Source organism: Strix uralensis, chromosome 3, assembly GCF_047716275.1.
Source record: "Strix uralensis isolate ZFMK-TIS-50842 chromosome 3, bStrUra1, whole genome shotgun sequence".
In the NCBI taxonomy this organism is placed as follows: domain Eukaryota; kingdom Metazoa; phylum Chordata; class Aves; order Strigiformes; family Strigidae; genus Strix; species Strix uralensis.
This window is the reverse complement of record NC_133974.1, coordinates 124,466,495-124,586,916: the sequence shown is the minus strand read 5'-3', so window position 1 is coordinate 124,586,916 and position 120,422 is coordinate 124,466,495. Positions and strand designations below refer to the sequence as shown.

General features: G+C 42.9%; 3 protein-coding genes across 18 annotated transcripts; 1 reads left to right on the top strand and 2 right to left on the bottom strand.

Moving 5' to 3' along the window:
* Positions 1-1,505: 1,505 nt before the first annotated feature.
* MCM8 (minichromosome maintenance 8 homologous recombination repair factor) lies at positions 1,506-19,183 on the bottom strand. Of its 3 annotated transcripts, none has more exons than XM_074864269.1 (19): positions 18,915-19,183; positions 18,644-18,828; positions 18,395-18,469; positions 17,820-17,902; positions 17,498-17,647; positions 16,636-16,739; positions 14,389-14,587; positions 13,470-13,555; positions 11,818-11,969; positions 10,563-10,761; positions 9,732-9,762; positions 9,312-9,452; positions 7,483-7,624; positions 6,675-6,870; positions 6,210-6,423; positions 5,061-5,270; positions 4,390-4,466; positions 3,719-3,908; positions 1,506-2,438 (listed from the first exon to the last, which is right to left on the bottom strand). In XM_074864269.1, the coding sequence occupies exons 2-19, from the start codon at positions 18,768-18,770 to the stop codon at positions 2,346-2,348; spliced, it is 2,469 nt and encodes an 822-aa protein (XP_074720370.1). In that variant the 5' UTR covers positions 18,771-18,828; positions 18,915-19,183; the 3' UTR covers positions 1,506-2,345. The 3 variants fall into 3 exon arrangements, with proteins under 3 accessions (XP_074720370.1, XP_074720373.1, XP_074720372.1); XM_074864272.1 differs by having other exon boundaries at positions 3,719-3,751; XM_074864271.1 differs by having other exon boundaries at positions 18,644-18,814.
* Positions 19,138-34,232, top strand: TRMT6 (tRNA methyltransferase 6 non-catalytic subunit). 2 transcript variants are annotated; one of them, XM_074864286.1, is made up of 11 exons: positions 19,138-19,267; positions 21,417-21,544; positions 21,958-22,067; positions 24,475-24,566; positions 24,655-24,738; positions 26,320-26,444; positions 27,671-28,035; positions 28,274-28,359; positions 31,621-31,723; positions 31,808-31,894; positions 33,254-34,232. In XM_074864286.1, the coding sequence occupies exons 1-11, from the start codon at positions 19,167-19,169 to the stop codon at positions 33,425-33,427; spliced, it is 1,455 nt and encodes a 484-aa protein (XP_074720387.1). In that variant the 5' UTR covers positions 19,138-19,166; the 3' UTR covers positions 33,428-34,232. The 2 variants fall into 2 exon arrangements, with proteins under 2 accessions (XP_074720387.1, XP_074720388.1); XM_074864287.1 differs by lacking the exon at positions 21,958-22,067 and adding an exon at positions 19,803-19,970 and having other exon boundaries at positions 19,172-19,267.
* Positions 34,233-38,340: 4,108 nt separating this feature from the next.
* Positions 38,341-115,099, bottom strand: CHGB (chromogranin B). 13 transcript variants are annotated; one of them, XM_074864275.1, is made up of 10 exons: positions 114,405-115,099; positions 113,730-113,844; positions 113,126-113,185; positions 111,048-111,223; positions 97,918-97,960; positions 78,556-78,623; positions 44,768-44,811; positions 43,362-43,455; positions 39,904-41,654; positions 38,341-38,754 (listed from the first exon to the last, which is right to left on the bottom strand). In XM_074864275.1, the coding sequence occupies exons 4-10, from the start codon at positions 111,214-111,216 to the stop codon at positions 38,671-38,673; spliced, it is 2,253 nt and encodes a 750-aa protein (XP_074720376.1). In that variant the 5' UTR covers positions 111,217-111,223; positions 113,126-113,185; positions 113,730-113,844; positions 114,405-115,099; the 3' UTR covers positions 38,341-38,670. The 13 variants fall into 13 exon arrangements, with proteins under 13 accessions (XP_074720376.1, XP_074720375.1, XP_074720378.1 ...); XM_074864274.1 differs by having other exon boundaries at positions 114,575-115,099; XM_074864277.1 differs by lacking the exon at positions 113,126-113,185.
* Between the last annotated feature and the right edge of the window lie 5,323 nt (positions 115,100-120,422).

Here is a 120,422-nt window from a genome sequence, read left to right as displayed (position 1 = left end):
TCTCTTAGAAGCCCTTTACGGAGGAAGGGGAAGGTTTGCTTTACCGTAAGAGGCTTCTCAGAGGACCTAAGTAGCCTCTTGTTCCCAGTACTTGCTCTTCACCCTCCCTTGCTCACGTTTACTTTAGCTCAAGGAGAAAGGAGAGTTTACTTTTCCAGATGCAATCATTTATTTGCTTGTGAGGCTTGCTCCTGCTCACCTTCCCTAACAGTGACACTTATTTTTCATACTTCTGGCATCAGTTTATCACCTAACTAACCCCAGGTGTTCAATCAGCTTTACACACAGGAGTCAATAACAGACAAAACAAGGGGAGACTCTTAAAAAAACCACCTAAAACCAAACACAAGAACCTAAACAATTGGATGTAGGATATTTAACTCAGCCTCTTCCAGAGATGTTTGGAAGAATTGTGAAAGAGGGCCTTGTTAATTCATTAATTCCTCTACCACATCAATTACAGTTGCCTTTTTTTTAAAAAAAAAAAACCATGGGGAGGGTGCAGCATCAGCAAGTTCAGAGGCGATACAAAAGCAGGATGAGTGGCTGATACACCACCAGGTTGTGCTGCCACCCCGAGGGACCCTGACAGGAACCTCATGGTGCTGGGCCCCCGGCTAGAGGCAGCCCTGCTAGAGCAGGGGCCAGATCCCTTCACCCCCTGGCCAGGCTGTGGTTCTGAGCACAGACCTCACAGGCCCAGGGCAGGGGAGGGGAGTGGAGTGGGACCCCCACTTCTGAAATTCCAGTTCTGTCCTCTCCCTTAAGCCCTGGCTCTATGGTGCAAATCAGATTTCTTCTACTTAGAAAAAAACTTCACCCCAAACTCTGCATTAATCCATTGGCAAAGGTTAAAATCAATGTCTAACACCTACTTCCCGTTACCTGATAGAGTAGGTAGCCACCTCATGTAGGATTAACTCCCACTTTGCGAGGTGGCATGGTTCCTCTGCTGCCCAAATGTTAACACTTGGGGACAGATGGCAACTACTGTATGCCCACACATCAAAAAAAGCCCTTAACCACAGTTACCGCAACAAGCAGACAAAACCAGGAAAGAGCAGGCTGCTTGCTACTGGATCCTATGTAGAGAGTTATAACTTCTTAGTTTTCTCTTAAGCAGTGCATCTGTCAAACTAGTTTTCAACTTCAAGTATATTAAACTAGATTCACACTGAGGCAGCACAGAGCAGTTTAACACATTCTTTCAAAGCTGTAAAGCTTGTGATTTCATACAAAACTGCTGTGGAAGGATGCTGTAGATCAGTTCCTTAAGTCAGGAAAAAAGCAGAAATAATGAAGCTTATTTTCTTGTCTTACAATTATGGAGAAATAAAAGAGGGAAAACAGAAGTATCAGCAATGCATTCTTGAATTTTTAAAATATTTTTTGGGCGGTTCTGTTTGTTTTTTAATACTTAACACTGAAAGCTTCTCCTCTGCCATTTTACTGCACTAGACCATGATTCTGATCTCCCAAAAGTCAGGAAACATTCAACACTGCTCTTGCAGAATGCACATTCTTGTGTTGGGAACAGTTACACCAAATCATACATGTTACACTGAAACATACATTATGTATCTTGTAATGGCCATTAACACCCACATTCACTGGTACTGCATAATGTTCTTGAACAAATCACAGATTTCTCATATATAAAGTTTAATGAAAGACAAATAAAATCCAATTCCTGTTTTACAAATTAAGTATTGTAATAAGGATATTTTCTTAAATCAGACCTGCATTTCAGATAGAAATGCTCAGCTACAAAAACCAATAAATACAGAGCTACAAAGCAGAAAACCACATCGGTTTCAATAATGTAGCACTTCTTAACAGCTATAAAACTGTGGTGTCTCAACCTGGAGGTTCCTAACCTTTTGGAAACATATCTATACTTTATGTTCCTTTAATGAACTACAGTGGTAAAAATACAACTCGCACCTTCTCATGAAAGATTTCTGGTTTTAAATTTGTGGGTCCAACGTCTCTTTTAGAAGTAAAACCTGTTACGGCACTGCAATAATGCCAATATAAAATATACTTTCCTCTCCTCAAGGATGATGAAGTACATGCTGGTCTTACGGAGCCTCATGGGGGCTAGCAGACCTATAGGATGAATGGAGCAGTAATACCAGGTGTCAGTTTGTTCTACAGCAGCTTAAAGCCAGCCTGTGGGCACTGCTGGTTTCTGAACAGGAATCTCGCACCAGTAAGCAACAGTGCCAGCAGTGCCCCGACTACCGTGCCAGGGTGCAGCTCCATGTGCTTCATTGCTGCAGGTCCATCAGTCCAGCCCAGATGTAATGATTATGCCTCAAGAAAGTTTATCACAGTGGCTCTTTTCACATAGTCTGAAGCTGATAAACTCTTGAACCTTTTTTCAAAAGGTAACCCTGATCATTTAGGGATCCAATAAAGCTTTCAAAATCTGATACCTGTGAAAAGAAGAAAAAAAAAATTAGAACAACATTTTATCTGATGTAAAGCAACATAAACACTTTAAAAGAACTTAGTGAAATAGAGTGAGCTAAGAATAGGCTAGCTCCCTTAGCAAACTGCTGACCTACTAGGAGGTGGCATACAGTCAGTTGCATCCTTTTGTGCTTTACTTACACACTGTTTTTACTGTGGTGTTACATAGAACAAGTGTTCTCCACTTTATGACATACAGAAAGTATGCAGTTACATATGTATAAATGTAAGGTCTGAAACACAAGTATCTACCAAAGTCAAGCCTGATTTCTACAACTCTCACTGATTTCCAAGTATTTGTCACAGGTATGGGCAAAAAATATTTAATATAAAGGGAAAATTGGAATTAATAGAATTGGCTATAGGTTGTTGAATGAGTGATTGTGAGAAGAGAGCTGGCAGTAATGTGTTCGGTCAGACAGGATTCACATCAAATCCAGTCTTATATACAGTCAATGTTTGAACAAGTTTGGAAGCTGAAGCCATCTTGCCTCAGCAGGCCAAAGCAGGCTAACCAGGTAACAGAAAGCACAGCATTATTGCCCATAATAAGGTCCACAAAGAGAAATTCATTATCACTGCTTTTCACTCATTACACCTGAAATCCAGTTTTAAGTTTTAAATTGGCATTTAAAGCTTTTTATCATGAAGCAAAAAGTAGAATTAGCTATTGATATTTTTATTTGACTCAAGTTCACTACAAATACAGAATGCAAATCAATTCTAGGATAAAACACGTTTGTGGCCATCTGTCCTACACGATGTTCCTATCGAGTTACAACATTGGGACGCTTGAAGCGGGAACGAAAACCCAAAAGGCATATTTGGGCCAGAGAAGGCCAAGCAGAAATGTGACTGTACTGCTGAAATAGAACATGACACCTCAACAGTCTAAATTTGGAAATTAAAATAGGTGTGTCCCCTGGGGAGCCAGAGGAAGTAAAATATACTGAAACCAAAACTGCCTTTCACAAAACAAAGCAGAATCTTGTTAAGGACCAACCTCAGAAGTAGAGCCAACCCTTACCAGTGCCAGCAGTTGTTACAGTCAAACAGCTAGTAACATTAGTAAAGCTTACAATTCAGGAAGAGCGTCCAGCCTAAAAGCAGCAAGTGCTGCTTATTTCTGTTCATTGCAGAGAGGCACAACAGATGTGCCTTTTCCACTTTCCATTTTGCAACAAATAGTTTTGACTGGTCTTGCAGTCTGTTGTTGAAGAAACACTTGATTTCCAAAACTTACTCGTATTTGTAGCTCCTTTGCAATCTGTCGAAGCTGTTGCAAGTCAAAGAGATTGTTGTAAGTTCTCTCTGCAATACTGTTAAGGGCAGAAACAAATCTTTTTGCTTGTGACCGATTGCTCATCCCAGACCCATGCTGTGAACGTTCAAAGTCCAGCTTTCCAAACTCATCAGAGTAGGTTCCCAGCATGCTAAAAATATATTAAAAAAAGACCAACAGGAGGTAAAAGCAAGAGTACATAAATTTGCTTCCCAAAATATAACTGCTTAAGATAGCTTTCAGAAGCCACATAGTGACTTTCTTCCTAGGGGATGGTTTCTTATCTAGGGAACTTAGACTAAGCATCTGTCCAAATCACTTTTAAACTTAAATTGTTCAACTGCAACAACAGAGAGTAATTACACAAGAGGAAAAAAACCTTTGGCAGCACGTCATGCCTAAGTTACTGCACACATAACCGCTACCATGATACAACTCAAAGGCCTAAGCATTCAACTCAGGGCTGCTGTCAGTTTTTAAAGAAGAACTAACAAATCTGAATATTGGCATCATGGGCCTAAACTTGATAAAGTAATTTCTTCACTGCGTTTGCACATCTGTATTTAAAAAACAAAAGTTTTGAATGAATAGCACTGTGATGCTTTATTTATTTTTAAAGTGGTGTGCATTACCTGTATTTCATTATTTCTATTACATCCTCAGCATCTTCCTTGGTAGATTTCTCCCTTAATTCCAGCCTTGATCGTGCCTTAAAACAAAGTAAACACCCCACAAAGGTATGTGAAAAAAGGCTACAATCGCTCTACAACAAGCACAAATTTTAGGAGCAGAGGTGGAACCTGAGCCTACAGGATTTACAGGAAGATTACTCTATTTTTTCAATAGTGTTTCAATGTCATCTCCTGCATACCTGCATTATTAGGATGTAGCTTGAAGTTTATTTGCTTTTTAACAGTGTATTCTTGGGAAGCAGCAGATCACAAATAGTGTTATTAAGTCATAGCGTTAGGGAAAACAGCAGCAGTTTAAGTTCAAGATGAGCAGCATCTTGTTCCTACCTGCACCTACTTTTTCTCCTTTCAGGAGAATGTGATAGATTCTCTTTCCGTCCCCTTAAGGGTGTTTTACTTTATAACACACTTTAAGGAACAGTAGCTCTTAAGCATTTGTAAGTCTCTTGCATGCTCGCCTTTTTTTTTTTTTTTTTTTTTTTTTAAAAGCACAACGAAAAAGCATAACAGTGAATAGAGAACAGTAAATGTCAAAAATAATAGGATATCTGTAGTAGCTTAGGAATAATCTTTTTGCTTTTGATCCCTTAAGTATTACAGCTTGCATTTACCTCTGTAAGTCGAATCAATGACTCTAGCTGCCTCGTGGTGATCGGTGTGCTGTCTACTCCTTGGTTCTGTTTCCGGAGCTCAAGGTAGAATTCCTGGAGGACCTGAGCAGCTTCTGGAGATAAACTTGGGTGAACGTACTGCCGAGCATATCCAACATACTTCCTCAGCAGCTGATGTGGAATGGCATCGAAGTTTTCTCCTGGTGAGATCTAACCCAATTACAAAGATCTTAGATTTCTGTCTGTCAGAACCCTATACAATACAAATCTTAACATAAAATCTTCATCTTCTATGCTTTATCTGGTGAAATCTTCACTGTGTAAAGGCTTTAATGCTTCATATATGAAGCATATAGTTAAGAAGTCTTAATTAAAGTCTTAAACACACCTGGACATTTCAGAAAAAAGCAGCTGAAGCTTCTCATTTGCAATTATAATTGCCAAATATGATTTAACTATATCAATAATTTTCTCTCAAAAAGAGAAAATCCAATTTTTCAGTTGTTATAATCTCCACAGAAGATTAAACCATCACTGCTGATATCCCATTTCCACAAGTGCACACATTCAGCTCCAGTAGGGGATATTTCTCCCAAGACCTGGCATTTGACAATATCGGCCTCAAACTGATCACTTAAGTTTAATAAGAAATATGCTTCCTCTCCTATAATCCCCAAATCTATCATGCGTTGCAGATGCCCAAGCATTTGTTTACACACTGCTTTATTTGGATTCAATACTTCACAGCACATTGTGTTATATCAAATTATTATATCCAGTCTACTTCTGTAGCTCTTCATTGAAATCTAACACAGCAGATTTGCTTTAGAGAGTCTCATGCAAAGTGCCCTCACTACCACAACCGAAAAAAACCCAGCTCAGCTAATAAATTCTCTTCTGTGTGGAGATGAAGATGGCGCGAGACACATCTTTAGCAGCTCTAGTGGGGCGGGTAACATTAGCTGCAACAGACAATTGGTAGAAACTGGTGGCTGGACCCTTAAATGTTTCCACTTTAATTCAGAGCCAATTATCATGAGAAGAATGAGAGTTAGAGACCAAGGACATTCAGAAGGTCAGGGTTGCCAGGTTCCAGTGCAAGGAACACCACAGGAGGGGACACACCAACAGTCACGGGAAAAGTCCTACCTTCAGCCTTTCAAGCAGCGGTCGATCTGAAACAACTTCAAGAACAGAGCGATCCTGAGTGTTGCTACGAGTCACAACAGTGCTGCTGCAGGCTGCCTGCTTTCCAGCTCGGATTGCCATCACGTGCTCAGACAGCAAGTGGTCATGATCTTCATTTGGGGTGTCCAGCAAAATGAAAACTAGATCAAATCTCGACAGTAAAGCACTTCCCATTCTAGAGTAAAGACAAGAAGACCACACAGTGCTCAAAGAAAATTACAGCACTCTGCTCCACTTCAAAGACACTTAAAAAATCCTGTCCCATTCATTCAGAATAAATTAGAACAGCAATTTCTCTCAAAAGCCATGAAAAATTATTACAGTAGGCTTGCATTCAAGCTCCAGGAAACTAGAAAGCTACAAGGCTGCCAGAAGCATCTACTCCTGAATATGAACTACAGAAGCAGCATTTCAGAAAGTGCTCACTTTAAGTTCTCAGACACTGTTTTGGCTTTGTTATAATGTCCTCCAACTGGGTTTGCTGCAGCAATGATAGATGTCCGAGCTGGCAAACTGCAAACAATGCCAGCCTTGGCAAGGCTTATGCTCTGCTGTTCCATAGCTTCCAACAAAGCCTGATGCTGGTTTCCCATCTTATCAAATTCATCTATTCCACAAATTCCTGGAAGCAATTAATACAAGACAAAGACTTATTAGAAAACACATTAACTGATGGACAAGTGTATGCTACGATCCAGTGCTGCATCAAAAGTCCAATCTAAAGTCCTGGAGACTGCAGGAGACAGAGCAAGTCTCCATTTCAGCAAGGTTTGTTTTCATTTCATGGTGCAGCAGCTGAATCATTACAAGGTTGGTATGGCTTGCAGAAGCAGTGTCTTGATTACACACTAAGATAGCAAAACAAGCTTTTTAAAAATAGAGATGACAAATCTCATAAGCCAGCTATTTTTCAAAACCAGTAAGAATCCAGCAACTGCAATTAAGTCAGAGACTCCTCAACAAGGAAATCCTAGTTCTCTGAGACATTAAGTAAGGCTGGTATGTGAATTCCAGAACTCCAGTTTCATATACATCCTAAGCCATAGGAAAGTAGGAATCACCTCCAGAGAAATCACTGGAGACGCTCAGAACCTCCCAAGGTGTGAAAAGCTAGTATCATACTTTAAATTTACATTCTTAGTCCACAGTTATGCAAGCACTGTAGTTAATCTTAGACTCAGCAGCACAGACGCCCCCACATACAGTAATACAAAACCTGTAGCATTACATGTACCTTGATCTCCAAGCACTAAAGCACCAGCTTCCAAGGCAAAATCTCCAGAAGCACCATCTCTAGACAGTGTAACAGTCAGGCCAGAGCTGGTGGAAGTGTTACCACAAACATACACACCTCGAGGAGCAACATTACACACTGCCTAGAAGAGAAATAAATACTTTTTCCTTCCCCAAGGTAAAGAATTTCATAAGCCTTATTCTAGAGAAACAATTCCAAGTAAACCCAAATTTGTTTCTTTCTGCTTAATGTGGCCCAACAGTAAAGTTCAACTCCCTACAACCCCAAGAGACATACTTCTGCAAAACACAGGAATAATTTTGGTCACAATACTTGCAGTACAGCCCTGTCTACTATGTTATCAAAACTACTAGGACCTTGGGCACAGCACTTACTTTTCAAATTATGTTGAAATGCTTGGGGACATGTTATCTGTCATGGAACTGCAGATAAATAGTTTCCGTATCTTCAGACCCCAAGGTTTATTTAGACTAAAAATCTTGTCCTAGTGCCCCACACATGCTGCTTCAGAGGAAGCATGCAGAGTTCTCCCCACAACTAGGGGACAAAGGACAATCCTATTCTTCTCCATGCCTCTAGTATCCAGAAAGCAGCCTACAATTTGAAATATGAACTCAAAAAGCAAAGCATGGTGAGCTTGAACACAGACATGTTGCAATTAAATTTGGCTAGAATACAGTTATAACTGGATTTTCCCTGCAACTCTCTATAGTTACTGGTGCCTCTGGTTTATTTACAGATAACACCCAAAGCACATTTGTGCAGTACCAGACAGGCACTGACTACTGAATAAAAAACCCAAAGAAACAAAAAAACCTGGCTCCTGCACAACTTTGGTTTTCTCCTTGGGATTTTTTTTTTCTATGATAGTGATGACTGAGAGGAGCCTTCTCTCAGGGTCTTATCTGAGGAACAGTTTACTATATTTTTTTGACTGGCATTCTGTTTAGTAACAATGTGAAAAAAAAAACCCAAACATCTACTGTATGCTAGAGAGTTCCCATTCAATTAAAAAGTAATTTAAACATTTGTTTGTCAAGATGCCTGCATACAAATCTATCACTTCAAGTTATTGCAAGTCACAGCCTAACATAACATGTCGACATTAGGAAGACTCAGACTTTTTAAATGAGGTATTCAACGCTGCAGGTCTAAGTGAAGTCTGTCCCTCTTTCACTTCACAGTAACCATGGGAAGACATGGAACTTTAAAACCACTTAGTTTAATATGAAAACATTCTATTACTAACTCATTTTGTCACAGTCATGCAGAAAACCCCACCAAGATTAAAACCCACATGCAGAAGCAGGTCCCCTTCCCAAAAAGCCGAGATCTGTGCTAGCAATATAAGAACAGGGTAAGAGAACAGAAGTAAGTCTCACAGAAGTTGAGTGACATGGTATTTAAAGTTGCATTAGTTCCAAGAGCATATTTATTTTATTTGACAATGGATCAGCTAAATGAAGATGGAAAGGAGTGAAGCTCCTCATTGGGAAAAAGGGTTGGTGAAAAAAAACTACAGAAGGGCAGGACAGCAAGCTTACACTTGAAAGCCCACTGACTGGACCAAGTATACCTGCTTGGTAAGTGTTTTAACAGGCCTCACCCATTCTGCAAGGCTCCCTGGAAGCACAGGACAGCAGAGGACCCCTTTGGGCACTATCATATTTTTGAGGCATCCTAGATGAAAAGATAGTTCCAGCCAGGCTTTGGTCTTAGCACAGCTATCCTACCATGCTCTCAAGAAGTCAAGGTAACAAGGAATTCAAGGAAAACACAGTCAGACAATAGAAATAATCAAACCATACTTGCAACATTTGACTTTTTCCTAATCCTGGATCTCCAACAACCAGAACATGTGGATCTCCTCGCACCGGGATTCTGTTCTTGTCATCTACAAACTTCTGACATCCTCCAAATAACGCCAGGGCCAAACCTGCCTTTACAATCTGCAGTGGTACATAACAACACTAAGTATTTGATCATGGTGACCCATACTGACAGCTCCCTAGAACTGGCTGTAATAACCCCTTCCTTCTGGATGGCTGAACTTCAGGGTATAAGGATGCCACCTCCTTGTCACTGAATGTGACTATGAGTCAGTCACCTGTAAACACAGTCCCTGCCCCTTCCTCCCACTCCAGATAAGCTTTATAAATCCTTTAGGAGTTTACTGTGGCATAAACATTTCAAACTGAAGTTGCAAGCAGAGCTGTTAAATTACTTACCTCATGGCCATAGATTGCAGGACAAAGAGAGCTGAAAAACAAAGAACATGGTAACATAAGGGGAATATAAATCTTGTATTACTATTACATAATCACTTGTTCTGTCTCTCTTCTCACAGAATACCTCTACAAACATATAAAACTTTTGGTTAGATGTTGCTGAATTTCTAGCAGTATCACTTTAATTCAGCAGCAGCAAATTTCTTAAAGTTTTCAGATAACCAGATATGGTTGAAATAAGAAAAGCCTTTCATCTGAGTTCACAAAAAACCAGAGGAGAACCAGTTTCCCAGTGGTTTCTGCACCCATTCTTATCTTAATCAGGTAACTACCTGTAACACTCTTTTTAAAGGTGCTAGTTTCATATTCTTTGACTCCACTTGGGGGGCCTGAGGGACCCTCCAGCTAGGAGAGTACTTCTGGGTCTGAACTGAGGGTCTTTCACACCCTCTGCTCAGTTCTTGCACCTCTTTCCTCTGCTGTAGAGAAGCAGAGCAGAGAACAAAATAGTACTGATGAGTTGAATTTACTCAGTGAGGAGCAAAATTAATGAATTGCTCTTTTTACCCAGAGCTTTCTGTCTCAGGGGTGAACTACACCATTAACTTCCCTGTATCCTTAAATCCCTCCCAAAATCCTAACATCCCCACAGCAATACTTAATTTCCTCCCGAGCCCCTTTCCCACTAAAGTTTGTTAAATCTGTGTGGTAGCTATCGCACAAGCCTCAAACATTTCATAGCTTTCAGATTAGCTGTCACATTTGTCTGAAGGTGGTCATGCTGATTCAAAAGTCTAATCCTAGACCTAGTCAAGGTCTGACACAACTTACTTCACAATGAGCCTGAACAGCTTTTCCTCAGCTTGAATTTCTTGAACAGCATAGAGGTCTTTAAGTGAAAACTCCATGAATGATCTTTGAAAAGTTTCATCATCAAAATTCTTTGGTTTTTGTCCTTTACTGTTGCTGACAGAATTTGCCTCAATGTACAACAAGAACATACACTTGTCATTCTTATTTTTAGAAGCTCCTGTTAGAAAAATTGAGAAAGGATGAAAGAGTATTTTTTCTATTGTTAAGTACTGATGTTATTTATAAATGGCATAGGATAATTCAGAAACATCAAGTACAGCCATGTGTAAAATGTTCATATTTAAGTAACTGAACATCTGCATTTTCAAAAATTGATGGAAAGTAAGTTTCCAGTTACATTTGTTCTTTAAGTTCCCTCCATTTAAATACACAATAACACTTTCCTGGATTAGAAGGGTATATGTATATAGGGAGAATTTTCTCCCAGAATAACAGAGTTTTCCAGGAATTTCAAATTATTACACTATTCTAATCACATAAAAGTTGAATATAAAATGTTTCCACTCAATATTTAGAGGAAAAACAACCCATAGTGCAGAAGAATGAAACATGTAGCTTAATAATTAATCATTTTCTATATTCCCCAGTGATTACTGAGCAGAGAACGCAGTCTCACCGTAAATCAGTACTACAGTTCTCTGCAATACATTCTATTACAGCTGTGCGCAACGTATTTCACTTTGGGGGAAAAAAGAAAAAAAAAAAGTTGTAAAATTTCTCCAGGGAAGACTAAACTAAGAAAGATAATACTCTTTCACTACAGCATCACAGTTTTCCTATCAGTTGAAGGAGACATTAAAGGGAGAATGTTAAAAAACTAACAAGTCTCAGCAAGACTTCAGGAAATAAGGATGTCCCCCCTACCTGAGCTGTTCAGCAAAGGTTTTCCTATCAGCTGACATCCTAAAACATCAGATGTCAGACTGGCACTGCATATTCAGGACCACAGTTGCGTATAGACCAGTGGTTTGTGAAATGCCCTCTCTAACAGTGGAGATTAGAGACAGCGCTCCTCTTGGATGGCACCGCTTCTGGCTTTTCCAAAATAACTCCTCATTATAAAACTTGGGGAACTTCTGAAGAAATATACACTGAATGTGTTTACAACTTTGCGACCTCAAATTAAGGGGTGCGGCTGTTGTTGTTCTTGTGTAATCACTAGATGAATCCCCACCCTAGGAAAAAAGATGGTGTTCTCAGATTTGTATTTTACCTTCCTCAGTGCTCGACACCTTTACTATCCCTGTAATTGTGACCATATCTCCTGGGACACAGCTGTCCACAAGATCCTGAACCAGTTCACATTCAATTGTACGAGGGATTCGGCCTGTTTCACGCTGATCATCTGACATCAGCTCCTGCACCCTGCAAAACACAAGGTGAGCATATACTCCATGCACAACATGTCCAATTCAGTTATGGCATACAAGATCTGCAGCTGTGTGCTTCCAACCAATCCTTTCCAAACTGAAAAGGGAAACAGCAGAAATGCCCTGATGAACTCTAGAAACAGCAGTGCTGGATTTGGAGAAACAGACTTTTTTAGTTCCAACTTTAATAAATGGGTATACATTATGCATAAAAGCCAGAAAGACAGTAACTATGACCTCCAGAAATAAAAGTTGAAATTCAGATTTTCTAGCACTGATGAGCATGCTCATGTAGAAATAAGTACAGTACATGAAATAAGATGGACCTCATATACAAAAAGAGGTTGGATATTATAGCTCTGATGAATGCTTAATTGGCATTTTAACCCTGCCAAAGCCCAAGAAGTTCTTCAGACTGTAACAAGAACAGTAGCTCACTCTTTGTTAGTTGCTAGCCTCTTACAACCATACAAGTTCTTTAAAAGGTTCCAGTTTTGGCTCTGCACTTAAAGCTCTGATAGTTTTCTTGGAAGCTGAGTCAAGCTTTTCTTAAGAAGCTGTGATAAACAGCACCCTCCAGAGCTGCTGACAAGAATGTCAGCATGATTTTTTAAATGAGTTTTTCAATGACTTATTACAGAACATTAATAAAAAAACATATTTAGATGTTATTTGGCACAATAAGTCTTTTGATACAGAGCCCAGAACTTACAGAATCTGAATATAAGAAGCAGGACAAAGTCAGCAGAGTCCTGTTTTTTCCAAGCTGACACCCTGACTGCAGTAAGCTCACAGGATGGACAAGAAACAACACATCAAACTCTTCTGAATATATATTATGGGGCAATAATAGGATGGGCATAGCACTAATAGCGCATAGTAAGATGGAAGCAACGAAAACAAGATCCACCATTCACCTTCCTACACTTTAGCATTGTTAATTTCTGTAGAAGCAGTCACTTGTTCCCCCACAGCAAAGATTTCAGGCAACCTATTTACTGATTAGACATAGAAAGTAGATGAATGGGCAGGGGCAGCACTATTTCCAGAAGGACTGGGGGATACAGTATCACTTCAAACTAAGATTTTTAACCCTCAAATTTACTTTCAGTTCATTCAAGTCAACTGTCACAGCTAACCAGTGTAATTTAATAGGGCTTTTCCAGTTGATTTACAGCTCATTAAAGGGAATCATTAAAAAGCAGAGGCAATTATAAATGATCAAGAAAACCTGCAGAGCACAAACTGAACATTTCTCAAAGAACTCTGTCATGGTAAGAATTTCCAAGAAGCTATTATATTGGGTAGGTTTAATATACAAAGTGTACTGATGCTCAAATAGAACGACTGCTTCGCAATACAAATTTTGAGGAGTGCTTGACACAGAAGAGTAAGATTATTAAAATTACAGAACGTAACATGGAATGAACCGTCCCGTCACTTTTTGACTTCCCTGCTGCGTTACATTTCCGTGCGGAAGGGAAGATGTGCTTACTTGACAGACTGCCAGTCCACTGTAGTGGTTAAAGGAGAGCTTCTGTCAGCTGTGAAGGATCGGCCACGGCACTCGGGAATAAGGCACTGTAACAACAGTAATTCTAACTCATTCTCCAACTCTTAAATTCATAATTTGAAATTACCTTATTTGATTAAAAAAAAAAAAAAGCAAGCAAAACAATGCAATTCATTAACACCATTTCAGGAAAAAAGCTAGTTAAATTAGAGCTGCAAATTAGGGCATACATAATGAAGAGCTATCAAACACAGACACCAAACCCCAACTCACAGTTGTTAGAGCAAATACAGCTGAATTGTATAATCCCCTCGGTGAACTGGTTTGAGTTTCTGGGTGTTGGGGAGGTGGAGGGTGTGTGGTGTGTTTGTTTGGTGTTTTGCTTGGTTTTTTTCTTTGGGTTGGTTGTTTTGGGGTTTTTTTAAAAATACTTGCAGATGTTCCAGAGGACATACTTTTCACTTGAGCACATCAGGTAACATAAAAATAACTGGGCATTGGCCTATGTCTAATGACTTTTTAAATCCAGATAAAAACCAGTGAAATTAAAACAGAACATTCTAAACAAAACGAAGCATAGAAAACCACTGCAATGAGGTGGAAGAGGCTTTTTAAACATAACTGGTGAAATGGAAATGAAATGAGTTTGGGGTTTTTTTCTAGATTTGAGGGAGTTTCTACATATTGCTTTTGTTTCAGCAGGATACATTTTTTTCAAGTAACAAAGGTATGTGCTAATACAGTTACATGGTAACTTTAATTGTTTCCCATGTGTCACTTGTTTAACCTACCTTTAAAGATTAGATTTTTATTATTTTTTTTTTTAATACCAGTAGTGCTGCTTTTTGATAAAATCACTACAGAGAAGGGAAAAGTACGAAGTTAAATGATTTTAACTTGCCTTAGTTGGAAGAGTATACTTTCCATCAGGTAGAGGAACACTCTGAACATCTCCACATGTGCCACATACAAAAGCTAGCTTAGTGCACAGAGGCTTAATGTTACTGACACGCACAACAGTACCACGCAAGGCAATATATTTTCCATAGCAGTTTGCCCGCACGTTTTTCAGCTGAGTTAGCGGATCATAGTTGTACACCCTACACAAAAGTTAAGCATTAACATTTTGAAATCTTACCATACTTAAATGCTGTACAAACAAAAAACCCACCAAAAAAATAAAACCCACGCTCAACAACAACAAAAAGGTTTATACACTAATTATTAACAGTAATCCAGAACAATGGTTAGAAATATATGTCTGTGGATCCATGGCATATTCTTTGATTCCTGTTCTAGAAAGCAGTATAACGCTTAATATTCCTCAAGTGTGTATACATCAACAGCTGTACAGTTTGTTTATATAGTGACACCTCCCTCCTGTAAACAACTGCAACTAGCAATACAACAGAAATTACTTTATAGTCATTAACTGTCTCTTTGAATTATTTCAGATTAAGACCAGAGTTTAGACTTGCAACACAAAAGGATCAAAGATTTGGACATTAGGAAAAAATGTTTCAGAGAAAGAGTGGTCAGACAGTGGAATAGGCTGCCCAGGGAGGGGGTGGAGTCACCATCCCTGGATGTGTTTAAGGGTCATTTAGATGAGATGTTGGGGGATATGGTGTAGGGGAGAACTTTGAAGAGTAGGGCTGATGGTTGGACTCGATGATCCAAAGGGTCTTTTCCAACCTGAATGATTCTATGATTCTTCTATGATTCTATGATTTATTATACCTATGCTCCAGAAGGAAGGGTAAGTTTTTGTGTTTCAAGGACAAAAACCTGTCATCAGGTGCAACACACTGCACCTTGTTAAGAACAACAAACAATACCTAGCCAAATAATTCAAAATAACAAACTTTAAACAGAATTGTTTCTCACCTCATTGCACTGTCTAGTCCAACCCCCTGCCCCTGCTCAAGCAGGGTCAGCTAGAGCATGTACACGTGCCCAGGTACACGTCTAGCTGAGTTTTGAGTATGTTCAGGGACAGAGAGTACACAACCTCTCTCACAGTAAAACAGCGTTTTATTGTGTTCACATGGAATTTTAAGTTTTTAAATTTGTACCCACTCTCCCTTGTCCTGTAACTGGGCACCAACAAGAAGTGTCTGGATCCTGAAATCCAGGGTTTTCCCTGCTCCTTCTGCCTAGGACGCTGAACACCACCACCTCACAGTTCAACCCTGCCTACGCAGCAGAACAATGTTAGGGGCATGATATTTTACTGACCTACTGAATACCTTCCTCTACAGGATAATGCTCTGTAACTTAGAATTTGAGAGCTTGTAAATAACATTTTTGGCCACAGGTTTTTTCTAAACACGTTCTACTGTGTAATTAAAAGGGTGCAGTTTTATAACAATGCAAAACTTAAAAATACATTATAGTGCTACAACCCCCAAACTAAATTCACCTGCTGTGCCAAAACATGCTGCTTTCCCATACCAAGCTATCACCAGCAGAGAATTAAAAGGAAGTAACTTAAACAGGGCTTATATTCCCAGACCCTCTCAGAATTCTGAAGTCTGAGATACCCTTACTTCTGATAAAGAAAAAAAAAAAAATTGTGCTAAGGGCTTGTTTCATTAAAACTCAAAGGAAATCACATTTTGAAAATTATAAGCCATTATGATTCTTGTAAGTACATGCTTATTCAGAATTAGTGTAACCTCATCTTCAATTTCAAATTAAATATTCTTGAGACTAACAGTAATAATTCAATAGATTTAAGCTAATACAAAATAACACATTCTCATACACCACTGTCAAAACATCCATACAAGGAATAATTAATATTACCAGCTGTAGTTTATGCCTACACCCTCCAAATCAGCCTCCTTGCAAAGACAAGCCTTTTGCTAACAAAAAGCTAGATGATAATAATCGCTTACTAACTTCTCCAGTAAACACCAGAAATGTAAATAGTTCTGGTTTTAATACATGTTTTGTAGAATAGCTGTTCTACTTACAAGTTACTTCTCTACTTAGACACTTGTCTAGGTACAAGCTGGCTGCTCAGCTTACAAGTAGGTTTCATTTCACTTCTTTCTTCACAAGAACAATTTAGCCTTTGTCGTGGTGAAGAAAAAAACAGACAGATCTTCCTGGAAAAAAACCCCAAATACTCAACACCCATTACCTAGCATGAATGAGAGGCACATTTATTATAGGTTCTCCATCAAGCGGTAATCCCTCCTGCACCTGCAGCTCTGCAGCATGCCTTTCCAGGTCCTTTGTTAGCACCTAGACAGAACAGAAAGGCAGACACAAATGCAGCGTGCCACACAACATGGATCCATTTGGAAGTCTGATGACCATCCCTTACAATCAGATCCCCCTACCGAAGTCTAAAGAGCTCTCTGCTGTCCAGTGACCCTCCACTTAACAGTGTTCTTCTGCCCTTGAGCAGTTTTAGGCTTCATTTAAAATGGAATTTAAAATCAACATATTTGCTATGTTTGGTTTTTTAAATTTAAAAAACAAAGCATACAATAATCTTTAATGCTGTGGTCAACATGCATTTTGTTTGACTAAAGTCCAAACATCTGAGAACTTCTCTGCCAGCAAGCAGTGAAATGCTACTTCAAGAGACATTGTACAGAGCCAGGAATTCTTGAATCTGCTCACCATTCACCCACCAGCTGTGGTTCTGCTGCATGAGGTGGGACACACAGCACAGGTAACTCACAGTATATTACAAAACCCCCAGGAACTAGAACTCCCAATAGGGAGTAACATACATGTTAGAATTACACTTAGTTTTAGTCAACTGCTTTCACAATGAAGAGGCAAAATGCACCAAGACCAAAGCGTTTTCAAAATGCGATTTTGTGGGCCATACGGAAATGGTGAAGATAGGAGTTTGAATTTTAAATAAACAGTAATTTCCTGTCAAACAGAAAAACATAGATTTGGGTTTTATAGCATATTTGCCTTTAAGTCCCACTGATTGTTTTTCGCTGTAAGGGTTACACTTCTACGTATTAGAACGTCATATTTACCTGATGAATCGCTAGACCCATACAGTGCAGTATTTTCTGAGGCATATCCCTTAATTCAGTAGATATATTTGGTATGGATTTAGTCAATTCTCTGTCTTGTATTAGTTCCTTATAATCCACAAGAATACTTCCTTTTCTTTCAATTTCATCCTGTGAAACATTTTGTTATAAAATACACTTCATATTATAAACACAAGACATCCAAATCATGTCAAACATTTCATATCTATGATGGAGATTATTTTTGATGGAAAAAATACACAAAATTTGTAATGTTATTGTACCAACAGTAAGTTGTTGGGGTGGGATATGTGTTGTTTACCTTATCATAAAACTCAATGCGCTGCATGAAAAACTTCTCAAAGGCTTGAGTCTTCTGGACAAAAGGAGACTTGTCAGCATAAGCTAATTAGAAACATACCACGTTAGAAATTGACAAATAATTATTTCCATTTCACAAATAAGCAACTTCTCTTCCATTATTTTTATGCATTCCAAAACTGAGGAAGATTATAGATCGCTACAGTATCACAGTAATGTTCTAAGACATATTATAAAACAGAACTTTGTCCATGATGACACAGGGCGAGCACATAGGATCAAGAAGAGTACAGCAGAGGCATGTATATTCCAGTCTTTATGATAGACTGCAGGTTTTATGTAACTAATAAAACAGGTTTAAGTAAGATGATGTTTTACACTATTCAAGATTCCTTCCCAAGGTTTGGAGCCCACAGAAATTACAGTATGCCAGAAGACCGAAATCTCTATTGTATTCATGTTTTTATATAACAAATATGAATTTCAGTTGCTTTCTGTTGAACTTATCCCCTCTACTTATAACCAATTCCAGAAAAAATGAAATACTTGCTACATATAATTTTAGTCAGGAAATACCTTCAGAGAAATAAAGTTTCCAACCCTTATAGGGAATAAACTGGTCCAACGTTGACTGAACTAGTCGAGATCTTACTGAATATAAAAAATAAAATAGAGATTAGAATAACGTGGATACTAAAACTTAACAAGTTTTATTCTCAGTGACTTTTTGACCACCTGTGGGCTGTAATTGCTTAGTGCAAAAGGAGCTCAAAATAAAAGCATCACGGCTTCAGAAAACAGGTAAAAACACAGGAGTTGGCTCACCAGGTTCGGGCATTCTTTTCCATTGTCCCTTCTGTCCTCTGCCTTGCCATCCACCTCGCCATCCTCCTCGCCAACCCCGAAAGCCTCTTCCCTGGGCGCATCCCCTGCCTCTGAAGTCCTTACTCATCCCACTCCGCAGGCGTCAGTCTGGGGACTCAGCGGCAAACCGAGCTAAAGAAACAGAACTTATACCAAAAATTACTTAATTTAAATCAGGGTTATTTGCCAGAGGGACTTCTGCAAGGGGCTAGGAGTGAAGACTCTGAGGTACCTCGAAGGGCTTGTAGAAGACCTGGCCTCCCTCTCCCTAACATAGGCCCCGGGGAGGCAAAGAGGAGCTCCGTGAAGCAGCGATGAGGGGACAAAACAAACGGCGCCAAACCTCCCACAGCAACGCCCGCCGCTCGCGAGGCCTTTTGTCCCGCCAGGGGCACCGTACCGCGCCGCCGCTCCATTGGCGGGCCGGCGGCGCCTGCGCACTGGCCGCCCCCTGACGGAAGGCGCACGAGAGGCGGCGGCGGGGATGGGGGACGGCCTGCGCCCGGGCCCGCGCATTTGTGAGGGGGATTGCGCCGTTCTGAAGCGGGATGATGTCTTCAAAGCGGTACCCGTGCTACGGCGGAGGTGAGGGGCGGCCCGGGCTTTTTCGATTTCGCTTGTCAGCTCTCCCTCGGTCGAGGTTGGCGCTTTCCCCTCCCCCCCACCAGTGAGGAGGCTCCCACGGTCGTCGCGCGGCCCCTCCTGAGGGAAAGGGGGGTCTTTCCCGCTGTGCCAGTCAGAAACAACGGCCTCGTTAGGCCGATGAGGGACAGGCAGCGTGAAAGATTTTAATGCTATGTTCCTATGACCAAAAAAAAAAAAAACCCGGAAAATTTCCTGTCTGCTTTTTTTGTAAGAAGTTGGAAGATCTTTAAGATGGTTTTGTGTTGTCATTGTCAAACCGGTGCCGACTGAAGAGGTGCAGCAGCCTGAAAAGTGTATCTTCATCATACTTATCTCGCTGTGGCACGTAATTTCTGCGAGATGCAGCATTGCCTTGTTTATAGGGATTGGCCTCAGTATTCTCATCGGTGTTAGACTGTAGGAAGATGCTGTCGGTGCTGGATAGTTTCTAGTTTGGAGAAGATGCTATGAAAGGTCTCCTATTTCTTTTTCCTAGGCTAACTGGCATAGCAAGAAGCGCCTGCACCCCAGCAGGAATTACTATAATCAGTGGACACAGCCTGGGCTCTTCCTATTGCAGCAGAGAATTTTATAGACCAATGTGTAGAAGTCAGTCTTGGGTAATGTGGCCAGACACCTGATTCAGTAGCATGGAGACTTAAAGGTACTATGCTTGAATGAGACTGGTTTAAAAATGGCATAGCTCAGACCTAGGATTGTGGGAGTACTGGTTATTGACAGGCTTAATGTTCAGCAGTAGAATCTGGCACCAAAATCAGGTCGTTACTTTGTTAGCCTGCAGAGCACCGCCAAGACCTGTTCATTAGATCCATCTTCAGTTTTTGTTTAAAACTCTTACTATAGAAGAAAGAATAAAAACGTCACAGAGCAAATATTCTCACAGGAAGTTAAATAACTTTCACCTTAATTTTTACTTTGCTATAATCTGGTGAGGGTAAGAGCACTCCAAGAACGTGTGACAACATGTGGTTGGGTATTCTGTTTAAGAATGGTCATTAAAATGAAATTTCAGCACATACACACATTTTCCTATCTATTCAAAATTCTTTTCAGTCATTTCAAGTCTTTTATAATCATTTATTAGTTTTTTAAAATCTGGGTTGGCAGGGATTAATAGACTTTATGTGAGCAAGTATAATGTTAATTTTTTATTAAGAGGATTAAATGGTAATGTCTCTGACAACTTTATTCTTATGCTTTATTTAAATTCTGGATTGTATTTGGGGGTACAAATAATACCATATGTAAAATATATGCATGAATTGCATACTTCAGTCAGTAGAAAACGAAATAAAAACTCAACCTTTTTGCTTAGCTTCAGAATTAGTGATGAGTATAATAAGCACAGTAAGAGCTCATATTGGTAAGTTTTGATTCAGATGTGATGTGGCATATACACTGGTACTTGTTTCATTTGACAAGATCAGTATTTCTTTGGTTGGCAAGGAAACCTTTTAGGTCATCCTGAAAGTTAAAGGCTTTGTGGATCTTGTTTTGTGTGAAGAAAGAAAAATGCAAATCTCCCTTAGTGCAATCAAACTGAAAGGGATAATAAAATCCTTTGTTGTTTTTTTTTTCTTGTATTAAACATTTCTAGGATTCCAAGACACTCTACTGTCTGTTTACTTCATAGTTTTTTGGCAAATGTTATTTCAAAGGAGCTCTGCAAAATTACAGGTTCATGCTCATCTTTTTGCGCTGATCTGCGTGACCCAGCCTAGATTTAATATACTTTAATTTATTTCCTTGCCTTGTTCTGACTTTACCTGTCAAAAATTACACTATATAATTCAAGTGCTATAGCCTTTTTTATCTGCCAATTTAGAATTCTTTTGAACTGAAAAAAAATATTTTTCTTACTGTATGCTCAATTTAAGTTCTTTGTTCTTTTCCTAACCAGTTTCAGTTTAATGTGGTTTTGTGGTTAATGTCACTTTTTATACTTGTCCTGGTTTTCTTCAAGGATGCAGATAAAAATGGCATATATGAAGCTATAGTTTGGTTTCAACTATTGCGGGTTTCAGACATAGTAGGTACAATGATTTTAATATAATATTATTAATAATAATTAACTTTTTTATTATTTCAGAAAAATTATTTTTGAGAAGCAGTGGTTCTATTTGGATAATGCCATCGGACATATTTATGGAACTACATTTGAAGTAACCAGTGGTGGAAACCTCCAGCCAAAGCAAGAGGTAGAAGAGACTACCACAGGTATTGCAGAGGATTGACTGGTGTTTGGAAAAATGAGTTCCAATTAATTTGTTTCTTTGATAATAGCAAAGATGATGGAAGAGCTTTCTATTAATCATTTGTTAACTTAACATTACTTCTTTCTGTGCTAAGAGTGCATGGTTTTGTCTTGATCTGCTGTTTCACTAGTCCTGTAACAAGTGAGCTTTTTAATATGGGGGAAAATGTGAACTTCAGTTTGGGTGAATCTATATATACTAAGGTGTATTTTACATATTACATTTCACTGATTGCTTAGGCAATACTTTGCAAGGCCATGAAGCATGTGGGTTTAATCCTGAGAAGTCTGCTTTCTGTGAAACTAAAATCATATCTTTCTTCAACTTAAAGATATTTAGAGCTAGATTTTACAAATCTATGTCCTTTTCCTTTAGAAACAAAAGAAGCAGGTACAGACAATCGTAACATAGTTGACGATGGAAAGTCTCAAAAACTGACTCATGATGACATAAAGGCTTTGAAGGACAAGGGTATTAAAGGACAGGTAAAAATAAGGTTTTGGTGTCATTTCTGTGCTACCTTGATGGTTATATTTGAGTTTATGAAATAGGCTATTCTTTTTATCAGTGCGTAGACTTCAGTGCTTTTTCTTTGTTCTTCTGCTCGTCATGTTTTTCCTAAAGATCTGTTTTTACAAAAATGCAAAGGCTATTTTCAGAGAAACTTCATGTAAGGTTGGCAACTTTGTCAACAGAGAGTAAAGTATGAATTTTTATGGCATCAGAAGTCATAGCAGACAAAAAGAAAAACTAAAACCATAAGGAAATACAGCTCACATAATCACCTTTTAGTTTTGTTTGTTTATAAGATTCAAAATGCTGTTTCTATATACAGACATATTAAAACTGAGCAATAATTAAACTATTAAAGGTTTAGGAAAGGATTAAGCAGCAAAGTATTAATAAATAACACTGTGTAACAGACGTACTATCACTGTGCCTCTAGGCAGTACTCACCAAATGCATATGCTGCACCTCAAAAGCTAAGAACATTCTCAAGAGATCAGTTCTGTTCTGTTAGAAAAGGGATTGGTTTTCACCCTGCACTTTGTCAAAAAGAAGTGAGGCCATCTTAAATGTTAAACCACTGCAGCCAGTTCTGTTCTGCACATGTTTTCAGGCAAAACTCTCTCATCTTTGATTTATCCTTTCTAATAATAAGAAGAATTGCTCACGCTTACATCAAGTTCATCTCCTCTTTGCATCTCACTGTTTGCTGCTGCTCTTCAGAGCAGCTATTCGGCTTTTGCCTGCTGAATAAGGGACGGGTCCAAGGGGGTCAGAACGGTATTTCTTCTGTTTCCATGCCTGTGCTGCTCGTTGTGTTATCTCTTTGAGAAGAATGTACTAATCCGTCTGATAGCTTCAATGTTTTCTGTTTGTTCTCATTATCCATGGCAGAAGATCACTCTGGCTTTTCTGTGTGTCCTCAGCATGTCTACATCTACCATACTTTTATTTTAGATTATTAAAATATCCTACTTTGTTAACTCTGGTTTCTGAACTGTAGCTGAATATTCATTTTAAACTGTGTTATATTAGCAGCAGTAGATACTATTCTTCCATAGATGTCTGGTAAAATCTGAACTCATGTTTGTGAATGGCATGCCTTCGTGATGCAGGCTCAGTTTAAAGATGATGTTTATTTGAAATAAAACCACCTGACTGTTAATGAGGTTTGATGTCCCATCACTTCCCAAATCCTTCCCAAGTCCTGAGGGATAGGCGTTGGGATGAAGACCTGAAGTGGCATGTACTCCCATAGTGCTGCAGCTTCCTTTTGGCTTTTGCTTACCCTAGAGAAATATTACCCAGTTTCCTCACTGTAAATTTTACTGAAAAACAACCAAACAACCCAGAGGAAGAGTTGGATTGGCAAATGGAGGAGATTAGAACAAGGAGACCAGGAAACAAAACCTGGAATTCTGGGAAAACCTGGGAGCTAGAGAAGGAAGAAGTCGGGGGAGTATTGTAGGAAATAGTAAATGCTAAGGAGTTTGACACGGTGCAAGGAGCTGGTACAGGAGTCTAGCACAGTTTGGGAGACAGGTGAAATTAAGTGGGGTAAGGGTGATGTCTGATAAGTAGCTAGAGTACAGGGGAGGAACTAGCACAAGATGAAAAAAAAGACAACCTCAGAGATAGCAATGCTGAAGTCAGTCAGTAGACCCAAAGAGGGAAGAGGGAGTTGGATTAAAGTCAATATTACAAATTACATCAGGTTCCTTGGGGTTTTTTTGGGAAATATTTTTGCCTGTATAGCATCACAGAGGACTTACTGTACTGTCATGCCATCCAGTTACTATGGGGAATGTTAGACTGACAGTTGTTCCATAATAACTGACAATAAACATACCCTGTATTTAGAATGAGGCAGAGTTAATTAAAAGTAGCTAATCACTTAGAAAGCAGGGTAGTCTCATTCACATTCAGCATGAGAGAAGAATATTTAGGCACTGAGGCTTCACAGTAAGGGCTGAAGTAATGACTTGCTGATGCTGAAAGGAACAACCCTGCTTTTTCTTTATTTCTGGCCATATGGGTCTGCCCTCTCTTACGAGTTAGTTCTCTCACCTACCTGACTCTTTCCCAACAAAATACCCTGTTTCCAGGATAAGCATTTTCAGTTTTGTCATTTTTCACTGGCATTACATAGCTAAAGAACACTTAGAGACAGAAGTACGTGATTAAATTCCTGCACATAGTCAGGGCAGTGCCTTGTTTTTCATGTTGATTAGTAAAATTTACTTTGCCATTAGTGTCAGTAGAAGTTAATGGTATACATACTCTACTGGAAGAAAGTGTTTTCAGTGTTGGTTTAAAAAAATACTGTATATGAAATGAATGAGAAATAAATACCAGCTATAATAAAAATAAATTTTCTTTTCCAAGGAAATAGTTCAACAGTTAATAGAGAACAGTACGACATTCAGAGACAAAACAGAATTTGCTCAAGATAAATACATAAAGAAGAAGAAAAAAAAGTAAGTGAATTTTAAAATGTGGAAAATACTTAGTAGTTCTCTAATTTGTTGAGCTTGAATTAAGACTATTACTGTGTGTTCCTTACAGATACGAGGCAGTTATTACAATTGTGAAACCATCCACTCGCATTCTTTCAACAATGTATTATGCAAGGGAGCCTGGAAAAATTAAGTAAGTTTTCATTTTGATTCTTTTTTCAAATTATAACAGAAAGATATTTTAATATTTTTCAAAATACCTGTATTATACCAGAGGATATAGTACTCACAGTTCTTTTTTTTCTGGTAATGGAAAGATTGCAAATTAATGAAAAATAATGTGATACAGAAAATTAATCAGTATGCTATTGCAGCAAAGAGGAAAACTCTTTTACATGCAGCATCAGCTTTTACCATTTCCCTACCACCACCGTCTTGCTAATTACCTATGTAGACAGAGGCTCTTTGCATTTTTCGAGGTATCTCTTACCTGATTTTGGTCAGTGGCATGTCATCCCTGTGTTCTGGCTCAGTAATCAAAATAACAAGTCACCTACCAGGAGCAGGAATTTCTCTCTTTAATGTGTTAGGGATTCACAATCATCTTCAATCAGAAGTCTCCAGAACTTAAAAACATGTGGTTAACATTGAGGGGCAGGAGTGGAGGGGCAACGAGAACAGAGATTTAGCCGCGTTTGATTTTCACTTACCTGAATTAAATGATACATTGTTACAAGCATTGTTTAAGATGGACTGATTTATTGTTTTTCAAGTAGTAATAATAGATCTAAGATGCTGAGACTTAAAAACCTCAAATTTATGTTATTTAAGGCTTCTCAAAGCTTTTTGCTTCTCCTTCCCCCATCTCGTTCGCTTGGCTTTATTTATCTCTTCAGATTTCTTTGCCCATCACTGAGTCTCTTCAGTGGAGGCACTGCAGTCAGAGTTAGGTTTTGATCTTGGGTTACAGGTGGCATGTGCTGCTGTGAAACAGATGAAGGTCACTAAGGATACGTTACTGGATTAGGAATGCATTCAAATCCCATTTATTCTTTACAAAACTGACATAGAATCACAGAATCATCTAGGTTGGAAAGGACCTTGAAGATCATCTAGTCCAACCGTTAACCTAACACTGACAGATCCCAACTACACCAGATCCCTCAGCGCTATGTCGACCCGACTCTTAAATACCCCCAGGGATGGGGACTCCACCACCTCCCTGGGCAGCCCATTCCAATGCCTAACAACCCATTCTATAAAGAAATACTTCCTAATATCCAGTCTAAACCTTCCCTGGTGCAACTTGAGGCCATTACCTCTTGTCTTATCACTCATTACTTGGTTAAAGAGACTCATCCCCAGCTCTCTGCAACCTCCTTTCAGGTAGTTGTAGAGGGCGATGAGTTCTCGGAGAAACAAAAAAAAAAAAAAAAAAAAAAAGAGAAGTTCAAGGCAATACTTTGTCTGACTGGCACAGCATGAGATGTGTGCTTTATTATGTGCACCTTACTTCATACCCTACTTTTGCTATTTTCTTTCTAAAACTAAATACCCATTCCCTGCTAATTTCTTCTTGGCTCTGGTTCTAGTTCTTTTTTATTACCAGATGGCTAATTATAAGTTTCCACATGGTGACTCTGAAGACCACTGATGCTGTTCCTGAATATTTACCTGTAATCCAACTTTTTTTGACAGGCTTCTGAGCTGATACACATCATGTCTAACTTCAAGAAAACTAATTTGATATTTCTTAAAACCCTCTGTCTTCTAGCCACTTGCGATATGACACCCTAGCTCAGATGTTGACTTTAGGAAACATCCGTGCTGGCAGCAAGATGATTGTCATGGAAACATGTTCAGGCCTTGTGTTGGGCGCAGTGATGGAGCGAATGGGAGGTAAGTAACTTGATAGATTTGGTTATGTACAGACTGAAGGCTTACTTGAAACTTAAGAAATACACATGTCTGATATTTTTTTAAAAGGCAGTACTTCAAAATACTTTCTCAGTTTTTAAAATCTACTTTTAACATCTGCAGTATTCAAAGAGGTACTTGTTTTTCCATTGGAGAAAGTTGTATTTTGCATATTTCAGTTGGATTTGTTTTTCACTATTTAAAAAAACTATGAAATTTAAAGTTGATATCACTGTATGTAGATCTGTGATAGTTTCTGTCTTGGCATAATGGCATTGTGTTTAGAAAAGGCTGTAAGGAGCTTGCACGCAGATTCTTCGCAGGCACCTGGGAAGTCCAGGAAAATGAACAGCAGAAAACAGGAATGGTAATACCGGAATTCAGACAGCCCGCAGCACTGAAAATGTTGTCATTCTTCTCATTCACTGCGCCAGAGATTTAACATCTGCAAAATGTGTGTTTTAAAAGTAGTATATGACATTTTCTTCAGCAGGTTCTAGGAGAAGTTTGACTTGTTCTTTATTTCTCAAACCCAGTTAATTAGTTTCATTTTAAGTCATTCAGAGTCACAGGACAGAGGTGAAAATTATATTCCAGAAGCCTGGAAAGGTAGGAAATGTGACGTAATGTTGTGCACCCAGATGTGCTGTCTGTTGGCCAAGAAGCACACAGGCAGTTACACTACAAATAGGTTTTGTTTCAGCAACTTTTGGCCATAGGGATACTTTCTGAAGTAAGTTAAATAGGATGCAATTCCAATATAATTACTGAAAAGTTCTTTTTAGTACGTTTAAACATCTGACATCTCTTCCTTTAGAGGGGCAGTCTGGATATTGAGGGAATTTTCGGCCTATTAATGCTGTTTAAATTATCTTTTATTTTTTATCAAAACCACTCCATAGTGAGAAGTAACAAATACTTTAGAAAATCTTTCTTTTACATTCTTAATTAAATTAGCTTTTCTAACAGTTTGTCACTACTTATATGTTTTGTGCTGATCCTAAATACATGTTTAATACATGCATAATCTTTGAGTTACCTTGTCCTGAGTTGCAGTAACTTTTGTCCTTCCAATAAAGATTTTCCACCTTGAGGCATACCTCAGCAGCCTGTTAAATTTGATTAAAAGCAGGCAATTTAATTACCTATTCATAAATGTATGCAGAAATCCTGGCTTTCCAGTGTTTTTGATTCTTTTGCTCTCATAGGCTATGGATCCATTATTCAGATGTATCCAGGAGGGGGACCTGTTAGAGCTGCTACCAGTTGTTTTGGATTTCCGAAACCTTTTTTCGATAATCTTCATGAATTTCCTCTCAGCGAAGTGGATAGTCTCCTCTCTGGGACATTTTCTACAGAGACTCTGCCTTCAGAACCTGAAGATAACGTGCTGGTGGAAGAAGAAATCAATGGGTTGACTGAGGAGAAGCAGACTTCCCTACATGAAACAGAAGAGGAATCGACTACTGAAGCAGCTATGGAGATCAACCAAACAGAAGAGCAAGAAACAATGGACATTAATGCTGATGATGCAGAATTTAAAGAGAACAAAGAAAAGGAAAATAAAGAAAATGTAAGAATATGTATTATGGCTACTCAAGTTTTACAACATCTATATACTTAAAATTCTGCTGTCAGATCAGATATGCTGAAATACAACTTATTCAGGTGTTAAAATGGAACTCTGGAAGTTGTCTTTTGTCTTATGTTAATCCAGCTAAGATTCAAAAAATGAAAATTCAGTCATGCAATAATGATCCAATACATAATTACCAGTTAAAAGTGCAAACTATTTGTTTTGTTGTTCAAAGGTTCGGGAAAAGCAAAGAAAACAATGGGAGAGAAGGAAAAAGCTAATAGAAACTGCTGCTTTGTTGAGAGAGAAGAATGCTGATGGGTGAGTTTGTAGTCAAAAAGGTCTTCTGTTTGAAAACACATCTACAGAAAATAATTTCCTTTGAAACAAATAAAAGCTTTGTTTTTAAAATGCCCTATTTTTTTTTAATATTTATAAGGAAGCAGTCAACCCAGGTATGTCTTGGGTCTTGTTTGGTTCTTACCTGGTTGAGATTTTTTCTGTTATTTAAATGGTTTGAAATTTCATGATCTAAAAGTCATAGTTTTCTGACTAGCTGTGAGTAAACATTAAAAAAAAAACCCTATCAGAGAAACACAATCCAGGTAGAATTTAATGCAAAATGACTGCTGCTAAAAATCGCGCTATTCTAATTGGCAAAGTAGAACATGAAGTTTTAAGTTTATTAAATTGGAACTAAGCTTGTTGGTCTGGGGTTTGGTTGGTTGGTTTGTTTTTAGAAACTCATTTATTTTTTACACAGGAAAAAACACGTAACTTCATTTTACCTGCTCTAGCAAGGATCAGTTGTTCCCAAGGAACAATTTAACGTGAAGATCTAATATCAGAAGTTTAAAACAAATACGATAAATATATTCCTAGAAATTCAGCCCCACAATAGTGTAAGAGCATTTGGTGATTGTCACTTTTTCATGACGTTCTTCGCAAATGCTGAAGTGATTTGAGTTAATCAAGTAACATTGATTTAGTTAATTTATTAACATTAATATTAATTTCTTCCTTATAAGAGTATGGGAATATTTTCACTCGGAATAAATTCTCATTGGGAATAAAGCCGTTCTGCTTGGATAAATTTTAATACACATTTATTGTTTATGTTTATATGCTTGTGTATAATTCCTGTTTTTATTTTTATGAAATGTTTTAACTTGTTTAGCATATTTAAGTGGTAGAATTAGACTTTTCTATATATGTGCAGAGACAGGTCACTCCGTGGTCTCTGAAGCAATCAGATGTTAAAGGAGGCTTGTGAAAGTACCGCACATCTGTTGGGCAGCAGCAGCACCACTGGCGATGCCTGTGGAGGACCAGTAAGCTGCCTAAACAGTGGTAGTGTTTTGTGGCAGCTTTACTGCTGTCCTCTGCACCCATTGCTATAATTAATGTCTGCGCATGGTCTGGCAAAGCAAAAATTAATATTCAACTTGACTTGATTTTTTCTGTAGCGTAAAATAGTATCTTCGGTTGTTGAATAAGTTTGAGTTGAAGGAAGCCTGTTTAGTCTTTGTCTCTTGTTCATTTGTTTTCAATCACTTGTATACTTCTTTTGTCTTTTGTAATGCATGAAAGCTGTAACAAATTATGTACTTGAAGGGATGAGTGATTCCTTGCTTTAGGAGGTCTTTGGCGGGGGGGGGTGGGGGGGTGGGGGGGGAAGAGAAGTTTATGGTTGCCCGAGAGCACTGTCCCAGGTGGCTCAGTCAGGATCGCCTTTCTGTAGGTGTCTGCCTTTTATAGCCCACTCTTTGTTTAGGTCAAGAACCACAGGGTCCATGTACCGCTAAGCCAGGAAGAATTGGCACGGAATAAAGAAATTCTTCAAACTAATGACTTGGCACGTGAGGAGAAGCAGGCAGGGAAGTTAGGATTTTGTTTTGTTTTGCAAGAGAGAAGCGGGGAAAGGATAGGGGAAAGCTGGTTCACACTGGAGGTGGGGGCAAAGGTTAGGGCTTACCGTCAGTGTAAAGAAACACTGGTTGTTAGGTAAAGGTGGGCACCAACTTTAGGACAATTCTTGAAGTCCTGAATTTTATAATATTTACTACTTAAGGTAGAAGATACAATTTTAATAAAATTTATGTCTTCTGTGCTGTTATGTGGTAAAACAATCCTTCTACTAGACCTATTTGTTCAGCTCCATTTCTGAGAGTTGAATTCTGTCATAGGTCTTTGAGGGGGAAAAAGGAAGACAGTCCTTAGAGATTTAGTATTCGTCTTTAGAAGACTTTCTAAAGATAGACTGTTACATTTTTCTGATACGATGAAAGCACAAATGGGTTTATAGACACTCTGTGTGTTCAGAATTAGATCACATCCCCTCTCTCTACCCTTCTCTGCCCTTCTTCTACCCCCTCCTTCTCCCCTCTCAGCCATTACAGTATCTTTGCTGCTGACCAGACGACCTGCTGACAGCAATCCATGCTGCCATATGAGAGAACAGAATTTGATTTTTCAGAGTCTCTCTCATCTCTCACTCACCTTCCTGTTGTCTAGCAGAGCTCCTGGCAGCATCAGAGCTCCCGGCAGTTCCAGGCCTTCTGAGGCACAGTCTGGAGTCTTTTTTCTTTATGGTCCACTTGGTTAATTAGTGAGCACAGATTTTTTTGAAGTTTAGAATTAGGGTTAAATCTGTAGCCTGCAAGGCCATGGCCAGCAGAAGAGTGAAGTAGAAACACTGTCTCACCTCTTTATCTCTGTTGCATTTAGAAAATTGAACATGAATTTTTATCTCCCTTCTGTTAGGTAAATTGAATGGTATCTCCGGTGCTGTACATTTCCCCTGGAGAACAAATGTTAATTAACTGATGGGTCTTTTCATATAGTAACTGTATACTAGAAAAGTAGTTTAACTATAATTAATAATTAGCCCAGTCTTTCTGCACAAGTACAACTTACTAAGCCATTGAATCTTAACCATGTCTTGCAGTGTAGTTTAGCAGTGATTTTTTTGAAAAAACTCTAAGGTACCTGTAGAGAATCTTAAGCATCTGTAAGTATGAGTTATAATGTACTAAAATGAGGATGAAGAATAAAATGTGAAGCCTTTAAGTTGGGCCTTTAAGTTGGCAAGGACATAATTTCTTCTTAAAAGATTTTTAGTCATGCTCATTAAATTGTTTTCTCATTAAATAATAACTTTTTAATATAAAACTATCTAATGAAGATTACCCAGTCTAAAGAATCATGAGTGAGATTACATTCTAAGCAACAATTAGCAGTCACAAAATTTAAATTACATTTGGGCAATGGTCTTAGGGTAGAGAAAGCAGCATGCAAATTCTTGGGTCATAAGAAATATTGTGGAGCTCAACAGCTTAAATGAGCACTTCTGCAACATGTTTAATATACTGCACTTTAGGGAGCAAGTGTTTTATCCTCTTAATTATGCAAGTAGGAGATCGTGATTTGATTTTTTTATTTGGGGAGTTATTAGAGCCATGAAAACATGGTGATTAGCAACATTTAAGCTATAATTGATCGCTGTGCTAAGTAGGAGAAAAATTCACTTGATGAATAGGTTTTGGAAGCAGAAGAGTAACGCGCATGAAATTTATTTTGCAGCTTAATTGTAGCCAGCAAGTTTCATCCCACTCCTTTATTACTTTCTTTATTGGAATTTGTTGCTCCTTCAAGGCCTTTTGTTGTCTACTGCCAGTATAAAGAGGTAAATCAAGTATGCTACGTTAGCTGTTATAGTTCAAATTTGAGACTATTCTGCTGTATAACCTACTCTTTGGGTTTTTTTAAGCCATTATTAGAATGTTACACAAAGCTGAGAGAAAGAGGCGGTGTTATTAACCTAAAGCTGTCTGAAACCTGGCTACGAAACTATCAGGTAAGGATTCCGGTAAATGACTGTCAAACTGCATGAATACTGGGGAGCGAAACACTCTCTGAAAATTGTTTTTTGGACTGACTGAAACTGTAAGCTCATGCATTTGTTTTACCTGAGAGCAGTGAGAAAATATTCTGAAGAGTTTTAATGCTTCGTTGCAACAACTTCAAATGGAAATACTTTATTTTCTTCTTACTAAGCACTTCATTTAAACATTTGCTGAAATATTTGTAGCACAGATTTAATAGTTGTGCTGCTTTAGTGGCTAGCTAGCCTAAAGTGAGGGACAATCTAATGTTGTGTAAGAGAGACATAGCAAAATATTACAAGTGTTTATTCATTTGCAGTTGGTTGACAGCTGAAAAAAAAATTCGTGATGTTAAGAATGGTGGTGCCTTACAAAGTCAGTGTCTTCAAATAACAGTTTAGTTCCTGGAACTAAAGTAACAGGAAGTTTCCAGTCTGGGAACTGAACAGTAAAAACAAGATGAGAGAGGAAAACATCTCCACAGTGAAAAATGTCCATTCGGCTGGCTTTGAACAAGATGTTTGCAAATGTGCCGTACCCTCTCAACTATGGAGAAGAGAACCTCTGAAGAGATTCTTGCATTTTACTGACTTTCTCCTTGCCTTTAGGCTTCTTGAGTCCATAAGGAATTATTGTTTAGGGGATGAGTTAATTCAGGGGTGGACTAGTGATCAGGAAACCAAATTGGGAACGATTAGGAGATTCATAGATGAAGGCGTTCACACGAGTTAGGCTTGGCAAGGGTTACTGTGTCCAGGTGGAGTTGGAACAATACTGCACTGTCTCCTGGACACACATAAATCAGCTCAGAGCTGTGGTGGCAGTCAGAGCAAGGAGCAGCACAGCTGAGGAGAAAACATTTACGGAAAAGTATAGTGTAGCTGAAAGTGGTGACTCATCGCTGTGCCTTACTTTAAGAGTAGTTACGTAAAGTTTATGGTAGCAGAAGTGGAAATTACTGTATTAATACTGTTTTGTTAGACCAACTGTGGTTTCGTGCAAAGTACACCAGTTCTGAACACATTAATGAGACTTTCATGTATCCCAAACCTTGACTTTATAATTTTGCTAGAAATGCCATGAAGAAGTAATCAGTAGTAAGAAGTAGTAATCAGAAAATAAGGCAGTAGCCTGTATTCTAGAATAGGTTTCTGGTACACAGATAGTTAAAAGATAAATACACTTTCCAAATGGCTGTTTTGTAGTGGCTGGAAAAAACAATGACATCTTATACAGTAACCTTAAATTACACAATTTGATGTGAACGTATCAAGTGAGTTTTTACAGATGCTTAGTTTTTTGTTTGGTTTGTATTTTGGGTTTTTTTAAAGGTCTTGCCAGATCGAAGCCATCCAAAACTGACAATGAGCGGAGGAGGAGGGTACCTTCTGTCTGGTATAACTGTTGTCCTGGATAAGGGCAAAGCTGATCCCAGTAATTTAGAAGCACTGAAGATGGAAGAGCCATCGTCTAAAAGATGCAAAGTTCAAGACCTTCATTGTTAACATTTGAAGAATTGATTTGGTTTTTAGATCTCAGGAGTCTTACTGTTAGTAAAATAACAAGTATATCTTCCACGCTCTTGACAGCACAGAAATTGTACCTGTCATACACCTGTCAGCAAAAAGCAGCAACCACGCGGTAGGGAGGACTGTCTCACTCTTTACCAGTTTCCATGATCAGAATGGGAAGAAAAATCCTTGGAAGCAAACATCCCACTGAAAACACACTAACTCCAAAAAGAAGAGAAGATAAAGCATCAGTGAAGGTATTCTGTTTGTTTGTTGCCAAAATTGGATATGATGAAGTCGTCTTTTAAAAGGTTGAGTCCAAATCAGCACATCTAAGTTAACTTCCCATTTTCCCAGAACAGCATCAGGGTAAAACATTCTACGTAGTGATCTGCTCCCTCTTTGGACACAGAACCCGGCTGTGTTCGGTAACTGAAGGAAGTGGAATGAACAGCAAAAATAATACACCTTTCTTTCCAAAGGAACAATAAAGAGAGAATACTAATACCGGAACTTTACAGCATGACCCCATGTTTTCCTGAAATACATACAGAAGAGAAAGTGCATGTTCCTAAATTAAAATACCAAATATTTAAACAGAATGTCTCTGTTAGTATTGCCCGTCATCTTCCCGAGAGTTGGTATATGTTTTTATTTTAAGATACGACTATTTTGAAAACCACTCTATGTATATATATTTATTCTACTGTTTATCTTTCATGACATCTAGCTTTTTTATTAATTTTTTTTTTAACTTTGCATTTGCCATTTCGATTAAACTGCAGGATGTTTTTCCTAATGAGATTTATTTTCTTTTTCTTACTTTTCCCTCCTTTTGGAACTCAGAAAGTCTAGCAGAGGCTTTGAGAGTACCCTTACTGGCCGCACCCCACTGAACCCACAGTGGGGAGCTTTAGGCCCACAGGGCAGCTCGTAGAGGCACCAGAACTTGGCTTCCATTCCTGAACTTACTTGTCAGGGGGAATCTGGAGCTTTGGGATCAGGTAGTCAGACTCATAAAGCTGTAACTTTCTGTACATCGACAAGAGTAATGCTCTTTAGGAAAGCATTAGCTCAGAACAGAAGGGGCTATATTTTGTGTAAAGAAGCAGTTGAAGATTTCTCTTAGTGAACAGGTACAGGATATCTTCAGGATTTTGTCTACCTCTTCTGTTTTTTGTAAACTTACATCTTTTTTTTTTTTTTTCCTATTTTTATGGAAAGCTTTTCCTTTCTTCTCTTATATGAAAAACCCACCAGTGCAGAGATGGTAGGTTTCACCATCTCCTCTCTATTCCACCAGCCATGTGGATCTGAAAAACTTGCTTTGCCCCTCTGGCCTTTCTGTACAGTGTAAGTGTTGCAAAGCACTTGTAAGGAATAGAAATGTGATCTGTGGTTTTTACGAAGTTTTTTTTTAGATTCTGGATTTCTCAACTTCTTTCAAGAACTAGTGGGAAAAAGGTGGGGAGGGAAGATCAGTTTTCCTTTACTATATGCACCTGCATGGTGAAGGTAAACTGGGACTTGTATGTGATGAAATGCTGAGACGACCTAGCTTAGAGCAATGGATAGGAGCCTGGAAGGTAGGGAAAGGCAAGAAAATTATGAAATCGTGTAAGCCAGGAGATTAATTCCAAAAAATGACCTTTTGCTTCAGTTTTCTTACCTGTAAAGCAGGCATAGGTACTTCTCTGCCACTTCCACTGAGCTGGCAGGTACACGGCTTTCATATTTCTAGTGCTACAGAGGTGTAAAAACAGTAAAGTTTAGGTTAAGCAACCAACATACTATTAAATCCTACTTTTTATCATATATAATGTGCTAAAAATAATAATCTGAGGAAAAAGATCTGTTTTATTTGTATAATAAAAAGATCAGTTTTGAGAAATAAACAGTAGTGGAACACCTAAAAAATTACTTCAGATCAAAGCCAAACTGGCTTCATTTCACCAGCATTAACACTGACACTCAGTATTGAATCCTGTTCCCCAGTTTTTCTATACGCCATAATGCTTGCACCAATGAAAGATAGTAAAAAAACCAAGAAATAATTCTAAAAATCCTTAAATTCTAAAAATATTTAGAATTATTGATGTTTCAAATTGATGGAACATTATGTAACAGTAGAAGAGTACATCTCAATGTAATGTTCCTATTTAAATTGAAACACGTGAATAAATGAAACTCGACAGACTAGTGAGAGCAGCTTTGTTGGAATGCAAGTTGTGATTGCCTGAAACTCTAGGAAGCCTTTATCTTTTTACAAGTAACAACTTAGGGAAAACAGAACAAACAAGAACGGGAGTGCACCCTGTGAGACCTTAATTTGAAAATAACAGACGTAATGAAAAGCAGCTCTAAGACAAGAGAGAGGGGGGTGGGGAAGAGGAAGGTGATACTTGCATACCTGGATTTACTCTGCCTAAAGCAAAGCTTGGGAACCTGGTAATCACTGGAGCCTCAAGGCAGAATGTCCAAGGACTTTTTATCTCCAGAAGTATAAACATAACAATGGGCATAACTTAATTTTGGTCAGTGATGTGTAGATAAGGAATGGGGAAAGGTAGTGGCTGTTAAACCAGAGGTGAGTTCCTTAAGGCAGGATTAACATTCAGACCCTGGAGCTGTGCAGAAGCCACCCGTGGGAAGCGGCAGACAGCCTGGTTCTGATGGACAGTTCCAGCACGCAGGCAGATTTGCTGCACCAAGGAAATTTTGTAGGCGCTTCTTAAAAAACTTTGCCTACAGCTTGAAACGGGCCACTTCCACCAGAAAAGAGCAGTTGTTCTGTGCTCCGGCAATGAGGCGCCCGCAGTTGTGCCTCCTGAAGTGCACATCCAAGCTTGAAACCTGCCCGGTGAGGGGGACAGAGGAGATGCGGGTGCTGTTTGCAGCCTGGAGGAGCTTCAGCCTTCCCCGGCAGTTGGCAAAGTCCAACCTCAGCCTGTGCAGCTCTGACAGACCCCCTGCGCCTGGCTGGCGGAGGCAGCGCTGCACCTGAACTGGCAGGGGCACCTGGTTGTATTCCTACCTTTGGTCACAGAGCAGAACATACCACTGCCTTCGCTATGCAAGTATGCTGAAAATAACAGAAGAAATAAGTAGTTACCAAGTTTTCCATTCCTGTGTTTTACTAAAACTACACATCAAATTTACCATTTACCATCTGCACGAGCCAGAAGTGAGACAACACTTTTTCAGAAGCCAAACCCACCATTTCTGCTTCATTTGATGTCTTGGCACAAGGTTACGCATCTTAACACACCAATACTTGTTTTAAATCGTACCACCTAGCTTCAATGCCAAAACCATGCAATTTGCCTTTAACTAATGCAAACTAATGTAAATTGTATTGCAGGGCTGTTAAAAAACATCTTGGAACAAGCAATGCAAATGTGTAGATAAAAACGGAACAGGCAGGAGCCATCAGAACAGCTGCTTGGCCCTCGGTGCTCGCAGCGTCGGCCCCGCAGAGCGGCGCAAGCGGAACAGAAAGGTGGCAGGTAAAAGAGCTGTCACAAAGCTCGTGAAGCTAGTGAATGATACTTGCTTTTAAAGTCTTTCAAGAGGCATGTTTTTAAGCAAAACATTGCTGATTCATAAATGCATCTTTGCATAAGCATTGCCTTTTTTAAAAAAATCATTACTTAATTTGCATACTTGAGCAATTTAGAAAGTTTTCTTGTGCTAGAACTAAAACTATTTGCTTCTAGGTATTTACAGACTCACAGACATGCTTTCTCTCGTACCAGCTGGAGGAGAAATACTGTGCTGCAATACTTACTGTATGGTATTGTAAATTTTAAAAGGGAGAGTCTCAGAATTTGAAGACAGCAAAGTATTTCTGCAGCTGGGATACTTTCTAACTTTCGTTACTGTTGCTGGAAAAGTCTGGTGAAACCACAGTCCTACTGAAGTCAAAATTCTGTTGACTTCTTTGAGCCAGGATTCAACCTTCATGTACCTTAACCGAACAAGATGAAACATCACAGTGGTCTTTACCAAAATCCCTCACCACAGACGTGCTTGCACACTTCAAGGATCAGCAGTGCACTGAGTATTTTCAGTTCTGTTGCCTTGCAGTTAATTGGAGAATATGTTTGTGTTTTAGTGAGGCGGATTAAATGGGTTAAGTGGAGATGATAGATACTGCGCATTTACTGATAACGTGACTCAGCTGAATTCTTTGCATAGCACCTCTCTCCTCTGTGTGGTGTTACACAAGTGTCCGAAGACACTGTCACAGCAGAAAGTCTGTAAAAAACACAGTTGGGTAAGTTAAATTGAACCCCAGATATTTGGAGTAATTGAAACTAATTACAGGATCGTTTCTTTTACTGCTTCGTAGTGTTGTAAAAAATGGCTCCGTTACACAGAGCCCATCCTGCCCCCAGCTCGCTGGGTGCCACCAAACTCACCCTGTGCCTGACCAGCCCCGCTCCAACACAGCGCACAGGCGCCGGGACGCTTCTCACCAGGTCCTGCTCACCTGCAGCAGCAGGAAGGACACGTTAGCAAAGCACGTTCTGGAGGCGATTAAATTAATGGGACTGCTTAGTCCGAGGAAGTGGCAAAACCAATGCACTGCATAATGCATCGATTCTGAACACCACGTGCTTTCCAAATTAACAACCATCCATTTGGTGTTGCAACTTCTTTGCTTCTTTAATAACTAATTTCCAGAACTAAATCATTCACAGGACATTTCTGAGTTACTGGAGCAAATTAGTTGGCATTCCTTCTTACCTCCTGTGCTCTTGCTAACTGGCAAATAAAAGGCACAGATAGGCTCCTTCTAACTTTTAAAAAATACTGGTGAACCACAAGTCAACATTTTGTACACTATCTACCCATCTGATACAGTTTACTTTGAAACCCAGTCAGTCAAATAAGCAAGGAGGAAGTTTGGTCCAAGATCAATGGTTTTTATTATTTCAAACTCAGACAAATATATTTTTTAAAGAACACTAACACAATTATTTTCACAAGCATATTAAAAATATCTGCCTGCCATGAAAGGTTATAATACTAAAATTCATGCTATTCGGATCTCAATAGCATAATAGCAAATTAAAGACATTTTCAGCTGTATAAATCACTACACTAGAGTGGACAGTAAATAGTATTTCCTGGTTTTAGGGCAAACAACAATCCAGTGGCAGTGAATTTACCACAAAATACAGGTATTGTGAGGACAGCTACACCTAGCTTCGAAACACCAAAGCAGATTGTCTTCAGCCTCTCCTGTTGTCATTAAACTTCTCAGCTATTTTCTGCAGCTCCAAATCCATAGCAGCCAGGTTTTCCAGTTCTTTTTCCTGTGAAAACATAAGAGCGTTTTACACACCAAATAACGTTGGCAAATGTTTTGGTCCATGAAAATGAGAGACTGTTTCTGAGGCAGACGTCTCCTGCTACTTACTGGTCCCTGGGCTGGGGTGAGGGGTGTTGACAGCAGCACAGCAGAGATTTGTGCCATTTCCTGCTTTTAACTGAATTAGGGCTGGAGAAAGTATATTCTGAGAGCTGGCCCTAATTACAGTTCAATCTTTTTTTGCTTCCAAGCACCATTACCTAGTAGCGACCTCCTGGTATCTCACAGCTGCTGTGCCGTGCAGTTGCTTCTGCCCAGGGGAAGGTCCCTTAGGAGGCTACAACCTCACGGTCACAGTGGTTCAGGCTGACAACACGCAGCCAGCACAGTACGAAAGAGGAACACCTCCACATCACCAGATGCTAGGGGGAAAAAAATCCTTACGCAGCCAATTCTTGTTTATTATGATGACTTGCTAACACCGTTTAACCTCTATATAAATTAGTATTAAAGCTCCACTGCTCCCAGTCTGGCTTTGTGCAACAGATACAGCGACGTACACGAGCAGCACTGAGCTGCTGGGTGTAGACTTGGTTTTCCGGGACACCAAAGCAGAACGGGAAATCCAAACAAGAAAAGGATTCACATACATGGAAACTACATGCACACATCACACTTGCAAGTGCAAGCCAGCTTCTACTCTACAATTACAGCTGGGACAGCTGAATTTCACTCTGAATGTCCAACTTACTTTTCAACTGCGCATTTTAAACCACCTGACAGACCACGTGCTGCTTGCTAATTACCCCTCTGCTCCTGCTGCAGCAGGCAGCTTTGGTTTATTAGTCTGTAAGACCCTAGAGAGAGACCCCAAAGAGGAAGAAAATCTCCTTTCTCTTCCCATCCTGTAGCAGACAGAAGCTAACGAGGATGCACATTGTCTTTATTTTGCAAACTGTGCCCTGGGCTAGTTCCACTGAATTCATTCAAAGAAAGCAGATTTTTAAATCACTGAAGATCTGGCTCTCAACGTGACTTAATCTTGTTTGTGTTTTTCCATGCGTAGTTTACCAGCTGCCTTGGGAATGGATTTAGAAATGTGCCTGTGAAGTCACCTTCCCCGAGCTTTTCAGAGAAGCACCTGCACACATACCTCCTCTCCTGTCAGCGGCCTCTGGTTCAGACTCCTTCTGTTGTTCCTGATTATGTGATGGTTTTTTAAGTCTTCTCCCGAATTGTACAACTCTGGGAATTCAGACGATTTCTTCCTGTAATTCAGAAGTTCTGCAAGTTGATCCATCTTGTTGTATTGCCTTTTCATATCGTATCTGCTCATTTTGCCAAGATTCCTCTTCTCGGCGCGTCCGTGGTTCAGAGCACTTAGGATTTGCTTTTTCTCCCACAAGTCGTAGTCATTATACTCAGGGAAAAGACTCTTCTCATTCAGGGTGGGCCTGCCTTCCCCTTTGCCCTCCAGACGCTGCTGTCCCGTGCTTTCCCTTTTCTCAAAGTGACGGCTTTTCCACCACAGCAGTGGGTAGAAAGAGCTGTAGGGTGCCGTGGTTCTCTTCTCATTCTCTGCAGGGAGACGGCTTCTGTACTCTTCCCTCTCTGCATATCTTCCCTCCTCCATATTCTCCTCTTCATTTTCCATCTGATCACTGCTCTGATGCTTCTGTTCTACTTCCTCCTTCTCCTCCTCCTCGCTGCTGCCAGGGTAGCGCTGCTGCTCTACACTGTCCTCAGTGCTGTAGTGCCTTCTGGCCTGCCCTTTGCGCTCTCGAGCGTACGCCTTCTGCGACCCTTCACCTTCACTGTCCCACAAGTGGTATCTCCCTCCAGCACGATGCTGCTTCTCCTTGCTGCCACCACCGAGATACCTGACCAGCTCTTCCTCACTTTCATCTCCAAGATACATCCTTCCCTCAGAACGGTGTCTCCTCTCGTCGTGCCATTTCTCACTACTTTCCTCGCTGTGGTGATGCCTCTTGTTTTCTTCTTCACTGCTCTCTTCACTCTGCTGCCACCTTTCTCTGTACTCCTCCCTTCCCTGGTCTGTATGCCTCTTCTCCTCCACCTCTTCAGCCCTGTGCCTCCCATGAGAACCACTCTTCTCCTCACGCTGCTGCTCAGACTCTTCACGATGTTTCTGATGGTGGTTCCCTTTGTCCCAGAGATGGGCCTCCTCTGTGTTTGACTCCTCAGCCAGTCCCTCTTCCTCGCCACCACGGCCCCTCTTCTCTTCAGAGGAGTCACCCATTCTGTGCTCCCCATGATAACGTTTGGGTTTGTAGGGTTGCTTCTTCTCCTCCGTTTCTTCACTCTCATCATATTCTTCATGCTCTTGCTGATGGGAGAAATCACGTTCCTTAGACTCATGGTGGTATTTTTCACTTCTCTCTTCCTCTGCCTCTCCCTCTTCACCTTCATGAATTCTTTTGTAAGGGCTCTGCATTCCCCCCTCTGAATGCCAGTGGCCCATGGGGTGCTGATCATCCCCATCAGGGAACTCCTCTGTGCTCGTGCCTCCAGACGGGGACTTCTTGTTGGGAACAGCACGCTCTACCTCTTCGTCATGACGCTTGCTCTCTTTGCTTTCTTCTTCACTGTGGTAGCTCTTCTCCTCCTCTCTTCTGATTTCCTGATCGTGTTTCTTTTCTTCTGTATGAAGTCTCTCTTCTTGAATAGGTGTTTGGTGTCCATCCTCCTCTTCCCTGCTCTTATCTTCCTCGTGAGCAAGTTTCTCCTCATCGCTTCCTTTCATGTACTTTTTAGATTCCTCTTCTGCCTGACTCTGTTCTTTCTCCACGCTACCAGTATGATATTTTTCAATCTCTTCTGACTCTTTCAAATGCCTCACTTCAAGTTGTTTGTTTTCGTTTCTCTCTCTGTCATTTCTACCACCTACAACAACAAAAGCAGCATAATGAAGTAATCCAACTCTCCACTGAAGCGTTATTTCAGTTTAAATAGATAACTGGCTTCCCAACATAGCAAGAAGATTTGGACAGGATTAATTTTTTAATTCTGCTCTTAATCATTTTCTGATATTTTGTAAGTTTGCCTGGAAAAGCATTAACTAATTTTCATTTAATTAGGTGTTTTAAAAGTTACACTGGAATTTTCAGAATAATTTTTCCTCTTTGGTTTTCTTCTTTGTTTGTGATCACATTTTTAGTGTTCAATTAAATTAACTCTCATTCCCATTAAAAATCAGTGGGATCTGGAGTTGTGTTCAGTTCTTTGAATGTCAGGCCTTATCCATCACATATTCATAAAAAATGACAACCATCTATTTCAAGGTATTTGAAAATATCTGGGGTTTTTAGCAAATTTTAAAAGTTCTAAATTGACTGGGAAAAAAAAAAGAAATCTGTTACTTTGCAATAGTTATGTTTAATCAAATCATGCTCCTCTGCTATTTCCAAAATGCTAAATACAAGTCTGACCACAATGGTAACTATATTTTTATGAAGGTATTTCTGGTTCACTTGTGTCTGAGTAATATCAGAAATAGATCACAAGTCCTACGAGTTTTCAGACAATAGCTGCACAGATTTTTAAATAGCTCATTATCTCTGAAAAGCTTCTCATTATCTGATATTCTTGGAGATCTGTCTAATGGCAAAAATATGGTCCTAAACCAAACCTCTCTTTCCAGTAAGCGTTTTTTTGTTTTCCAAAACATGGCAAATACACAGTTTTTTTCTGAAACTAACAATGTCATAAACAAAATTTGATGCGTGATGGCATTCAGCATCTCCTAGAAATTTGGGGCTGAGTTAGATACAAATACATGTATTCCAAAGCCCAAAACCACTCTCTTCTGATGACTGTATTAGGGCCATGCATTATTCCCTCTATAAACAAGCAGGAGACAGATGGGCTTCATTATTGCTTCTTGCTGCCAGGTAAGTTCAAGAGCCTTTTTATTGTTCCGTGATCAAACAAATATAACTGGGCAGAAAAGAAAGATGTGTGTTCTGCAGCTTGGCACAGTGTCAGACTTAACCACACTTCGCTACAGGCAGTACTCAAGCGTGCACCAGGCACGCACCTTGACATCGAGGCAGCCAAGCACCGAGCTGTAGGGATGAGCTCATCTGAAATGAGCACTCCCACGGGGAGCTTTCAAGCACGTGTCGCCAGACCTCTGGAAAGAGTACCACAAACTTAATCATTTCTGGGCTAAGTGTCAGACTCCGCTCTCCTGAGCTGGGCGTGGATTCAGTTGCCACCAGGCGCAGGAGCCTTGTTGATTTAAGTGGCAGTTATTTGAAGCCAGTTCCTGCCCTCCAGGATGCGTTTGGCATGTGCCCCAAACCTTGTCACCTTTATTGACCTCTCAGGCTACCTAAAGAGCTTGTCTAGTTCTCTCAGACTCTCCAGGTGGCTTAAGTGACACGTGTTAGCCAAGAATCCCTGACAGTTACCAGGTCAGGCTGTTTGCTCTTTGAGCAAGACACATGAAACAGAAAGAAATCAGAATTTTGACACTGAAATGTGGAGGCACCAGTTTCACACAGGCTGAAATAACAGTCCACCAGCTCCAACACAAAAGAAAATCCATCTACCAGTACCTTTCACAAGTTCAGATAATGTTGTACTTACTCTTCTTCAGGATTTCTTTGCATTCAGGATTAATTGGTGGTGCATTTGGCTTAGATAGTGCATTGGACAGAACTTCCACTATGCACCGTGTTATCTAGAAGAAACAAACAAAAAAAAAATTCTCATGGCAAAAATGGAAATCCTACTTGTGACCCAGTTAGTGAGGAAAGCTAAGTTTAAGATTAGAGTTCAGGCTAATATTTATGAGTTTTGAGTAATCCCCAGCTCTACCCCAACTTTCTGTGCATTTGGGCAACAAGTGCTTTGGTCCTCACTCCCATAGCAGTAAGAAGAGAATAGTCATTAGCTATTTTTATCTCCTCTTTTGTTTGCACAGGTAACAGTCTCCTTTTGTACATTTTAAAATATTAAATACCCTATTCAGTACAAAGGAGAGTCAAACAACATGTGGTAACAATGCCCTACAAGAAAAATAACCAACACAACACGCGTTCAAAAGATGAGGATCATCCTGTAGGATCTGTCCAAATGAGGCTGCTGCAAAGGTGTTCCCAGCAGCATTGCTTCGATTGCTGACAAACCAAAACTGCCTTTTACCCTCTGAGTGACACGGTCCATGTCTTGTCATGGGTGTGTGCTGTAAGCCCTGCCTCTTTTAGCACTTAACATTCAACTGGATAGTCTTCTGGAAGCAGAGCAAATTGATTTAGGAAAGTCACACAACCTCCTCTAACCCTAAGTGCTGCCAAAGTAGCTCTTCTGTCCAAATTCATGCAAAATGATCAAGTGTTGAAGCTGTTGGTTGTGAGCGAGCACTCAGACCATCGGGGGTATGAGAGTTTCAGCCCGACAACCTGGGTGGCTGGATGGGAGGAGACAATAAAACATTTATATAGCCGTTTGTCTTTTAACTGTTTTTAGGTATTACCAGGTATCTCCTAATCTAAATGATCACACTATCAACCAGTGGAAAGGGTCTGAAGTCAGGTTACAGGTGCTGAGAGCAGCTAATGGCATTTACTTAATCAAACAGGTTAAGAATCTCTTTCCAAAGCAGGAGATGGGAGGACTGCATTAGAAAGTCCATTCCATAGTTGGTAACTGTAGGTATTTCACCTTTCTTCAAAGTTGCCATCTCACTTTTTACAGTCCAGTAACGTGTACTATCAAATAATATTTCAGATCATTTTCCAGGCAGCTGTACAACATACAATTCCAAAAATACCACACTAACAGAAGAAGCCAGCTTCCATTTTCATCAAATGCACCGAAGTGCATGCAGGTATCTTCTGACAGCTAAAGGGACTTTGAGTTCCACATCACCGATGATGTCTTAAGAGTTTACCCTTAGGAAAAAAAAGCATTACCCTGAGAGTTTAAAGACAAAATATGGAGAGCATGTGACTGATATTTTCTGAAATCTGCTTTGACATACAGCTACTCACCATTTCTTCAATATGGTCTTTTTCCACTGGAAGTGTGCTGACACCTAGAAGAAAAAGAAATGATTACAAATTCATTAATCCTAGCAACAAGCATCACTGACAAGAGTCCTCAGTCAAATTGGTCTAATGAGATTACTCAAGTTTTGGGTTGGCAGGTCAGTAAACCAGACACATTTTGCAGTACATCTTTTCTTATTCAGGATGGAAAAGAAATGTAAAGTTGTAGCCTAGCAGGAGAGAACAGGCATGTTAACATGTCTCACACAAGAGGACGATACACCAAAAAATAGAAAGTAATGTTTAAATTCCAAGATCAGAGCTTTACTGCAAGTCAGGTCTTCATATAGTTGTACCTGTTTGGTGGTAAAAAAACAGGAAACAAGCAAGGCCTGTTTGCACCCCAAGAACCTTTTGGCTTCTGCAAGGGGCTCTGGGTGCCCCACCAGCACCTCCCCAATAGGAGACCATTCTTCAAGGCTTTAAAGCTTGTCTCAATCCTACTGGAGAAATCCTGTCTCACTTGGATAGGAGGCAGCTCCTGGAAGGAAGGACAGAGACAAAAGGGACAGGAAAACTTCCGTTCACCGGGTGGTCCATTATCACCCCAAGAAATAAGTAAAAAATCAAATCCTACTCCAGAAGGAAGCAGCACAACCTGTCTCTCTTTCTGTGTCCTGAGGACATGTGAGGTAATTAACACCTCGTTGCAGCCGTTCTCCTGTACATGGTCCAAGGTATACAAGTACTGCATCCTGCTCTGGGGGCTCCAATATAAAGACATGGACCTGCTCGAGTGGGTCCAGAGGAGGCCACAAAGATGATCGGGAGGCTGGAGCACCTCCCCTGTGAGGACAGGCTGAGAGAGTTGGGGGTGTTCAGCCTGGAGAAGAGAAGGCTCCAGGGAGACCTTATAGTGGCCTTCCAGTACTTAAAGGGGCTACAGGAAAGATAGGGAGGGACTCTTTATCAGGGAGGGTAGGGATAGGATGAGGGGTAACAGTTTTAAACTGAAAGTGGGTAGATTTAGATTAGAGATAAGAAAGAAATTCTTCCCTGTGAGGGTGGTGAGGCACTGGCACAGGTTGCCCAGAGAAGCTGTGGCTGCCCCCTCCCTGAAGTGTTCAAGGTTGGATGGGGCTTGGAGCCTAATACAAGGTGTCCCTGCCCATGGCAGGGGGGTTGGAACTAGATGATCTTTAAGGTCCCTTCCAACTCAACCATTCTGTGATTCTACGGTTTGCTTTTGGAAAGCATTTGCTGTTGCAAAGGAAACCTCCACACTGCTTTATTTTGCCATCACTGCTGCAATATGTCTCCAGCTGGTTAATGAGCCTGGCTGTTGTGCATTATTAATAAATCCTGTCAATCTCATCCACCTTGAGATTTGTAGAAGTGAAGTTAAGCAAGTCTGCCAGCCACACACGAGTACGTAGAAGCAAGGCTTACTGTATGATGGCTTCACAGACTTACCGCCCGGTATATAATCACAGTACACAAGCGTACAGCTTGGGGTGCAGTTCTGAAGTTCTTACACAAGTCAGGATAGTCTTAAATACACCTATCACACTCTCTGCAATACTGCTTGGCTGGGACAGCGAGAGCTCTTCTGTAACAGATAAACACCAAGCAGATTATGGAGGCGAAGGGAGTCAGTTTACCTTACAGTGTCGGGAAAACCGACACTGCCCCAAGGAAGTTTCCTGCAAAGCACACAGGAGCACTGCTTGCGCTACTGAAAGCAGCAAAACCTTTCTTCTTTTCTGTGACTGCAGAGGAAGCAGACATCCCTCTCAGCACTGACTCTGCGTGTAATAACTGAACACAATACAGTAATAACTCTCTTGGTATTTCTACTGTCCTCTATTTTTGCTCCCACAAATGCACATGTAAGAATGTGCTTCTCCAGCCCCCGTCTCTTCTCTGCGTATACAACTGCGATCAGAGAAGGGAACCCACACGAGGATAGCACAGAAGGGATTCCCCAAAAATAGCACCGCATCCCCACCCCATCACTTCCCCAGAACGCCAGGTGGTGTGTGGAGGAGATGGTGCTATACGGAGCTAACCCTCTCCCCCATCTTTTGCGTTCAATGCTGACTGAGCCAGGCTTTAGGTTACTTTATTTACTAACCTAGTATGCAAATAACCACCACACTGCACAGTGCTGATGCCGCTGCAGTCTAACCTGCCTGCATCATCCATCTGACCACAGAGGATAAGGATGTACTTACACGCGGGGGCAGAGACTGGCAGCAGAGACCCTTCTACTAAAAAAAGCATTATCCACTAAAAGGACACTTTCCCAATCCTGCAGGGGTTGGAGATGCTGCTCTTACGGCACGAGCTGCTCACAGGCACCACTTACATGTAAGCAGGGGGGACGACCCGCTTCATTGCCTCTTCTTGACAAGGCTCCTCTAGTCCTCCAGCCCATCAGGAATCACGACATGCACAAGGGCCAACATCTCATTTTATTCTTTTAGCGATGCTGCCACAGCACATCTCCTGTGGGCTACACCCAGCTGATGTGATAAAGCACAGAACAGACAAGCTTCTGAATGTCTTTTGCTATTAGAAGTGCCAACTTTGGGCTGCCTCTCGAGCGGTGTGTGAGTGATGCGGGAATATAAAGTCAGGTTGTACTCACTGCCTTGGCCCTGTCATTCCAAAGCTCCCGTCTCTTCGAGGAGATATACAGATGCATTAATGACCATTAAGCAAGTGCTTGGTTAATGGTGAAAGCTGACATGCACAGATGAAGAGGAAGCATTAAGCAATCATAACAATGTCAGAAGAAGCAAATGGTATCAGACATATGTCATATTAACCTGCTCGGAGGAACGAGTATCCAATCCATCTCAGAGCCTGAAATAATATATTGAGGCAGCTGCTCTGCCAGCAACGATAGCCCATGGGGAGCCAGCATGCCCTGCTTTACACTGGTGCTGGCAGCACTAGCCCCTGCCAGCTGGCAAGAGCTCCCTTGGGGCCACCTGCCAGCTGGAAATGGCTGGCCAACACCTCTGCCTTCCTCTCCACATGTGCTCAGGAGGGGTGAAGCCATCGCCCCAGCATTGCTGACACAGTCGGGTTGCAGGGCAACCGCCTGCCAGGTTTACGGGGACACAGCAGACGGTACGACTGCAGGGTTTCACAGCAGAAACAAGGTCAGAGCGCGCACCGAGATGAAAACCTTTCCCCTGCCCGCGCAGAAAAACCAGACCACAGACCCACAAAGTGAAGCAGAGGTCTGGGTCTGCTTTCCCCCCCTGAACCAAATCTGCCTAGGCAGTTCCAATCAGATTATTTCATTTTGCTGAAGTGCTGAGAGCTGATGAAGATCACAAAAAAGCATGAGAAATGCAGGACAAATTCATGTGGCTTTTGCTTGCATCTCCAAGACTGGGACAGATCTTTTGGTGGGTCCCTGATGAAATTCCCACATGCCTTTGTTTCATCAATGCCGATGACTCAGTGCAGTGCCATTGCTCATCAAAACGTCAGCAAAAACCCTTCCTAGGAAAGATCACAGAAACTCTGGCATATTGATTTGCAGAAGGAGCACTAGAAAGTTCTTGAAGTTAATGTTTCACTGACTCCCAGCCCCAAACAAACTCCTTAGTTCATTGATTCTGGCTGACATTTGAAAGCAAGATAGCCAAAAAGGATGTAAAGAGGTACCTGACCTGTTTGATGGCATTAACAGGAAAAAATATTTGGTAAGAAATCCCCCTGGTGTCTGTGGAATAAGTCTGGTGAGCTTCTCTGGGTTGAGGTCTCTCCCCCCATCTTCCACCCTCCCCTTTGATTACAATAAAGGCACTTGAAGGTAGTCAACCTCATTGTAAGAGTTTCTGTACAAGTCCCTGAAGCATTTCCAATGTGGACACCTCTAATGTACCTAAAGCAGAATTACTCAAGCCAGAACGACACCGATTCTTTCAAGAAATGATGCACAAAAAGCTATAAAGCCAAGTGATCCCCTCATCCTATTGTGTTTAATCTTCATTTCACAGATTAGTTTTAATATTTAATGTCGCATGCCAAAAAAATTTTGTTATGTTAAAGCTGCAGACCTGCTACTTTACAACCACCTCCCAGTTATCAAGAACTAGCTGGCAAAAATCTAGCAGCAACTGCTCAAATAAAATTATACCGAGGAGTCTTTGTGGAAGGAAACTATACCGGGGGAGAAAGATGAATTAAAAGTAGCCGACCGGCGCTCGTGCAGCATGAGGGGACAGGGCAGGTCCCTCGGCCCCCCTCAGCGCTCCGCTGCCCCCCGCCTTGCTCAAGCCCCGGCCCTACCTCACCCTCCCTCCACAGGGCCGGCCGGAGGGGCGACCCCGGGGTGACGCGGGGCGGGCGGGGCATGACGTCATACACCCACCGATGGCGTCACCCCTCCGACAGCGGCGGGGAGGGCGGGGGGCTCCACCGCTCTTCAGAGGCAAACACCTCCACACCCACACCCCCCCACACACACCTCCCTCCGCAAACCATCCCGCGCCCGATGGGGCTTCCCCTCGCCTCACCCCCACGGCGAGGGCGGGCTTCGCCGGACCCGCCGCTGAGGGAGCTCCACGGCCGCCCTCACCTCAGGGTCGGGGGGAGGCGCGCCCTCGCTCCCGCTCACCTGCCAGGGCGGCGGCCCCCAGGAGGCCGAGCAGCGCCAGCGGCCCCATGCTCGGCTCGGCTCGGCTCGGCGCGGCGGTTCGCCGCTATTTAAAGGGGGGAGCGGGGGCGGAGGAGACGGGCGGGGGGCCCCGCCGGGAGCCTGCGTCACTCCGAGCCGCCGCCCCCTCCCCCTTTGCCCTCTCTCCCCCCGCCGCGGCGCCGCCCGCAGCCGCGGGACCCCCTCGGCCCGCCGCCCCCCCTTCCCTTCCCTCCCCATCCCGCCTCCCTCCCCTCCCCTCCGGCCCGGCCCCCGCGGCTCGCCAGCATGGGTGAAGTTTTTTCCCAGGCTGGGAAAGCCGAGCTCGTTTTCCCTTCCTTTGCAACCACCACCATCTCTTCCTCCTGCCCTCCGCCTAATATTCCCAACACCCCTTCGCAACACGCCCCCCGCCATCCCCGCAGAAAGGGGGAGAAGCGGGGTTTCCCTGCCCCTTTCTCCAGCTCGGAGGATGAGGTACCATCCTCAGGTCTTTCCCACCGCCAAAGGATGCAGAGCCCCTACCTACGGGAGGAGGTGCGGTAATCCATCCCTCTGGAACAGCTTTCATGGGAAATCACCGCTGCCTTCCCACAGCCCTTTCCGATCGAAGTCTCTCCAGGTGCTACGGCAGCAATCTTTTTCCCGCAAGGTTTCTGCCCCTTCCACTCAAATCGTTGCCCCCCACACAGCAAACCCAGAACCAGAGAACGGCTGGGAAGTGATCCCTGTACTTATGTCATCGGGTGAGTGAATGACACGCAGTGTTCCTCAGGAGTTTTACCGGGGAAATCACTGCTCTCTGCATCCATCTCCACAGGCAAACCTCTTATTTACTGTGATGATGCTCTAGAGAGCCAGAGTAAACCTACAGAGACCAAGTTTTACATAATTTTCTTAAACAGCCCCCACTGTCCCAACTGGTCCTTGATAGACTGGAAAGCCCAAATGACAAGCTGTGATGAGCTCTCCACAGAGCAAGTCTGAACGCTCCCCTCAGTTCCCTTCAGAGCCAGGCAAAGACATCGGAAGACTAGGACTTGTTTTGTTTTTCCTTTCATTAACTCTTAGAGGGCCATCTCCAAGTTACGTGTATTTTTCAGTTGTTCTTTTCTTTTGTTCTCAGTGCTAAGCAAGTGGGCCTCTAATTGCCAGTGTTCATGGAAGACAAAGGATCTACACATCAAAACGGCAGTTATCTATTACCGTTCTGTGTGCTATTATATTGTGTATTAACAATGCCAGGCTGCTATAAACATATAGCCTTTAAATATATAAAACACAACACAAGGACACAACAGTCCAGTAAAAGTCACATGCCGTTCCATCTGTGCATAAAGGAAGCCAGAACTTCAGCTCCATTTGAAGCTTGTTTCAGAAGACAGCCTTTAAGTCCAGGAGACAAAGCCAGACACCTTGCTCACCTTGCATTCAGATAACGGATTCTGCAACATAACAGAACCCAGTTACCTGGCCACCATGAAAAGCAAATCAACACCGCAACATCTTCTCTGCTTCCCTGACCTCCCCCTCCTGCATGCCTATACAAGCCCCATCTCCACAGGCAGATGCTTCTTTGGAAATCACCAGCCTCAACTGCGGGAAGTTGAGAGCCCAGTTCAAAAGACTGTGAAGAATTTCAGTGGCTCCAAGTGCCCCATGTCCTCCTCTGTCTGTGTGAGGATGCAGCCTGGCCTCAACCTCCTCAGCTGCTTATGAGAAAGAATTTTAGGTGAAGCATTTGCCTTTTAAGCGTTCTCTGCTTCCCCAGGTGTATGAATAGCACTCTCTGGTTATCCTTGTGTAACTGCTCTACTCTAACATTTGCTTGGCTATACTTACCTTGGACGTGACAAAAGGGGCAAGTGATACAAAGATGCTGAATAAAAACAGCCAGCTATTTTAGTATCTATGAGGTATTCGTACTAAGTACCTGTATCGCACAAGTCCTCTTGATAGTCAGTACAACCACCACTACAGAAGCCTTCTTGCTGCAGAACAGGCAGCTGAGATTAAGCAGTCCCACACCCCTGCCTCATGTGGCTTCTAATCCATCCCTTGTACCGCAGCGGCAATCACTGGGGCTTCATGGCTGTTTTCTCTGTGCTGGTTTATTTATATTTGACTCATAGGATTTCTCTGAAACTCACCCTCACCTCAGCATTGTGTGGGCTGATCCCAAAGAATCAAGGAGTCCTGCTAAAGCACTGCTGGGGCATGTTTTGCCACCAGTTATATCAGGGTCTACATGGGAGCACATGTCAATGTCTTTGGGTTTGATCAGAATTGAGGTTACAAAGATTTGCAAGTTTTACAGGACGTCACCCAAGAGGTCTGTGACAGGAGCAAGGACAAAACTGGATGGAGTAGGTATCTAATTCCATCTTCAGTACCCAAGCACAGGATTTCAAAACATGATCCCACAGACTTTTTTGCCAGCACTGGAAAACCAAACAGAGAGAATCCAAGCACCTTGCCTGCATTTAATTAAATCAGCCCGTATTTTGAAAGCAGTGTTGCTTCATGTGGACTTTTACAGCTAGGTATCAGCTGGCACGAGCTTTCCCTCAGATTAGGAAAGAGATGTGACTGCATTAAATCAGGACTACAGCAGGCGGTGGCATATTTCACTCCATCGGTTGTGAGTGGCACACCCCAACCTCCCTTCTCAGATGTGTCAGAACTTCAATTGCAGTGATATACACACCTCATAATGTTGTGACAATCTATTGCTCTATGAATAAACAGCATTTATCCTGCTGGATTCTCTCAAATACAAATGCTTTAAAAAAAAATACGTTTGGCTCATCCTAGAAGCTAGACCTTCAAAGGATGACAAGCAAGTTTCTGTGTCTGAGCTCCTTCTAAATTGAGGGGAGACTGGTTGGGGAATATGAGGATTGCTCTCCTCTAATTAGGTGTGCTAGTGGGATTATCTTTGTTCTTAGATGCCAATTAGTTTTCATGGAATGAAAATCCTGCAGCCCGTTTCATGAACAAACTCATCTCTTTCATTCAGAAGGTGCTAAGGGGATGGATCTGGAGGAAAACACCAATCAACTCTGAAAAGCCAGCACCTCAAGGGACACCATCTATCCAGCTTCACTAATGGCAGCAAAAATCCGTTCAGAGGTTTTTGTATATGAACGCTGGTTGCAACATAACGGATAATGGAAGTGCACAGATGCTCAGGCTTTGCTGCTGTTACACACTATATTTACCCATAACTCACTAATGCCAACTGTTACAGTGGCTTAGAGCTGGTGCAACACGTAGCTGAACCATGCTGCAGGAATTCAATTATCATCTTAGTAGCTTTACAGCGAGGTATGATCAGGTGCCTGGCTCATCTCTTTGTTTGTATGGTGACGGACTTCAGAGGAGTTAAAATCCATCAGACACATCCACATAGGCCAGCGTTCAGCCGCATCTTGTCTGCACTGCTGGAAAAACAGAAGGGACGCTCCTTCAGGGGTACATATGCCCATATACACCCCAAAATCTTTGCAAGCCTCCAGTCAAAGCCTCTGTGAGAGGCAGCAGCCAGGACCACACTCAGACCTCCTTCCTCTTATTGAGCAAAGACTGTTTATCCTGTACCAGGAACCTGCAGTGATGCCGACGAATGGAGTTTGCTTGTCGAGCTATGGGAGGACCTGACAAATGACAGAGGTATCAGAAACAGTGTCTGCTTGAGCTGAATCCATGGGAGATGAAATGATACTGCTATTAGCTAAGCCAAAATGCTTCTAAGCACACCTTGTGCTTGGGCGGATTGGCCTGGTACAGTTGTGACTTGTAATGGGTGGTCACTCTGTGTATTTTGGTTTAGACTCTCTTGCCATCTGAAACCCAATAGCAATAAAGAATGCAGCCTCATAGCAGAACTGAGCCCACAGGATGCAAATCACCTGAACACACCGAGATATAAAACCACCCAATTCTGTATTTAAACAATAGCTAGCTTCCAATTTAAATCTAAAATGCACATCTTTTGCCTCCACTGAAATATTTTTGGGTCATTTTTCCCCTGAAAGTTAAACCCGCCTGTCACTGCCTGTGGCCTTAGTGCATGGTATCAATGAACTGCCTAGCAAACTGAGCTCCAGTTGAGAGACAGAGGAGCTGTGAAGAGACCCTTGTGTGGTACACATGTGTCATTTCTGCAGTGTGGGCAACTATCTTTTTTTCCTCTCTATAGTTATATAGTACTTCACACAGTGGGGTTTTGTTCATGCCATATGCTCCTAGGCAGTACAGAAACAACTGCTAGAAACGAACTGCTACTCTCTAGTCTCAAAGACTTTCTTCAAAGAAAATCTAAAGAATCTACAGGATATTTCTGCTTCAGAACCAAGAAAACCCTAAAAGTTCAGGTCAACTCTTCTTGAATTGTCTTTCTCGGTCTTCTTTAATAAAAGAAGATTTTGCTCACTTGTAACCCTCTTCTGTGTAGGATCCTTCTAACTCCAGCTCTTCAGCAATGTACCTACCACAGAAGCAAGGTCAAATGTTACATGGCCAAACTGAAGAGAGTTTTTAAAATACGCCTATAAGACATGTCATCATTGTTAAGGGATATTAAAAATATATGTGACGGACTCTGCTATGGTGTTCTGGAAAAACCCCTATTCCTCCTGATACAAATCTTCAGGGCCTCTGGATACACTCAAAGGCTACAGAAGCTGTAAAGATATCACCAGAATGAAAAAAAAAGCAAAACCAAGCCAAACCCAAAACACAGGTAAGTGAGAGAGGGAAGACCAAGTCTAAACACAACCATTTCACAGAATCACAGAATCATCTAGGTTGGAAAGGACCTTGAAGATCATCTAGTCCAACCATTAACCTAGCACTGACAGTTCCCAACTACACCATATCCTTAAGCGCCATGTCAACCCTACACTTAAACACCTCCAGGGATGGGGACTCCACCACCTCCCTGGGCAGCCCATTCCAACGCCTAACAACCCATTCTGTAAAGAAATGCTTCCTAATATCCAGTCTAAACCTTCCCTGGTGCAATTTGAGGCCATTACCTCTTGTCCTATCACTTGTTACTTGGGTCAAGAGACTCATCCTCAGCTCTCTGCAACCTCCTTTCAGGCAGTTGTAGAGGGTGATGAGGTCTCCCCTCAGTCTCCTCTTCTCCAGACAAACACCCCCAGTTCCCTCAGCCGCTCCTCGTACGACATGTGCTCCAGAGCCTTCACCAGCTTCGTTGACCTTCTCTGGACACGCTCGAGTCATTCAATGTCCTTTTTGTAGTGAGGGGCCCAAAACTGAACCCAGTCATCGAGGTGCGGCCTCACCAGTGCTGAGTACAGGGGTAAGATCCCTTCCCTGTCCCTGCTGGCCACGCTATTTCTGATTCAAGCCAGGATACCATTGGCCTTCTTGGCCACCTGGGCACACTGCTGGCTCATGTTCAGCCGGCTGTCAATCAACCCCCCCAGGTCCCTCTCTGACTGGCAGCTCTCCAGCCACTCCTCCCCAAGCCTGTAGCGCTGCTGGGGGTTGTTGTGGCTGAAGTGCAGCACCCGGCATTTGGCCTTATTGAAACTCATCCAGTTGGCCTTAGCCCATTTCCCTGACATCCCAGGTTTTCCACATGAACATCTTCACGTATGCCGCTCACACAGACTTATCTCTCCCCATCATTCCTCTCTCAGTGTTTGTCAGCTCAGATGGGAGAAGACTAGATTATGCTGCAACACAAAAATAAATACATAAATAAAAAGCAGACTTTGGGGCCTATGGAACAAAGGACAATTTTTCCATACTGCACTGTCAGCATGATTACCGCTATAAAGCAGTGCCACTTCCTACATCCTTCCCTGACAGCAACTCGCCAACCTTGCTTGCTCCAGGCAGAAAATGCAACTTGGCTCTTACAGTTACACTGGTATGGCATCCATGGGAAAGACAACATTGATGTGAAACAACATGCACATTTCTTGCCCTCCTACAAGAGAAAGTCAGAATTTGCCTAATGCTGTTGCAGTGTTGGGATTTTTAGTCACAAGTCTCTTCAATTTATCTGTGCTGCCACTTCTCACCTTGATATAAATTCCTGATTTGCTGTCAGAAAATGATGTGTTGGAGTCCCAGTCAAAACCCGCCATTCCAGATGAACCAATCATCAAGTTAAAACACAGCTTTGGATCCACGGGAGCTCAAAAAGCCCTTGTACGATTACTCATGGCTTTATGAATTTGGCTATGACTAAATCCTCTCCTAGCCTCAGCTGTAATGAAATTACCTTGCTGACAACAGGAACAACCTCCGCAGCTCCAGACGCCTCCTCCTCTGCAAGGAGGGAAGTAACAGCACCCCAACACCCTCCTCACCAGAGACAAGTCCTGGACAATAAGCAGCCCCCAAAAGCTGCCAGTATGTCTCTCTGGCCTGGCTTTTAGACACTCAGCATCACTGCAGAACCAGAGCTCCCAGGCAGCTGATGCCCAGAAAGCAACCTGAGAGCTCTGGGGCATCTCCCCCTCCAGCCAGGGCACAGGGGAGCTGTACACCTAGGCCACCCCACCTCAAACTCCACAAAACAACCCCTGCACAACCCCCCCAGCATTTTTTTTAAAGTATGCAATTAACCCCACTGGTAAGCTCACTGGTGAAGAAGTTTGGGGCTTGTACAGAGGACTGTAAAACAGTATGGAAATTTCTTTCAGCAAGCAAAATGCTGACTTAAGACCTCATATTTTGAGTGCTGCTTGTCATTAAGCAAAAATTACTTTTACAGTTGCCTTTGCACTGCAAGTAATTTCATTTAGGGAATGAAACGGCCCCATTCAGTGTTTCTGCCTGCATTTTGTCAACCGTGTATGTTCCATTTAATATTTACAGACTGGGGCACTAGTCTGGCTTACTTAGTAATTAATTTCTTTAAATATTTATAGCACTTTGACTCTCAGCAAGGGTTCCATTTGGTAAGAACAATATTGTTCTGTAGTTGATAGTGTTATGGAAATTTCAGAGGCAAATTTCAATTTTGTAAGATAAAAATATATGCATTTCTGCAACAGACTGTAACGATTCCAAAGGAAACTTTTTATTGCTGAACCACGCATGTACTGAAAAAAAAATTCCATTATGCCCTTGCACATAATTCCAGACTGAAAACACAGTGCTGAGAGATCTATTTCATGAAACCGGTACCCACACAGCAAAAGGAATCACCAAAGAAATTTTCAATTAATCACCTCTTTTCAGTCACCACTAAACGTTTCTAGCACTAAAACCAGAAACCCAACTGCAAAAGGACACTATGAAAGAGAGAGCAAAACCTGCAAAATGCAAGAAGAGTTTTTGCTAAGATCTCTTCCCACTAGAAAATCCTTTTTTCTCTTTTGCATACCCTGATTTTAAGACCTTTAGGCTCTCTGTGTGAAATGCTGTGTGCTTATAAAAAAGGCTTAAGAGGCTTAAGTTTAAAGGCAGCCTTGGGAACTGAAAATACCTGGCAGATACTCTGTCAGCGTAAATTTGTCTAGTTCCATCAACTTCAGAGACTACATGCAAATGATACCTGCTGAGAGCCAGGAACAGAGAGCACATCCCTGGCCTCTCATTTTACGCTCTTCTGTAGATGCACGAGTTTTCAGGCATTCCCTCCTGGGTAAGATAATAACTACCTATATTTGTGATGTAAGGACAATTTTCCAGAGGCAAATCATAGTTATAATTCCTCTGCAAAATGCCATACAGACACGTAGGGCCTGTCAGGGATGTTGTCTTCCTCACCCCCTCCCCCCCCCGCCCCCTTCACTGGACACCATGATCCTTCTGCTCCTGAGTTTTTTCCAGTCTCATCTCCCCCATTACGACTTCAAGGACCTCAGATAACTCACCCCGACAGCGAGGCAGAGGAAGCAGAGGAACCGCATTTCAGCACTGACTTGATGTCCTGCAAAACACCCTCCCTGCCACTGCAGCACGCCAGCCAGGAGAGCAATCTGCCCTGGCTCTAGAAATGCAGCCACCATAATATGTGAAGTTAGTAGGAACGAGCAGCTGAGAGTGAGAACCACCAGTGGGAAAAAGCCCAACAGAGAGTAGCTGTGCAAGCCACAAGGCAATAACTGCTTCTCCTTGCAGGAGGAGTGCCTGGAGTTTAGCTCCCCAAAAGCAAAGGCTTTCAAAGGCAGTCTAAACCTTCCCTCCAACTCTGCAATAACCAAGGAAGCATCCTCTCAAAGATAATCAGAATCTTTTCCGAGTAGAAGAGCTATTCTGCAAGAGGCAGAATTAATGACACATGAATTCAATGATTTTGAATGCATCCCCTTTCTCCCCAGGGATCTCAGGTTGCTCCCACATCCCAGCATGGCCATGCCCCTGCTTGAGTGCCCCATCCCCACCTCCCCCCTCTTGTCCCAACCATTTTGGTTGGGCATGGTGCAGTCTGGAGCTGTGCAAGTGCTGACCACCTGACTGGACAAATGCTGAGTGACCAGCTGGCAGGATGGACGTGAGCTGACTTAATTGTCTTTCCTTCAGGGAGGCATTAATTTGGGTATCTCTTCTCTATCCATCTGCTAGTAACATTAATTTAGGTCCTTCTCTTCAAACACAGATGGTCACAAACCTTCTGGCTTTGCCACCTCTGTACAAACAAGCCAGGCAGCACTGGCATACCAAAGTTCCAAGCACAGGTGCTACACATCCTATGGCCCCACACCAGGGCCACCACTCTGTCCCTTCTCCAGAGATCTCTCCCTGGTCAGAGACAGCAGCACAGTCTGGCAGAAACTCACCTCCAGACTGCCTGGAACTCATTCCCCATCACACCCATCTAGCTGGTCTCAATGAGAAGTTTATGACTTTGCGGCTGCCAGAGAGCAGATATTGGGTTCCTGTTGCGCTCCCTGGAAAAGCACCAGTTTTCAAGAAGCAGCACCTACTGCAAGCAGCGGAGTATCAGTGCAGCTGGCACTTGGCAGCCTATGGGCAGGACCAGGCAGAGAGCAACAGACATCTTTGCTAACGTTCAAAATCCCATCACATACATCTGCCTCTGCAGCTTTTCCAGCCAAAAACCCTTGCAATGTGCTGCAGGTCCCCCGCCAGGGACGTAAAGTCAGCACATAGCCTGCCAGGGAACATAGAAAAAAGCTTTTTCAAGATTAAATGTCCTCACAAGGTGGAAACAAGCAGATGTCAAGTGCTATGATCTGTTATCCAGGGGTACTCATGTGGGAACCTGCCACTGCTTCCCTCTCCAAGACCTCACAAAGGTGGCCTTGACCAGCTGGGAGCCAGCTCCTATGGGAAGGGGGTGGTGCCAGCTCTCCCTGGGGTCCTTAGCCACTTTGAGGACTACCTTGTCCTCAGGCATGTCTCTTGAAAAAGCACGTGTGGGACATTCAAGCAGCCATGCCAGCTCTCTTGGGCTTGGTCCCATATCTCAGTCTTAGGTGATGCCCTATGGTTTCCTCAGCCTTTCTGCTGGCAGCTGGTGTTGGCCACACTCAGTCAGGAAGCCCTTGGGGGTGACTCTATCCATGTGATGTTTGAAAGGCTGAGCAGAAAGCATTTTAAATGCTCTGGGAGGAAAAAAAGGTATGTGCTGGTGCAAGTCCTGATGAAAGGCCCAGCATCCAGTTGTGGCCCTGGGGGTGGAGAGGTCATGCAAGTGGGAAAAGCAGAAAAAGTGACCCTGAAAGAGATTCTGCTACTCTGGACATGGGGATGAAGCCATAGTGGATGGCTTCACCAGCTCTCACATGAGGCGTACTGAGCCTGCCAAGTGTCATGCCCTGGCTTTGGGAAGAGATGGTTCCCATAACCCTCCTCCTCCATGCTGACCCATGTTGGGTGGCTGCCGGAGGGGGTATATTTCAGCTCAAACAGGTCAAATGTGGCAAACTTACACTTTTAAGAGGACACCTCCATTCAAGGTTAGGTGCACCCAAAACTGGACGGGCAGCGTATATGGGTGACTCTCCCACCCAGGCTGAGTAGCTCTGAGGACAACCCAGGACCAGGGCTGTTGAGGGTGCGTGCTGCACTCAAACACTGAACAAGAAGCATCTGTGCTTAATCAGCTTCATTTCTCTCTCTTCGTGGCAGGCTGGGTGCTGACATCTCCTCTCATCAAGTGCTAGCGCCGCAGAGGCACCCCATGGTAGCGGCAACAGGAGGAAGGGGCCCAGAAATCAGTCTGACCCTTGTCCAGCACAGCACTGCACTTTGAGCCTGATCCACTGCTGCCTCTAGAAAGACTCCCCCAGCCTTCAAAACAGCCTTTAGCCACAGTCTGTGTTTCCTCATCCCAGAAGATCTTTTTTTTCTCAGTAATTTCATGTGCAACAAGTTTATTCTTGAACACCAGACAACCAGCATTAGAGACAAAAACCCAGACATGGGACTTGTCTACACACACATTTCTCATCGCTCCATGTGGTACTCACCTCGTGGGTGCCTCTCTCTGCTTCCAGCACCAACAAGTCTCGAAACTAAGACTGACCCTTCCTTACCGAAGTAAGAACTCAGATCAACAGAACAGCCACCCCAAAATACAAAACAAAGCAACTCTTCTCCAGATCCAGCCATCCCGTGGAAGGAAGAAGTGCTTTGAGTACACATAGGCAGTCATCCCACAGCTGCATTTGGCTCTGTCCTGACTCTCTTGGCCCAGGGCCCATGCCAGGAGCAGTGATGCTCCCTCAAGGACCCCCCAGACCCAGGGAGGATGAGGGGACAAGGATGCAAAAACAAGCTGGCCTCACAGAGCACATGCTGAGCTGCCTCTTAAACAAGGAGGCCAGGATCACAGACACAAAACCATATTATTTCAACCTCTAATCATGGCTTTTTTAGGGGAGTTCCTGTCAGACAAAGATGAGAGCGTGCTCTCACTCCTTCTTCGAAGCTCTCAGATCCCCAGAACAAGCTGCTGGGAACTCAGAACAAACCAGTATGTGAAGGTCACACTGAAAATGTGTTGCAGGGCATAGCAGTGATCTCCCCTATCCCCACCTCAGTATCTTTAGTCACAGAATCATCCTGTTTCCTTGGTGGTAGGTGCCGATTTTAGCATCCATTTAGCAGCATTCCTGGCCCATGTACTGCCTCTTACCCAGAAACCCAGTCATTACAGATAATGCTGGATGGTGTTACCTGCCCTGAGGTTGACTGACATTTCGCATTACAAGAACCTACCTTCTAGCTCCAGTGAAACTTTGTTCAGCTTGAACTGAGGTGAGATTTTCCATGCCAGATGTTCTTTTACTACAAGACTTTCCCTCTTAATTCACAGCACCTGCAAATAAATAGGCCACTGCAGAGGCAATTTAAATAAAGGTTTGACCTTTCAGCCATGAGTTTGCAGGCTTTGGTTAGTTCCAGCTACTGTCTTAATCACATCTTATTATTTCATGCTCTGTGTGCTATGTGCCAGTTTTTACTTTTAAGGAAGAAATGCTGACATGTTTTGTTGGCTAATAGATGTGTGGGGGGAAAATAGTCATTAGGGAAAGCCTACAGAACAGGGTATTTTTAAAATGAACTTTTGTGTTTTGGGAAAACATATGCCCCACACAAAATCACTTATGCTCAATAATGAAATAGACACATTTATATAGGATGTATACTGCCTGTCGTACATATGTCCCAATATACCCACACATACCAAAACACCTCAAACTCCTGGGGAAAGATCCTCCACTGGTGTAAATGGCCCCAGTTCCATTCACAGGCTGGGAGCTACTTCATTGACGCCTGATGAGGATCTGCTCCAGCACCTGCCTGTTGCAGCAGCTCAGCTTTCTCCCTGACTGCCTTTCAGCTCCAGGATCGGGCAGGTCGTTGGCATGAATCAGTGCCTCCCACTAGCAGCTGCGTGGGAGGGAAAATAAAAATTCTGTCGGAGTAGGCATCAGTGAGGCCATCAATACCAAACATCCTGGAGGAGCTCTGAGCCAAGGAAAGTGGGGAATGACTTAATAGCAGGAGGCTTCGTCAAGGATGACAAAATAGTTTGGCTCAAGCATTTACGTAAGGTTCATTCTGGGAATAGAGAAGCAGCACTATCTGCCTGCCAGACTTAGCCTGAAGACGAGCCCCAAGGCAACGCAGGTGGCTGGTGCGCATGGGCAGGGGGCTTTGTGCCTGCAGCAGTGTGAGTCACCCCTCTGAGACACTGAGGGACACTGGTCCAGCTCAGCTGGAAAATACCCATGCCAAAGTGCACGAGTCTCTAACAGACCTTGGGTGGGGTTTGGATCTGGGCCATTCAGCAGGGAAACCTCTTGGGCTGCCAAGTCCTCACCATGTCCTGTGTTCCTCCTACTTGGCAATGACGGATCAGTGTTAGTCCCTGTGGGGCTGATGTTATTCCCCATCTTTTACTTCACTTACACATTTCACTTGAAGATCTTGTATATTCACAGCCCTGAATGCTATTGTAGGTTTAGGTGGTGTCCTAACCCAGGCTCGGAGCACTGCTCCTCTGTTGTGGGCCAGGATGCTTTCTTGAACAAACAGAAGGAAAAAGCCCCTTAAATTTGTTCTGCAGTGGAAGGCACCGCATGCCTTTGCAAAAGCAGCCTCTACATACTACCAGAGCACACAGGGGGATGAACAGAGGTGACAGAGGGAAGCCCAAAGCTCAGACACAGCTTCCTGGGAATAGCCCCGGGATGGCGCAGGGCATGCAGCTGCAGGGGCTCACGCTCGGAGACAGAGGGAAGCGGGGTGGAGGGAACACCGGCTGCAGAGGGGACACCTTCGCTGCATCAGGCAGGGTCATTGCAACGAGGGAGGAAACAAATGTGACTTGCACATGTGCAACCTTCATAACAGGAATCGGGAGTCCCTGCTCTCCCTTCTGTACAAATGGCCAGAGCCACAGCAGCATGATTTAGGATAAGTTGAGAAAATGCCCTTCTATAGCTCTTGAAGAGGGCAGGAGGGTGCTGAGAGCCCTTGGCATCACCCTGTCGGGCAGCTCTGCCCTGGGATCACACAGCTGGCCCTGCTGAGTGGCAGGTTGTGCTTGGACTAGAGCAAGGGAAAAACAACAACTCATTGGGATGTTTCCTGCTGTGCCAAGGTGCCACTTGCAAGACACCCTGCCCCAGAGCATGCACACAGCATGGGCAACAACAGGCAGGAGAGTTTCAAGGAGGCTATAATTTCAGGTACATTTTTTTGCCCAGTGGCTAAATGTTCAGTGGTTACAGCTAAGTCTGCTTTTGAAAGCTGAACCAAAGCAACCCAGCTGTCTACTGAGCTCACTGTGGTGAAGCATGTTCAGGTACAAAGTGGTCCAGCACCACCTGGTTCCTCACCTCCAGGGAAACAGGTTATTTCCTGCTTTAAATAATGCAGTAGAGAAAAAAACAAAATGATGGGGTGGGTCACAGAAGTAAACAAAGCGAATGGAGAAAAACCAACAGCAAAGGGCCTCTGAGAAGATGATTTGCGCTTCACCGAGTGCTGAAACCATGGAAGCATCAAAGATAAGTCAAGTGCAAGCCAGGCAGAAAGCAAAGCACTTCACCCCCTCAAAAGGAAATGCAGTCTTTCAGATGTTATTGCACAGGCTGGGGAGAAATGTACAGTATGTGGGAACATTTCCATGAGGGCCTCATACCACTCTTGGTACTTAAACATCTGGAAAAAACTGTTCTTTACCTGGAAGGAGTCATCACTGACCCATGGTCAATGGATGGCCATACTTCCAAGCCACTATTTCAGTCCTTCCAAGGGCAGGTAAGCAGAGTTAGATCAAAACTAATGAGCCTCTGACTGTGCTTCTGTTACTTCTTCCAGTCACAGAAGGTAAAAAAACCTACCTGAAAGCCAACAGAGCTGAAAATTCTTGCAATACTTGAAATTCAGGGAATAGGAGAAGGCAGATATTTTGCATAACAACAGATGCCCGGATAGTGTAAACTCAGCAGTGTAACAGGGGTCATGGCAGCAGCAAAGCTGGGGCATGAACACTGGGATCAGACGTGTCTAAGGGCGGGAACGTTTGCATGGGAGTGTTCATCCTCTTCTACACATAGGGACAGGGCAGAGGGAGAGTTAGGTCACTTCAAAGGCATTGGGCCTTTGCAGTAAGAGCATGGGTTGATTCATGTCTTTGACTTCAGAAGAGGTGAAAAACAACCACAGTGCAAGGCCCTTCTATATGTAACTGCTACAACTATCTGAACTTAGATACCCTAGATGTAGATTCCCTCCCATCCCAGGAGGGAATTTCAGGTTTCATGAACTTTCATTTGTTTTCTAGGAAGGCGTCCCAAGTACATAATTTCTGGGTTTACTTGCAAAGGCCACAAGTTTTCTCTCCTTCATTTTTCAACAAGTCTGTGGGCTCTGTCTGTGAAGGCAGTGAACCTTGAAGTGCATTGCAGCAGCATTTCCAACCATGCAAAGAGAATCACTTTGGCCAACTATTTCCAAACCACATCCCAGGATGTCAGATTATCACCCACCTAAACGAGAGTTATCCCCTGTCCATTTTCCTTGTAGGTAATTTACCCTTCCTCAAAACTTTGCCTCTCAAGCACCTACCGTGCAAATCAGCGTGGATGCAGGAATCAAACTCATACTCCAAAGAAAAAAAATCCCTCTCCTCTAGACAAGACCTGCACCAAATTTATCACCTGCTCCAGAGATGTACATTCCAAGAGGCTCTGCCTTTGCCCTTCCTTCTGTCTCAGTGCAAGACACACATCTATTTCTGGCAGGCTTATTGGCATGAGCTGAATATTGTACCTGGAAGTGAGCAGCGCACACAAGAACTACAGGCGCTCCTGACTGTGAGGGGTGCAAACTTTTCAAAAGACTGCATGTTTCAGTAGCACAGAGCTTACCACGTCCTCTGTGAGCTGCCAGCCAAGATTTGTAGATGTGAGTCATAATCCAAATTTTTCAGCTGCATCCAGTCTGTTCTGCCTACGTTGCTCTTTAAAATCAGTTTCATGCTCTCCTCTGCCAGTATCTATCTCCATGCTCTTTCAGCAGCCGCCTATTCTCTGTTTCGTCATTGCTTGCATATCATTTCCTAAAGGGGTGAAGAGTAATGAGTCCTCTTATCCCTTTTCTTGCCGCATCAATAATTTCTAATAAGAAAACTGTGATGTTAAATGCAGTGGCTGTGCAGCCTCCAGAGCCCAGAGGAGCTGAAGCAGAAGCATGACCTCTCCAGAGGCACCTCGCCTCCTCTCTGGCCCCTGGTGTGTAGAAAACCAGCACAATCCTCCCACAGTGGGACCCCAGATTAACTTCCTGTGTGGACACTCACCTTCCAAACTACGATTGCCTCATTTTGTCATCATTTAAAACCCTTAACAACAAATGAACAGCTATACCCTTGAATGTTTTCTAAATCTCATTCAAAAAGTTGATAAAAAGATGCAGCTCAGGTTTTTCCAGGCCCCAGGAGGAGCACCCTGCATGCACCCTTTCTCCTCACAGCCCCAGAGAGGGGCTCCAGGCAGACACCTGGGTACCTCATAACCATTGTTATGAGTGGCAAAGTCCATGTCTGGCTCTGGGGCTTATCTAGGGACAGACCAAAGTCCATCAGGACTTCTCTTCCATCAAAACCCAGATGGTATCTCTCAAACATCAGTAGCAGCAGGATTCTCCTAAAGAACAGGAACCTCATATTTTGCTCCAAGCTTTCTTTGTGGAAATTGTATGGGTTTGGCTTTTTTTTTTCCTTTCTTTTTTTTCTTTCTTTTCCTCCTGAATAGGAGACCAGGTGGTTTTAGAGCTAACCAAAAGCACAGACCAATTCATCACCAAACCCAATACAGCAACTCAAGGGATTCAGATACAGTCCTCTAACTTCTCTAGTTCTCTTTGTCTGGGAGGTTATTTCCCTTAAAATGGCAGTTAAAAGGTTTAGCAGAGCAACTCATTTTTAACTGTGTGGAACAGCATAAAAGCTGGTGAAAAATTATAAGCAACAACATCTGATTCACACTGAAGACTCTCCTTCCTCCCTGTACATCCTCAGCAATAGCTCCCTACATCCGTCAGTATTAATGTCTTTGTAGCCCTGACAGATGTGTGGTGGTGAAGCAGTGCAAGCTGGCAGATGGAGGCTAGTACTGTTACTGTAATTGTTGATAGCACACTCAAGAGCACGTTTGTTTCTTCCAGCTGTATCTATTGCTGAAGCACTTGGTATTACCTTTTTCCATAATTTTTGCCTGCAGGATGCTTTTCTTTGGATTCTGACAGACCAGCACCTGCAGATATATTTACTGCTACAGAAATTATGCTGGATCCTCATCTCAATTCCTTTTTAACCCCCCTAGCACCATTAACTTGAGTAGCCAAGGGAGCAGCTGAGGGTCTGCTCCAATATTTTGTGTGCCCTCCAGCACATGTACAACACCCCTGTCATAAAAGCAAGCAAGCCACACATCAAGCAGAACCACCAAGAAGCCACATATATCAGTTTCACGATGACTCAAGGACAGCAACCTAAACCCAGACAGTTCCAGTATAAACCTATATGCAAAGACAGATTGCACCAAGCCCAAAGATCTTGGCCATAATTTTCAGCCAGCTGGGCCAGCAGGGCCTCTTCCTGCTCTGGTTAAAGTCAGCAGCCAAATTTCCATTGCCTTTGCTGGAAATACCTGCAGAGCACAGCAGCTGTGCCAATCTGCCAGGGGCAGTAAGGCAGGAATAGCAGCCCCATGTGAAACTGCGGCAGGGAATCTGATGTGCATGAAACACAAACACCCATGCTGGGATCTGGCCAGTGCAGAAAGGGAACAGATGAGAGGTCTCAGCAGCTGCGCTGGCAGGGTAAGAATTATCTCCAAACTGAAATGCTGAAGATCAAATGCTAAAACTGGTGCAAGTGTACTGGAGTAACCAAGGTTAGCTGGGAACCTTGATGTTGGCCCTTGAGATCCCAACTGTCCATTCTTCTTTCTTCTTTGCTCACATGCTTTCACCTTAAGCACATCCCTTCCTCTTCCTCTCTGTCTTTCCTTGAACATGTCCACACTGGAGAACGCATGGCCTCCCCAGTCAGCAAGCAACATCACTACAGCAAATCACCCCCTCAGTGGATGAACAAGTGGGTGGAATACATGCACAAAGGCACAGGTCTTCCTGGCAGAAGGAGTAAAGCAGCAAAGAAGCCACCGAGTCAGGAGACAGGAGACCTCCGAGAGAGACCCTAAGTGGTTGTGTGGAGGCTCATTCTCTGTTGCTGACTGACATCAGGCCCTTTGGGCTCAGAGAGATCTGTTTCACTTTAAAGGGAAAACTCCTCTAGGGATCTCATTAGCACCATCATGAAAGACAAAGGAACTGGAGGTTGGCGGAGGGGTGATGGTGGGGAGGGAAACAGGACAGAAGCACTGTCAAGCTGCATTTAAACTGGCAGGGAAAGGAGCCTGGGAGTGCTCTGCCCTGTTGGGACAGCCTCTGCCCTGTTGGGACAGCCTCGCTGCCCCAGGGAAGGGCTGCCTCCTTCCCCTGTCTGCGGGGTGAGTGGCTGGGCTGGGGGGGGGCAATGTCCAGGACAGCAGCTGCCCAAAAGCTCAATCTGAGGCACCTACTTACCCACCTGCACTCCTTGGGCAGTTTTCCCCCTGCCAGATCCCTCCTCCTCCTCCCTGTGCTCTTGCTTTTCCTGGGGTCTGTCCTCCTCTCTCCCGTCACTGGCTGGACACTGTTGTTTGTAGGGGGCAGCAGCTCTGGCCAAGTTCATGCCTCTGTAACCGGCAGCAGAAGACAAGGCACCCGCGGCTGTGTTTGCAGTGGTGGGAGGCGCGTTGGAGTTGTTACACAGCAATGCTGAAGACTGGTTTGACACAGGATCCTGGCAGCCCTACACATTTTAAGCTGATGGCTCCTTGAGAGCTGCGTCCACCTTTCTGAAGACTCCATTGCAAGAAGGGGGTGAAGCAGTCTGTCAAAGAGCAATTTAGTGGCTCCAGAACACGGGTAGATTCCCCTCTATTAGGCTGAGAAAAGTCACAACAGTAACACCCAAAAAAAGCAAAGAACCCACAAAAATAGGAGGGGAAAAGAATCCAACTTAGTTAATTCAAAGCAACACATCTTAGTTATAACTGCAAATCAGCTTAAGAAATTCAAACAGACATAAGTTAAGCCCCCTTGTGCTATTGCTCCCCAGAGGTAATATTCGTTACTACAATTTCTTCTATGTAGCATCATAAAATGACATATAGGAATGTGCTTCTTTCAAGTACAGCCTGTTCAAAGCAATCGGTGAGTCTTGCTTGGAACACCTGGCAAAGGAGAGATGCATTCATCTCCCCATGTCTTGGAGAAATCAAGGAGAGATGTTTATGAAGGAAATGAGTAATACAAGCGGTTTGGCTTTCAGCAGACTTGGAAATACATACAGCAGGTTCCAGCACAGGTTTGTAAAATCTTAATTAGCAGTGAGTGGGAAAAGTAGTTATGAGTGTTATTCTCTGTGCTGCAGTCTTGTTTAACTTAATAAAATTGATTGAACTATAAGATCCCAGTGAAACGCCTCCTAAAATGAAGTGTTTCTCCAGAAATGGAGCTGTTCGTTAGACAGCAGGAATGATCAGGTATTCTAAACTCTATGTTTCAGCTGCTAACACCAGATAGCTGAGAAGACTGACAGACTCCCCTAAACATTTTGCTTGTTCTGTTGTCATTAAAAATTAATAGGATTTTGGATCCTAATTTATCCAGCTGAGATCTGCTCTGCTTCTGTAAGCACCTAAAATATGAAAATCTGCCATACAATTACTCAGTTTATTCTAAATTTTAATTAATATTTAACAGTAAAAGTTTGGAGATGACAAAACTCAGAATTTTCCCAGAAGGTTTCTTTGACTTGCAAACCCCCCAAGCAAGCTGTAAAACAAAGCAAAAACTACACCAAAGCAGTTGGCTTGGCAACGCTGGTAAGAACTACCATGTAACTATCTTCTCCATCCCAAGCGTCTCTTTTAGAACCTGATATATAATTCAAGAACAGAAAATTTATAATTGCAGACAGTAAAGCACAGCTTTAATGACTGACAACCCATCCAGAGAGAGATCAGAAGCTCTGCATGCTCCTGGTTGACCACTTCAAAGGGCTCCCACATGCTGACCAGAGGGACCTCAACTGCAGCCCTGCCTGACGGCAGCACCCTTCCCATCAAGGCTTCGACAGTGGGAGCCCAGACCTGCACCCCTCGTGCAGCTGTTTCCCTTGGGATTCACTCTTGGTTTCCATAAGCACAGAGCAAAGGAGAATTAGACCTGCCAAATTCAGAGTGATGCACCAGACCCAGAGCACTTTAAATTCCCCAGGTGGCAGTGACCAAACCCAACTGCTGGGAATTAGTCCTTCAGCTCACCTCTGAATGTCACAGGGCAAGTGAGAGTCACCAAAACCCAAGCCAGGCAACCAGTGCATTGGGCCAGTTCCCACTGCAGCCAGTGGTGATCTTGGCAACTAAAACCAGAGGAAGAAAGTTCTGTGTGTTAACAGCGGCAGAGCTTGTTAGAAGAAGCAAACCTTTGCTGTAATCAACCAACACAAGATGATCCCTACTGGAGAGCAACCACCTCTGTGGTTCAAACACCTGAGAGAACATTTTCCCTCATCCATCAACACATCGGGAAAGTAATCACAATGTCTTGTGCAGGGCCAACAAAGGTAACAGAGTGTACTCAAGCAATGAGCATTGGCTTCCCCTCTGTGAACACTCTGGGCTCAGACCCTATGGTAGCAGAAATCAGCAGGGGCTAATGGGTAGGGAGAGAGCTGGAGAAAGCAGCACTGCCCCTACAGAATCAACCAAGTGATCCACAGTCTTGGGCACGCTGATATGTGAGCTATGCATTTCCTAGGCACTCTGCATGTTACAGCAGGCAGCTATCAGGGCAGCTGGCACCAACTTCGCAGCTTCCCTATGGGCACCTCTGCAGAGCCCTCACTCATGAATCTATTTCAGCTTGCTCTTAAACCACCTCATATAGATAGGAAAAAATCCCCAGTCTGCTCAGCTGGTGTGTTTAAAATGTTGGAAACATCACTAAGGTGATAAAGCTTTTTTTTTTTTCCCTTTTTTTATCTCTCCTGTTAAAAAAAACCCTGCTCAGCAGCCATATTTCCTGTCTCTCTCATGCACACACGCGCTTTTTCTGTCAAAAACGCTCACCTGCATTGTAATTATGATCTGTGGGATCATATGTCTGCAGGTAAACACACATAGCTACTTGGCACACCCGTGGAGGCAGAGGCATTACAGTAGCAGTCAGGTACAGAACAAAATCTTAAATTTCCTCCCCAGGTCTGGGGCACATCGTGCCAAGCTCGCTCAATCAGTATGTTAGAGTCAACAGCACCTGGCCATCCATGCCTGAACAGGGGTTGAATTTGGGCTGGGTTCAGCTGGGGTAGGGATGTAGGTCAATTTAAAAGCCTGGTAGGTATAAATCATCATGTTTGATGTCCCAGCAACAGACACTGTAACACCCATCACCCATCTCAGCTAGTCAAGGCATTCCAAGCACCACAGATGCTCTTTATGTGGTGCTGCCCTGCAGAGGCCAAGGTGGCAAGGCCTGCTCCAGATGAACCCCTCCACAGAATATGTGGTGGTGAAGGTGGTGCTAAGAGGAACACTGTCTTTCCAAGAAAGTCACCTCTTTTCAGAGTGAAAGCAAAGCTCCAGTGATGGAAACAAATGAGCGTCTTGATCAATTCTCATGTGACGCGTCAGGGCTATCTTCTGTCTGTGTTTGTTTCAAGAGGAATTGCAGGACGTCATCTGAGAGTCCAGGTGTTCTCTTTCTGTCTTCCAACATGACTTCTCCTTCAGCTGGCTTTGAAAAACAAGCAGTAGTGGGGTGGTTTGGCAAGATCTTACACCCATCTCTGTTCAAGATCACCTGAGCCATTTGCAGGCAACGCGACACATATTTTGTTCCATCCCGGTTTGCTAGCTCTGAAATCTTCTGTGACAGACATTGTGATGCAGCCTCATAGGTGGGGTCCATTCTGTCTGGTCGCTTTTTGCAATACATTTTGTAGAAGCCATCAAGAGATTTCCTGATGCTGGTATCTTCTGCACTATCTTGTTCATACATCCATGACAGCACAGCATTGTTAGGTTCAGTGGGCTCACACAGCCCTGCTTTTGGATAACCTCTCACATTTGCTTCCTCAGAGCCTCCAGCAGAAAAGCTCGCAGGAAATGCAGAGGGTAGACTGCTCTCTCCTGCAAGCACAAGATCAATGAAACTCATTAGTCACCTGGTCATCCCTGTGGCAAAATCTTTTTTTTGTACCCCTCACTGCAGTCTGGCAAACAGGCTCTGTGCAGGAGTGAGCTAAGTACTGCTTTAAACTTGGCTGGACTGTCAGAGGGGCTTGCTGCATAGATTCATATAAGATGGGCTGGATTTGGGGATCTCACAGTTGTTCCAGTCTCAACCCTCTGCAGTGACTGAACCTACTTAGTGCTACGGACCTCCTGGCTGCTCTCAGTCATACCTTCAAAGAGCTGGAAATTGGGATCTGCTGCTGCTGGAGATGACAGCTGACCCACAGGGAAGTCTAGTTTGCAGCTGAAGCAGTTCTGCCTCTCAGTCTTCTCCCTTCCCTGTTCATAGTTCTCAATTTTACTTCTACAGCACAATGTGCAGTCCTGTCCTCCAGCTTTCAGCCAGATCTAGAGCCTCCAAACCAACACTGTTACAGTGACTGCACAGAGTTTGGGAATGGAACCTGCAAAAGGAGACCTTGTGCTTCCTGTGAAGTCCCATTTTTGCAGCCCAGCTGCACTAAACAGTGTCCCCACATCCTGCAGTAATTTTTATAGATAAAATTTACGTAAAGGCTGAGGACTCGTTCTTTTCTAGCTTTTCTCCTCTCTCCTTGCTGACCCACATCTCTGGACAACAGTCAGGGCTGTGGTTCTCTTCTGCTCTAATGCAATCAAGGGGGCTGCTTTGTACTTGCACATAATTAATACAGCATCAGCACAGAGACACCTGGCAATGACATGACTAGGACGATCAGCAAGCCACACACAGCTTCTAGTAGGAAAAGCCTCCATAAAGAGAACTTGAATTGGGCTCTGGTACCCAGAGAGTGCCTCTAACTGCAACCTCATCTCCGAGCCCGCCATGCCAGCCTATTTGCCAAGCACCTGAGTCACCAACAAGAAAATTTTCCAGGGCTTAGACAGAGATTGCACAGCCGTCATCTGCAAGTTACATAAGCAGGATGCAGGGAGACAGAAAACAGCTTGGTCTTTTCTTATTCTGTGAAATATGGAAGCAGAGCGCAGTCCTTCAATTTGTTAAGAGACAGTGTTCAAAGGAAAACTCATTGCAGTGGCAGAAGGCTGTTCTTTCCCACCCAGTACACAATGAGCTACCCTCCCCTTCCTGAGTGGTCAGAGATTCATTAAAATGAAATGAGGATGTCTGATCAGCCATACTGTACATTGCCTCTTTCTTCCTCCCCCTACTTTCTATCTTTGATCTTTCTTTTCCATTTCACTTCCTCTCCGATTCTGCAATTTTAAATAGAACTTTTCCTCCTCTTGCAATGTGTTGTTTCCAATGCAGTACAAAGAAAAGCTGAGTGGCCTCCTTTTAACATCAATATATGCCATCAGAGTAGCAGATCAGAGCTAATTAAAGAGAACAGGTCCATTTTGCCTCAATAATCTCTCAGCCTTGGTGCCTACGTTAAGTCAGAATTGAAGCCTCATGCATCTCTGATAATTCAATCAAGCGGCACTTACACTCTGACTCCTGTGGCAATTGCAAACCTCTGTGCCATGCTGTCATCTTGCTCCTTCTTACACACAGCTCACAGCCATATTTTGTAAAAGAGCAGCAGCTGCCTCCAGCTACAAATCTCAACCCTACATGATCCAGGAAGCACAAAATCCTGTTGGTTTCATAGTGTCAGGGGAGACCTTTGCAATGCTGTTCTGCCCTTCTCCTGTGATCTTAGATTGGATAATAGGAAAAATGTCTTCACCAAAAGGGTTATCAAGCACTGGAACAGGCTGCCCAGGGAAGTGGTTGAGTCACCACCCCTGGAGGTACTTAGAAGATGTGTAGATGTGGCACTTACAGACACAGTTTAGTGGTGGACTTGGCAGCATTAGGTTTACAGTGAGACTCGATGATCTTAAAGGCCTTTTCCAACTTAAACAATTCAACTCTATTCTCTTGTATTATAAGCCAGTATGACCTCTAAAGCAGTTATCCTCTGTTGAAGCACAATCCACCGAAGAACTGACCGCTAAGTATTTCAGGGGTATATTTTGGGGTTTGATTATTCAGAAAGTACTCCATTATATTATTGGGAGAACAGCTTTCTTTCAGTTACTGATTCAAATTGATGTATCTCTCTTTTTCAACAGTAGGCCTGACCCTCTTAGTGGATTAGTTTTCTAGCAGAGCCTTCTTAAGGCAAGACATGAAAAGTTAGACACAGAATTCCCAGAACCAATCTATATCCCACAAAGCTGCACCTTTCCTCAGCTTTCCTGACAACTTCCCAATACCTTCTCAAACTATGTGCCAAGACTGATCTTTGCAAATACATTCAAACCTTTTCTTTCCTAAAATACATCAGTCGAGGTAGAGGTCCTTCCTTGACACCCTCTAAAAAGCTGATACTGCTGTTGTCATGCACAAATTTCCTGAATGATTTATAAACCACAGGGCACAAGCCCAGTGGCTGGATGCCTGCAGGGTCCAGAAAGAGCTTCTTGGCCGGGGCACACATACAGCACACAAGCACACCATGTAGGCCAGCAAACGTGCTGCTAAAGGCAAAGGCAGCATTAAAATAATCAATCCCTTTCCCTCTCCATGCACCTGCACTCCTTGAGAAAGCCGGGATTCTCTGGTAACACACAGCAGTGTTGCTTCAAAGCTTAGACCTCTCTGGCCAGCTCTCAGCAGCAGGAAAAATGTAGTTTTGTAAACTCTTTATCCTTCCATGGTAAACTTAACAACGCAGTTGTCACACACCCTTGTGCTGGCTTGGTCCAACATCCACAGAAGTCAATGCAAAGATGAGCAGGGCTGAAAACTCGTGCTCCATTCACCTGCAATGAAGTTTCATCACCACAGAATCTGGCTCAAATTATTTTTAGCTACTTTCACTCATTTATACTACCAAGTGTGTTAAAGGGGGAAAAAACCAACAAAAAAAGCCCCTAAAACCTGAAGCAGGTCATTACTCATGTCTTGATTTCATTCTCACATGATGGATGATCATCAGTAAGAACGTATATTATTTCATCTGCGCCTCCACTCCATGCTAATTGAAGTTCAGCATTTGCTGCTTATTAGTAAAAGACCCGGGGGCTGATAAAAGGATATTCTTTGTGTTTATAAACCCACTGATGAAAATTTAAAGTCTCCATCTGGTACAAGCACATAACCCTACCGCCTGAAGCACATAACCAAATCCTGCTTTGGACTTGGGCCACTTTCAGTGATGCAACAACTCTGCAATACTATTATTTGCACTTCTACAAAAGCAGCTCACATAGTGGTTTGAGTCTCCATATAACTGTGTTCAAGCACATGCAGTCAGAGCGTAAAATAAGACATCCCTCAAACAGCAGAGCTTTCTGCAGGATTTCTGGGTGAAGAAATCCCCTCCAGTTCAGGTGGGCAGTGATCCCTGCAGCTGCTGGTGCTTCACTAGAGCTAGTGTTGTGATCTCTGCCTCTGTCCCTCGCAGGGGCTTAGCTGGATGCCAGCAGCTGCTAATTCTCGTTATATCTGTAGCTGGATTTGTCCAAGCCTCCTGCCCTCTCCCACACCACCTGACTGCCTCCCAGGAACCCTGCATGTAGGACGTGTGATTCCCCTCCTGCTCCATACACAAAGGCCCATCCTATTATGAGGGTCTGTGAGATTTATACTGTAGATCTGAGCATGGGAGAGCTAAACCACAGTGTTTTGTCATCAGTTCTGTGAAAAGGGCAATTACATTGCTTGTTTTAGGGCAGGAATCATTTGCTTAGGAATGACTCATCCCTGGCACAGATGGAGCTTGAGACCAAGCCCACCAAAATGAATGCCAATCCCATACCCACCCCAGAGCTGCTCTGGTGCTCTTGGGTGTTAGACGCTACTGGAGCAGCCACATTCAACAAGGGCAGCAAGCCCTGTCTCTAAATGGTTCAAACCCTGGACCCCTTTCAGCCATTTGATTGACCACATACTGTGGATAACTTGGAGCAAGGGCTGAATTTCTCTGGGTGCCTCTATTGTGCCACCCTAAACAAGAACCAAGAAAGCTATGAGACTGAGAAAAGCAAGTATTTTTTTTTTAACAGAACTAAGTTAATCTGGAGACATACAAACTGCCCTTATGTTTGCAGTACTGACTGAAGTTCAACCAGATGTTGGTTAGATGATGCTAGAGCACATCCCTATGTTGTAAAGTCAATGATAGGACTGTTATCCAGAGTATCTCAGAGTGACAGAGATTGTTTAGATACTCAACACTGAGATGGTGTACTGAGAAAATACGTGTCTGCTTCTTGCTACAGCCATCCTGCCAGCTGCAAAGGTCCAAAGAGACCATTAGGATCAGCTTGTCTGAAGAAATGTCCCTGAACAAAGATTACCAGAGAACTGAGCAACACAACAGTGGAAAGGAAAAACAAAGGAAAGGAGAGAGCTACATGAGAGAGAAACTCTATCCTTGGGTGAGAATCCCAAAAGTCACCAATACTTTACTCACTCTCACTGGGAGTAGACGGGGCTGAGCATAACTGAATACAGCTATTTTTTCCAGAGCAGCTGAAGAGCAGAAGCAGGAGACATGTTCTAGCTGGGAAGACAAACTCCAGTTATGGACTCCCATGTCAGAGCTTAAAATACTGCCTTGCCCAAGGCACCACCATGATTTTATGCCAAGTTCGAGACCTGCAAGAGACCACAGATACTGCCTCTTGGCACATCGCAGTTAATTGGTGCTCCTAAACTTTTCCTCAGAGAAGACAGAAGACTCTCCTCTGTTGGTCACAAAATGAGCCACTCTTGCCCTGGACACCCCATCTGCCCTGGACACTGCCACCTGTACCTCAGCATGCTCTTTCTACCCACGAGTCTTCTCCCCACTGTGACTTGTTACAGTTAAAGTCAACACATTCTTGACATCCATGGGCAATGATGAGTCATACAAGAAGGACAAAAGTTACCACTTGTTTCAGTTGATGGTACCCATTAAAAAAGGGCCATTCAGAAGTTCTCACAGATTGTATCATTTTTCTTTTCCCATCAACCTGCCAGGATGTACCTGGCGTGAAAGCAACATCTGCAAATAAGAAAGGGTCCCGAATTTTGTGGTTGCTATTAAGTGATAAGACAAGTGAACACAGGTGTCATCCCTGAGGGTTGCTACAGCTCTCTCACCACTCCTAGAAAATTCCTTCTTGCCTCTCCATCAGACATGTCCATATGGCATGGGAAAACTCAAGCAGAGGTGATAGTATTTGGGCTTGAGCAGAGCTCCCAACTGACAGCAAATCTGTGCCAAACCACATCATTTGGGGGACACATCTATCTGCTCAGAAAGCAATAACGGGTCCCATTTCACAGCAGAACTCCCTACATGCCCACGCACCTTACAACTACATATGTTGAGCACTTGAGACAGCTAATGCAGAGAAAACCATCTTTTTTTTTCTTTCCATGTGGCCAGTTTCCAGTGGGAGTGCACATATCATCATGGTAATGCAATTCCACTCTGCTCTGAGAATAAAGAAGAAATTTAAGGAGAATTTAGCAGGACCTTATTATACCCCAATCTCACATACACCTTAGCCTGCTAGTAATTGCACACCAGAGTGCTCAGGCATTGCAAAGCTAGATATTCTGGGACCAAATCCTATTGCCCTTACTTGCATTAATAAAATTTCCATTGATTACAAAAGTTAAAAACCCATGTGTGAATTGCTGATTACACCCCTTTACATGAACTGGAATATATTTGCATTGTACAATTTCCATTACTAAAATTGGAATAGCACCAAAAAACCAAGTATCATTCTGTTAGGTGCTGTACAAACACCTATCACTTTGAGTAAATCACAGATCCTAAAGCCTTTCTTGTATGGTATTGCAGAATTATGGTAGAGTTCACAATTTCTCTGCACACATCTCTACCTAGCAGAAAACAGCTGTTTTCTTCTTGCATCTTTGTTTGGGAAACCTTCCAACATTGAAAGCAAAGGCAAAAGAGCATTTTCAATGACATTATCATTCAAAAAGAATGTTGTAAGCAGAGAAAATTTGTTCCTTGTGGGTATTTAAATTGTGAACTGAAAGTGAAAATAAGAATATAATAAGCCTTACTACTTTGTTGTCTCCCTGATGCTTTCTCATACCATAATATGCAGTAGACTATAGCTCACAAGACAGTATCTGTGAGACTCTGCTTTACACATGACAGAACTAGGTATATTCTTCATCCATCAGCCCACGGAAGAGGCACATGTCACTGTGTCTGATTGCTGAGGAGCCGACCAGGAGCTCTGCAAATGCTGGCTGCTCTGTCAGGAGACCTGGAGGAGGTGAGTGTGGGAGGGTAGGTGAAAGGCAGCAAGAAGGGAAGGAAGAGGCTGGAGGAATTTGGGGTATGGAGTAGAAAAGGGAGGCAGTAATGGAGGAATAGCACTGGGTATAGTCCAGTACTGAGTCATGCTCCCTGCTTTTTTCTTCTACCTGCTGCACGTTTGTGGTGTGAAAAGTTGGGGGGACCTTAATTTGTGCGTGGTAAGACGTAAGCAGTTATTCTGGGGAAGCATAAACCCTTCCTTTTCTGTCTAACTCCCTTAGGAATTTGAAATTCAGGAAAAATAAAAAGCCTGGCAAATGGTAAAGCGCTTCTGAAATGCAATAAGCAGGCACAGCACATCCCCCTAGACACTCTTCCAAATGTCACACTTGGTATTAAGCTCTGCCCTGCTCCAAAAGCCCACAGCTGATGCCTGCTGCACCAAATACTTCTAAGACAGCTGGAAAACTCAGCTAAATGAAATCTTTCAGAGATTGCACTAGTTAAACACACTGGATTTAATAAATGACAGAGCAAGTCAGCTACAATATGAACTCCTTAATTATTACTTAATAATTAACACTCTTTATTTGCTGAAAGCCAAGAGATAAGCACCGCTGTCATCTCACAAACCTGCTCCTAAGCAACCAGGCCCCACAGTCCAGGGCCACAGTTATGGGTAGAAACATCATCATCATCATAAACACTATCACTTGCAGCTGTGCCCTAGGAGCCTGCTGCTGACATATCCTCCCTCAGTCAGACCTCAGAGCAATGGCTGTTGGATGCAACTGTCTGTGAACAGCTGCTGTAAGTGCAACAGCATAGAGGAACAACCCTCATTGCAAAGATCCCAGGTATCTCTGAAGAGATGGGCAGGAACATAACTGCAGTGCCTGAGATTATATTTTTACAAGGCAAGTTCTTGCCTTGGAGCCCATCACCATTCTAAAAATAGAAACAGCAAAGCTAAGAACTCTTCAAATACGTATATTTAGAGTGGTTTAATTTGCATGATTCTGTAGACAGTAAAAACCCCTAAAGCATCCTATTTGTCTTGAATTGTGATTTTAGAAAAGCTTCTTAAGGTCTAAGGTTAAAAACGCTACTATCAAGAGAAACCTTTCTCTGGAATATAAATAATAAAACCCCTGTTTATGCAGCTGGACACATTAACTGTCAATTGAAGTTATTATCCAGCTGATGAGGGCATCAAGGGACTATTAAACTGCAGCTATCTGCTGCTTTCCTATTACACATACAGTCTTGAGAACTGACAGCCAGACTTACCTTGTCTATGTAACACCAATTTCCAAAAAGAAACTCTGACAAGGATTCTTAAGCTAATTGCTCAGGTTCCAATTAGGCATTAGGAGAGTGCAGGGAAGCGACTGCAAGAATAGCACCATGCATGGTCATATGCAGACACAGCAGTGTTGCTCTAGACCAGCCTCTCCTTAGCCACAGCAAAACATCCCAATGGGCTTTCAATCTCTGACAGACAGGATCCCCAAGCCAAGCCTCTGACTTCTCTGTAGGTGAAAGTAAGAACCGTCCTCTCATGTCAAGTCCCTTACTCACCAGGATCACAGCATTGCTCTGCCCACAGTGAGGATTCACACCATTTGAGTCGTTTGACTCCTTTCCTCCTGTGAACAGTCAGAAGCCTTTTATTAAAAAGATGATTTTTTCCTTCTTTTAATCAGTAACTTGCAGTATTGCTTTTCTATACATGGAAGGCTCTAATTTAGACCCAGATCATATTTGTCTTTAAGGTCATTCTATTTCAGAATAAAAGCAGAAGTCTGGTGCTTGAAACCGGTGAGAAACAATTCTGCCTGCCTGATTTTCACTACTTGAGATCTGTAAAGAATTTTATGAAGGAAAACTGGGGTTTGTGTTTTATGGTGCCTGAAGGAGCTTTCTCACTTTATTCACATTGCACAGCTAAAGCAAATGGTAGTTGTTTCCCTTCATATTTTTTTCCTGCCTAAAAATTATAAATTCCAGTCTTGTCTATTCTCCTTTTTCCAGCTGACTCTATAGAGTCAGGTCTTCATGGACTGACATAAGAAGAATTTCCCAAAGAACCCTAATTAACTAACAGGGAAGGAATTTTCATTCAGCCCCTGGGTTCAATCACTAGCTAGTTAACTCAGAATTTGGAAAAGGATTTGCTATGCCCACTTCTTCAGCTAAGAGCTGAGAAAGTTCCTTGGGAACCTGAGTGATCCAAGGACACCTCTGGAAGAGACAAAGAGGGACTGGTGAAAGAAAATATTCCTCATAGTTCTAAGGTAAAAGACAAGCAGGGAAAAAACCTTCATGTTTCTGACAAGACACACAAAGGAAAGGTAATGTACTTTTAGACATTCTGCAGATGTAGTCATGCAGAACTGATGAAGCTGTGAGCTGAAATTAAAAGAGGACTTGAACATCTATCTGGATGACAATTAGTGATCATAGACAAGTCTAGCAAAAAAAAAATCTGAAAGAGTTATTAAATCCCACTCTTGAGGGCTTTAACAAATCCTCTGCTAGAGGCAAGAATGGGGCCCAACAGGCAGCACATTGTATGCTGCAGAGACCCGTTTTGGAGGATGGGGATGAAATAAAGAGAGGGAAACTGCCTCTTATTTTGAAATATTCAGTAATGGTCACTGCCAATGACAGGAAGCAATTCTAGATTATAAGTATTACTAAGTAAGATAATATCACTATATTTGCAAGTATTAAAAAGAAAACAAAACCCAAAGCAATATTCTTTCTTGATAAATTAAGTATTTTATCTTTCATTCAGTCACACATTTTCAGTACTCAAGAGAACTGACAATCTTCAGCTGATGCCTTTGGCAAGAATAGGAATAAGCAGACAGCTCTCACTGGAGATCAGTAGCTCAAATTTCAACATTAGTTTACAAAAATTCTACCTTCTGCATCTCCTTGCAGAGTGACATGCATGACAGTTTGCCTGGAAAAAACAGAGTATGATGCTGTTCATACAGCTCAAATAGAAGAGGAAGAGCCTGTCATGACAGTATTTATTTAATAAGAAGAACAGACTAGAAGACCAAAATAGATAAAATTTAGCAAAATATTTGCTTTATTATGGATTTGCTTTACTACAGGTTTGGGGGATTGTTTGGTGTACACTGCCTGCCCTTGCATTACAACACTTGGAAGTCAAATTCATTACAATGTTAGCACCTACAAACATACATACAGTTTACGTCACAGAGATTCACATACATTTTCAGCTCTGCTTCCAACCAGCTATGCACAGCTGTGGACACAAGTGACATGAGAATCATAGGCAGAAAGGCAGTTTCTAGACAAGAAAATACTGGAAAGAAAGATATTTTTTAAGCATCCTTCTTGAATTGTAGGTAAAATTATACTACTTGTAAATATTTTTGAGCAAGAGAGTTATGACCTATAATACTACCATTAGCCATCTTCATGGGAGGCCCTGCACTTGGGAGGCCTGAATCCTGATGTGGAATTGAGGAACCACAGGGCACCTGCTGTAAAACACTTGCTGTGAGGAAGAGAAAATGGTCTGAAAACTGAGTCAGATAAGGCAGATGAAAGCAGAGGCTGACTTAAATATAACTTCCACCCAGTTCTTTACCCCCTCCAACCTGCACACTTGTATGTGTCTTAGTCAAATGCATTGTGTGAGTTTGTTCAACTTTCTACCAATGTATTATTTAGGTTCAGATCCCAAATCAGTGAATTGATTTTCAGAAGTGCTGAATACACAGATGCTCTCACCAAATTTAAAAGAAGCCATAGAGATTTTAGCTGTTTTGAAGACAGTGTCATCGAAGCTTTAGCTGTACGAATGCTTCAGCAGCAGATCACTCCAAGTTGTACAACAGAAAAACAAAAGAGGTACCTTTTGGTTCTCAGATTTTACGGAGCTGATCTTTCATTTTTGTCCAAGACCAAAAGCATGAGTGTGAGAATACCACAAGAAATGCTTACAGATTAACTGTTTCTCTCTAGATGTGACAGAAATAGCTGAATATGTGTAGTCTGACCCTCTTCATATCAAAGTTCTTTACCTCTAGTCAGGATTGATCTTTCACTAAGAACAATGGAGGAACACTTGCAGAGGTGGTTTCCTGAATCTACTTGCAATAAGACGATTCTAAAAACATGCTTCTGTCTGTGCCATGCTCCTGAAAATGCGCTGCATGTCAGAGAAGCACAGAAAAGCTTGCACTTCTTTTAGAAGTGGAAAAAAACCTACAAAGAAATAATCTTAAAAAGCACAGGCAAATAGCAGGTACAAAGGTAAAGAAATCTACTAATAATTCTGGTGAAGATTTGAAGGTAGAGTGAGGCATTTTCCCAGTCTCCTTTCAGGCCTGACGTGGCTGCACACATGGAATGGGCTGTGCAGAGATGTAGCCAGCCCAGAGTGCCTTGGCACAGGAAGAGCAGACCTAGGGCTCTGTCCTCTCCCCAGCCCTACTGTGTGGCATGTGGAATCACACAGCTTGCGGCTGTTTTTTTCTGCATTGCCAGAGGAAGCTTGTGCATCAGATATTGATCAAAAATGAAAAAACAGACCCAAAAATAAGAATGGAAGCAAGATACCAATCTTCACCTATCAGCCTTCAACAGGCTAATAAATGAAACATCCTCATATTGAAGAAACCAGAGAGTCAGATATATCAAACAGTCATCAAAGACATTTTCAAGAGACAAAAAATGCAATTTCAACAGAATACAATGAAAAGCAAGATAAACAAGTTTAATAACTTGGAGGTATTTGTTCATCACTAGTCTGTGACATTTTGGCCTGCCACTTTAAAAGTACACTGAATAAACATTTGAGCCATCTACTTTTGCTGCAGTATTACTTGAAATCAAGTAATGAGTAGAAAGACTATTGGACTAGAGTGATAGGCACACTTACTGACCATTCACAAATGCCAGAGGCTTGAGAACCACAAGGGCTTTTTCTTAATTATCTACATGCTGTTTTAGGAATCACTGAAAGTCTCTTCCATCAGAACCAGCTTGATAGAAAATTAGGTTTTGAACAGAAGTGTTTTGCCATTTAATCAGTCAGCTTTCTGCAGGAATTGCTGTGTTGCTAATAAACTAAGCACCTGAAAACTGAAATCAGAAATGATTATCACATAAGAATTGTGTTGGGAGTGAATCCTCAGGCCCTTAATGAGCTGCATTCACCTGCCAAGCTTTTCTCAGGTGGTGTGGCTGTGGGACTCTGTATGACTCTGAATGAACTGAAAAAACCAGAAGGGCAGAGCAGAAAGGAGAAAGTCCTTAAAAAGGAGTATGACTTTAAAAGCTAAAAAAGGAGAATAATCACTGAGCAAGAAACTACAGCAGTCTTCATTCCTACCTTCTCACCTTGTCCTCTCAGCCAGTCACGAGAAAGGCTTGGCAATGCGGGCATTTCCCTGCTATAATTCAGCTTTGCCCTTGAAGGCCAAACAGTAAAAGGTTTCAGTCACTCCAGATTTGTTTGCATCCCTTTAGCTGGCTGCATAGTGTATTAGTCCTGCTTTTTAAGAAATTCTCTTAGCCCTGAGCAGATCTGGGTGCACTCAAACCTCTCAATTCTGCCCCAAACCAAACATGTCACCTGAATTATTAGGAGGTACAATTCTGGGTAAACTATGAAGGTCAGTGAGAGCCCAAATCCTGTTTAAAAGGCAAACAAAACAAACCTCCATGTCGCCCATCCCATATTATTACCCACAGCAATTCTGTACCAGGATGGCTCTGATGTGAAGCTGCACAGACTTCATCAGGCAAGAGCCTGGTGCTGTGTGTGAACCACTTCCTTGGACAGTTTTTCAGTAACACCTTCAACTACTGACGAACTGTGGTTAGTGGTAGTTACTGCAACCACTTAATGTTTGTTCACCACACTTTTATAACATAGATGTTTTTAAGCCACACAAGAGATACTAAGACCTTGCATTACCACACGTAGCTTGAAAACATTTTGTGACATTCACAAATACTTGTGAAAATTAATGCGTTCCTGCAAAACAAGGGAAATAAAATGACTGATAAGCCAGAGCAAGTTAGGGCAATTCAAACGTTCCTGTATTAAAGGAAATGTTTTTCACCCACCTTAGGCCATGAGATTGCCTAACTGAAAATACGTACTTCATTCAAAAACAATCACACAAGTAGCAAGGTAGGGAAAAAAATAAAACTCTTTTTAAAAGTAGGAGAGTTAGGGTTTTCTGCAGAGATCTATATACACTGTAACGTGTGTTTTTCATAATCCATCTGATATTTGTATGTGTATATATTTGCACCATTTACAAATAGTAAAGGACAGCACCCTGACTATTTTTCAAGGTGATCTGAGAGCATTCGTATGACTTTCAACAGAGTAGTAAGATGAATTATGACCATGTTTGTTTAGAATTTGTTCTCTGAATACAGGCCAGAGAGACTATAGAAACAGACACCCAGATACTGGGAAACACCAGTAAGTTCAGAATTTGTAGCTTATTGACCAGGCTCTTAAAATTGCCTGGCTCTTTTTTCCAAATGTGAAGCAACCAATGTTATTGGGGCATTTAGCAATTCCTATTGCCCTTTTGTCATCTGAATGAGAACACAGGATTCCACATGCAACTTCTCCTCTCTCCAAAACAACATCAGAGGGGAAAAAAAGACAAGAAATAAAAACTATGAAAATAAACGTGAATAAAGCTGAACAAACGGGCAGTCAACACATAAAAAAGAGTGTTTTGAGTCCTGACAACCAGGGGCTGCAGCACAGGTGCTAAATGCACAAAAATTATGTTCCGAAAATCAACATACAAACTAAAACCAACCCAGCTCTCTGGGCACGCGACCAGCTTTCTGCACCAGGAATCCCCAATCAGATGGGTTTAGAGGTATCCTTGGACTAGTGATAGGGATTCTTTAAGAAACAACAAATTCCTTCAGTATGTTGGCCTTGCTCAAAGTTGGCTTTTTTTGACTGATCTCAACCAGTGAAGATACCTCAGCATCTTGATTTTGGACGTCCATTTTAAAGAACAGGGGGAAGGAGAGCATGCTTGCGAATACTTCTACTTGTCGAGAAAGGCTTGCTGGCCCATGTGAAAAAAATAATCTGAAAAGAGGACGTGTTTTGGAATGAGTCTACACTGAAATGGAAGGTAGAGGTGTATATAAATTAAACCCCATCAGGGTGGTATTTAGTTACTTTTAGTACTCTGGGAGCCAGTTAACTAGACAAGGTGAAAAAGCCATAACAAAGTGGAATGTCTCACTGAAATGTGGGGCAAAACAGTTACGGAAGCCTAAAAACTTGGTTTAATTAACAAGATAGCTTCACATCCATGGAACTCATAATCCCTAGGTAAGCAGCACCAACCCAGGCCCTAAAATCCTTCAGGGAGTCTCTGGGAGAAGGTAAGCTTTCCAGACCCACATGCACGGCCTGAACTGCTGGACCACTTCTCAGTGATGGACAAAAGAGGGTTACCACCACCTAAAAATTTTGCTGGAACGTTTCAGATTTTGCTACTTGTAGTCAAATTATCATGTGGCTAAAATGAATACAGAAAATTGAAGATAATTTTGATCAAACCATGAAACTCACACATTCTGGCAATGGAAATAGCTGCCAACTTCAGCTATCAAATCTTTTTCAGAAAGGTGTTTGAACAACGGAAGTTCATGCATGTTTAGAATAACATTTCTTCTTCTTTTAAAAATGTCAATGAATTAATGACAGGTCACCACTGAGTAGCACTCCTGGCAAACATTAATACAAACATAATTAATAATATTAATCATATTAATATAGCCATTCACCTATTCAAAGGAAAAGACAAATATTTATCGAAATGAATGCCTTAATATTGGACATTTTTATCCAATGATAAAATTGGATATGTATGACATGTCTATGATATAAAACAGATCCTTAACAGTGAAGGTAGATTCCATTTTTTAAATAAAATGGGAAGTTTACCACCATTCTATTTCCCACATCTAGGCTGGAGGTATTCCTGACAGCTGTGTTCTAGTACAAGCTAAAGTCTCCCGGCTCTTATTTGAGATTGGCTGGTGGGGTGGGATTTGACAGTCCAGATAATTTAGCTGATCATACACTCAGGTAATTTTGTTTTAATTTTTTTAATCTCAAAAATTTATGATCAGTTTAAGAATTTTGTTTTAAAGTGTCTAAAGAAAACATAATTCAAACAGATTGGATTCTGTGATTGTAGTAAATACATCTGTTTTATTTATAAATAAGGCAGGGAATTCTGAAACAAAGACTTCAATGAACATTTTCAGCTCAAGTTTTGGGATTAATTTTCAAAGGCTACTCAAGAGGGTTTTTTTAGATCAAATGTGGACAACATGAGGATGTAAGTAATTACTTTGTATTCCACTACCTTGACAACTTGCTTGTTTAATCTCTTTTTCTCATAAGCCATCCTCAAAACCCCAGTACCCTCTTAAGGGAGGACACTGCTGCAGAGTGTACATATAGACACTTGGGCCTCTTAAAGAAGGTGTAGCTACAGATATAACAGTATACCAGAAAATCCTTATATCCAAGAAAGACTTGGACTTGAACATTATTAACTTACAAATAAGGTGGGTAGGTGCATTTCACATTAATTAAATTAAGTCAGGAACAGCTGTCAAAATAAAATTGACATCAGGGGATCCTCAGCTCTGAAGTTTTAAAACCTCTGCAATCGTAGCGCTAGCGTCCTTCATTTCCTCCACTCTACTAACAAATCCACTTTCCACTTTCACATTCTACTTTCTCTTGGTCACATTCACTGCTGAAGGTTAATCGTGACTCTTAAGACAACAGGAGCTATGTCTGACACTTTCTTTAGCTGGAAAAATGTTTAATGCATTAAGGGCACCAAAAAGGCTGGTGTCCTTGAGTGAGCAATTGAATCAGGATAAAATAAAGGTCACTGAGAATTAAAACAAAACAAATACCTGTCTGTCTGCACAGAGGCTCAGTTGTGCCCTTAGTGCCCCAGCCCCATAGCAACTGTCGCTAACTCTTTATAGCAAAAACTAAGTCTAGTCTGCTGCAGCACAGACTTGAAAGAATTCGGAGATTAAGGTATTCAAACAGAGGTGGAGACAAAAGGTGCATTTTAGTGACAGCAGCACTTGTGATCTAATGCCAACATGTAAGCACAAAGAGCAAACAAAGTGAAGCCATCCTGAAGAAGGCATGTGAGATGAATCACAGGGTGTGATCCTGTCCTTTTCAAACACAACTGCATCATCACTGCTAGTACTACAGAGTTTAAATGATCTTGGGGTTTTCTTTTTTTTTTTTTTTTTTTAAACCTCCAGCCCGACAAGGAAGGCTTGTTCCTTCTCCTGCCAAGCCATGAGGAAAAGGAGGCACAGGAGAAGTTATTTAAATCTGCTCCCAATCAACAAAACAGTGACACTACAGGGAGCAAGTAGGCAGTCTGAAGACAACAAAGGAGTGGTCTGTCCTGGAGGAGCAGCGATTGTGCAAAGCAGGAAGAGAGACTTAAAGTGTTTGCTACCTTGCAGAGAGGCTTGGCAGAAATGATGGCATCAGCCCGCGCTGCCTCCTTTCAAAGCCTCACTCTTTGTGGCAGCGTTCACATTGGGTGGTCAAACGCGTGATGAGCGTTCCCATGGTTAAACCAGCACATGCTTGCCTGGTCCAGGCTCCAGGGAAGCCTTCGGGGCAGAAAATAGGTACACCACAGCACTGTCCACGTGCTCCCTGGCAGCTGCGATCACGGGGAGGAAGCAGGTTCCACTGCTCTGGACCATGAGGGAAGGAGCGCTCTCTCTCCAGGCTGCTCAAGTCATTTCATCACGGAGGGGTGAGATTTATTCCCCCAGGAAACCACAGTGTGATACTGAGCCATAGTGATGGACCTGGTAAATCACACTGAGGAAAATCTCTATTGGAAATCCCAGAGTGGAAGTCTGCTGGGAATTTCAGATGTGCTTCTAGGAATTAGGTACCATCGTCAGTAGCTGCTTTCTAACGTCCACTGCCCATCTCAGTGGGGTCCTCTCTACCTGCATGCACTTAGACACTGCACAAGTGTCTCACCGTGCCTGAGAGATCAGACTGCCAACACAGATTTTCATAGAGCACAACAAGAGTAGTAGCAGGGTTTATTTTCTCAACTACATTATAGATTTCTTCATGTTGCAGAAAATGAATTTAAAGAAAACTTGAAATAAATGCAAATAATGTCAGTTCTTCTGTCTGTACAAAAAGCCCTAAGCTTTCTAAATGCAATTTACGTGAGAGGAGACAAAAGGATTTTGAACTCTTTAGCAAAAAACAGCCCAAGGAAAAAAAGGTGATTGAAAAGAAATTTCATCCTGGCTACAGGTAAATTATATTACAGACAGCTAGTTGTCCAACAGGAACACTTTGGACTGTGATACATATCAAAATAAATTTAATTACCCTTAAAAATCAGAGAATCTGTAAGTTTACCTAAAAAATAGGAGATGAGCTTTTAATTGTTTTTACTGCAGACACAAACAAAAGACACTGATTAACTTATGGGGCTCAAGAGAGGTAATTATTTTGCAGCAGATGCATCTGTAAGAGCAATTCTGTGACAGCTCCAGATTTAATCTGTCTTTGTTTTATGAAGACCATCTGCACAAATTATTTTTTCCCTTAGATTTTAGGTTTTGAGACGAACTCTGCTCAGACAGAACGCAAAACTCAATTACAGCCCAGTATCAGGACCTCCTGTTGCTAGAGATACATGCTACAGACTAAGTCTAATGAAAGCTCCCTAGCTGAAAACAGAGTTTAATTTCCTTTTTTTAAAAAAAAAAAAAAGTAACACACACCCTAGTTTCGTAAAAATATTAAAAAGATGACGGAAAACAGATGAACAGATTACTGAGCACATATGAAAGGGAGAATATTTTAAAAGTTTTTGCCTGGAAACAAACTAAGATGTATTTTAATAAAATACTCTCTTAGAGCTAATGTGCTGTTTCATTCTGCAATATTACCCAAAGAGCAGAGCATCTAGGTAACAGTGTTGTCCTCTAAATCCACAGACTTGAAAAAGCATTTAGCAAGAGATGCCAACATCTTCGTATCAACTTTCCCACTGCTGTTTCCCAGATCACTGCAGACTGTAGCACTGATACCCTTCTCTCTGAAGGCTCAGGGGTAGCAGGGGAGGAGAAAAGTGCAATATCAACACACAGAATCACAGAATCATCTAGGTTGGAAAGGACCTTGAAGATCATCTAGTCCAACCATTAACCTAGCACTGACAGTTCCCAACTACACCATATCCTTAAGCGCCATGTCAACCCTACACTTAAACACCTCCAGGGATGGGGACTCCACCACCTCCCTGGGCAGCCCATTCCAACGCCTAACAACCCATTCTGTAAAGAAATGCTTCCTAATATCCAGTCTAAACCTTCCCTGGTGCAATTTGAGGCCATTACCTCTTGTCCTATCGCTTGTTACTTGGGTCAAGAGACTCATCCCCAGCTCTCTGCAACCTCCTTTCAGGTAGTTGTAGAGGGCGATGAGGTCTCCCCTCAGCCTCCTCTTCTCCAGACTAAACACCCCCAGTTCCCTCAGCCGCTCCTCGTACGACATGTGCTCCAGAGCCTTCACCAGCTTCGTTGCCCTTCTCTGGACACACTCGAGTCATTCAATGTCCTTTTTGCAATGAGGGGCCCAAAACTGAACCCAGTCATCGAGGTGCGGCCTCACCAGTGCCGAGTACAGGGGTAAGATCACTTCCCTGTCCCTGCTGGCCACGCTATTTCTGATTCAAGCCAGGATGCCATTGGCCTTCTTGGCCACCTGGGCACACTGCTGGCTCATGTTCAGCCGGCTGTCAATCAACACCCCCAGGTCCATCTCTGACTAAGTGTGGATCAGCACAGACTTCATGGCACTACTCTGGCCCATCCTAGCCTGGGTCTCGAGTCTTTCCCCAGCAGCCACTAGATTTTGCAATGCTCCCACACTGGCCACCTTGGCAGCGGGACTGGGCTGGGGGCTTCTTCTGATAAGAAGAAAGCAGACTGCACTGATGAGCTGGCAAAGAGATGCAGAGACACAAAGGTCAACAAAAAGTAAGGCCACAGGTTAAGTCATCAGACAGGGCTGCAAACTCAAGCCTCCAAAACACTGCCTCACGCTCCCTCCCCTGGATCACTGGCCTCACAAGCTCTTTAACCGAAATAGCTAGCTGCAACCCAACACGCCAGCTCGCTGTCACACTCACAAGTCGTCTGGCAGAGCACTTACTCCCCTCAAATTTGCTGCCTCTGACCTGGACTGTGCTAAGATTTTCCTGTTCTCCGTGAACTCCATGCTGCATTTCACATGGTGCAACACTGTGCCCCAGCTCACCAGCACCTGTTTTACTAAGGACTATTAGACCAGCTCAGGGTGATATGGCTGGCTTTGACACTGGGCAGACCCACAAGCAACTCAAAGCCCCCAAGGTGCAGGGAGCACTTCAGTACCAAACCAAGAGACTGGCCTTAGCATCAGCACAAAAGTTGACTACAAAGAAAACAGTCTTAGAGAGCAGAATTACAACCAGAGTCTCCAGAAAAGCAGAGGAATCCTTTCCCACAGATACTTTTAGCCAAAACCTATTTGCCCTCACCATTATTTTAAAGGTAAGGTCCAAGGTTCAAGGCAGGGCAGGTCAGGGCACATTGTTTTCAGCAGTTTTGACAAACAAAAGCATCAGCAATGTGTGACCACCCTTCCCAAATGCATTACTGGCTGCTTCTGAGAAACCTAGTCATCTCCCAGGCAAGGTTGGAACTCTTCTCCAAGCACCCATACCCATGCCCCTCCACCAGCACTCATCTGACACGTATTTAGAGCCTGGAGCTCCACACAGGTAGGAAAAGTGCAGTAGCTTTTATTTATTCAAATTAATTGACTGAATGAACTATACCATCCATGTCAAGTCTTCTCTAATGGGCACTGAGTAGTATGATTTCAGGAAGCATCCAGGGAGTTAGACACAGTACAACATGAAGCGATCAGCACTCACTTCCATGCTCTCTTTTGGATGCACACACTCCACAGGGTGTCACATGCTTTACGTCATCCAGCCCCAAGAATGCTCTTTGCGTCAAGGTATAGCTAAGGTACAATAGATGATTTATTGCATCTCCCTTTGTCTTAGTTTTTTGCCTTTAAGCTGGACTTAATGAGCACCAAAGCACATTTGGGGCAGTGATATTTTTCAAAGACTGCACTGAGCTTTACGGAATATTTGCATGAACGTTAATGAAACCAGAAACAATCCCACAAATACTCCCAGAGGAAAAACAAAGATGGTTTTGGGCAAAGTGTTATAGAAAAGGACAAAGCAAGAGTTAAATGAGCATAGTCACATACATGACTGTGTTCTAACAGATGCAGAACTGAGAACACTGACCTCTTCTCCAGGTTACTAACAGCAGCAAGAAGAGGCAGGGACAACTATATTAAAATTTTAGTGAGTTATCACCAACCAGATGTAGTTCTAGATACCATTTAAGTTCCATAAGTAGTTTAGCTCTTGCCTAATCAGTGGTGTTCTGCAATAACATGCAGTAATGTTAACAACCTATCTGGTGAGACCAAGCAGCACCCAGACCCATGGTAATGGTGATGTTCCAACCCTGAGAAGAGGAAACAGAGACCAAAGGGTGCTACTTGGCACACCATCTCCTTTCCCATTTTGGTTCCTCTCACTGTTGCAGCTTTACTATCAAAGCAACCTGCTGCAGATAAGGGCAATACACCCTTCCAGGTGCATTATTCCACAATAACTGGACGTCAGGTAAAGCGTTCTAGGCAGATGAGCATCTGGAGTATTGAGTTGATAGGTCATATTCCCAATAACATGCACTTTGTAGTCCCTACAGTGTTTATTCTCACAGCATTACTCCTCCTTGTCTCCATCTAAGTTTCAAGCAACAGGCCATTTCTGTTGCTCATTCATTAGTCACTAGAGCAAGAGCAATTAGGGATACTTATGGTGTCCAGAAAGAAGTAAAATCCACACGAACCTCAGAGAGGAGCAAAACCAACTGTTTTCAAATTGGCAGCAAACGGTGTTTTGCAAAAGGAAAACCCCAGACACTTTTTCAGATGTAACAGCTTCCAAACCAGCAGTGAAGCCTGCTTACTTTCTCATGCAATAATCAAGGGAGGGAACCAGATTCCTGCAACAAGTCAATAACTTGCCAGCTGAGAAAAGCTATGGAGATCTGAGAGGTGAGGAGAAAGTTATTGCTAGTCAAGGCTTCAAAAAGCTTAGAAGATTCAGAGTAAATCCCTTCACTGAGGCTGCCAAACCAAACCAAGTTTCCCATCTTCTCTCAAATTTGGCCACCCCACTGTTTTGGGATCACTCTGGTCTTACTAATATCTACTCCAGGATGCCACAGGAATTGAGATAAGCAGGATCTTGAGGCATGTAGAATTATAATATTTCTAAGGAGGCCCCTAGCTGCAGCAGTACAGCTCTGTAATAACACATTCCTTTCCACAGCTTAGCTGCAAAGATAATTTGGCTAAGTTTGATCACTACCCGTTCATTTAGTACCAGTTTGGAAATGCAAATTCCGGTTTTAGTGCACAGCTGAGAAAAGGTGAACTGGCAGGAGAGACTCCTGCTAGATCCCTTCAGAAGGATTTCCTTCTGAAATCATCTTTACCCTTAAGAAGTGGTTAGACTCGTTTGTTGTTTGTTTTCTTGACAGGAGGACTGACAGCAGGGAAACCTTTGCTATGATCCCAGAAAGCACAGACTGCAACACTTCAATGCAAACGCAGTTAGACACTGGCATCTAGAAACCACACAGTGGTTTTGTTCTGTGGTACAGGGAGGAAGATTTTGGCAAACTAAGGATGTAACAAAGCAGGTTACTAGTCTGAAGTATTAAAACCAGCCACATGGAAGGTGGATTATTGCTTGAAAGATACCATTAGGTTTTATATCACCTCATTCTATAACCAGCTCTTCAGCATGCTGTAGAGATAGCAGTCGACCAACCCATAATTGACAGGAAGGTTCATCTACAAATATTTCATTGTCATTGTCAATATGAGAGAAGTCATGAAGAATTTAAGTGACTGAATATTTTCTGCATGTGTGTGGGAATCGTACAGGCAAAACCAGCATTTTGTTTTCTGTGTGAAGAACCACATTTGCCAACAACGCATGTTCGTCCTCTTTTGCTACATGGTTTAACACATCCTGGTGGGTATGCATTTCACAGTTGCTAATTATGGAGCACGACGCTTACATTCTGAATATCAGATCCAGCTTTCAACCTCATTTTTGCTTTCATCCTCTGCAAAAGAGCGACTCCTTTCTCTTAAGACAAAAAAACCTCAGAGCTAGATCCTCATCAGGAATAAATCACTGTCTCCATTAACTATCAGCGGATTGTTGAAAGCTAATAGCAATATGCAATTTCTTAACAATGCACAAATATTTCCTTTTATATTCCAAGATTGCTGGGCTGAAGAATACTAATATTTCCTCACATTCAAACCAACTCAGGAACGAAACCACTGGCGCAAACTCAGTGACTCTGCCACTGGAGCTAACATCACTTCTGGAATGCTGCCACAGGCTCCACAGATGATTCACACGCGCACACATGCTATTAGACAAGTGCCTCATATAAAATAATAATTAGCAGCAATAACAAACATCCTACCACAAAGCACTGGTGCAGCATGAAATGGATTTTCTCAAGTTATTTTATTTTGCATCTTCTGTTGCCTTCATTATATTTTAATTAAAACTGTATCAGGAGAAAAATTAACCTAGAAATAACCTCATTAGACACCCAGAGAAGCAGCAATGTAGAGCAATGTTAAATTCAGCTGGGATTGCAGATGGTAGGTCTGTAAATCAAATTCTGCTTCAATTCAGCACTTCAACACAAAGTTCAGCCCTTCAAGAAATTGCTAATGAATTATATGGTATCATGAAACAGATCCCTCTTGTGCTGCACCATGACCAGGGATAAAGATGATATATTTCTCTGCAATCTTTATAGACCATAACTGCTTAAATCATTAAATTCAGAATAAATTTGTATTATTAATGTACAGAAGGACTTGGGGCATATTAAGGGGCATACAGAAGGACCAGGTCAGCATATTAAGGGTGTGAATTCCTTAGGTCTGTACAAGTTACCGTATTTTTGATGTATGCTATCTGTGGGTTATCCATTAACAAAGTAAAATACCACCGTAAAATTTACTCATGCATGAATATAACCTAAGCCGTGGACCAAAAAATGTTTGTTCCCTCCTCCAACTCTGCATTGCCTGCTTCTCTATTCCAACAACCCAAATTCCAAAAGCAGAAGTAGGAGGTACTTTTGGGCAGATTATCCAAGGATTTATTCTCAAGTAACAGTACTTAAGAGGTACAGACTATTGAAGGCAAGAGCTGTACGAATTAAAGCACTGGTATCAGCTCTGACATCTGCAGAACGGGAATATCTCTTACTCTTTTCTAAAGGGGAAAGGAAGGAGGTGTCAGGCAGGATCAGATCAGAAGTATATCTAGTCTAGTACATCTCCTTCACTTCTAGGTGGCAACAGGGAAATGTAGTAATGGGGATATGTAGATGTGATCCGACACTTGAAATTAGGCAGCGATTAGTACAAGCCTTGAAACACTACCCTACGTATCCAGTATCTCAGCAACATTTGTGTCAGCAAGAACTATTGACTTAGCTTGTTCTTATTATCCAAATCAGTGTATAATCCCCTTTCTTAATACTGCTAAACTCTTAGTCTCAGTAATTTCCTGTAGCACTGAGTTTTATAATCTAATTACTGGCTGCGTAAGGAAATGCTTGATTTTGATTCTACTGCCTTTCCTTTTCCTTGTCTTCCAACACATGCAGAACCAACATTCAGATTCCTCTCTAGACCATTATTATTTTCTGGATTTAACTTTCTTTAAAAAAAAAAAAAAAAAAAACAGGTTTGGCATAATTCTTTGAGATAGGAGTATGCATATAAAACAGACCACTGTGGAAGTGCCAAAGCCCCCATTCATCTAGAAGATGTTATAGTGTACTTGTCTGCTTTCCCATGCTTAGTCTTTTCTGGTTCTTTCCGTCTTTCAAATTTAAAAAAACCCCAACTCTTCCTGTCAGGCATCATAGCCTGTACAAAGCTGGGACCTCCTTTATTTTTTATTTATTACTAAGAGATGTATAAAATAGTCTGTGGGCACTTATGGAAGGTAGGAATGCAAATGGCTTACTTTCTTGACAAACCTAAATAACTTTTTGGAATAAGATCATCTCTACAACATAAGCAGCGCTATCTTTACAAAATACAGTTAACTTGCAAAACTCAAGTCACCACTTGCTTCCACCTCTACTCGGGAATGAACACGAACAGAGCACAGCTAGATATCCTTCAACAGGCTGAAAAGAACAGCAAGCAGCACATAGCACAAAATATTGTCATTTTCTTGCCAGTGCTTATTACAGCAATAAATAACCAGCTGCCTGCTACCTTCACATACACTCCTAGTGTGGAGGCTTGCTGTAAACACAGAAGCACTGCTCAGCCTGACAGCATTCCATCTGTCTGTGGAGAAGATTTTATAGGAATATATATGTACACGCGCAAGCCAGCCAAGGGGCTCAGCCACTATGAAATCTACAGCATACAACACCAAAAAGGAATGAGGGTGTGGTGGGGGCCTGTTAAACTCATGAAATGAAGGAAGAAATCAGATGCAGGAAGGCTCCAGGATAAAACTTCATGTACTATAACCCACGCTGATGCTGAATCACTGGCCTATGTTGTTTTGTTTAAAAAAATATTGTGGCTGATGAAAGTGTGCTATATTTTACACTTGCAGTCTGATACTAAAGGGTTATGAGTCATTATTTTTTGTGCTTTTATGCTGCAGTCTCATCAGTTGCACACCAATGAGCTCAGCAAAGTAAAACAGAGAAACAGGCAAAAAACCTGAGGCCTGAATTAAGCCAAACAGAGAACTAGTTTGAATCCAGTGCCAGATCCCCCACTTACTTACGTAATTTTTTTTTTTTTTGATAGGTACCTGAGCTGGGAGGCTTTAGGAATATTTCATCTGGACCCAATCCATGTGGTGTGGTACAAGCCAGATGTTACAGAAGGGAAACAAGGAGACATTGAGAGCAGCATGTGAATGCAAAGTCAGGGACTAAATAACTACATAGAAAACCAGGAAAAAACTCCACAATGATCCCCCCAATCCTGGGATTAATCCAGGCCACATCACTGCAGAGAGCAGGGACCTCCAGTCAGAAGATGGTAACAGCTGTACAGGCAGTAGCTCATCATACGGCTATGGAGCATCCCTGGCAATGCTCCAGGCACCAGATCCACCATAAGATCTACTCGTGCACACAAAATGAAGGTATCACTGCCCACAGTCTCCTGCTCAGCTCTTACTCCAAATTTGACATGGCAGAATTGGGTAGGAACAAGTTGCATCCTCGCACAGCAATAAATCTGACCTCTACACTAAGCAGCGTCCTGGGAGCACAAATACAGCTTCTGATTTCAACAGCACTGGCATCTCTTTTTTCTCCTCCTCCCTGCCACCAGGCACAGAGGATTCCCCGCGATGTGTTTCTCTGCTGCCAATTCATAGCAGCACCTAAAGAAGCTTCAAAGTCAGAGAATAAATTCAGAAGCAGTAACAGACCATGGCAGTCAAGGCAGATGTATCTTGTTTTCTCTTGCTGCACTTCAATGACAACTGTCAGTGCAGGGCCTTTTGGATCCAATAAACTCTAGATCATTTTTTTAGCACATAGTCACACTGTATGTCTGAGAAAAGGTTTGAATGATGGAGGCATATGTGTAGTGAAAGCATCTCGGTGAAAAGGAGACAGTCAGGCCATTGGTCTGATGCCTAAAAGTGGCTGAACGTCATACAAAGAGGGTCCTCCAAGGTGTTTTGTGTAACAGGACAGTGAATCTGACAAATTACAAGGCAAAACCCCTACATTTAGAATCAGACCGGGGGTGGGGGTGGGGGGGGAAGAGTAAAAATCTTGCTAATAGAGTAATGAAGAAACATCCTTCATTACTGTACAAGTTCACTGCTTAGGTACAGGTGCAGGTACTTTACACAGGATCATATACCTTATCTCAGTGACATTCAGACATGCTCAAGAGATACTGGTATTTCAGCACACAGTGCTCTGGCACATGTTGCTTACATAAGCGATCCCTGTAAATTGGTAAGAAAAGAACATTCTCTGATTATTTATTTATGCAGCTCCAGGGGGCTATTTGCTATCTCAGCAGAAACTATGATGAATTACATAAAAGCACTACCAGAGTGGGAAGAACACTCATGTACAAACGTGCTCCCACATGTGGCATGATGCAAACCACTCTCTTTCCATGGACTGTACCAGAGGGCAAAGCTGTTCAGTGCAAGCAGCGAGGCTGGGTGCAGGGCAGGCGAAACATGCACCCACCAGAGGCATACACTAGAGAAAATCAAGCAGAAATCAAAGCCACTGCCAGCAAACCAGCATATTTAAAAGAACAAACATGGACATGAGAGGTTTGAACGTGACTTGAGGAGTGACATGTCTTATTTATGCATTGTATCACACCACCTTCTAAACTACAAATGCTGCTCACAGCTGGGCTGGAGGTGATAAGCCCCAGAGCATCTGATTAAATGTTTAATTTAATTTAATCTGATTAAATAAATTTTTAAAAACCTCATGTCAACATGGGATAACACGCGTCAACATGGGATAACATGCAGCCTCAAAAATGGTTATGGGCACATGGAGGGACATGGTGGGTCAGGCAACCCAGGCAGGAGCCGCAGGCCAGGCCCTGTGGGCTGGAACACGTGATAACATGGGATAACATTGGATAACATGGGGTAACAAGGGAGAACATGGGATAACACAGGTTAACATGGGATAACATGCAGCCTCAGACATGGGTATGGGGACATGTGGGGTCAGGCAGCCCCGGCATGATCACAGACCAGGCCTGTGCCAGAACATGGGATAACATGGGGCAGACATGGGATAACACATATTAACAGGGGATTAAATGTGTGAAGCTCAGGGTTTACTGGAAACTCTGCAACATCGTTACCTGGATTCTCTGCCTTGAGTACAGCCGCATTTCAAGCCAATGCAGCTATACTGCTTCCCCAAACACCCAAGTCAACCTGGGTGACCCACACAGCGCCATGCTATCAAAGAAATATCCTGGCGGGCTGGCACAGGGTAGCCTCAGCATGGCTTTCCAAGCCAATTTGCCCTTTTCCATTGTTCTGTCCTGGCCAGACATCCTGCATTACTTAAATTGGGATTTTTAAGCCATTTTCACAGATCTTTACCACCCACACCTAAGTGATGCAGCTGACAAGCTGAGACTCTAAGGCAGGCTCTGCAGACAGCAGGGAAGGGTAATGCTGGTTTTACATAACAAGGTTATCACAAGCATTTCATGTTTTGCCACTTGCTGGCTGCTCAGCACAGATGTATATGCCTTGGGTCATTTTTACAGTATCTGCACTACAACAAGCTGCAAAGAGCAGCTTTATTATAAAAGAAAGGTGGGAACACCTTGGGAGCCCCACACAAAAGAATCTAACATTGATGAAAAGATGCCATGAACAAGCGTGCAGGTCACAGAAACAGTCTCACTCCTTTACAGCTTTCCCCAGTTATTTCAATTACTTAAGGATTCATGGCATGCATTTTCATTTTTCTTCAAGAAAAAATAAAGTATTTTGTGGAGATGTTTCAGCTGTACAGAAGTTCTTGCACTCCAAAGTGACTGGAAACATTCAATACACCAGCATGTTTCACAGCTGCTATTACTGTATTATTGTATCACTTCATTATAAAAACACATACCTTGGCTTATAGGCCTCATGACTACTTTGTAGCTTCTGTCCAGCTGCTGAGGAAAAACAGAGTTTCACTGAAATTGTTTCCCACAAAAGATGCTTCTCTTCCCTAAAAGAAGAACTGAAAATGGGACAAGACTAACCTGGACACCCTACAGCAAGGTCTGCAGGAGCTATAGTCCAACCCCTTTGTGTCCTCATTCTCCTCTGTGGTCTTTCCCCCTCATGTAACTCTCACGTCTGTGAATCTTTTAATGCAAACTTCTTGCATGATTTTAAAGCTAAAAATACATCCTAGAGATTTGGTTTTTTTTTAAAAAAAAAAAGGAAACCAAACCTTTTTCTCCACAGTAGTAGACAAAGTGAACTTCTTTCTTTGACTCTCAATGTTTCAAACATAGAGCACCCACCGCTCAGACATACATATTATCCTTGTTTAGACATATACCACTGCAAAAAGCCCAACCCAACTTTTACAGGAACACAGCATTGCAAGAGGCACTTGCTGGATTTCACATCAGAAAAAAAGAGATGAAGGGAACCAGACATTCCGTCTGCTGTGGGGAGGGGGCAGCTCCCAATATAGCCAAGAGTTCTTCTGCTGCACCCAAGTGGCACCCAAATTCACCGCTATATCAGGAAAGCTGAGGACATTCTCCCAGACCTCTGCACTTTGCCTGGTGAAATACTTTTTGGATACCTGGATCTAAACAACATGAACACATTAACAGTCACTTCTCAGTTGTAAGAAGTACAGCTATAGAAGGTTATCTAGGAATTCAGCATATAAAAACATAACTTGTCTGAAAAAGAGGAGATGGACTGCAGTTAAAATGGTAACCCAAGGTGACAGGTAAAGGGGGAATCCTGCCTATCTCCCACACACATGTAAAATATTCTCTCCATCACTGCCATTGGTATCCATCTTCCCATACCTTAATTAGTGATTGTTCCTAGAGCTCTGCAGCTTTGAAATAATGACAAAATGAATCAAAATCTATTAGCTAGAGATTAAACAACAAAACCCATTTTGCACAGGCTTCCTGGTCTCTCCCTCAACCTCACTGACACTTTAATTTCCTCCTTCCCTTCCCTGAATCCTGCACTTTCATTCAACCCTTATCCTTTCCGTTGGCACTTCAGCACCCTTGCACAGAGACACAATACTGCTGAAGGGAACAGAGTTGGGCAATGAAGCAGATGAAGATCTCTGCAAGAGCAGCCTGTGCTTTCGATTCTAATCATGTGAAGGAAACAGCTCCTGCTGCTTGCTCAAAGCCAGCACCTGAATGAGAAGCAGGTGGCAAAAACAGTCCTTGGGCAAGATTGAGCCGATGAGGCAAAACAAAGCATTTATCGCTTTTATAAAAATCTAATAGAACTTGAAGAATTTATACTACACCTTTGCACTAAAATAACTGCCACGGGAAATAAGAATCTCTAACCACCACCTCCCTGCCTGTGACAAACTCATGTTGTGGCAGGCCAGACTCCACCACTCTGGAGCATTCAGTAAATCCCTTGCAGCTCTACACAGAAGCATGGAAGAGAACCAAAACCAGTGTGTGAAACTGGTATCACGGGCATCAATACATTTTGGAGTCATGCTCTTGAAGGACTAGACAAGGAATGACATTTACTCACTGAAATATTGTTCTAGGCCATGGCTTCCATGACAGCTACCTAGAGACATACCAGATGCAACACAGACCTGTTAATACAGTCTTTCCCTGCAGATTTTGGAGCCCAACTGAAGACAATTTATAGACAAATTCATTTCAGATGGGAGCCCAGTGTAGTGAAGGCAGCCATTCTGAGTGGGCCTTTGTTTTACTATAACAGGGACTATAGGGACTATAACTTCAGTAAGCGCTCTGTTCCCTCCAGCAGCACCAGATGACTGCCAACAACTGGCATCCAGGTTGCTCCAGGACAGACCCACCTCTGCTGATGACTCCAAGGGGTGAGGAACAGAGATAATGTTTTTGAAAAAGCTAAGAAGGGCTACAAAAGAAAGCTTCAAGCACAGAAGAAACTTTGCACTACATATGCAATAAAAACCTATTTGTGGAATGGGGAAGCCCAGGGAAGCACCCATTAAGGAGGAACCCAAAGCAAGGATCAGCTTTTCAGACGTGTCTGCACTGTATTTTGCAGCTTTGTAGAGCCAGTAGCATCTGGCTACCTAAAGACACTCCATGCAGACCTGACATCAGTCTGTACCTTGGTCAGTAAGAATTCCTGAGGTCTTCTTGTACTGTCTTAGAAATTCTTATTTGTCCCTGTAATATTTAATGGTATCGTGGTGGTTACAAATGACAACTGAAAGGTACAGGCTTTGTAGGGTCTGAACTTGTCTATCATTCCTCTGTAAAACACACACTTGAATGGTTTCTGTTCCCAGTCTACAGTTTTCCATCTCAAAGAAGTCCACACCTGCACTTCAGAGGATGGAAAACTATTCATAAGAACTCAACAAAGTCTTGTTCTCTATCATTTATTTACAGCATTTAATTCCTTCTTATTTAAACATCTAGCACTCACTAACTAGTCTGGTAAGATAAAACAGCATTGGCATAAGTATGTACAAAATTGCCTCTCAGCCACCTTAGGAGCAACTGCCATAACGACATTACTGAAGTCTGAATTAGATTAGGTCACAGCAGTGGACAAACACTGATAGTTATGATGAGAGAAATAAAAGCCCAGGTTGGAATAACAGTTTAGATAAAGATAAGGAAGAAATGGCCCACAAGGACTCTTATACTACAGCCGCAGGGCAAGGCAGGATTAAAAGACCCCAGTCCCACTGGTGGGCAGACACAGCTCTATTACAGGTCCTGCTGTTCAGCACTGACACGTGCTGATAGCATGGTGGCTACTGCCAGCAAATGAACTAGGCCCCTCTCATACCAGACAACTGGTAAAAGATTAATGAGATCTAAAATAGACATATATTGTTTCCATATGCCACCTGTGCACTTTTTAGAGCTTTATGATACTCTCTAGCTAATGGCCAGACTGCTGCCACCAGTGTAAAGCATTCATATTCGGTCAACTCCAGTAGATGGAGCTTTAAGAAAAGCTACAAATGCATTTGTTGTAATAATGAAATTAGCTATATGGTATCTTGAAAGCAGGTACGAGCTTTTGTGCAGCCTCCTTTTTGAAACGAACACCAATAACGGTTTATTATCATGACATTTTATATGGATACACAGATTCCCCTCCTCGCCCCACATTCAGTAAATCCCTGCACTGGCTACTGAAGTAGAATCACATTTATTTTCCTAAACCTGACTCATAGGCCTGTCTGACCTTTTTAACATCACTAAAACACTGTCTTCACATTTTAGTTTTGCCATTTCAAGTCTAAGCCAAACCCTTACCCTTATAACCAGAGAGGACCGGAAAACCACCTTGGAAAATACAAGGACTACAAGCACACCAAACATCAAAGGCTGATGCAGAACAAATATTTTCTTGAAAACTGTGCCAGCAAGGTTTTGGAAGTAAAGCCAATAAAACCCATGAAGTTTCGTGAAATAAAAGTCCAGCAATAACAGTTGATTTAGGGATCATGTAGAAGACTCAGCACACAGCACAGGGCGGGAGGATAGCATTTAGGACTTCTAGTCTTTAATTACAGGCTGACAGAGTAAATAATTCCATGCTGTTTCGAGGACCATCTACTGAAAGGTCTGTGTACTTTTGGGGACAAAAAGGACCACATTACCCAGAATCCACAGCAGGTAGGTGGCTGGATGTGGACAGTGGAGACGTGCGAGGGAAAAAGTCACCACAAATTAGCACAGAATAGGAGACAAGGCAGGGAAAGTATGAAACCAAGGAATATTATAAGGGAAGGAAAGAAGAGAACAAAGCATGTGAACAGACTGCAGTGAACAAAAAGACCAGTAAAAGAGCAAAAGGCAACTCTGATCTACCTGTAGGGATCCTAGACTTAATATTACTAGGTAGTAAGAGACCTTTCAAGAGAGCACCTTTTTGAGACCACTGTACTAGCCCAGGCATAGTTCAGTGCCCATCAAGGAACAACTTCCCTTCCTTCAATACAGGTACCAAACTGGGAAGAAAAAAAGAGAAAAAAAAAATCTACCAAAACAATGCACAAAGAACTAAAAGCAAGGACAGACAGCTCTGAGCCATGTCACAGACATTGCACTGTGCATGGTTCTTGTCCCCACAGCTCTAAAAAATCATTGACAAGCTAGAAGGGACACACAGAAGCATAGTCTAAAACCGACTAAAGTCTTGGAATGGCTTTTCTTTGAGATAAAAATAAAATACACCAGGTTTCTTTAGCCTGGAAAAATACAACAGAGAGAATGTGTAAGTTGTCTGTAAGACCACAAATGGCTTGGAGAAAGAAACAGCAGTGATGATACACTGTTTCTGATCCTGAAGGAACCCAGGATATTAAGGGCATCAAAGGAAGCAAAAGATGCAAAACAAAGCCAGTGGTTCTCCACAGTCTCACTCCCATTTTGAGAGAGATAGAGAGGTCCAAGAGCAGTTAGACAAATTCTTGGCAGGATCATTCATCAGGAGCTAGTGACACAGTGATATGCCATCTGTGGCTCCTAAACAAGAAGTCCTGGAAGCTAAAGGCTTGCAGGGATGGGATCACTTCTGTTTGTACTGCTCTTAAATATCACTATTACCTGATGCTCAAGACAAGTTACCACTCAGGCAATCTTCACTCTGACCCACTATGGGCATTCTCATACTACCCTGTCCTGCATTTTCTTCTTTGGAGATGCTTCCTGTTGTACTGTGTGTCAGTTAGAACTGACAAAACCACTTAAATCCAAAGTTCATTTCTGTGAGGCCCTGTCAATCAGACTCTGACACCTCATGTCTTCTGGCAAGGTGGCTCAGTATTTGCAAATAAGGAATCTGAAGCATTTAAGAGAAATCTCCACAAAGTGAATGGTGTCTGAAAAAATAAAATAATCTGACACATTTTTGCACACAGAAGAACAAAACCTCACTAAAAATCTTTTAGCAATGTAAGGGATGCAGCAGCATACATTCAGTTAGTAAGCCTTCCTACATATAAGCAGATTCGGCAACTCAGTATCCAGGCTCTAGATAATATAATGCACCACAGCAACTCTGCAACATCTTTACAACATACGGACTTTACATTTAAAATGGAAAATAACCTGAAGAGTTATGAGCTACCTCAGAAACACATCTTGTTCTCAGTGGTGAACAGGATAAATGTGTTCTCTGATTCACAGCTTAACGGTTCCATTGGGAGTATTTACTGTTCCTCACTCCAAACCTTGTTTCACCTTCTCTGACCAAACAAGGTCTAAATAAACTTCCTCCAAAAGTTTAAAACAACAGGTTCTTTGTAGCTGGGTCAGACAGGTACAAGGTGCTGCTGGCCTTTGTTATCCCAGAAGGCAGGTAGAGACTTCACTGTCCTCTGTACAGCAGATAGCCGTGGAGCACAGTGTTGGTTGCTGCCCCATGGAGCTCGTCCACCCTGCAAGTGAGATGCGCTGAGGCCACAGGTACAGAAAGAAGAGGCCACAGCAGTGAAGAGCCATGCCCCAGATCACAGAGCAGACCAGTGGCAGTCAGTGTGACTGATTTGACAGGAAAAGGACTGTAAGAACGTGGGATAAGAGCAGAATTTGGCTTTGAACAAATACATTCAGTCTTGAATGTGTGGTGTATTTGCTTGCCTCAACTCATTAACTGGTATAGAAATCCTATGTATATCATCACCCTTTAAATACATGGCATCATCTTTGAAGAATGGTGATTTCAGGAAAAGAAGACGACTACCACTGGGAAGTCTGGCTCAGATCACAGAGCTAATCAGTTCTTTGCTATTACATTCACCTGAACTATGTCCTGGGTAAGAAACTGGCAAATCTTAAGGTGCATGCATCTTCAGCCTCAAGGTTTCCCACCCTCCCTATGAGGACTTAGCATTAAATACTAGAAAGCAGATATGTTTTGCTAGCTTGAAGAAAAGTATTGATGCAATGCACAGAAAGTTTTCAGTCCTGCAGGGAGCTGAGCAGCCAACTCCCTGGACAGTCAGGGGAAGCACAGTCACTCAGCTCTTTGCAAGGCTGTGCTCTACAGACCCCAACCAGTATTAGCTGGCATCAGCAGGGAGCTCTGTGAAAGTTACTGTCCAGCACCAGAAGCAAAAACTTCATCTGTCATGTTTATTAGAGCTAGAGAAGCTCTAAATCCAGCACCACAAACACATGCATGTGTATATCATCAAAAAGAACCCCAAACCAGTACCCCCAATACTTTCCACAGATACTTAATCTGTTGCACTTACTAATAAAAGGTGACTCATTAAGCAATGGCAATTTGTTACAGGTTAGGCCCACTCCTAAAGCTACCATGCGGATGAACACTACCTCTACAGTAGTCATGCAGAAGTTCTCAGTACAAGGCTACAGCATCCAGTTACAGATTTGATAGGCAACTGCTTAGGACTGGCTTTAAGGAGGAAACAAAGCTCCCGCCAACATTTAGAACCACTTAGAAACATTTAGAAACTTAGAACATCTAGAACAATTTAGAAACCACTTCACTGCTTGAAGTTTGGTGGGAGCATCCCAAATTGGAAATCAACCCATTCTGTTTCTGCCTCTACATAAAGAGGCTGGCAAGGGTTTAATTAGCCCATACACTCAACTGAAAACAACGAATGAAAGAAAACAACAGTGATGGTCCCCAAAGTCACCCTCAAATATACAAATTACAAGTTCTGTATTGTGCCAGCACTTTTGAAGGATTCAGGGATAACATGCAGAACACGTATTATGCTCCTTTCCACGTTGAAAGGCTTGGTAATTAGATTGGTGGATACAACCGAAACTGTGTGCCTAATGAGAGCGAGCCTACCAAATCCTCTTTTTCTGGGAAAAAATATGAGCCAGGTAGTAGAAGAAAAGTCACTCTGAGCAGAAGATACAATCCAAACAAGTCAATACAAAACCTCAGACTACAGCACACAGTTGCACTACACAGTTGTTCCCCAGCACCTCCAACAGACAAATTCCCAAGCTCTCCTTTACACACAGCACCGCAGAATCCAATCAGACAACTTCAGTGCGTAAAGTGCAACTCCTTGTTTTTGTTACTGAAGCATTTCCTCTGGACTTGATTTCTAATTATTAATGGTTTAGTACAAACTGTTCATTTTCACAGAACATAGAGGTACTCTGAAGCATTAAACTCTAAAAAGCAAGTCACATGTCTCAGTTTTTTCCCTTACTAAGTATAGTGCTCTAATTCTCCTTAAAATAGGATTAGTTTTCTTCACAATCTGAGGAAGAATAAGCTCTGCCTTTTTCTCTTCCAGGATTTATTTTTGGCTGAATGCTTTATGTAACACATTCCTGAAAAATTAATTTACAAAAGATGTAAGACTTTCAGCGACTCAGTGGTGCTGAGTGCTTTATTTTTTGTGTCACGTGGTTTTCCTGTATTCCTTTTATGTAAGGTATCATGAATTCCACTTTGCAGCTTCATTCAATATTCAACACAAGTCGGCCACAAAGAGATGCTTGGAACGTTAACACTGCCAAACTCACCAGAGCCATATAGTTACCCAACCCAAGGGCCCGCCCATGACTTCAGTGGAGCTGCATAAATTCAAGTCCACTGAGCATCTGCCCCACTGGATTACAACATCTCTACAAAATTATTAAGATTTGAAACACTTCACCTTTTTTTTTCCCCTTAAGAAGACTAGAGTATTAAGACAAATCTAGTATATTGATCATATTTAAGAGTGTACTTGGTTAAAAATCATGAATAAAAAACCAAAACACATTCACTTGAAAATAGGTGCTTCTTTGCTTTTGATAAGCTGAACAAATCACCTGCCTTGACAAATAACTGGATGTTTATACCAGTATTAGGGATAAAAGAGAAAACTGTTAATACCAGAACTTTTGGAAAGGCTAAAAAAAAAATGATGGTTGCACCCAAGAAAAGCACGATATAACCAAGCTTTAAAGACTCTTCATTTCCATAACAAAATCAGATCCCAGCAGGGCTGAAATTGTAACAGACAGAAGTAGGAAAGCTATTCCTAGACAAAAACAAATACTTCACCAACAACCAACATTAGCCACCTTATGCCAAGATCCGTGCAGTAAACAGTGAGCAGCCAACACTCTTCAGAAGTATTCCCACATCAGCCTTGGGGACTTTTTAGCATCATTTCTCAACAGCGGTAAACTAACACAGGACTGAGCTCAGTACCGTGACATACATCCCCACCACCAGCTGAAAAAACAAAATAAAAATCAACAGTCCTCGAAGTTGCGAGCATGCAAGGCTGGTGGCATCAGAAATGGGTAACACTGCTCACTAGAGGGCAGCAGGAAACAAACTAAAACCAGTAAAAATCCACTAGTTCCCAAAATAGGGACCATGATCTTCACCAAGGCCAAGGCAGTTACGAACAGGTCATCTGCCTTAAAAAAAACAATTAACTCTGACGGTGTTTGGGATCACAGTTCAAACTGAAGTGGGTTTGCAGTGGGAGCGAGCATGTTAACTTCTGCAAAGGAGACTCATGTTCATAACAGCACAAAGCACCTTTGTACAGCACCATCCCCTTCACCTTCACACCAAGCCAGAAAGTAAAATATTCTTAGGGTGACCTGTATCTTTCTGGTAAAGGGAGACTATCAGAAGCTTCTGTACCTAAATATGGTAGTGCATGTACAAGTCCTTTTTAGCTCAGCTTTGGCTCAGTCTGAAAGTGCTTTAAAGTATCATGCGTTTTTTGGATTTACAAAGTTGCACAGACCTCTTAAATGAGACTACATGTAAAGGTCTTTAGCCTTCAGGTTGTCTTCAGCATGGCCAGACAAAACAGCATTTTGGAAATTCTGCAACTTATGGTAGCAGCAGTAGCTCAGACAGACAAGCTGTAATTTCTATACCAAGTAATGAATTAATACCCTGAATTCTGGGCTGAACTGAATCTCCAAGCACCCATCAAGTGACAGCCTGGAAAGGTTGCTGCTGACATGGCAAGTACAGCCTGCTCCCTTCATTTTCAGCTTCTACGTCAGCACTTGTGTACAACTCCCATACAGAAAAAGCACAAACCATGCCAGACTTCTTCAGGAAACACAAACCACTTCTGTTAAAGAGATTAAGCAACTCTTGACAGGCAAGTGGACATGGGAAACAGGAGAGAGCATTTAAGGACAAGTCAGAACACGCGCACCAACATTAGCGTGACTCCTCAGTTGCTAATAAAAGACATAGCAACCCATTGCAAAACTAGGCATGTAAATTCACTGGGTCTGTGTAGCATTTTTTTCAGAGGAATCCCAATTGCCTATAGAACTGACAGCTGTGTTAACAGGTTAGAAATCTCTGTTTAACATACATGCTTGGTTGACTGAAAAAACTGAATGCAACTGGAACAGTCCAAAAATCATGATGGCTTTTATTTTTAGACTGAGATAGTCTTGTGATCAGGTGTCCTCTTGATTCGAGCAGCAATTTCAGCAGCAGTGCTGTGGCCCAGACTCATTGATTTGCCTGGAGCCAGGGAGCTTCCAGTGAAATGGTTCTGCTCCGTTTCCCCCAAGCTCTCATGACTTGTTCCAAATGGACTATTTTTGAAGGAAGCCTACACAAACCACGACTGAAGGCAGAAGGGGCTTAGCTCTGCCCATGCTTCAGACAGGCAGTCTCCCACGCTGTGCCACCAGCTAAGCCCCCACACGCTGCCTTCAAGCTTGGTAGAATCACTCCAGGGCTGCACTGCAGACCCAGCCCTGTCAGACCATGGAGCGTGGGCAGAGCCCAGAACCCTGCCTGCACCCATCTGTAGAGCACATCTATAGTCTATTCTCTAACCCTTTTTTAGACTTCAATTTTTCCAGGCAAAGACTATGTTTCCACTGTCCCTGGTATGCTCTGGTTCAGTGCCCTAGAAAAAGGAACATTGCCAGTGACTTATTTCATTGGAAACAACCTTTATGAACTGCCTTTCAAGTATTAATCCAAATACTTTAAGGCTTTCCCACACACACACACCTGAGCGCTGCCAAGTAAGAACTTTTACTGGCAACTTTTCTTAATCCAGAGGAAGTAATAAAGTGTTGCTGCAGCACTGTGCAACTGAGTGATGCAGGTCAGAAACACTATAAACATTTTTTTTTAAATTATTTTCCAGTATGGGGAAAAAAAAAAAAAAAGGAAGCATACAGAAAGGTTCACTGATCCAATTTAATTTTCTCAGTCTATCACCACTTAAACACTTGAATTCACTATGACAATAAACTAAAAGTATGCATGCTTGTTGCAAGAGCAGAACCCTCCTCATGCACAAATCATAAACATAAGTTATTTATACATAACTTAGACATGTAGTAGTATTCCCACAGGACTTCTGTTTTCTTGCTTCGGGATGCCTGCTTTCAGAAGGCCCTGTTTCCATAGCTAATGGGTACTGTCTTCTGCTATTACAAGTGATGAGTCTCTCTAGACTAGTAAGACCTATTACTAGTGACTCAGGCACTAGGAATACCTCCACATCCATTCCTGACTCCTGAGGCTCAGAGGGCATGGTATTTTAGTCAGTCTCTGTCCAGTTTGTGTGACAGATGTCAGAAAACACAGCCTGTCCTGTCAGTCTGCTTCTTTCCTAAGGAAGCTGTCGCATTCCCAGAGACCTAATGGCCTTTTGGAAATGCTTTTGAATCACGAAGGAAGATCCTCACCCCTAACAAAAATCTTTCAAGTTTGACAAGAAGACTCATCATTCATCCTGCCCACGCCCCATAATGAAATCTTCTGGTCATACTGTGGGGTGCAAGCTATAGCCACCCCACTCTCCTAATTTATCTTGTGTCACAGCAGCATGAGAAAATAAACATCTACAGCACGTCTCATGAGAAAATAAACAAGCGCAGGACCTTCCCTTCCCTTCCCAAGACACGTTTGACAGAACTTGCTTGTCCTGACACAGGCAGACTGTGTTTAAAACCATCCTCCTGGCTTTTCTGCCACACTGACCAAACTCAACAGCTTAGAAAGCTGAAGTTGTGTCAAAAAAGGAGAGTTTAAGTGAGTTTATTGGTTAGTTTACTGGTTTGATGCTGCTATAAGGAGAAAGGAACTGAGATGTTGAGAGCACAAATTAGGTCCAACGTGATACTTGGTTACTCCCAGGAGCACAGGGTAGGGAACCATTTTACAGCATGCATCCCACAGCTTTGCCAAGTGGTTTGAGTTGCAAGGGGTCTCTAAAACAAGTGGTAAAGTAGAGGGTTCATAGGCCTAATCTGCCCTCCCCAGCATCCCTGGAATCCCCACTGACCCCAGGGGGCAGGACCTGGCCTCTCAGCATACCTTGTACTGAGCTTCGGCTACATATTCCACACATGCACTGTGAATGATTCGCCCAACGTTGTCATTTGGGTTTAGAGCTGCCTATCTTCATTTCCACATACGTCACTGCCACTCTGCCTCAGACCAGTCTTAGGACTGCTGAGTGGTCATGCAGTTCTTCTGTGCGTCCCATTCATCAGAGCAATCATGTCCACTTGCCTCAAGCCACACTAAATTGTCTTTAAAGCAACTAAGCCACCCTACGCACATTGCAGAAACTGCCTCACAGCTCCCAGAATTTCATCATACCTGTGACTTGGGCTTGTGAAATCTGAGTAGAGAAATGCTTTCTGGCTTGTCTCACGGTTAGAGGAGCTTCCCCATCCTCCTCTCCCAGAGCAGCGGAAAAGGCTTGCTCAGGACACTCCTTGTAGTGGTGGTCACCACTCTTATGCACAAAGAATAAAGCAAAATCTCAAACCAGATACACTATTCCTCTAATGTAATATGGATCACGGAATGTGATACGTACCATGGTTTAAAGTAGAGGTTACAGTAGAAGATTTGCATCATGAGTAACGTAAGACATGCGACTTTGGTCTGCATAGGAAAACCAAAGGAAGGACTGGTATCTACTGTTTGCAGATTTTATTACAGTTCTAGATGTGCCACAATTAGAGGTGAAGACAACTGCATGGGCAAGTAGTCAACATCAACAGAACTAGATTAGTTGGTAGATCCTGCTGCTTCCCTGTTTAGCATGCAAAATAGTGGAATTCCCACTGAAAAAACTCACCTGTTGAATTCCAAGCTAACTTCTTGGAACTAGGCCAAAGTAAACCACCAGAGGAAGAAGAGGAGACAAACTCTACCTTTACACTACTTAAGACTCCAAAGCAACCAGAAATGTTATCAGTGATGTTTCACCTGCTCAGGTACCTTGACAAATTACTCCATACATTATTTGCTGATCAGATTCTATTTTCCCCCCACAATATTAGATATAATTACTACAACCTTCAGCCCAGCCAGTATGAATATACGGCAAGAAGTGTCACTGCGCCAGCGCATTTTGATTTCACACTTCTTGCCATATATTCACACTGACTGGGCTGACAGGTGTAGTAATCAGAATGTGCCAGCTATCCCTTGATCTCCTCAGATACACCATTACTCCTAGGAATCTGGAATAGTGGCTGACCTAAAATGCTACTTCTGCAGGAATCAGTCCTCTTTCAAGTGAGGAAACCGCTGTCTCCCTAGAGTTGAAATGAAGCAGTTCTCATCACACTGACGTCATTAGCACAAGCAAACATTCACTGTTATAATTTTAAAGTAACCGGCTAGAGAGGCTGAGCTCATGACTGGAAGATACGTGATAAACACACGAAGAACATAAGGAAAAGTTTAAAAACATTTGTTACTGACTATGGTAATTTGACACAATGTTTCCTACTGATGTCTGGAGGATGGCTCTGTGGGTTATTTGAAGTAACTCTCCTGAGAATACACTAAATATGAAGAAACGGTGTTGTCAAAACACTAGCAGCTGATAGTATCCTCTGAACTCCTCTCCTGCATCTCATCAACCCACAGTTCACACTGTATCTGTCAAGCTGGAACAGACTGCATGTAGTTCTGGTAAACTGCATTTTAAGACAAAGCAGATGCACCAGTATCAGACTGCAGCTACTCAGTCAAATGACAAATTGCGTAAATAGACAATGCACTGGCTAAAGAAAGAGCATGTGGAGAGGCAGAAACTGTTACCTGTGGGCGGAGAGGGAAAAGAATCCACAGAACGAAAAAGCTCCTCACTGTTTTCAGTGCTGTGTGGAGGCAGAAAGCGCTCTGCTAGGTCACAAGCAGAAGGCAGGTCCAATAAGCTGCTCTCCTCCAAGTGATGACTTGGTGATGTCTCTTCTCCTTCCATGGTCCCACTGCAGAGACACAAATGTGACTGAGCTGGGTTTTTAGAGCATGAAAATCTAAGCAGAAGTCAACACAAATGATCTGGCATTTTTTAACTGCTTTATGAGCTGAGAGAAGCCGTTCTAGCATATTCATACTTCATTTAAGAAAATAAGAGCAAATTTAAAGATGTAAAGGAAGAACAGCAAAACCGACAAACAACAGCCCTCAGCCCTAAGTAGGATAACTAGGAGTCCACAGCAAACCTGGCTTTCCTGGAGACTCCCCAGAAATGAAGATTCAGGTCCCAAAACTAGAAAGCTACGGAGTATATTCCCTTCAGGGTATATTACATGTGCAATTTAAAAGGAAGCATGTTCTACAGGGTCTTTTTCCACTGATGCTTTTAGAAGTCACAAGTTAAACCCATCCTTCCTGGCTCTGTTCACGAAGTTCATCATGCTCACTAGCAGAAGGGAAGAGCATCTTAAAACTTGGTAGTCTCAGTCTCACAGGGATGGCAAGGAATTCCTGGTGTGGAGACACTAGGGCAGCTGTGTTGTATACCCTGTGAACAGCACTTTGGAAAGCTGTGGTTGAAGCATCCCCATATCCCAACACCATTCTCTTGAGCTCCCTCAACCAGTCCACCACCGCAGAGGGCAGGAATACGCAGCTGGGTGGAGAGCAGGACAGGGCTGGTGCCACCCAGCTCCACGTCAAAGGCCACAGTGGATGGGCAACTCTTCTGGAGAGGATGAAACGAAGTGTTCCAGTCAAGCAGCTTCAAGCACAGCCACACAAGTGTCTCAGGCAGGAGAGGAGTGAAAAGCAAAAACTTGGTGGGCAGGAGCTCACAGAATGACAGAGAGAGCAAGTACAAATCCTTGGGTCAAAGCATGATTAGCACTAACTCAGTAAGGGGGGCTCTCAAGGAAAGACATCTGCAAGGAAAGATGCCAAAGAGCCCCAAACACCCTCAGTTTCCACCTGATACCTCAGCCACTAGCCTTTGGCTACCCTGCAGAACTCCTTGTGAGGCAGCTGAGACTCTCCACTAACAGTAAAGGCTCTGAGCAGAGCACTGTTGTACTCCAGCTCACACCTCTAGCAACAGCAAATAGAGGAGGAATTGACCCAGTCCTTACTGCAAGGCCTTACAGCAGAGGGACTTCCAGGCAGGAGCTTCACTTAAACACCCATTGAGCACTGATAACGAGATTGTGGTTTTCTCCCGTCGCTCAAGTAACAGATGAAGCTTTTAATGTAAAACAACATGGACAGAACAAGTCTCACAAAATGTGAACTTAGTTCCCAGCTCTTACAGAGACTCCAGGAGATTTTGTGCAAGTTTCTTCCTTCACCCGTTTTGTCTACTTATATGCAATTTAAAAAAGCAGATTGTGGCTATCTGCGCTGCCCCCTCCACCAGCTGTATCCTTCTGCTATTTTGGTAGAGTGATAGGATAGAGGAACCAGATCCAGTGGCTTGGCAATAACTTGGGACCCTGCAGGCTCACATTTATTTCCTCTTCTATAAAATGAAGAAGGCAACACACTCTTATCTCAGGGGTATTGTCAGTGAGGAATGTTACAGCCACAGGGGCCGAAGAAATCCCTAGATGGGGTTACTACTGAAAAATGAAGTAAATACCTCCATGTAGATTTTTTTTTTTTTTTTTTAAAAATGACACCATTCCTTAGGTGCTTCTGTGTTGAGTAAACTTGTAGCTAAGATGCACCTCTGACCTTTGCAGAATGCCAACTAACTTGCTAACAAACAGGGTGGAGATGTTGGCTGTGATATGCCAGAAGACCAGCTGCCTTGCCTTGGAGGGACAAGCAAGGTCGATGGATTCACAGAGAGTTTCCAGGAAAAACAAAGCGGAAGGTTAAAACCAAAACAAAGTACACAACCCTCTGATGCCCACCTGTGACTTCAGAGGGAAGCTTCTCCTCCATTGGCCTTCACATCCCAAAACACAGACGATCTGTGCATAAGGAACACAGAGAAGGAGAAACTTTGCTCAAATACTGTTTTCATGATTTGTGCTACTTTAAGTACACGAATATTCTAGAGAACAAAACTGCCTACTTCAGTCCTTGGTCTGGAAAAAAAAACCCCACACCAAAAACCCAACGGATCCTATCCCTTCAAGGCCAAGTGGGAGATTATAGCAAGAGGAGCTACTGGTGTGGTACCACAGCAACTAAAGGCTGTCACTAATGTGGGCTTCTGTGATCCTGGCCACTTCTGCCAGCTGCCTGTGCCAGCCTCCTTCCTTATATTGCCACAACAGGGCTACCACCACGTGCTGCCATGTGATGATCAGGTTCAGATAAAACAAATCACCTTTAAAAAAAAAAAAAAGTTTTCCCTTGGATCAGCTCCCTCTAGTCCTCCTAAGTGAAGTATATAGCAGTCCTACTCCCAAAACTGATGGTGAGACTTGTCTGTGAGGATAAGCAAGACCTCAGCTCAGCTCTGGGCCTTCAGGCATGTGAAAGAGACACGGTATTACCTCTGTGCCATACCTGGGAACAGCACTGAGGTGGAAGCAGTCCTCTTGGACAAAGTCTGGGAGCAATTAGTCTGCTACTGCTTCAGGCTCCCCTCCTTCTTCCTTCATGGTTTGTCAATCCCAGCTCGCTGGAATTAAACAAACAGGTCAGTTACATGTTTTGCATCAGCTGATCAGGCTGATGTGTGGTGACCTTTCAAAGCACATATGTCGGCCAATGTCAACAGTCAGTCATCACATATACCACTGTTTCTCAGGTTTCACACAGAGGAAAGTTTTTTCTAGGAATCAGAAACAACACATCTAGTAATGCCCTTGAGTCTTTTGACAGCAATGGAGACCTCCTAAAAAGGGGTCAGTACACTCCAGAAATAAAGCCAAGATTTTCTTTACAAGAAGGTGCCAGATGGGCTGTTTATTCAAAACTCTAAAGCAGAGAAGCAAATTCCAGCTGCCATCCTTCCCTCCCTCATGTGGAGGAGCAGGTATTCCTCCAACAGGTTTATCTAGTAGTGCTTTGACACCAACACTGATCGTCTATGCTGTGTCAAACCTCAACCAGGAAATGCACTTTAAGAGGGCCAGTGCGTGGAGCAAGCCACATGCCCACGAAACCAAAAATCCTGTTTCCCACCCTCTGCCATTACCTCATTATTTTTACTGAGCAACCAGTACAAACATAACATACTTTCTGGAGGAAACTGGATTTTCCTCCAGGCCACCCTCGACCAGTAGCACTGCGCTGATTCCAGGAATTGCCCAAATGCACGCTGCCGGTCCTGTGCCAACACGCGGAGTCAACAGCACACCATGGGGTGTGCGCTGGGCACGTCGGAGGGTGTGAGGCACTGGCCTTACCGGTTGCCCCGCTCAGCTGGTTTTGGGGGGGTGAAGCAGAGGGTTCTCTTCCTCCCAGTCTCGTTTCCTTCCCCCTTTCCTGCAGGCAGAGACACACGTTATTTCAACAACCGCTCCCTTGGCAGCGAAGGGAAACAAGAGCAACGCAGGGCAGTCTCCCCACCGGGCTGGCGTAAGCCAGCCCCCCACAAAGCCAGAACCCCCCATGGCCTCGCCATGGCTGCCACCTCCACCCCCCCGCCGCTTTCTGAGGAGAAAAGCAGGCTGCAACACCCCGCGGACAGCAAAACATCGTGGAGGAGAATAAGGAGAAAGCCAAAAGCACGCCAGAGCTGTCCCGGGCCGGGCCGTAGCCCCACAGCCCGCCTCAGGCCCTGCTCCCCACTGCCGGGCGGGAGACGAGGGGCGCGGGCAAGGCCCTCCCGCTCCGGGGCTGACGGCCGCCATGTCAGCGAACGCTGAGGTGAAGCGGGCAGAGCCATCTTGGCTGCGGGCAAGCGCAGCCGGAGGGGCCCCGGGCACGGCGGGGCGGGGCGGGGGGGGCGGCGAAGCCCACACTGTCACAGACCCCGGCGGCAACGGCAGACACGGAACCTCCGCACCGAGCAGAGCGTCTGCGCAGGCGGTGGGTCCGCCCCCGGGGGCGGCTGAGCGGGGGCGCGCCGCGGGGTGCAGGCGGACATTGTGTGGGGAGAAAGGAGAAAAATACATAGAGAGAAATAGGGTGAGGGGATGTCAAAGCTGTTTCCAGTCAGGTTTTCCTCAACACATTTAACTGGGTTTTAATTCTCTGAATTCAGAGGGGAGAGATTTTGAGACCACCGCTCTTCATCTGGGTGAGGTGAGGCAGCAGCGGGTAAGGCGGGTAAGGCACCATCCCGTGCCTGGCACACGGGTTTTGGTCTCAGGCTGCTCACGACTTGGTCATTTTACACCGCTGCTGTACAAGCCCCTACCCAAGGTGCAGCCTGAAAAAGCCCTGAGCAGCAGTTGAGCACAGGGCTGTGCTGGGTCTGCGAGGTGGAAACGTCATAGCAGGGCCTGGAGATAAACGCAATTCTCAGCAGGGATGTAAGTGGGTGGGTAGGCTGTGAGTCTTCCCCTTAGGGCCTACAGAGCTCATCTGCAGTAATTCACGTGGAGGTGAAGGAAACGTGAGGCCAGTCAGCTGCTGTGCACCGAGGGAGTCCACACTATCCCACACAGCACCAAGTTTTAACAGGCAGCATGGCGGAAGCGCTGCAAACCCTGCTGGGAAACAGGAAACCAACCACACTGAATTTGGGGCGTACGCATCACTTTGGCACATGGCACAATTGCCGCGTACAGCGATGGGTGCAGGACAGGGGCCCCAGCGGCCGTCATGGGGGAGCGACACAGACTTCCTCACCCTCTTAACAGGGGTGCAGCGAGTGCTCCTGGACACACGCCAGGAAAGAGAATATATTGCTGTCCCAGCAAATAGAATATATTGCAGCGTGGCCTGACAGAGTGTGCGTGGCACAGCCAGGCATCCCGGGACACCGCTGCTGGCGGAGGTCAGGGAGCAGCCCCTTTTATTGTCAGGACAGGCAGTCGGGGCCAGGGAGAGTGCTGGGGGGGAGAGCTGACTGCGCTCTTGGCACATGTGCCGCCAATGAGACTGGGAAGGAGCTGGTAGTTTTTTCCAAGAGCCTTTGGACTGCGAAGTTACTAGTGGCAAACTGATGTGTTTAGAAGGAAGTCATTAAGAGGAATAAAATAAATTTGAGGTCCTGTGGCTGCCAAGAGGGCTTTGTTCTTTGAGCACAGCCCAGGTGAGCTGGCTCGAGCCAAGGAAGGTTCCCACAGGGAGAGCCTTTGGGTCTGCTTTTCAGGCACAGCAGCTGCAACTTTGCCTTGCACTTACAGCCTCCCTCGAGTCAGGCCTGGGCTTTTGGGGTCACTGCACAAGTAGAGAGGCAAACCTAGCTACCTCCTGGGCTGTAACTAAACCCAGGCACTACTCTAGTGCCAGGCTACCTCTTGCCATTCACTGTCACAGGAACTACCCATCCCTCTGGGGAGTGGGATGGCACCTCTCCTATGAGCTGGAAGGCAGCACCCCAGCACTTCATTTCCTTGCAGGGAGTGGGGCCAGAGCTGAGCTAGGGAATGCAAAACATCAGTGGATCTGCCTTATTTAGCTATGGGAGCACATGCAATATTAGAGCATCCAGAAACCAGCCATCTCTGATTTCACCCCACTGGCTCATCCCAAGTTTCTGCAATTAGAGAATCTCTGGCAGCAGGGAATGCCCCTGGTAGGTACTGCTGGCTCTTGGAAAAGCAAGGAGCTCCAGCAAGCAGAACTGACAAAGAAGCCGTAGTGTTTATTAACAAACATCTCCAGCTTACCAGTTTGTTATATTAGTGGACAACCAAATCTTTGAACTTACCTTCATTTCCCTGCTCTCCCTCACCAGAAGGGAGAGGTCCTGTGTCCTCCTGATAGAGCAGTGCAGTCCCCTGGTCCCCCACCACTGTAATCTACACACTTTACCTTTCTCCTTATGCATTATCAATAAAAATATTACATTCGCCTACAGTATTTAGAGGAAGTCTGTAAGAGTGTACTATGCTCCTTTTTATCAGTGTGTTAATGTTAGCACGTGATAAAACTACACCAGCAGCCGAGTCTGAAGTTGGTTAAAGCGGAAGGTACACAAGAGCCAGGAAACAGAATTAAACCCCACAGCTGACATTTACCAAAGATCAAACTACTGAGAGTCACACATGGGGAAAAGGAAATATATTTTCTGACACTTGCAGCTCTGTCACAATGTGAGTTTTCAGAGTGTTGACAGTCTCAGGGACAGAGTCTCAACCTGCACAATTTCATGTCACTGAAGCTAATGTGTATCTGCCAACTTACCATCTTAAAAACTCTACATAAAATAAAGAAAAAAAGTCTGTCTTCATAAACAGCAGAACTAACAAGTTCATGTCTTTTCACTCCGTTCCCGTTGTCACACCACAGGGAAGCAACTCTGTCTACTCACTTCCTTCTTTCACAATAGCTAGAACTGAATTTAGTACATGAAAGCAGAGCAACAGCTGAATAGCTTCTCTTCAGCAGGAAGTGCCCAGGGCAGAAGAGATGCTAAGGAGACACAAACAAGGTTGATTTTCTCACTGTTGAATTATACAAAGATTGTTCTGTTGTTTAATAGAAACGATTAAGCCAAAATTTGTAGTCTGCATACTTAAGTGTTTTGAGTTCACTTCCTCACAATGAACTAGCCCCTTGTTCTCAAAACTGAAAGCAAGAAAGACTATCAGTATATTTAAATCTATTTTTTGTATGTTTTACTTCGCAGCTCTAGAGACTGTTACTAAGACAGATGGAGGATCAGGCTGTACTGGACTCCCATTCTGAAGTTCCCCTCAAACCCTGCAGACAGTGCTTTAGCAGCTTTTGCTCTGGAAAAGCAAAGGGTAACCTCTTACGGTTGCCCCAGGAATGAATGTTTTCAGGCTTCAGGCAAGCCAATGTGAAAAACAGCTCTTCGAACCCATGAGATGAGAAACTCAACTGGCAACTCATCTCCATATCCTTCCAGACCAGGGAGGTTTGCTGGTGGTACTGCAAATAGCAAAGGGCTGAGGAAGGCTGGAAGAAAAACCATTTTCCACCACACCTGGCATTCTCAAGCAACTTTTTGCATGACCATCATCCCTTCACCTATAGCTGTGTCCTTTGTGTGCTCAGCTGCAGAGGCAAAAGACATAAAAGCTGCATTATGACAGCAGACACACAAGGAGCATCTCCAAACTCCCTTGTCTAGGTGTATTATCCATCCTGATTCCTACCAAGGCCAGACCTGGATTAGCTTACTTGGGGAATATACTTGTTTACCTGGAAAAAAACCCCAAATCATACCTGTGCAAACCCCCTGCAAAAAAGGGTTTGGTTGCCCTAAAACTCATTGATTTATCCAGTTGTGTTAGCTGGTCAGATGAAGGGTATTACTAGTCCCTCCAGATTTGCTGCAGTTAAGTTTCCAGGACCACATAAAAAGACATTGTGTGTTTCATGTTCTGCCACACCAAAGGCAATCATTCAAGCCAGCAAACTTCCCTCTAAAGGGTCAGTTCCACTTAAACTGAAATACCCCTCCTTGCCATTACTATCTCCAAACAGTAGTAACTGCAGGGCTAATGCCTTGCAGAGTTTGGACTGAACTATCGCAGAGCATTTACTGGTGATTCAGGTTCCCGGTTAACACTAAGGTCAGCGTATAAGCTATCCTACTTGTCTTTCTCATGCATAGTCAAGTAGGCATCTACCAAGTTACCCCAACCCCATAAACTGTACTCTGGTAACTACTCTTCAAGACAGGTTAAGGTTACAAACAGCAAGCAGTTGTCTGCATTACAAAAAGTGGGTCAGCCAGGCATCTGAATAATTCTTGGCCTTCTCTCCCCTGGCCATAAGACAAGTAATACTTTTTGCTTCCTCCTTGCAGTAACTGCAAGCCTTTTGCTTGCTGCAACCAACACCCTAAGGTACAGGAAGTTTCAAAGACCAAATGTTATTTCTGCTGTACCGCATGCCAGTAAATTGACTTCTTTTTCTTTTTCCCCTCCCAGAAATCTGTTGCTGTGGGTCTGCTGGCAGTATCTGACTTTTTAAGGTGCTACTTCTAAAGTCAATGTGAAATCATGATAGCCAGTTCATCTATTAATACCATATCTCGGAGTTCTGTGATATCAGGAGAAACTCACTCTCTCTTCAAAAAGTAGTTTTCTGTGGCAAAGGCTTGAAAATGTGAATATTGGGGATACTCCACTACAAGCAGAAGCCAAATTTTTTTTCTTACAGTCCTGTACCAAATCCTGTCTCTCCCCTTTGAGAGCCTTTGCTGGAATGGGCACAGAAGCACAGCTCCTAGCCCTCAGAGTGATAGTACCTCTCTTCTTTTTTGGACTATCCCCTATGCATCTGCTGCTGCTTGAATCTACTCCAAAGGAAATTTTTTTAGGATGCTAACAATATTATTCTTTTTTCTGCTTAAGCTTTTAGCACAGTGGATGCAGATGTAGGGCTCTGTGGGGCCTCATTTCCTCCCTACAAAGAGGCTTGCTGCATCACCATTCACTAACCATAAAACAAAAGCATTACGTGACTCAAGGATAGGCATGAAGCACTGTAACTTAGCTCTCCTCTTGCACCCAAGCACTACTTGGGTCTGTCTTAACTATTTCCTTCGTCCAGACTTCCCATTTTGCAACATATTTCTTGTCAAGGCTCCACACCCATGCCCTTGCCTTGTATTCCCGCTACCCAGGGATTTTGTACATCCTAATTGCTCTGCCTGTGCCTGTGACACAGCTGCTGCCCAATGGCAGTCCTGCACTTTGCAGCTGTGATGAAGGAAGCACATACAGCAGAGACATTTGGAGAAACAGGACAGGTCTTACCTCGGTTCATCTCTCGGTCTCCCTTTGGGGCAAAATAACCCTTTAAGCATTGGTTTATCCTCTGCTTTTTACCCCCTTTCATTCTCATTTCTACCCTATGAACCGAGTGATCTACAGTCTCTTCAGCCTCTTAGTCACTGTACACACCAGCCAGCAACTAGACTCCTTTAATTCTGGCAGGGAGTGTGTGAGTTTCCAATCCTTGCACTTCTAGGATCTGGACGGACATTGTTACAGCTGGACCTACATACGTCTATACACACATAAATATCCACCAAGGGTTTGTCACGTTCTCATGCAGTTGAGCCTTTAGGGAATTTCCAAATGATGCTTTCAGCCTTGCTTCAAGTAAATAGTCCCAGGAGAACAGGAAATAAAGTCTGGCTTCTTGCCTGGATTTTCCAGT

What these genes read in the sequence shown, in the direction of transcription:
- CHGB (XM_074864273.1), bottom strand. An exon ending in AAGACCATATTGAAGAAATG is followed by an intron (nt 43,456 to 44,767) that starts GTGAGTAGCTGT and finishes TGTTTCTTCTAG; the next exon opens with ATAACACGGTGCATAGTGGA. An exon ending in CAAAGAAATCCTGAAGAAGA is followed by an intron (nt 41,655 to 43,361) that starts GTAAGTACAACA and finishes TTGTTGTTGTAG; the next exon opens with GTGGTAGAAATGACAGAGAG.
- TRMT6 (XM_074864286.1), top strand. Translation starts at nt 19,167, where the DNA reads ATGGGGGACGGCCTGCGCCCGGGCCCGCGCATTTGTGAGGGGGATTGC. An exon ending in GTACCCGTGCTACGGCGGAG is followed by an intron (nt 19,268 to 21,416) that starts GTGAGGGGCGGC and finishes TTATTATTTCAG; the next exon opens with AAAAATTATTTTTGAGAAGC. An exon ending in AAAAGGAAAATAAAGAAAAT is followed by an intron (nt 28,036 to 28,273) that starts GTAAGAATATGT and finishes TGTTGTTCAAAG; the next exon opens with GTTCGGGAAAAGCAAAGAAA.
- MCM8 (XM_074864269.1), bottom strand. Translation starts at nt 18,770, where the DNA reads ATGAGTAAGGACTTCAGAGGCAGGGGATGCGCCCAGGGAAGAGGCTTT. An exon ending in TGGGTCTAGCGATTCATCAG is followed by an intron (nt 16,740 to 17,497) that starts GTAAATATGACG and finishes TGTTCTGTCTAG; the next exon opens with GTGCTAACAAAGGACCTGGA. An exon ending in ACAGTGTCTGAGAACTTAAA is followed by an intron (nt 6,424 to 6,674) that starts GTGAGCACTTTC and finishes TCTTTACTCTAG; the next exon opens with AATGGGAAGTGCTTTACTGT.